The sequence below is a fragment of the Aulonocara stuartgranti genome, assembly GCF_965226115.1.
Source record: "Aulonocara stuartgranti genome assembly, chromosome: 11".
Taxonomy (NCBI): domain Eukaryota; kingdom Metazoa; phylum Chordata; class Actinopteri; order Cichliformes; family Cichlidae; genus Aulonocara; species Aulonocara stuartgranti.
Genome location: NC_138947.1, coordinates 27,474,889 through 27,619,067, shown reverse-complemented (window position 1 = coordinate 27,619,067; position 144,179 = coordinate 27,474,889). Strand labels below are relative to the sequence as shown.

At 40.1% G+C, this 144,179-nt stretch overlaps 1 protein-coding gene and 4 long non-coding RNA genes across 6 annotated transcripts in view; 2 read left to right on the top strand and 3 right to left on the bottom strand.

Annotated features, from left to right (window-relative positions):
- has2 (hyaluronan synthase 2) overlaps positions 1-7,214 on the bottom strand; it is a 16,723-nt gene extending 9,509 nt beyond the window's left edge. The window contains exon 1 of one of the 2 annotated variants that reach the window (XM_082551443.1): positions 6,423-7,214. The gene's annotated coding sequence lies outside the window, so the exon portion shown is untranslated. The remainder of the gene's footprint in view (positions 1-6,422) is intronic. The other variant, XM_082551444.1, reaches the window with a different exon arrangement.
- A 58,899-nt stretch (positions 7,215-66,113) lies between these two features.
- Positions 66,114-84,730, bottom strand: LOC309717719. The gene is made up of 3 exons (XR_014279800.1): positions 84,649-84,730; positions 80,938-81,085; positions 66,114-66,196 (listed from the first exon to the last, which is right to left on the bottom strand). It is a non-coding gene; the product is annotated as an uncharacterized lncRNA (long non-coding RNA).
- Positions 77,868-129,174, top strand: LOC309717716. Its single transcript, XR_014279797.1, has 3 exons — positions 77,868-77,962; positions 125,976-126,059; positions 128,607-129,174. It is a non-coding gene; the product is annotated as an uncharacterized lncRNA (long non-coding RNA).
- Positions 87,743-103,974, bottom strand: LOC309717718. Its single transcript, XR_014279799.1, has 3 exons — positions 103,893-103,974; positions 87,967-88,031; positions 87,743-87,886 (listed from the first exon to the last, which is right to left on the bottom strand). It is a non-coding gene; the product is annotated as an uncharacterized lncRNA (long non-coding RNA).
- LOC309717717 lies at positions 103,981-108,813 on the top strand. The gene is made up of 3 exons (XR_014279798.1): positions 103,981-104,048; positions 105,608-105,694; positions 108,730-108,813. It is a non-coding gene; the product is annotated as an uncharacterized lncRNA (long non-coding RNA).
- Positions 129,175-144,179: the final 15,005 nt, after the last annotated feature.

Genomic DNA, 144,179 nt, shown 5'->3' with positions numbered 1-144,179 from the left:
TTAACACATGAAGATGATATCACTCCAGCTTTCTGTTTGTTGTTACATCTTGGCACTTGAGGGTTAGAACATCGCCATTATGTCCTTTTTGCTGTACATGTGTGTATGCGTGGCCAGCCCTGTGGTGACCTTGGGCTGGAAGCTTGAGCAGTCTCACTCTGACGTTATTAACAGTCTCTTGAGTGAAACTCCCACAGGCTCTCTCTCAGAGATAACATTACAGTAATGTTGAGTCTTGCATGGATGTACATGGTGAGTTAGTAGATAAATGAAGCGATGACTACATAAATTAATGGATAGATTAAGTTGACCCAAAAAAACTGGGTCCTTGGAAAAAGTGCATCTGGCTGTTCTTTTAAACTGAGACACGTGGATTTGTTTGGGATTACAGCAACAGTAAAAAAAATAAAATAACAAAAAAGTAGTGACAGGGAAATCTCATTGTGTTTGTGAGTTTGTTATTTTGAAAATATGATTTAGGAAAATCAATGAGTGTCTTGCCTTCCCGTTACTCTAAGTGTTCTTACAGTACAAATGAGCAAGGCGCTGAACTATTTAGCTGTAACAGGAATGAGAGACTGTGCCTGCATCTTCCTCTGCTTCTGAATGAAACAGCATATTAATATGCTACAGTATGCTAAATCAAAATCCTGACCTCATGACAATATTAGACTAAAATTCAGGGATCACTATACTATGGTTTATTTTGTTCAAAACGTGCTCACTACATGCACACATTCTGATGGAAATCCATCCAATAATTTTTTCAGGTGGAGCCACTGAGTAAATCAAATGTGAACATCAAAGTTTCCCTGCAGGAAAAGTCAAGGAAACACCATGTGCAAACATTGCACAGACTTTGTAAATAAGTGAATTTGTTGATCTGCTGGTGCTCAGAGGGATGATAGGAGTTCACCGAATACAGAAGGTACATTGCTACACATAGAGTCAAGTTACTTGCAATGCCAAGAAAAAAACATTGCATTTAATTGGTTTGACATGTTTACAATATTGCGCAAAAGTCTTGAGCCACCTCTAAATTCTTTCTTTCAATGATCCAGACCTTCTTGTAATTTCTTTAACATCTCATACTTTTTAAAGTGGTCTTGAGCAACAGTTCTTCAGGGCTCTTAAGGTCTTGTAATGCTTCTGTTTGGACATTGGCTGCTTTTTCACTCATTTTTAGCCAAGTATTTAGACCTGTACATTAAAACAATAAACACTGACCTCTGAATCGATCAAAAAGGCACCTAACAAGAGAGAGTGTTTATTGACCAGTGTGAATGCTTTTCTTCTGATTTGTTTAGCGGAATCTATGAAACCTGCAAACACAACACAGGTTGACAGTGATAATAGTATTACATAATAAAATTTTTACAGGAACAAGATGATGATGAGCTATTGACTGCCTGGTGTGCAGTGTGCCCTTAAAACATTTGAGGAAACTGAATGAAGGGCAAAAGAAGAATTGGCAGAGCTAGAAAACTACCTACAACAAATTCCTGACACAGGACCTGAGAGACAAATCTGAAGCCTCAGTGGAAGGGTTGGCTGTCAAGAAGTCATTCTTAAGGAAGGTAAAACGGAAGAAAAGGCTGATGTATGCCAGATTACACTCATGGAGTGATAATTCCAGTCATTTTTGGTTTAAATTATGCATTGATATGTATGGAGGAAGTAGTACAGATGTACAACACCCAAAACACGGGGGAGGCTCTGTTATGGTTTGGGACTGCATTTAAGGCAGTGGTGTTTGGGATCTTGTCAAAATTGATGAAAATGTGAACACAGAAAAGTACAATCAGATTTTGATCTACCATGCAGTACCATCTGGAACGTGTCTGATTGGCTTCATTTTTTAGCCTGACAACAATCTCAAACAAACAATGCAGTAAAAGAATATCTAGATAGAAAACCACACAATGGAATCAGTCATGGATTGACCTCCCCAGAGCCTGGACCGCAACATTATTCAAGCAGTGTGGGATCATCCTGACAGAGAATGGAACAAAAGGAAGCCAACATCCAAAGAAGAACTTTAAATGTCCTATAAGAAGCCTGGAGAAATATTCCTGAAGACTACTTAAAGAAATTACAAGAAAGCTTGTCTAAGAGAGTTCAGGCTGTGTTGAAGGTGGTCGTACCAAATACTGACTTTCGAGTTGTACAAACTTTGTTTTTGCTTTACATACTGTACATACTGTATTTCCATTCACACTTTTGCATGTTTCAATAAATCACTGCTCCAATTTCACATTTCCTTTGCATATCATAGAAACAAGGGAGTGGCTCAAGACTTCTGCACAATACTGCATATTTTCATTCTGTTCATTCTTTTGGCCACAAAGAACCGACAATAAATCTCAATCACCAATTAAAATATGAGTGCTACTTGTGCGCAATAAAATATGGGACACATTTTGGTTTTCAAATATAATGAATATCTTAAAATCACCACATGTTATAATAAATTGCATGCGTGTTACATCAGGGAGAGCTTTTAGATATGAAGAACAGGCTGCTTAATGTGAATGCCATATGTACCTATGTGCAAATCTATCACTAATGTCACAATGTATGGCATATGTGTGCGTGTTTGTGTGTGTATATACACAGCATGAGGCATATGTGTGTGTGTGTAAGAATATGAGTGTGTATGCAGGCTGTCTGCAGAAAGAGATGCCTTGACTTAACTCACATGAGAGCAGTTGAAGCTCTTTCAGCAGGGTTCCAGCTCAAGACCTCTGATAGAAACGCAAGACTCTGATAGACTCTGTGTGTGTATGTGTGTGTGTGTGTGTCTTCATACACTAAAACTACATATCTGTGTGAGTTTGCACAAGTGTGTATGTAATTACTGTGTGTGCTGCCCAGAGTATAACAGTGAAGTGGAGCCAAAGAAAGACAGCCTGCTGGTCTGTGTGGAGCTGAGATAACATAAAGCTCACATCTTTACATCTCAGCAGTCACTGCTGGAAGTGTAACATTCACAAATCAGCAGCTCTGGCTGGATAAGTACTTATAACAAATCAAACATTATATGCTGGGGGCCCAAGCTGACACTTGTGGCTGGTATAATCTAGACCTGAATCACAGTTAAGGATTTGAACAGTTTTCATGGTATTTTTCATGACAATGTTCAATGAAGCCCAGATAAGTATGAGCTAATAAAGACAGATTAATGGTATTTGGGGTTTTTGTGAGGAGTCTCTGGATCCATTGAAAAAATAATAGTACATTTTATATCAGTTTAGTATAAAAAACCAGACCTGCTGAGGTAATACACACCTTTGAAATCTCATGTGCTTTGACAATTTCCAAGAATAAAAAAAACACGCATGTACAAATGGAGAGATATGCATCACAGATAATGATTTTATATATACACTAGGTTGTCAGTGTGTGTTTAAGAACTTTGCAGGGTTAGAAAAGGCCACGGGGGATTGTAAAATTAAACATTAAACGTGGAGCTGGCTCTCATGACAGACATAGCAGCATGCAGCAAAGGGTCACATCTTCCCGAGAAGCTGATGAGGCAAAAGAGTGGAAGCGGCGGGGAGAGACTTGAGAATTGGCTGCAGTCTTTGGCTAGACGTACTTGACACATTCAAGGCTGGGCTGCTGCTCCATGTCTATTTACTATGTTAATTTAGTGACAAGGCTCCTTTTCTCTTCGCTCTTTCTGGGGGCAGAATCAGGTGTGATGGGGCCATAACTGAAAAGCAGCAAAAGGTTAAAGCATCTTCTAGACTGCAACTGTTTCTTCATCACGCAATTAGCATCTCATTACACTGTTACACTAACAGATGTTGTTATATACATGATTTAATACAACACTGAGGTAAATGTGTTCTCTGTTTCAAAGCCAGACTATGCCGTTTGGTATTTAGGCGTGTCTTTTTTCCACCTTGATTCATCCATGTAGTAGGAAGAAAAGGGGAGGAGGTGAAGTTGGGATGAAGCTGCTCAGAGATGAATGGGTGGCACACACTGAAAATGGGGTGGGGCCAGGACATTGAAGGCGTGGTGCTGTACTTGGATGCATTCACTGCCAGCTGAGGCACGGGACTTACATCACTGTGGCAGACTCCAAGAGACCAAAGTGAGATGAGGTTGAGTATGGAATTCCTCCTTCTTAAGCTATTTCTTTGTGTGAAAAAAAATGCAAAAAATCATTGAAAGCTCTTCTTTTACAAACACAACCTGTTTCTCTGTATCATCCAACGATCCAGCAGTTCCCTTATCAGATTGATAATAGACATCCATCCATCAGCAGTACCCTTAAATAAATGTCTTCACCTCCATGGGATGGAAAATTCTATTAATAGCACTCTTTAAAACCACAGCCCAGTGTGGCTAAAAGATAACAGAGGCTCATAATCACACTCAAGTAGAAGATAATTAAAAAGAACTTTATAATTATTAAGGGGAAAAAAGGAAGAAAGAATCACACGAAGATTTCCATGAAACGTTTTGTCAGTTTGTCACTCTCATCTTTCCAGAAGATATACAGAAAATATAAATAACATTAACAAGAGCCACTTTGTGAGCTGCTCCTGCCCGGTTTGCTTTGTAAGGGGCCTTTGTTACTTTATGGTACACTCTAACTGCTGGATATATGAATTAGATTTGGCATCAAACCTACTCTGTGTGACTCAGCGTGAGGTAGTGAGAATCTAACTGACATCCAAATTTTCACTTTTACTGGCTGGCTGCAGTGCTGCTTTACTGTTAGTATACTGAAGGAACCTGGAAAAAAACTGGTATTAACACAGAGTAGATGAGCTAAGTGGTACGGCTCGGGAGGGGCTGCGCCTCTAAGATCAACAGTTGTACCCTGCCAGCCCCATGGCTCTTTACACTAAAAGACCCTTGCTGGGAGAAGTAATGGCACGTGAGACTTGTTGTGTGCCTTAATGGAGGCCAGCCATGGAAAGTCTTCTTCTCTTAAATAGTAAAATGCTCTTTGTGCTGTGTGGGAGTGCATGCTGGAGCACTGATGCAACTCAGACATCAAAAAGGTTTTAAAAACTTCTTTGTCATTATAGTGGACAACTGTGACATTCACAGAGTATTTCATTTAATAGCACTAAAGTCGTATTGTCTTTCTCATTGGGAACTGAGTCCTGCACTCAGCAAAGAAATTCCCTGGAGGACTGAGATTAGGAACACCACATGGGTATTAGGTTGAATACATGCTGACATGGGCACAAGGTCCACATATGCTCCAAATCTACAGCAAATGAGCAGTGAGCATTTATTTGAAGTTTACAGTTTCCCTGCTAATAAAGTACTGCGCAAAAAGTTTAATCCACAAGTCATCCTGGAAGTATTTTTTCACACTGGACACACTTGATCATCTCTTCTTACAAGTAAATATGCAGGATATCACCACAGAGTTAGGGTGCATTGTGAGAGCAGCACAATGCAAAGTAAAATCAATAAAATAAATAGATAATCCAAGTCAGCAAGGAGATTCTGCTTGTGGGTTGAAAAGTTCTACATTTTGGATAAATAGCTGTAATATTTGTCCACTTACTCACACATGGTGTGTGGGCAACACAGTGGGACCCAACAGCGGTCTGTGCACACTCAGTAGGTGGATGGAGAAAGAGACTATGTCAAGGAGAGTGTGACAGATGTTCATTAGCATTTGTGTATATGTGCGCGTGTGATGGGTGTGCAAGGGGACAACAATGCTCAGAACTTAGGTGCATGGACCACGTGATATCTCACATGAGCTTTTCTGGTTTTGTTTAAGTTCAAAGTTAGGAGGTTATGAATAAACTGCAAAACTTTTCAGCAAGGCATGTGCCTGTTACCACTTTTTACAGAACACGGATATCAACAAAGGCTAACTTGTCCAAAAGCTGAAGGCTGGTCAAGAAGCTATTCACACGCATGCAAATGTTAGTCCTCCACACTGGGCGTCAAATTACGCGCCCCTACCACAAGCCACGCTGAAACAGTCCCCATTCAGTCTTCTCATTGGCTTAAAAATCTCAACGAATGACGTGTGACCGGTAACGTCACAGTGTAGTTATATTCAGGCTAGCATCACTCTTACAACAAAGACTAGTCATTAATTTGACTGATCAGAAGATAAAAGCTTAGTATATTAAACCTTTTACACCTGTATTTTGTAGTGTTATAGCATGAAATGAAACACAAACTGAGTTTCAGCACTTCTTGCTGTGGCTCCCAACTTTTAGCATCACTCACTTTGTGGAGCAAACACGCTGAACAAACTCGTGAAAAAAAAAAGCTCTATGCATGCACTTTGCTAGAGAGTTGGCGCATCATCACGTTCACACACACGCGCACACGAAAACTGATTGCGCGTAATTATGTTCTAAACCACTTTATGAATGATTTAGTGGCTTGTGGTAAAATATTTGGTAAAATGATCACCGGCCACCTACCTTGAAGCAGCTGTTGTCCTCTGATTCCTCCTGAGAAAGGATGCGTCTAACTTCTGGGACTCTGGTCCCGATCCACAGAGGAAAAAAGTAGACACAGAGCTTGAGCAGCGACGACTCTCATGAATCCGCTTAAAATGGTCCTCATAAGCCTATTTTTGTTTGTTTGTTTGTTTGTTTTTTAAAGGGGGAAAAAGAATAATAAAAAAAGTCGTGCCAGTCCTTTGTATGTGTGCTCAGTTTGGATGCTTCAAAAAGACAACCGGGATTGCTTGTCTTCTCTAACTTCTAACGGTTTGTCTGCAGCCTTTCCAAGTCACTTGCATCTCTGGTGTCCAAAACCAAACATCATATCAGTCAGCTTTGGCATCATTCATATAAAAAAGTATAAATAAAACATAGACTATAAAAATATGATAAATATTCTTCTCCATCAACGCCTGTTTCATTCATTCTTAATAAAACGAAAAAAAAAAATTAAGATAAAGCATCAACTTTGGCAGCTTCAGTCACATTCAAAAGTTTTTTTAAAAAAAACAAAAAAGTTTCAGCAAACAATAAAATATGAGCCAGAGCTTTTTTTGTATTCTTCCTGTCTTAAGGGGCGTTAAGGTAAGTTTTTCTAGAGTTTCCTCCGAGCATCCAGGTTACACAGAGCGCACAGAAGTCTCTCTGCCGCTGTTTCAGCTGTCTAATTCCTTCCAGACGGGTGTGTGTGCATGTGTGCGAGTATGTCTGTGTGTGTGGACCCTCCTTTATGGCTCCTGCGGCTCCCAAACCCCTTTTACCGGGCAACAGATTGGCGTGTTGATTTAATAGGAGGGAAGGTTTGGGGGTGTGTGTAAGGAGGAGCGACGGAGAAGTGATGGGGGAAGAGAAAAAAAGGGGTGGGGGAGGGGGGGCGGCGAGTCTCTCATCCAAACTCATTCAAACTTCAGAGAATGGGTGGGTGGGGAGTCTCTCATCCAAAGTCATTCAAACTCCAGAGAGAGAGAGAGAGAGAGAGAGAGAGAGAGAGAGAGAGAGAGAGGCTAACATTGGCTGGAACCCCCTCTCCATTCATTTTATATTACAACTTGAGGTTACATAGTATAAAAATTACTAAAAGATCAAAGGTCAAGATCCCTGTCTAGATAAATAAATAAATCTGGGTAAATTCCCAGATGATTAAACATGCAACTATTTTGCTGGTAATACCTGAAATGAGTAAAGAAAATCAACAGCCTATTTATGCAAGTTAATTCATAATTTTATTGGGGGGGGGGGGGGGGGGGGGGGGGGTATTGGTTGGGTCTGATTATTGGGAGGGTCATAACCCCCCTAACCCTCCTGGAAATGACACCCCTGGTACAAGACATGCACATAAGCACGTGTGAGCCACACTTGGTGATGTTACAGAATTTCAGACCGTTCATGTCATCGTCAGATGCAGTTCATACATTTCACCAGCAGGCAGTGCTGTGCGATACAGAACTCAGAGCCAGGGCTGTGAGCTGTACAGTAGCTCCTCTCAATCCTAAAGGGATTATCCAACGAAAATCACGACTCATGTTACTCATATGGCCGTGAGTCAGTCAGCATCCCCCACCGTCACGGTGGCTATTACCTGGAAAAGTTAAAAGTTAGGAAACAAAAGGCCTGTATGTTGCCATTCTCAAGTCATAACCACAAGTTTACACACATTCCAGATAAGATGTTGGAATAAAAGTTCTTTTATGGGTAACAAATATCTCCTTCTTAAAATCCCACTGGAACATAAGGAAGTACGCAAACAGGGTCGCTTTAGTTCATTAATTTCTGTCGAAAGTGTCTTTTTCACGTATGAATTCTTACTGTGACTAAGATCTTTTTTGTTACATACAATATGCATCACCACCACAACAAGACAATTTCATCCCACAAAGAAATATCAAGTGCCGCACCACAGCAATTGTTCCTGTACTGAGGTGAATGTTACGAGAAACAAGTCTTCCCCAGTTCCAGTCAGTTTGAGAAACTCTTAAACCTGATCTGTTCTGTGATTGGACGTCACGGTTGTTCACTTTTAACTACTAAACAACAGCAACAACAACAACAACATGAAAGTGGGGTCTTCACAGGAAACACATCAAACTATAAATAATGACAAAATATAATAAATGTGAAACATTTAGATAATAATTATTTTATATTTTGACACTGAGACTGAAACCTTTTCTGCAGTCTTTTTTTGTAAACCTCCCATTCTGTGAGCATGCACAAGCCAGTGTGATGAACACAAATGAGGCCTGTGGTAAGACCCCCCGCCCCCAACCCTCCCTAGCAGACCTGTATTGTTTATGTATGGTGGAATAAAAACACACAGTTTCCTAGCTCATGTGGATCTATTCCTGATTTTACCAAGTCAGTGAGCAACATCATTGTCACAGGGGACATATATGTTTTAGGGCTAAATTGCTTTTTTAAAAAACAAAGCAAAACAAAAAATCCCACTTTTGTGCAAGCTCATTTACTCGAGTATTTATTTAAACAAGGAGCTACGTAATGACTTACAGACTCCTGGAAGTGGCTGTCGAGTTATCACAGCACAGAACATATAACATAGCCTCAGCAAGGCAGTTGGGTCGCACAGCTTTTCTGAAACAAATCATCAGGTGCTCAGAAAAATAAATCAAAGCACTGACAGTTTTATAGCCACTTATCTGACTTTTTTCTCTATTTTTTCCCTCTTTTTCTTTATGTTACTGAACATTTCATTCAGGACAGCAAGGCGTATCTGAAGCAAATAATAACATGCTGCCTGTGCCAGTACGTAACAATAATCATTTTTATTTCCAATAATATTAAAAGAATATCCATATGCACTTCATACATGCCTAGTATGTGTTTTATGTCTACTACTGTAAGACTTGATGTACAAGAAACAGCAGAAGTCCATGGGGAATACGGTGTACTGAGTAATTATTCTGGGGCGTATATGTGTATATATGATGTAGGCCCATGTTTCACAAAACATGCCAAACTGTCACTTGTATTTTTGGCATGTCCTGGATGGCAACCTGAGACTGAACACAAATCTCCCACATGGATGCAGCATAGATTTTACTGATACAATTCTCGTATTTGTCTGCAATAGACTGCAATAACGCAGGATGGAATGAGTGATGCTGAACTGTATGGATACACACACCTTGCAGAATCCACATCCTTTTGGCCTTTGAAATACAAATTTGTTGATTGATGGGTCATAATGTTTGTTGATACTTCAATTTTTCATGTTGGGCGGCTTTGCCTCAGGAGGTATTGCAAGTCATCTATTGATTGGATGATCGGTGGTTTGATCCATGGATGCTAAAGTCTGCATGCCAAAGTGTCCTTGGGCAAGGTACTGAACCCTGAGTTGCTCCCGATGCCTTCATTGGGGTGTCAGTGTGTGTATAAATGATAGACTTTTACCACTTGGACATGTAAAAAGCTCTTTGAAAAGTACATGTTTAACAAATTGAAGTTCAGAAATCTTTTTTCATTACTAAAGATAAATAAAAATACTTAAGAAAAAAAATCCGGATTGAGGTTGTCATAATTCATGCACGAAAGGGTTAATTATGACTGCAACATGAACAAAAAAATAAATCCCATATGATGTATTTTCACTTAACTGTGAAAAATCATTTCGATTTCAGTGTTGTTACAAGCCAACAGTACATGCACCACTTGTGAACTGACAACTATTACTTGAAAATGTTTTTGACTCTTTACTTAAATCTTTAGTTCAAAGGATGAATTAAGTTGAACACTAACACAAAAGCCTGTCACAAATAATTCTGTAAAAGACTGTGACAAAGTGTGTAAGAAGTGAAAGATGACCAACACTTATGTAGCCTCTGGACAGGTTACCAGTCTGTTGCCGGGCTAACACAGAGAGGACAACAACCATTTCCACTCACATTCACACCTATGGGCAATTCAGAATCACCAAACAAACTGGAATACCCAAATACCTCTTATCCACCAGTACCTGCTCAACTCAGCTTGGCTTGGATTTTAGGGTTTTCCATTAGGTGGTAGTACCTGATACCAGGTACTTTTTATACCGGCTCAGCTGGGATTCAGAGTGAGCTGAGTCTGTCCAAAAATGTGACTACTTGCCTCCAATTGGCCCGTCAAACTGGCCCCCAGTCAAAGGAAATTCCTTCACAAAACATGGCAACAAGGGAAATAGCTGCACAAAACATAACGTGGTCCCTGGGTCTGACAAAACCAAGCAGCAGGTATGCTATTGCTTCAGCATCCTCCGTTGTTGTATTTGTGTTGCATATGAGGTGAAACTGTAATAGAAAATGAGCAAAAACTAGCAGAGTCAGTACTAGTGGAAAAGAGGACTGGGGAGTTAACTGTAAATTCTACACAGAAAGGTCCCAGCCAAATGGTGGAGTCAAACCTTGGAGTGAGGCAAAGGTGCTAACTGCTAACAGTGATAATCACTCTGCCACCATGCTACCCTTGCCGTTAATCAGGGTTCCTTAAATACAGCTGTAGCAACGTAAGTAAACTTTATTTGTCCAGTGCTAGATGCTTTAATAATGTAGTAGGTTATGCATTTGCTACTCATTTGAAAGCTGCTGGGTTTGAAATCAAGTCTGCTCAACAAAAATGTCTGCATTTTTTATAGGTGAACTCACAGGAATACTGTATTAGTCAAACATGAACATTCAAGTTGCCACTTTGATAAAAGTTGAAAAAAAATGTTATGAATTCAGTTCAATTGATATTTGGAGTTTTCCATGGCTTTTCTTTCTCATCATATGGAAAGTCCTTTTCTTCATGACACATGGGTAAAGTTGCTTTCATCTGAAAAAGAAGTGTTCTACTGCTTCTACTGATATAACTTTACCTTCAATTGTCAGATTAAAGGCAGCAGGTGTCTTATGGTGATGAAAACATTGTAGCAAGCTGTCTTCTCCTTCGTTTCCTCAATCTCATGTGAGGATGTGTGTGCTTTTTAAGTTATCTGACAGTCACCTCTTTCAAGTCCAGTTCTTTAATCTAAAGGCAAATAATATCTCTCATCAGTACCGACGCAACCAACCAATCAAGTAATAATATAAAGAAATCTGCTGTTTTTTGCAATGTGTTTAAACCCTTTTTTTTTTTTAGCTAACAACGTCACCTCTGTGATTCCACTGGCTCTTAATCTATAAAGTTCCTCTACACCATTACAACCATTTCAGAGGTTGCCAGTTTTCTGTCACGACCTGCGGGGTCGGCAAGGCACTGATCAGCAATCTCTCTCCCCCTCCCATGTTTTGCCGGGGCGGAACTCATGGCGGGTTCACGCCCTTGGCCCACGCCCTCCCGGATCATGCACACCTGGGCCTCATCAGACCAGCTGGTATATCAGAAGGAGGAGATCAGCTGTTCAACGCTGGATTGTTGTGAAGACTCCTGTCAGTACACGTCGAGCCCTAGTTTCCCACACTTCCGCCTCAGAAAGTAACATTTGTCTCTCTGTTCTAGATTCCCCGGACCCGTCCCCGTGTTTCCCCATGTGGAGCGTGTAAGAGGTGGCTGGTCACTAGAGGAGAGAGGTTGGCGTGAGCGTGTGTGTGATCCCCTTGTTTTCCCTGGAGCCCTGGAACCCGTCCTCGCACATCTTGTATATAGCACTGTCCTCGCACTGCCTGTAAATACACTTGGTGAAGATTTTTGTGAATAAACTGTCTCTGTTACAACACACTCCGGAGTCCTGCGAGTGGATCCTCAGAGCAACCCGTGACATTTTCTCAAATGTTTCCTGTAAAATGCCAAAATAATCTTTTTGCAAAGTAAACAGCCATTTTTTCTACGTCAAATTTATGCAAAACATTTGATTTCTTTGTTGCTTGCACACAGTTTAACATTGGGCTCGTGGCAGGATTGTAACAAATTACATCACAGAATTTATTGCACAAGTCATACATCAGAGTGTGTGCGCAAGAATCAATGGCAACTGGCATTAAAAAAGTTTGAGGGATGGGTTTTAAAGAAGCTGAAAGCTCTTACTGAGAGTAACTGAATGCGTGGATGGCATAAATCAGAGTTTAATGTAGTTTAATCACAGTCTCAAATCGGCAGTGTCAAGGTGTGGTTTTAGGGAAGCACACTTTCTAGACAGCTTAATCAGAAAACCACCAAAAACAGGCGCTGATTGGATGTCAACATAGAGCCTTGTGGCTGGTGGGATTATGTCAGAGACAGAGAGCGCACACACACACACACACACACACACACACACACACACACACACACACACACACATAGAATGGATTGAGCTGGGCGGGATACATTCATATGGATCCACACACACAGTCATAGAATAGGCTACCATGTTAGGCTCCCGTCCTCACTCCTCCCTGACATAAAGAGTGTTACTCAGAGGAGTTTATATCCAATTGGTACCATCTGTCCTTGGTCTTAAATTTGTTGCAACCTTCTGTCTATGATTTCCTTACATCTCTCTGGAGTGCTGTATGTTAGGCTGTGATTTTCTTAAATTTAGGACAATTAAGAAGATCTTCCTTGCCCTCCTTTCCAAATATGCAATCAAGAAATGTTTTGTGAGGGCAGAAGTCAAGCAGTGATTATCTCAATGATTATCTCATTCAAAAAATAAAATTTGATTGTTACCTTCAAATAGATGCATAAAGACAAACATATTTGCAGACAAGACTGGCTGTGTTCAAGTTCACTTTGAAGTAGACTCTGGATCCACTTTGACTTTGGAGAAAAGGTAGATTTCATAACAATGATTTACAACAAGAGTGTCACACTCATTTCACATCATGCGGCACATACAGCACACTTTGATGTGAAATGGGCTGGACCAGTGAAACTCTCTTCCCTATGTGGAGAATTTTAACTACACATTTTATCCTTGAGATAGATTAATGTAAGAAAAAGAACTGGAATTCCAATATTATGTCACAGCTTTTCTGTTTGATAAAGAAATGCTGGTCTATTAAAAAAAATCTGTCAGCACGACTCTTTGGCCTTAAATTATAATAAATAATGTGTAAAATGCCATAAAAAGGTGTCTGTGAAGGTTCTCAGTCATCCAGGTCATCGTAGTCAAAGGAGCTTGCAAAGAAAAGCGTCTGGACTTCTTTAAGTTGCTTGAAGACGTTTCACCTCTTCAGTTCTAAGATCAAATGGTGGAGAGTCCCAGATATAAACCTAGTGGGAGTATCCCCCCACAGAGGGACAAAAGGACCCCCTGATGATCCTCTAATCGCCTGAGCCAAGGTGTGAAACTGGGTGTGGGTCCTAATCAGCCAGAGTTTCGGGTGTGTTCATTGTGAAACCTGGCCCCACCTTATCATGCAAATTCCTGAGATCAGAAGTCCCAGGATGTGAGTGGGCGTTAAGGCGTCTGGGAAGGGATCTCAAAACTGGATTATAGACATAAAAAGGTGTGGTTGCTCATTGCCCACATTGTTTTGTAGTCATGAAGAAGAGATTGTGTGTTAATTCCCAGAAAATAGCCGGACCCATTGTAAAAATAAACCTAAACAAAACAAAAAAAACATAAATTTCTGAAGTAGATTGTGTCACGGTCTGGCTGGCAGACCGTGGGGAAATGGGGAATGAGGACCCAAAACGCAGACTCTGCGATGCCAACAGTGCTCTTTATTTACAGTGAAAGCTGTAAACACAATAAATCCCCATTGCTCCCTTGAATCCCGTGTGTGTGCTTCCCTCCGACGTCTGTGCTCGTGCTCCCCGCTGTTGTGTTTCCGCACACACCGTGCGTGCTGCCTTTCTGGTCCACTCTTCCTCCTGCAGGAAAACCACAGAAACAGCCGTCAACACTAACCCTGGTTTACAGAGTGGCTATTCTTCAGAGTGACATTAGGATTGCAATGGTACAGAAGGGACGAGGAAATTAGCTTCAGTATAAACAAGCATCAAAGTCATTTGTCACTGCCCTGTGAATTTTGGCTATATGAGACTCAAAAACTGCTTGCTCACTACTATCTGTTTGGTTAATGGGGTTAAAGATGTTCACCATAATGGTTAAATTAGTATTATTGTATTTATTTATCTATTTATTTACCCATCACTCCACCTCGACTTCCTCCCTGTGTGGACATTGAATAAGCAAAATAGCAGATTACCAGATGGCAGACTCCAACATTCAGAGCCATTCAGTGACAACAGCCAATATTTTTAGGGCTTTCTGGTGCAAGCCAGGAGCTCCTGTTCCTGTTAAAAAATAAACTAATGAAAAGCGAAATTGTCAGCAAAAGTCATCTCCTGTTTGCTTTCCACACAGACTGTTTACCCCTAACCGAAATCTGCTCTGAAATGACAGGTCAGAACCATTTAGACTATGGTGCAAGTTAACATGAAACAGAAATCAGAAATTCCACATATTAATAGGCAGACAGCAGTTTATAGAGATGATTATAAAACAAAACCCCTGCATTGCGTTCTGAAGGTGAATTTATAGTTGAGTATAACTGCAGAGCCGCTTCAGAACTATTTCACTGATGCTGGCTTCTTAAGAAATCTTGCAACACATCAGATCTAGAGTGGTTGCAGAGATACAGTGTGGACGCTGCTGCATGGGTATTGCTTAGTTTGGGTTTGTTATGTTTTCCCTTAAAGGTTGCCAGTAACCTTGGAGACTACTGAGAGTGAAGCAAGCTGGAAAAGTCACAGCAGTTCCTTGTCGCTGCATATATCATACCAAACACTACGGAAACCTCTCTGTACTATGAGCAGCACGCAGTTACTTTTTCAAACATTACAAAAACCCTTTGAGAGCTAATCAATAATGATACATTTATATCTAGAAGGGAAATCGCTCCTTGGATAAACTTTAAATGAGTTAAAAAGAATCTTATCTTATCTTAATCATGGTCTTTTATCAGTTCCCAGAGTCAGAACCAGACACGGAGAAGCTGCATTCAGCTTTTATGCTCCTTATATCTGGAACAAACTCCCAGAAAGCCTCAGATCAGCTGAAACACTCAGTTTATTTAAATCCAGGTTGAAGACTCACCTATTCTCAGCTGCATTTGAATAAAGCACCAAATCCACACTTTTAAGCTTAAATTTCAAAACTTACACTAACTACTGATCTTATCTATTTCTGATTTTATCTGTTTTGATTTTATATACTGTTTTGTTTGTTTGTTAAGCTTAAATTTCAAAACTGATTTTATCTACTGTTCTGATTTTATCTGTTTGTTTGTTAAGTGGGTTTAGAGCTCTGGGTAGCTCCCCAGCTGGGTCTAGACTGGGTCTAGAGAGTATTTTAAATTCAGGGAATTTAAAATAGAAAGTAGCTCATCCACAGAAGGACTGGTAGCTCCCCTTACGATAAGGGTTCAGATCGCGCGAACAGGTGTGGGATTAGAGCTCTGGGTAGCTCCCCAACTGGGTCTAGACTGGGTCTAGAGAGTATTTTAAATTCAGGGAATTTAAAATAGAAAGTAGCTCGTCCACAGAAGGACTGGTAGCTCCCCTTACGATAAGGGTTCAGATGGCGCGAACAGGTGTGAAATGTGTGTGTTTAGTTAGTTTGTTTGTTTGCTTGTTTTAATCAATTTTAAATCATGCTTTTTATTTGTTTTTGTTTCTAATGTCTCTGTAAAGCACTTTGAATCACCTTGTTGTTGAATTGTGCTATACAAATAAATTTGCCTTGCCTTGCCTTGCCTAAACTCAATGTGATTCCAGTATTTGAGGAAGTGCAAGATTTCACACGTCACAAAGAGGGCGTAGTTTTCTGTGCAGACAGATTCTCTTTTGTGCTGCTCTCAGCGTCTTTCAGTGACCTTGCAGTGACAGATCCTCACACACATATACAGCACACACACACTTTAATCAGCAACTTCACACAGTCAGTTGAGGTGCAGTCGTCCTGGTAATGGATAGAAGCAACCCTTGATCCCCAAGAGGAAATCGCCTTCCTTGTGTCCCTCCTCCAGGCTCAGGGTTTCCACAGACACCATGACGGCCTGCTGAGCTGTCTGTGGATGGAACCCACAGATATGCACCCACCGGTGAGGCCACACGGACTGAGGGAGAGGGAAGAGGTTGATTTAGATGGAAAGGAGAGGAAGAGGAGGAGATTGTAGCAATCAAGACGGTGCTTGTGTTGATTTATTCAGAGTATGTGTTTGTGTGTGTGTGTGTGTGTCTGAGGTGCGTGGGGGGTGCAAAGAGTAATTTCTATTCACTCGTGTCTCTTTCTTTGCACCCTTCTTTCTTTCCAGTGCCCATGCTGTTTCCATAACTTGTTTCCTCCTCTCCTCTCCTCTGGCCTCCTGCTCAGCCTGATGTTTCAAGCAATGTCGGGCGTTATTTGAGGTCATGCAGACCTCAGGACCGCAACCTGTGAGAATTATGGTTGACATGTATTCAATCATCATCCCCCCTCGCAGGACAATGAGCAGCATTTACCAACAGCTCCATGTGTTTGCAACATGTCAAGCCAAAAAGTGCTCACAGTGCCAAGTTTACTGTACTTTGTAACTGGGGGGCAGAGTTGCTGATATGATGCAAATTTAATCATCCGCCAAAGCGCAAAGGAGATAGATGTGTTAAAAAAATTATAATATGAAAGAGAAGGAGACGTATGTCAAAATTAGATTAGATACAAGGACATTCAAAGGTACAGTAACATTGAATCAAGTGTCTGAATAGATTCAAGCACACCACCCTATCTTACCTGAGCACTTTGATTTACAGTGGGGCAAAAAAGTATTTAGTCAGCCACCGATTGTGCAAGTTCCCCCACCTAAAATGATGACAGAGGTCAGTAATTTGCACCAGAGGTACACTTCAACTGTGAGAGACAGAATGTGAAAAAAAAATCCATGAATCCACATGGTAGGATTTGTAAAGAATTTATTCGTAAATCAGGGTGGAAAATAAGTATTTGGTCAATAACAAAAATACAACTCAATACTTTGTAACATAACCTTTGTTGGCAATAACAGAGGTCAAACGTTTACTATAGGTCTTTACCAGGTTTGCACACACAGTAGCTGGTATTTTGGCCCATTCCTCCATGCAGATCTTCTCGAGAGCAGTGATGTTTTGGGGCTGTCGCCGAGCAACACGGACTTGCAACACGGACTTTCAACTCCCACCACAGATTTTCTATGGGGTTGAGGTCTGGAGACTGGCTAGGCCACTCCAGGACTTTCAAATGCTTCTTACAGAGCCACTCCTTTGTTGCCCGGGCGGTGTGTTTTGGATCATTGTCATGTTGGAAGACCCAGCCTCGTTTCATCTTCAAAGTTCTCACTGATGGAAGGAGGTTTTGGCTCAAAATCTCACGATACATGGCCCCATTCATTCTGTCCTTAACACGGATCAGTCGTCCTGTCCCCTTGGCAGAAAAACAGCCCCATAGCATGATGTTTCCACCCCCATGCTTCACAGTAGGTATGGTGTTCTTGGGATGCAACTCAGTATTCTTCGTCCTCCAAACACGACGAGTTGAGTTTATACCAAAAAGTTCTACTTTGGTTTCATCTGACCACATGACATTCTCCCAATCCTCTGCTGTATCATCCATGTGCTCTCTGGCAAACTTCAGACGGGCCTGGACATGCACTGGCTTCAGCAGCGGAACACGTCTGGCACTGCGGGATTTGATTCCCTGCCGTTGTAGTGTGTTACTGATGGTGACCTTTGTTACTTTGGTCCCAGCTCTCTGCAGGTCATTCACCAGGTCCCCCCGTGTGGTTCTGGGATCTTTGCTCACCGTTCTCATGATCATTTTGACCCCACGGGATGAGATCTTGCGTGGAGCCCCAGATCGAGGGAGATTATCAGTGGTCATGTATGTCTTCCATTTTCTGATGATTGCTCCCACAGTTGATTTTTTTCACACCAAGCTGCTTGCCTATTGTAGATTCACTCTTCCCAGTCTGGTGCAGGTCTACAATACTTTTCCTGGTGTCCTTCGAAAGCTCTTTGGTCTTGGCCATGGCGGAGTTTGGAGTCTGACTGTTTGAGGCTGTGGACAGGTGTCTTTTATACAGATGATGAGTTCAAACAGGTGCCATTCATACAGGTAACGAGTGGGGGACAGAAAAGCTTCTTACAGAAGACGTTACAGGTCTGTGAGAGCCAGAGATTTTCCTTGTTTGAGGTGACCAAATACTTATTTTCCACCCTAATTTACGAATAAATTCTTTACAAATCCTACCATGTGGATTCATGGATTTTTTTTTCACATTCTGTCTCTCACAGTTGAAGTGTACCTCTGGTGCAAATTACTGACCTCTGTCATCATTTTAGGTGGGGGAACTTGCACAATCGGTGGCTGACTAAATACTTTTTTGCCCCACTGTATGTGCTGATTTCTGAGAGAATATGATGCTGCAGTATGCTCATGATGTCGGAACCAGCACCATGCTGTTGTTTGGCTCATCTGCTGCTGTGGTGGATTCTGTCTTGTCACCGTCCTTCAATGTCAGGTTATAGCCCATATTATTCGAATATCCCCTGTGTAGAGAATAACTGTCTGGCTTATATTACTGCGGCGATGGCATAATCCTCTGGGTTTTCAAGACGACATGGAATTAAGGATTCAGATTGATGGATTGCTTTATGTATAATTCCAGATGAAATATGTAATTGCAGGCATCCTTTGCTGTTGGCTGAGAGACATCCATCTTAACACGTGCTCATGTCAAAAAACCCTGAACTCTTCTGGAACTAACTTTGCACATAATTTGTTATGGATCGTGTGGGCCTATGTGAAAAATAGTGTGCACAATATCACACGTTACAAACCTTAAACATTATTAAAGGGATGCAAGACGTTCAGCTGTTCAGAGTTTGAGTGCTACTGAGCATATGAAAAAAGTGTTTTAGTGGTATTATCTGCATTTTTGTAGGTGGAAGACTTTTATTTTCTTTGTATTATTTTTTAAAAAAGACAACAAAATAAAATAAAAGAACAAGAAAACAGGGTAGTAGAATCTAGTAGTTTCCTATTTTCACCTTTCTGTTTCTGTGTTTTTGGGCAATAAAGAGCAATAAATTGTTGGACTGCTCTTTTATTACCTTTTCTTCTTTGAGTTTGATAAACAATCTGCCAAGGCAACATTTCTTCAAGTTTGATCGTACTTTCATGCTCTTTGAACATGAAATATGAGCATTTATCTAAAGAAATGCATCAGAACTACAGACTACAGAAAACATAAAGTAGACCCAATGTTTTGCTAAAATTCTTCAATGAACTCTCACAGACGTTCACTTCCACACTGGAAGTGACAAACCGACACACACTCGTATAACTGAATTACCTTTGTGAAACAGGAGGTCTGCGGCATTCTTTACTGCTACTGCTGTTCTTTCCCTGCTTCAAAGAGCTGCTATTATTAGTGTAATGGTTCTACTCAGGGGACTCACCAGCTTTTATCTGAGAGCTAAATGAAGGCTGTAAGTTACTAAAGGCCTAATTTGTTTTGTTTTTTAATTGAAAAATGGTGAATTCCTTTTTTTTTTACTTATTTGAGGACAACGTTCCAATATGGCACATTTGTGAGCTGTGAAATCCTCTATATTGACTTGCAGGAAAATTTGTCCATTTCTCCGGAGAGAAAACATCGAACTTTTGGATTTTCGTCACATGAACTGCTCACATCTTCCAGAATCCGGTCGTTCAGTCTGACGTCACTAGCCGTGTCTGGACCTAAACTCCGCTGCAGGTCCATATATCAAACGATCACTATGGCATTACTGAGAGTTGAAAAACTGTCTTTCATCTTTAATAAATGATCAGCATTCTGCTCTACCAGGTGTAACAATTGAGTTTAACATCCAGGCATCCATGAAAACTGAATTTATGACATTTAACAGAGTTAGAAGTTAGCAGGGAGTTAGCTCGCTAGCTTCTATCTAAATACAATATAGCATGTCATGACTGCGGGGTTTTGGAAACAAATTAAAACATACAGCTCTCCTATCACTTCCAGCATAAATGAACACAGAAAGCTAAACAGCAGTGACGTTTGTAGGGTTACTGAAGTTTGGCTAGCTGGTATATAATGATGTGCTACGTGACCACTAGTGACACAGCTATGTTAGCCTAATATAAACAAGCTAACTTTTTTCCCACTCGATAAAAGTTAACGTGAGTGTTCTCAGTGGTCAGGATGCTGTAAAAGGACCAAACTTCAGCCAGGAGAACAACTGAGATAATCCATCCACAATACGAGGTTAGTCATTCATATACTGCTGCATGGGCTGTGCTGTAGTTACATCCTAAGGTTTTAAAAACTGAGCTTAAATAAAGGATTAGCAGTAATAAAAGCCGAGGGAGGTCAACAGGGATCATTGACTGTTTTAGGAGCTTTTTGAGATTAAATAGAAGAAAATACAAAACATTAAACATGTTAACAACACAAAAGCCATATTAAACGCAGACTACTTAAGGCTTCGTCACGTCATCACTTTACGACCGGACTGAAGTTTAAGACTTCAACTTAGACACTCTCAATTTTAACTTATTCCCATCTGACAGTTTTTTTGGTGGGACTCTCTTCCTCTATGACTCACTTTCATATGATATCATCTTGAGTACACAAACAGCTCTCCAAAAATGTTTCCTTACGAAATTACTTGTGATTCATTCAACATTTCTTCTTTTTAAATATTTTGTAATGACCATTTTCATAGTTATCAGGAAAATCACATTCCAGTTTAGTGGACAAATAGATAAACTAACATTTTTCTCTAGCTAACTTTGCGTAAAGGCTCATTACTCATCAGTAATCTGCTGGAACCGAGTTCAGTGTATCTGAAGCTAAAGATGGCTGGAAAACACTTCCAGACAGTGGAAACGCAGCCACTGTCTGGTAAATGAGCCTGACAGCATTTTTCATTGAAACTGGAAGTTGATATTAAAAGGAAACAGGCCCTCGGGTGTGCTGCTTCCTGAAATGTATGCCAATAAGGATGAAGCTAGTATTCCCTGAAAATTATGACCATATACCTAAAGTATAACTGTGAGTGTTGGAAGATATAATGACCACGCAGTCTTTCATGTGTTATTACTTACATACTATCCACAGCATGGCTGCTGATTATCTCCAGCAGACAAATACGAAACTGGATTAGAGTTAACAAGAGGCCTTTTTGAAAAGTGAAACATATATAATAAGACAGCTGATTGTAAATGATAAAACACAAGATGTTTATGATCTTGGTGAAGGCCATGAATGGAGATTGGTGGATATTTTAAGCATGTACAATGAAAGGTGGATGGATCTGCTGGAGGTTTTTAGATTTGCACAGTTTTTAAGTTTCATTTGTTAATGACTTGGTGGATTAGTAAATAGCTGCTTATCCACCCATGAAAATTATCTACATAAGCATCATAAATTATGTGTTATCTAATCTATATCCTATTTAATCTCAAGCTCTGGATAATACCTAGTGATGACACAGTGGGCACAACAAGGAAGCTTTACGTCATTAAATCAGAATAACATCGTGCCGCTCAACGACACTGGACCTTTCTCCATGCTCACCATTCTTATCTGAACAGACAGACGACATGTGACAGAACTCGACCCCTGCTCGCCCAGGCTTAGAGGAAGTTCGGGTCAAATCCTTCTCTCTATGCATCACCTCCACCCTCGGTGTGAGACAGATGCTCTCCCATGCAGAAATGCACACACACACACACACACACATACACACACACACACACACACACACACACACACACACACACACACACACACACACACACACACACGCGCGCGCGCGTGCGTGCAGGCAGGTCACCTTTACAGAGTTCATCCCTAAGTCGTTAACCATAATTATCTGCATAACGCACTCACACACAAACTAAGCCCTGCTTTTCCTTTGATTCTGATGTGATCAGTGGGCAGACATGATTTCCTGCATAATCTCTTGTCTCAGGGGTCAAAGTGCAGAATGTCAGGCCTGAGGTCAGATTTGACTCTTCAGGTCTGTGGTCAACCAGCTGGATATATGTAGTCATATATAAAAAGGACTACAAAATACATGGTTCTAAAACAGAGTTGTTATCATACTTTTGTGTTTTCTAATTAGTTTTTAGTTTGATTTCATTTTGACTTTTTGTTTTCAGTTCAGTTTTTTTTCAGTTAGTTTCCAGAACAGATTTGCCTGTTTCCGTTTTATTGTTTGACATATTCGTTTTCGTGTTAGTTTTAGTCCTTTATTATGGAATGCATATGCTAGATGCAAGATATGGAAAAATTCATCACAGGTATTGCAATATACACGGACTCACAGACTTTACAGCAGTTGACTCAAAGTCTTATAGACTTACATAGTTTAAATAAATATGTCCACTGTTTTTTTAAATATCCAGTTTTAGTTTAGTTCTGCTTAACTATAGTTACAATTTAGTTAACTCAAACTCAAAAACCATCTGAAGCCTTCAACCAAAAACATCTGTTGATGAAAGATGAAAATCTAAAGACACTGCACTGAAATATTAACAGTTTTAGTTTGCTATCACTGAATCAGAAAACTTTCAGGCCTATTGTTTCCTCTGTATTTTGATGACATTTCTGGTCCTTTTCTTTAAAGCACGTGCACTTTTTGGCAGGCAGATACCTTGCTTGATAATGAATCAGTATTGTACTTCCCAGCTGCATATCATGAAATCATCCACCACTAGTTCTCCTGCTTCCGTTGGTTTGAATTTTTCCCAGAGCTGTGATTTAATCCTCCTGCGCTTTGCTAACACAAACCTGGAGATGGGATAGTGTATAAAGATTTTATCACTAGACTTTTTATAAAGTTCCTGGAAGTTCCTGTAAAAGTGAAAAGGTCAATAATAAAACTCTAATGATTCCTATTGATTTTTATTTCAGATGTAAAATTGACAGATTTTTCAGAAATGTAAAAACAAGCAAACAATGCAACAACGAATGAAACGAGGAACTTGAAGTGAAGAAACTAACAATACATGGTGATGATACTGTAAATAAGATTCAAGAGTAAGGGTTGTCCAAATATGGTGCTTTACACGTTTACACATTACTCGTTTGTTCACTGGTACCATTTGACAAAAAGCAAAACGCACCCGCAGAGAAGACTACACTGAAAAAAAGGCCATGTTGGATTTACTTGATTCAATAGTGGACATTGGTTGCACACAAATTTTTTGCTTTGGCAGAAACTTAAACAATTGAGTTAAATCAACACAACTTTTTCATATGTAATAAACATGTGCATTTTGTGTTCATAAAACACGATTGAAACATGTTTAGATGAAGTATGCTGAGCTCTTGGAATATTTTAATCCTTCACAATTTTGTCATTTTATTTCAACACTATTCAATAACTTTTACCCCAGTACTACTTGGTCACTTAAATACTACATGCTGTCTTCATATTACATAATGTTCAACAAAGTCTAGAGTCTGGTTACCATAAAGATTGAATGGATCTACAATAGCTACCATCCTCCTAACGTTATTCTGGTGCAGGGAAATAACCCTGAAGTGATAGGTTACAAAGCAGGACAACTCACAAGTCTATCACAAACCACCATTTGCACTTAAATTCACAGGCAATTTAGAATCACCAATTAACCTAACTCTAACAACTGCTTGACTTTTAACTGTGGGATGAAACCAGAATACCCAAAGAGAACCTATAGTGCAAACTAGCCAGATTGTGGATTTGAACCCAAGATCTTCTTAACGTGAAGCAACAGCACTAACCACCATGGCACCAATCGAGACTTAACAAAAGGAGGAAAGCTATGATTTCAAGGCTTGATGCAGAATTCTTTTGTACGTTTTTGTCCTTGACAGGTTAAACCACAATAAATAGCAATAGCATACATGTGGTGTGTGTGTAGTTGTCTGCCTCTTATAACAGTTTGACATCTCGTGCGATCTTTTGAATTTCATGAGTTCAGCAACTCATGACCACTCTTACTAGATTGTATCATGTCATCTCAACAAGAATAAATTAAGTTGTTGAATTTCGTACAGATTCTTCATGATTTAATTACATTCATAGAAACATGAAATTATTGTGTTTAAATTACAAGTTAGACTTTTTTAATGCAACAACCACCCAATTTACTTAGAGGCGGCTGCTCGATTTGACTGAGATGGATGCCTTCCTGAAACCACGATCCAAAGCGTGCGAGACTGAAATCCCGTGCGGTGTCGCAGTAAGTTATTGACTTACTTCACTCGAACATGATATGAACAATTTAATCTAGCCTCTCTGCATATCATGTAGTTTCTACACTATATAGTTACACTTAACTTTAAAGCATGAGGCACTTATGTTAAATACACGCAAGATGCTTACGTAAATCCAAGAGTTGGCCAATCCCTTTTTTTCAGTGTATCAGAGCTTTGCTCCCCACGACCCTGACAAAAGTGAACCCCATTTCCTACTTTGTGCCACACAGAGAATTCAGCACATTATAGTGCTGTCATTGCAATCAGTCATTCTTCAGTGGGGTCTGCTAAGTTAGTGATAAGAGGTTAAAGAGCAGCCATGGTGTAATAGCCAACGTCTTACAAAAGGGAATGTGCAGCTAATAATGGAGTGGTATTTAAGTTACGTTTTTTCAGCTTTCATGTTAAAGCCTTTGCAATCCTCTCCTGTCACAACCTCTAAAGGAAAACCCCGTCAATCTTTCGTTTTCATTCCCCTCCCAGCAGGGCTGGTGGAGATAAAGCAGAGAGAATATAGGCCACGCTGTCGACGTGCAGGTATTTCATTCAGAGGTCAGAGTGGACAAACTGCAGCTGTCCACAGTGAGATGAACTACTGCCTGCAGTAATCACTAATCCAGAGGTTCCAGCTGCCCCCTCCCACACCTCCCCTAACCCTCGTGACCAACCCGCTGATCCCACACTCTGTGGCATTCAGGTCTCCTAAGGTCATCTAATCTTTCACATTAATTTTCTCTGACTCAAAAACTTCAGTCATTGACTCTTTACTTTCTTACTTTTTTGTCTCTGCCTGCCATCTGCTGTGTTTCCAGAGACCAGCATTTTAAATCTAATATATGAGTATGAGGGGAAAAGTCAAATTTGAATAAGACAAACAAAAAAAGAAAAAAGATTGTATTCAGACCAAAGAGAAAGCAAGCTATTTGGAATGATTTGTCATTAGGTTAATTATTAAGTCTTATTCGTAAAGGTGCTGGTGATGTGACGTGGGAACCTTCAGCTCAGATTTGTTGGGGTTCTGACAACAGGTTTGCTCCGACATACAAAACTTGCTAAAAACAACAAGCTCATAGGTTGTTTTGGGGGTAATTATAGCATAAATCCCAGCCATGACATTTCACATGGCTGTAAAACTCTGATTTGTCAGGTCAGAGGTTAAAGGAACTAGACCACAGTTCCACTGAAAAAGAGGATCTGCTCACATAAGCTTAAAACTTGGCATGAAGTCAGCCTCTTCTAGTACTTTTGAATACTGACCTAGGACACAATTGCGTTTGGGTTGTGATAACTAAATTAAATTACACCTAAATCACCTCGCTATGTCTTATTACTTATTTAAAGTTATTTAAAGGAGATATTTAACTTTGAAGGGGAATTTTATAAGGGAGGAACACCCTACAATAGCACCACTGGCTTTAATCAAATCACTGTTTTATTTGTGCAAATTTCAGATTTGAAAAACAAAACCAAAAAACTGAATTTTTGTGAAATGCTAGATTAAACTGAACTCCTGTTTCTCCACTAAATAATGCACCCTTTTGTTTATGCAGCTGAGCATGGACAGAAACGGAAAGAATAAAATTATACTAAAGGTTCTAAGTTTAGTTTTGTCTTGTCAGACAGGAAAATGACAATTTAATATGTATTTAGTTTCATTAAAACAGAACATAATAATAATGTCATATATTGGACAAAAAGCAGCACACAACCTCACACATTGTTCAGTCAAGTGAAAACTCACGTTGCAGACTAATGAATGTCTTCCTAAATGTGGACACTTATCATCATCAATCTGGAAATAGGCCTCTCTGGGGGCGGAGATTTTACAGATCATGGCTCTCAGGATAGATTTGGTTTCAGCAGTCGTGGTTCATTGGAGGTTTAACATACACGTTCTGGTCAGCAAATTGATTTCTTTCACTGATTGATAAAAGACAGATTCAATAATGATCCAGAACATGCAAGAAATGGGGCCAAGGCAAATATTTAAAAGGTGTTGCTAAGATTTGAGATGCTCCAATGATACTGTACTTGTCTGCAGCCCTGTTTTACTTCAAGAAGTGAACATTTTTAAACCACTGTACATTTTTCAAGTCATGTGCAGAATCTACCCTGGAAATAGGAGAGGATTGGATTATGTCAAAATTTTAGAAATTGTCAAAAGAAATGTTAGAAACCTTTTCTTGTGTGAGCATGGGAAACTGCTACATTTTATATTAAAAAAAGCCCTCACCAATATCTATCATGGCTTGATTTTAAACACTTAGTAATTTCATTCCCGGACCCACCATCCCGGTGGGTCCGGGATGGGCGTGAGGTTCTGGGGGCGCTCCGTCTCTGGGCTGGGACCCGGACCGGGCCTCGGGGGCTTGGGTCCTGGTTGGTGTGTTGCCGGGGTTGTGGGCGGGTGGGTGCATGGGGGCCCAGCCCTGGAGCAGGGTGCCGCCGGTGCATCGAGCCACCTGGGGGGCTCTTCAACTGGTGGGGGAGATTGTCACATCTTGCAGGAGCTTTCCTCTCCTCAGGAGCTCCCTCTGCAGGAGGGGGAGATACAGGAGAGGTGGAGGAAGATCTCAGCCTGGGTGTTTATTGTCTTATGTAGTCTGGAAGATGAGTGGATGGTGGGGTGGGTGCAGTTTTCTCTGTGGTGGGGTTGGGTGGACTGTCCTGGGCTCTGTGGGGCCGGGAGGCGCTGCTGCACTGGGCCCCGGTCTGGATGGGCCTGGGCCCCCTTTCCCTGGCGGGTCGCGGAGTATGGGGGTGCCTTCTGGGGTCAGCGGGGGAGCTGGCCCCAGGGAGGGGTCACTTGCCCCTCCCTTCCTTCCCTCCCCATCTCCAGCTGCCTCCCTCTTCCCGCTCCACCACAACCACCCACACATGCAGGACCTTGGAGTAGGGGTATGTCACCAGGGTGCAGAGGAGGCTACCCCCCCCCCCCCCCCCCCCCCCCCCCCTCTGTCCCCTTCTGGCTGCCTCTGCCTCAATTTTATCCCACAACTTAGACATTCACATTACTCACACTCTCATTACACGTACATATAGGATCTTGGGGGTGGGCACGATACACGTCGTTGCCCACCTCTCAATTTTAAATACACGTAGACATTGAGGGCTAGCAGGAGGGACCATGCGCTTACCTGCTGCTCTCTGGCAGGCAGCTCCATGCCCTCCTGGGTTTTAAATGCACCTTAGAACACACATGCATCAACACTACAATGAGCGGGTGGAGGGAGGTTTGGAGTCTTCTCTCACTCCCATTCTCTGCGACCTGCTGGGGCGGAGTCGGGGCGGTCTGCCTACCCCCACCGCAGGGAAAAGGGAAACACCACCTGGGTCTGGGTGCAGTTCCCCCCTCCAGGGGCAAGGGTACCTAGACCCGGTTTGTAGAGTACGCTTGGGGAGTGTGATCGTGTGTACAGCGTCTCTTTATGTCTGTCTCCATGTTGGTTGAGTGTGGAGTAAGTGCATATGAGAGCATGAGGGTGGGAATGGATGTTTGTATATGTGTGTGCCTGTACGTCTGTGTCTATATGTCAGGTTGGGTGTCAGGCGCCACCTCTCTGGGGACATCTCAGGCCCTCCAAGGTTTGGAGGCCTATCTCCCCCTACCACCACTTCCCCTGCCAGTGGCGGACTCCCTCAGACATCGGTGCGTTGGTGGTTCTTTGTGTCCGGGGATGGGCGTCCAGGTACACACCGGCTCACTCCTTGGCGGCCGCTTATCGGGGCCTGGAGCCTGGGGCTCGCTCGGGCCACTTCGGAGGTGGGGTGCCCCCGGCCTCTCGGCCTGGGGCTCGGTCATTCAGGCACGGCTGGCTGCCGGCGGAGCTCACGGGCGCGTCACTGCAACTCCCCCTGGCTTCTGCTCCGCGGCTGCTGAGTGAGCCCTCATCTGGGACTCTCCTCAGCTCTTTCTGGGACAGTGGCGCAGCTGCCCCTCTGTTGGTCTTCCTTGGTCTCTTGTGTTCTGGGGGCCTCTGGATGTCTGGAGTTTTGATCTCCTCCATACCTGCTTCATGCCCTGGAGGACGGGGCTGTGGCCCCCCCACACCCTCTAGCAGATTATTACATGAAGGAACCTTTTAAAAAACAAAAAACAAGCGCGTCCATGCTCACAGGTGTACACACGGGTGATCACACCCACAAACTACACCCTTTTTGGCTCCTACCTCAAAGCACACTGTGTTCTGTTGATCTTATGTGCTGCACAATAATGTTTAATATTTAGTATTTACTGTCATATTCCCATATATCATTGTGATGTTGTTTATTCTATTACTCTTGTTCTCTTCTGCTTGTTTTCTTTTTTCTTTCTCAGCAGGTGATCCAGGTGATCGATATATGCTTTTTTTTTTTCTCTGCCCGTTCTGTTGGTTTTTGGTTTTTGTCCCTCCCCCGTCCCTCTTCTCAGCTGTTTCTCTTTCCCTCTTTCTTTCTCCCCTTCTTTCCCCCAGTCAAGTCTGTCCCGTATTCAGTAAGTGAAAATAAAATAAACAATAAAAGGTGAATCAAATGGACCATTACGGCAAGGCTGGGATGGTCAATTTGGTAAAGTAAATCTGTTGGGCATCTTTGTTTGCCTTTAGACAACAATTCTGATGGCAAAAGAGCCAAACGGGACAGGCAAAAAAAAAAAAAAAAAAAAAAAAGTAATTTCATTAAGACCTGGATAGGGACTGTTTCAGTTTCTGTGAGGAAGACGTCAAACTGCTTTGTATAGATATAAATTGTGAAGTATGCTGGCAAGTATCCCAAATATGATCGCTCCCTGCTTCAAACAAGTTACAGTAGGCCCAGTCTGTGTAATCTGGGTCATAAAATAAGAAGTTGTTAGCCTGGGCAAATCATACCCTAGGGCAAAAAAAAAAAAAAAAAAATCAGTCTGTTACATTTCTGCTAGCCCTACTTCACCCTGTTTTCTTTAATAAACCCCTTAGGATTTCCCTTTATTGAGAGGAATCCCACTACATAGTACAGGGTGGGCCATTTATATGGATACACCGTAATAACATGGGAATGGTTGGTGATATTAAAGTCCTGTTTGTGGCACATTAGTATATGTGAGGGGACAAACTCCTCAAGATGGGTGGTGACCATGGTGGCCATTTAGAAGTCGGCCATCTTGGATACAACTTTTGTTTTTTCAATAGGAAGAGGGCCATGTGACACATCAAACTTATTGGTAATGTCACAAGAAAAACAATGGTGTGCTTGGTTTCAACGTAACTTTATTCTTTCATGAGTTATTTACAAGTTTGTCTTTGTTCACAGCCATTGACATGTCGAAGAGGTTAACACATGAGGAGCGGATCGAAATTGTGTTGATATCTGGTGAACGCAGTAACCGGGTCATTGCAGCAGATTTCAATGCAAGACACCCTACGAGACCACCCATCTCCCATGCTACAGTCAGCAAACTGCTTGCTAAGTTTCGTGAAACTGGTTCAGTGTTGGATTTGTCAAAATGTGGATGCAAGAAAACTGTCACTAATGAAGAAACATCAGTGGCTGTCCTAGCTTCATTCAGCAAGAGCCCACAGTGTAGCACTCGCCGCATGTCACTGGAGAGTGGCATTAGTCGAACATCCCTTCGGCGGATATTAGCTACTCACAAATGGCACCCTTACAAACTCCATCTACTGCAGCATCTCAACGAGGATGACCCAGATCGGTGCACAGAATGGGCAAAACAAAAACTGGAACAGGACCCTCAGTTCACGCAGAAGATTTTGTTCAGTGATGAGGCAAACTTTTATGAGAATGGTGAAGTTAACAAACAAAACCACCGCTATTGGTCTGACACTAACCCACATTGGATGGATCCCTCCAAGACTGTTGGAACAACAAAAGTGAGGGTTTGGTGTGGTATATGGGGTACAACGATAGTGGGTCCATTCTTCATCAATGGAAACCTCAAGGCCACTTGATATTTGAAATTGCTACATGATGAAGTGTTTCCCTCTTTATGCACTGAAGCTGGCACGTTCCCTGAGTTTTTTCCAGCAAGATGGTGCACCACCACATTATGGGTGCCAGGTTCGAGCATTCCTAGATGAACAGTTTCCTGGAAAGTGGATTGGTTGTCCTGGGCCAGTTGAATGGCCCCCAAGGTCTCCCGATCTGACCCCCTTAGACTTTTATCTTTGGGGTCATCTGAAGGCAATTGTCGATGGTGTGAAGATACGAGATGTGCAGCACCTGAAACTACGGATACTGGATGCCTGTGCTGTCATTTCTCCTGCGGTGTTGCTATCAGTGTGTGAAGAGTGGGAGAAGAAGTTGCATTGACAATCCAACACAATGGGCAGCACATTGAACACATTTTATAAGTGGTCAGAAACTTGTAAATAACTCATGAAAGAATAAAGTTATGTTGAAACCAAGCGCACCATCGTTTTTCTTATGACATTACCAATAAGTTTGATGTGTCACATGGCCCTCTTCCTATTGAAAAAAATAAAAGTTGTATCCAAGATGGCTGACTTCTAAATGGCCACCACGCATCTTGAGGAGTTTGCCCCCTCACATATACTAATGTGCCACAAACAGGACTTTAATATCACCAACCATTCCCATTTTATTACGGTGTATCCATATAAATGGCCCACCCTGTACTATGTAATGTTCCCTCTTTGGGTAGAAATGATTTGCCCAGATTCCTTTGTTGTTCCAGGTATCCAGCAGCGCAGCAGTGGTTAAAGGTCACAGCCATGTCTGGGCACCAACTGTCAAAATCTGACCTTCCTGGTTTTAACCTGGTGATCAGCACAGTATTTGGAGCTTTACAAGCAGCCCAGATGTAATTAAGTTACACAACTGTACTCTTAATATGACTTTCTATAATTAGAACCATGACTTGGTGAAACTATCTTTGAGAGAGTACATTAAGCAGCAATAAAGTTTTCATTTAGAGCAAGATCTAGGTTTTAAAAAGTTGCAACATTTCATTCAAAGACATTTAGTTCAAGGAAGTCATTATTCACAGATAATTGCTAAACAGATTTGATAAAAACAGTATACGAGGTAAGTTCTCTATCCCAAAAAATCTTGTGAACATTAAACCATTTAATTCAAATCAAAGGTTTGTGGTTTGGAAAGATGGACCAGTAAAATGTACTATAATGAGTGTATTATCATATTAATACTTGGAAGTATCAATTTCAGGCTATACTGGTTACACTGCACTGTATGGGAGTAATTAGATCTGATTTGAAGCACCTCAAGGTGATCAAAAATAACTATCTGATCAGTGCCAATGAGGTTTATTCTTAACTGAGGTCAAACACTCAAAGTCATACACATATTGATGGTAAAGAAAAAAAGGAAGCAGATATTCTTACTTACATGTTGTGAGTAAAGCTGGTCAACACATGGTCAAAAGCAGTAATAGCAAATGATTAATGGCCCATGCTTATTTGGTGCTTTTTAATCTTTGGTAGGTAGCACAAAGCATTTTACAATGTGTTTTTGATTCACACGCAAACAAAATGAAGCCAAGCAGCCAAAGTACTTCCCAACTACAGGGAGGTTGTTTGAAGCCGGCTGATTCCTGCTGTGCTCTACATGTGAGAAAGAACAACTGTGGAAATTGTCTATCTATGAAGTTCATGTCTGAAACAGTTTAGTTTTTACAGACTACAGTTGGCCTCGTTAAGGGTAAAAACAGCATCTGCAAGGGCAGCAGTATTAGAGGTGCACTTTGAGAGAAGAAATAAAAAGAGCCGTTGAGAAATATAAGTAACCTTAGTTTTATTATATCAAAACTTTAGATGCAGATTGATATTTTTGTGTTTATTTTATCTTACCTGGGCGTTGCTTGTAGTATATATATATATATATATATATATATATATATATATATATATATATATATAACATATATAAATATTTATATATTTATTTATATTATTTATTTATATATTTATTTATTTTTATATATAAATATTTAAAAAAAACACCCAGCACGCCCCTGCGGGCGGCTGGGTGTTTATCCTTCAAGCTCGGGTCCTCTACCAGAGGCCTGGGAGCTTGAGGGTCCTGCACAGTATCTTAGCTGTTCCCAGGACTGCGCTCTTCTGGACAGAGATCTCCGATGTTATTCCCGGGATCTGCTGGAGCCACTCGCCTAGCTTGGGAGTCACCACACCTAGTGCTCCGATTACCACGGGGACCACCATTACCTTCACCCTCCACATCCTCTCGAGCTCTTCTCTGAGCCCTTGGTATTTCTCCAGCTTCTCGTGTTCCTTCTTCCTGATATTGCTGTCATTCGGAACCGCTACATCGATCACTACGGCCGTCTTCTTCTGTTTGTCTACCACCACTATGTCCGGTTGGTTAGCCACCACCATTTTGTCCGTCTGTATCTGGAAGTCCCACAGGATCTTAGCTCGGTCATTCTCCACCACCCTTGGGGGCATCTCCCATTTTGACCTCGGGACTTCCAGGTTATACTCGGCACAGATGTTCCTGTACACTATGCCGGCCACTTGGTTATGGCGTTCCATGTATGCCTTGCCTGCTAGCATCTTGCACCCTGCTGTTATGTGCTGGATTGTCTCTGGGGCATCTTTACACAGCCTGCACCTGGGGTCTTGCCTGGTGTGATAGACCCCAGCCTCTATGGATCTTGTACTCAGAGCTTGTTCTTGTGCTGCCATGATTAGTGCCTCTGTGCTGTCTTTCAGTCCAGCTTTGTCCAGCCACTGGTAGGATTTCTGGATATCAGCCACCTCCTCTATCTGCCGGTGGTACATACCGTGCAGGGGCCTGTCCTTCCATGATGGTTCCTCGTCTCCCTCCTCTTTCTTGGGTTTCTGCTGCCTGAGATATTCACTGAGCACTCGGTCAGTTGGGGCCATCTTCCCAATGTATTCTTGGATGTTCCTTGTCTCATCCTGGACTGTGGTGCTGACACTCACCAGTCCCCGGCCCCCTTCCTTCCGCTTAGCGTACAGCCTCAGGGTGCTGGACTTGGGGTGAAACCCTCCATGCATGGTAAGGAGCTTTCTTGTCTTTATGTCAGTGGCTTCTATCTCCTCCTTTGGCCAGCCTATTACCCCAGCAGGGTACCTGATCACGGGCAGGGCGTACGTGTTGATGGCCCGGATCTTGTTCTTACCATTCAGCTGACTCCTCAGGACTTGCCTGACCCTCTGCAGGTACTTGGTGGTTGCAGCCTTTCTAGCGGCCTCTTCATGGTTCCCATTTGCCTGCGGGATCCCCAGGTACTTGTAACTGTCCTCTATGTCTGCAATGTTGCCTTCTGGTAGTTCAATCCCCTCAGTTCTGACTACCTTCCCTCTCTTTGTTACCATCCGACTACACTTCTCCAGTCCGAACGACATTCCAATGTCATTGCTGTATAGCCTGGTAGTGTGGATCAGTGAATCGATATCTCGTTCACTCTTGGCATACAGCTTGATGTCATCCATGTACAGGAGGTGGCTGACAACTGCTCCGTTCCGTAGTCGGTATCCGTAGCCAGTCTTGTTAATGATCTCACTGAGGGGGTTCAGGCCTATGCAGAACAGCAGTGGGGACAGAGCATCTCCTTGGTAGATCCCGCACTTGATGGTGACTTGTGCTATGGGCTTGGAGTTGGCCTCTAGCGTTGTACGCCACATTCCCATTGAGTTCCTGATGAAGGCTCTTAGGGTCCCATTGATCTTGTACAATTCTAGGCATTCCAGGATCCAGCTGTGGGGCATTGAGTCATAGGCCTTCTTGTAATCAATCCAGGCAGTGCACAGGTTGGTCAGTCTGGTCTTGCAGTCTCGGCTGACTGTTCTGTCTACCAGTAGCTGGTGTTTTGCGCCTCTGGTATTCTTGCCAATTCCTTTCTGTGTCCCACTCATGTATTGACCCATGTGCCTGTTCATCTTAGCCGATATGATGCCTGACAGGAGCTTCCATGTAGTACTGAGGCAGGTTATTGGTCGGTAGTTGGAGGGGACCGGTCCCTTCTTGGGGTCCTTGGGGATCAGGACCGTCCGACCTTCGGTTAGCCATTCCGGGTGTCTCTCGTTAACTAGCAGCTGGTTCATTTGTGCTGCCAGACGCTCGTGGAGTGCAGTCAGCTTCTTTAGCCAGTAGGCGTGAACCATTTCTTGGATATCTGCCACTGTGATGGTTACTGGACCCTGTTCAGGGAAGTCGCTGTGGTCTGCCCTCAGATCCACTAGCCACTGAGCATTGCCGTTATGGGTTGCGTCCTTCTCCCATATGCTCTTCCAGTATTGCTCCGTCTCCAGCCTTGGTGGTGCTGTTCTCTTATTATTGTTCCCTTGCCACTGAGAGTACACCTTTGCTGGTTCTGTGGAGAACAGCTGGTTTATTCTCCTGCCTTCTATCTCTCTGGTGTACCTCCTCAAGCGGCTGGCCAAGGCTGTGAGTCTTTGCTTGGCAGTTTCCAAGGCCTCAGGTATGGACAGCTTGCTGTATTTCTTATGCACCTTCTTTGTCGCACCTTTCTGCAACTCCGTTAGTTGGCTAACCTCCCTCCGTGCTACTTTGATCTTGCCCTCTAGCCTCCTTCTCCATGGAGGGTACTGCCCCTTGTGGCTGTTCAACTTGTAGCCAAGCATCTCACTGATCACTGCTGCCGTATTGTAGATCAGCTTGTTAGTGTCGGTAATCGTGGTTGTAGGTATTGTCCGTAGTGCTGCATTAACATCATCTAGCAGACCTTCTGAGGGTACTTCACATAATCTTGGTAACCGGCTACGGGGTATCCAGGTTTCAAGCTTGGCCATTATCCTATTTTTCAGGTCAGTTCCTCTCGCACTCAACGATCCTTTTCCTATCGCACTTGGGGCTATGTACCCAATTTCGGGTGGGGGTGATGATATCTCCCCCCTGACCTGGCGTCCTGACTCCTCCTTTGTGTTGTACCTCGTCAATCTCTAGCTGTGAGAGCAGTCCCTTCTTTCGAATGTTGGAACACTGAGCTACTAGTTGTTTCGCCGTCATTGTGGATGTTGGGTATCGAAGAATCCATAGGTCCGTCATCCTATTCATGTAGCCACTTCCGCCGGGGTTACTTGCGTAGTAGCATTCCAACAACGCCCTGTTTTCGTCTCTTGCCCAGATAAATAAATAAATAAATAAATAAATATATATATATATATATATATATATATATATATATATATATATATATATATATATATATATATATATATATATATATATATATATATATATATATATCTCACAGTGGCAGATATCCAAGAAAGGGTCTCCAGTATGAAGAATTGGACAGCACCAGGCCCTGACATGGTTCACGCCTACTGGCTGAAGAAGCTGACTGCACTCCACAAGTGCCTGGCAGCACAAATGAACCAGCTGCTAGTTGACGAGAGACACCCGGAATGGCTAACTGAAGGCCGGACAGTCCTGATCCTCAAGCACCCCCAGAAGGGACCGGTCCCCTCCAACTACCGACCAATAACCTGCCTCAGCACCACGTGGAAGCTCCTGTCAGGCATCATAGCGGCTAAGATGAACAGGCACATGGGTCAATACATGAGCGGGGCACAGAAAAGCATGGGCAAGAATACCAGAGGCGCAAAACACCAGCTACTGGCAGACCAAGCAGTCAGCCGAGACTGCAAGACCAGACTGACCAACCTGTGCACTGCCTGGATTGATTACAAGAAGGCCTACTCAATGCCCCACACCTGGATCCTGGAATGCCTAGAACTATATAAGATCAACAGGACCCTGAGAACCTTCATCAGGAACTCAATGGGGATGTGGTGTACAACACTAGAGGCCAACTCCAAGCCCATAGCACAAGTCACCATCAAGTGCGGGATCTACCAAGGAGATGCTCTGTCCCCACTGCTGTTCGGCATAGGAGGAGATAGAAGCCACTGACATAAAGACAAGAAAGCTCCTTACCATGCATAGAGGGTTTCACCCCAAGTCCAGCACCCTGAGGCTGTACGCTAAGTGGAAGGAAGGGGGCCGGGGACTGGTGAGTGTCAGCACCACAGTCCAGGATGAGACAGCGAACATCCAAGAATACATTGGGAAGATGGAAGATGGCCCCAACTGACCGAGTGCTCAGTGAATACCTCAGGCAGCAGAAACCCAAGAAAGAGGAGGGAGACGAGGAACCATCATCGGAGATCTCTGTCCAGAAGAGTGCAGTCCTGGGAACAGCTAAGATACTGCGCAGGACCCTCAAGCTCCCAGGTCTCTGGTAGAGGATGCGAGCTTGGAGGATTAACTGCCCGCACGGGCGTGCTGGGTGTTTGTGGGGTTTTTTTTGTTTCATGTATATATATCACAGGGATTTTCATGCAGAAAATACATGTGTCTTGTCTCACTGATATCTGTCTGGTGTTCTCATATTAGTCATTCTGATCTAGAGCTATCCTTTTGCAAACAGCTTTACTGAGGCTTTTAACTTTGCAAACGTTCACATTATAGACCGGAAGGAGGTGGGGGAAGGATACAACTTCTTTTTTCAGTCCACATACCTGTATTAGTGTCCACCAGTGGCTTTCCACCGGGGCAAGCAAAGCAGACACTGCTTGCCCAGTGAAATTTAAAAATAGGTATCAGTTGAAACCAATGTGGGAGGGACCTCTAAACATGCATCTAAAATGTATTTTATTTTATTCCATACGCACCATTGTTATCTTTTTGCAACATACTTTAACTTACTGCTATGTTATTGCTCCAGTTGGCTATTTTTTTCTGAAAGCAGGCCTAACTCTGAAGATCATAGAAAGTATAAAACATGGACATAGCTTCTGGGTTGGAAAAAGCCAGCTCCTAAACCTGCATTCTATGTCAAATTCACCAGATGGTGATAGCTGGGGTTACAAAAAGACTCACTGTCCTTCAGAAGTCTATGGGAAAATAACTTTCTGTAAGTGCTTTATTGATAAGTCAGTGGTCATCCTTTTTGAGTCACATTGAATAAAAAAAATAAAATCTTGTCCTTACAATGTCTTTTCCATGGTATGCTCATTGTCTAATGCATTGTAATTGTAAGTTGTTACACAATGAGCGAACATTTTCACAGTCAGGCCAGTTGGTCCTTCTCACATCAGATTTTCTAAAACATTTGTTGTGCTTTATTTTTGCTGCATCAAATTCAGTAAGCTGCAGTTTAGAACTTTCAGAAGAGACGTAACATGCTGACAAATGGTGACATTCAGTCCTTTACAGTTTAAATATTTACACTGGGCCAAAGGCAATGTCATTATCGTTAAAGGTTTTGTCATCTATAGTCTTATTCTCTTCTGATGAGAAACTGAATCTGCATCATCACAAAAATTACAAAAACTGTATAACAGTTATGTAATATCTGTCACAACAGCTCAGTAATCAGAGCCATTATTTGCAGAACATTGGTGAAACCACATGTTTCCCAGCACAAAGCAAGAAAATCTTTTTTTTTCTGCACACAATGCAGGGATCAATTAAAGCAGTGACGCTGTTATGCTGTGAATGCGTCAACAGCAACAGAGTATTGTCAGACACTTTTAAAGGGATTCGGTCTCAGAGTAGGCTGTAGCAATCCTCTGATTTCCCAACTCGAAACATGAACATATGAGCCAATACTCTCTTTTTTTCTCTTCCCCTCTCTTTCTTCCTCTTGCCTTTAGCACTTCCCTCCTTGTGTTACACCTTCCTGTCGCTCCGGCCACCTTCTCTTTCTATCTCTGTCATTTTTTTTGTTGCTTTTATTCTGGCTGACACAGGAGATAACTTCAATTCCAAACACTGCAGACTAAAAACAAACCCATTTTGTCACAATGAAAACAAACCACCATCTCTTCTTTTTTCCTCTCCTTTACTCTTTTCTCCCCCTCTCTCCTGTTTAGCCACAGTAAAAATAAACTACTCTGTCTTTATTTATTTTACAAAGCAAGACTCGACCACCACAGAGTTTCCTCCGGGTCATTTAAACCTTAGTCTGCCTAATTTCCCTGTTAGAACAACTTAATCTGATACCTCACACTGCTAATTGATGGCATGCAAATGTGTCAGTGAACCAATTACATGTCAATATCCAGATTTACCATGCCATTTTGGAGATTAGGCTTTAGTGAAACTCTATACGGTGTACCAGAGTGATCTCTTGTCTTACGTAATGATGTTAAACCATCATATGTTCATTATGCTCAGTGGCATGCCAAAAAGCATTGAAATCGGTGCTGAAATTTAGCAGGAATCAGTTCTGGAAAGGGTGACACATTATTGATGCCTCTTATGTCCATGTATGTGGTCACAAGGAAAGCCAAGATTGCTGATAGGTTTACATGTGGGTGTGTTATGGCTAAACATGCGAGGTTGTTTCAGTAAGTGTTAATGATCCAAGAGTCTCAGGACACACTCGGCTCACTCATTTTGGCTTCAGAGGATTAAAGAACTCAACAGTTGCTGTGGTTACACAAGCCAAATGTTTCCTGTCCAGATATAATTGATGAGTACCACCACCAAAGTATTTACACGAGTGCTGGATAAAATAATGGGATAAGGTGTCCTGTTTACATATTCTGCATGAGATTCTAAGTCCAGTGTACATAGAAATCAGCCTTCGCTGCAGTACTGCTGAGCACCTGTGTGTATGTGTTTCCTTACACAAGAATGAGAGAAAGAAAGATGCAAACACAAAAACACCCAATAATATTTCAGTTATTTAAAAACCTATAGAGGTCACATGTTCAAGCACGGTCACCAAAATTATGGATACTGACAAATGAGATAATAGATGGAAGAGTACATGCTCACTTTCATTTGTCCAGGATTTAAACGCACCACAGTCATACCCATGATCACTTTGTTTACATGATGCAAGCTTTTCTGATTGGGTTCATTCTTACTTAAATATATATTCCAATAACTACTGTAATAAAAGTGCTTACCTAAAGTAAACTGCTTGGTATAAAAAGTAGCCATAAATATGAAGAAATTAATAGAATATTGTGCAACAAATGAACGAACGAACGAACACAAACAAAACTGCTAAATATTTGTAACTCTAGACACAATTTTCAATATTTTGTGGCACTTTTAGGGCTTTTGATGTTCACTTTTGTCCTCTAAACCACAGGTTAGGAACGCTATTTGAATTCTAATTCAACTAACTCTTTAATGCTTTATAACAGTCTTTGTTTTTTAAATTTTAATGGGACAGTTTTACGGGCCACTTCCTGTTATTTTCTTCTCTTAAGTTTGTGTTTGATTAAATCTATGTTTTGAAGCTGCACAGCATAGTTACTCCATATCCCAAATTTCCAAATAGTTTAGTAAATAAAGTAGTTCTAATATTGATACCTACTAATTACATTTTCTGTTGGTTGGAGAATCAAATCGCCAATCCAAACTGTGAAGGTGGGATTAACAGTATTCGCATTGTATTCATGCACCGATCCGTATCCATGAACAATGAGCATAACAATTGGAATAAGTGGAAATGGTATCAACAGACCAAAGTCTGGGAATGCAAACCAAACAAACACAAGTTTTTAATCAGTACAAAAAAGAACAACCCCCCCCCCCCCCCCCCCCCCCCCCCCCCCTGTAAGTGAGAGGCATTTTATTTTTCTCGCTATACTGGCTTATCATTGGAAAAATACAACAAAACAGCCTTGATTCAAAGAAGAAATCACAGTGTGAGTTGTCAGCAAAGAAGCAACAGAGACTCAGTGTGTTATCTGCCTGGAGTTGGAGCTGGATCTCTCAGCTGATGGAAGAGTTAAAGGACAGTATAACGTGCTGATGTACTGGATTACATTCTAACGACATGGTTCTGTGGTTTCTCTGTTTATTCACTGTAAATGCAGCTAATGTCTTTCTTTAGATGTAACGCTTCTGCTCACTCCATCTTTGCGGCATCCTCTGTCAACAAATAAGCTGACTCTGTATCCATACATCATTTATGTAGTCTGATTGAAAGATGTCTCTCTGCCATCTGCTTCGGAAAACAGGTCGCCCAGTGCACACCACAAATGTCACTACATGTGCCAACAGCTTTATCCACAGCATCAAACTCTCTACCTTTTATTTATGAAATCTCTCATGCTGTTCATCTTGCATACTGTTCCTTTGTTCTTCCATGTCTTTCATTCTGTCTCATCAGCAGCTCTTTGAATTTCTTTTACTTTTGTATTCATTTTCCTTCCTTAATCTTCTTTGGTTTTTATCATCACATGCAGGAGCTCTCACATTTGTTCTTCTAAGCCTCCCCATCTCCTCGTTCTCAAACACATTGCCAGCTCAACTCCCTTCTCTGTCTCCATTATATCATCATCATCATGTACATACAACATGACACATTGTTCAAAAGTAGAGCTTGAATTGTGTTAAGAAAAGACAGACTACCTTTTGTCTTGTAAAATCACTACCAGGTTGTTTCCAATAGGTTAGCCAGGTCTTTACTTGGGTGATAAACAGCCCAGTCACCTCTTCTTCTCCCTTCCCAGAACCCCATTTACTTTGACTCAATATTTTGTTTTCACTAAGTGAATCATTAATCACCTTTTGACTGTTTCCTCTTTGGAAGTATCATTTCCACTTGTTTCTTTAAGGGGCTTTATTGTGCATCTTTGTCATTTGCTTTGTTAGCCTTTTGTTAGTGAAATGATCTGTTATTCATATTCCCCACTGCGTACACAGTGCTAAATATTGCCATTGTCTCATTTATGTTCTTTCCCACAACAGAGAGCTAAATATGCCAAGTATATTGTTCATCAAGCCAATATGTTTTACAGTTTGTGCTCTGAAAGGCTTCTTTTCTATTCAGGACACTGGCCATGCACTGAAAAGGAAAAGGATGGTTGGATCACCAGGCCTGTGACGACAGCATGGTAAATAGGCAATGCATGTAAAATAAAGATGGGATGTGTCTCACTGTGTGTGAGTATGTGTGTGTGTGTTTAGTACACATTTCCAGGAATATCTGGACAGAGAGCCTTTTCATTTGTGTGTCATGTGTGAGCATTCAAGTAGAGATAGTGGGTCTGTGGTGTGTCATTTTGCCTAAAAAAATTAAGAACACATTGGCTAAAATGTGTGTATGTGTGCATGTGCATGTGTGTATTTGTGAGAAAAACTAGTAGACAGCCTCCCTAGCAACATCTGGCCATGCATCCTTTATTGCTCCTTTCGCACAAAGAAAGACAGTATTGTATGAAGGCAATTAGGCTAACACACACAAACATCCTGCAGCATAGCATGTGTGTGTGATTGACCCGCACTGATGTACACATACATGGTTGTGTTTAAGCAGGCAGATTAGTGTGCAGCGCAGCAAGAGCATGCATTATTTCATTAATTATATTACCATATCATTTGTTTGATCACTACAGCAAGACTTTGAAGAAATTGTGGAAAGTCTTATGAAAACACACTTCTCTGATTACTGCCAGTATTACATTATACATCATTAGATGTGCCACAGATCCTTGTGATCCAAAATCAAACACCAACAGAGAGGGTTTAAAGAGAAAGTTATCTTAAATAGTCTAGATGAAAGGGTGTTATTAATCACCACGCAGCAGCAATTTACCAACACTGTCTTGAAATCGCCGAACGAAACTGTTTTTTAACAGCTCTGGGTTTATGCAGTACCTGTCGTCCTGACAACAGTGACCCATGGTTAGTGTATGACATCATTGCTGGCTCTAATGAGGCTGTTGGGGAAAATCCCTTGCTCTCAGCCCAAAACGACCACCACGCTCCATCAGCTATCTAGCCTTCTAGGAAACACTTAGTGTTTGAGTGAAAACTTCTGCACTCATTAGCACACATGGCTAACAGACTAATGCAAATGAATGCAAATATGCAAAGCCAAAAAGACGTCTATAGATACTGCTAGAAGCTTACAAAGCTAAACCACAATATCTGTATGTCTGGATGCTGTCATGCTTTAATATTTACATGCATTTTTATTTAGATTTCTGACCATGCACACATGCTTGCACACATCACATTCACTAGCACACATACACAGAACAGCAGCTGTGAACAGACTGAGACAAATTACAAAAGTGTCCCACATATCAGAAAAAGTATATGCTCTCACTTCTTCAACTCTTCCAAACAGTTTGCACAGAACTAAAACGTGCCTGCTTCAAGCAGATATGCACACCGCATCGGTTCTATAGACCTTTACTGTTCTTAAGCACAGAAATTGCTCCTTAACAAGTAACATTTAAAAGAAAGCACGATACCTTGGTAACTGAGGTCAATTTGTCCACATATTTGCATATGGTTAAAATACATTTGTAGAATAGCTCCAGATGTCACAAATTAGTCGACAGGCAGAAGTTTTTTATTACACTTTACTTCCCAAAAATGGTGCAAATGAAGATTTATTTTGCAAGAAAAATATTCAGGAATGAAGTGGCAACACTTAGCCAGCTACAAGCCACATAAACAGGAACAAAAAGAAGAACACGAGTTAATAAGTCTCTGAGCAACTTGGCATGTTTGATGATTCAGATGTCAGTAGATGTGCAGTGTGTGAGTTTTAGTGTCCATACATGCAAATGAGCGGATGCTGCTCAAAATGCCAAATCGCCCTCATTGATATCGCCCAGTGGGAAAATGAGCTGTTGCCCACTTGGAATTTGAACCAGAGCAAACAGGGGTGTAACCTTGTAATGCATCAAGGAGTGACTCCACCAGGGTGTGGTGCCTCCATCACAATCAATTTAACTGCACGTGTCAAGAGAGCAAGTGTGTGTGTGTCTCAATCTGGGAGTTGCACTGTGGTTGAAAAGAAAAAAAGAAAAGGTGGAAAAAAAGAGAAACAGCTGAGATAAAAACAAGATAAACACAATATATAAGCCCTTAGAATGAAATTGGACAAAAAAAGGATGATATTTATTTGTGATGTTTACACATGCTGGTTATAGGAATTTGTTAACCATCAAAGTAAAATGCATCTTATGTAAGCTTGAAGGCTGGCAAATGTCAGGCCTTTCCTTTAAGTAGAAAAGCACAAATGTTTTAGGCCAAGCTCTGATCAAGATCAGTACAGCAGGAACAAAATACATCTCCAACATTTTATTAACTGCCACACTCACATAGGCCTCTTGTCTCTTCCCATTTGTTTTTATAACACAGGTTAATTGTTGGACGTTTTGTGGTTTGATGATAGGTTTGGCTAGATTTGGGCAGCTTTGAACTTAAGTTGAAGGAGAACTTGAGGTTATGTTAAAATTTAAATAAGAGGAACTTTGTTGAAAAGAGCAAATTTGACACGGTAACTTTTCCCTATGTAAATTTTATGGCTTTATACATGTGGTTTGGGAGCACTGTTAATGATCATCCAGTTAAAAGCAAACCTGCTGGTCATAAAGAATTACTTGAAAAGAAGCGCAGTCATTTGATTTAAAGTGGCAAAATTTGAAAGTAAGTGCAAAAGAAAGAATTTAGTGAGACAGTGTTGGTGTAGTCATTTTCATTAAAAATGCAGGCTGTAGATGTGGTTTAACGTGAATCAGTTTATCATTTAATCACAGCCTCAAAACAATTTAGAATGACAAAAAATTGAAAGAAAAGTGTCTTCTGTGCAACAAAACTGGCTCCAGTCATGAAATGTTTCTGTCACTCAGAAACGTGCACATTAAATGCTGTCACCTCCTTTTTATTCCATGAGGCCATTCTTCTTCAGGCAGGGCCGTTGCTTTGGCTAATGACTCCCGTGAGATCACTTCAAAGCCAGCTGAAACCTACTGAAAGCTGTCTGCTGATGAAGACTGGGTCAAAGTGACACACATACACAACATTTACACAACCAGGCAACCGTGCCCCGACACACACAGTCAAATGCTCGGAGCACAGAGTGCCGTCTGTCCCTGTTGCCAGCTGACATCACCTTTTAATGAAGTGCACCCTGTTTTACACTGGCTAGGTCCTTGTGTGGATTAGACTGAGCTGTGAACTGGGCCAGGCTGAAAGTAATACTGCTGAAGGGAAGAATATGGGAAGGAAATCTGGAGTTGTGACTCGGAGTATGTAATCAGACCTGAAGTTGGGGCATTTTAGGTCTGGGGTAGTTTGGGTTAGAGCAGAGGTTATTAGCCTAGGTAGAGCATCTTAAGCTAGAGATGGGATTTATTTATGGTGGAAAGGGGGAGGCTCAGGTTCTGGCTTTGAGCTATTAGAGCAAATATGGGTAGTTTTAGAGTTCAAGGACAGGACCTCAAAGGGGAGAGTTGTTTCTGAGGTCTGGATGATTAGATTTGGTTTGACCCTGACCTTGTTGGATATAATTATAAAGTAAAAGTGAAAAAAAAAAGAAATACAAAGGTAAAGAACCAGCAAGTTCACTAATTGTATTTGATTTATAGTGGGCTCTGACTTCATTACAGACAGCTCTTCCTGGAGAAGGAAGCAGTTTTATTGGCATCCTTTCCAGCTTTTTCCCCCAGCTGGATTTAAGCCAGTAAACTGTCCTACCTACCTTGCAGGACAGTCTGGTAGGGAATGCTGGACCTGAGCAGGAGAAAGGATCCAAGACTCCCACTCCTGCAGCTGAAGTCAGAAATTATCACATCATTAATCTCACTCATTTTACACAGCTAATCATGGCTCTGACAAGGGCATGGCACTGCAGTTGGAAGCCCATTGTATTGAGATAGACATTTTCCAGCAGTGCTGAAGCAGGCGTTTCAAAGGATTAGACAAATCTTGTGGTGGGGTAGTATGTCTCTCATACTCCTACTACTCCCACCACACTAACTCAACAGATTTCATTTTTTCAGAATGCATCTGAGTGGGTAGCTGTGGGCATGTCTAACAGTGAATTTGATTGATAACCTCATTCTCTGTGAGAAATTATAAGTTCTTCTTCTTCCAGTTTTTATAAAAACTTTTCTGATGTCCCAAGTTTTTCCAACGCTAACTACTTCAATAGAAGGTTAACCACAACATTGTTTGCAACCACTTAGCACAAAGGAAGTGAAACAGCATCAGCTTTTTCGCAGCAGCCTGGATAAACATGTCCTGCTAATTTATAGACAATGAAGTTAACAGTCTGTCTCACATGGCTCATATTTCTACTCTGTTCTGGAAGGAGATACAGGTGAAACCTCATTATATTCTACGGTGTTCCTGGTTCCATTCAGCTAATTATACAGCAGGACAGAGAAACTCTTCCATCCATCTATGCTCATGGTGGCTGAAGCCTAGCCTATGGGCAAAAGACAGAGTACACAGAGTTTGGGCAGGTCACCAGTCCGTTTGAGGGCTCAGATTCACACCTATGGCCAATTTAGAATGAACAATAACACCAATCAAACCAACAGGTCCCAGCCAGCATATTAGAACAGAGGAGCTTCTTCCTGCAGGGCAACATCATTAAAGCACCACCATCCTGTCTGACACAAGACTTTTATATTCAGAGCAGTATCCTTACTGAGCGGCTGAACTGTGGGAGATGTTTTTCATTGACACTTACTTGCAAACAGCACACCATAAAAGCTCTTGAATGCAGCATGGCTCCTCATGAAATAGTAAAAACACTGATACAGTAAATTGGAAGGAATTACTCAAGCGACTCTCTACACAGGAGTAAAAGGAATATAAATCTATATAGAACTGATTAATTCCCACTTCGCTTTTAAAAACACTCCCTGCAGTAAAATGTTCTGTTTTGCTGTCCTATCTAATGATCTCCACCAAATATCAGAAACAAACGTGGATGTAAGTCTAATTTTAGGGAATGATTTTGATTCTAATGGTGTTCAGTGAGTAAGCAGTTGACTGACATAATTTTGTGCTTGAAAGTGTTTTTCTTCCGCGTTTAAGAAAATGCAAATTTCCACCAGATGAGGACACATTTGGAAACTGATAAAAGATTACCTTATGATAGGGTCTGCTGTAGAGGGAGGAAAAGTTTAGCATATCTGATAAAGATCTCCTTCATCACCAAGGACTCAAGGTGCTTTTTAAGGTCAACAAAATTATACAAGAACAAGAAATATATTTATAGTGTAGTGCAAACACAGACAAGAAAATATATATATATATATTTATTTGTAATTCTTTTTTATATCCTTATTAAAAATCCATCCATCTTCATCCGCTTTATCCGGGGCCGGGTCGCGGGGGCAGCAGCCTAAGCAGAGAAGCCCAGACCTCCCTCTCCCCAGCCACCTCCTCCAGCTTATCCGGGGGAACACCAAGGCGTTCCCAGGCCAGCCGAGAGATATAATCTCTCCAGCGTGTCCTGGGTCTGCCCCGGGGCCTCCTCCCAGATTCAGAAGACCCTTATGAAGAAAACATCGAGGGAACGGTTTACCCTGCCTGGGATAGGGTTACTGGGCCCCGCCCTGGAGCCAGGCCCGGGGAGGGTGCCCGAGGGCGAGCGTCTGGTGGCCGGGCAGTCCATGGGGCCCGGCCGGGCACAGCCCGAAAAGGGGACATGGGCCCATCTTCCCGCAGGCCCACCACCCGCAGGAGGTGCCATAGGGGTCGGGTGCATTGTGTGCCGGGCGGCGGCCAGGAGCGGAGGCCCCAGCTGACTTATTAAAAATATAAATAAGAAATGTTGAAGAGAAATGACAGATCAAGTTCCATGTGTACAAAACTGTGTGCCACAGAGGGCAAAATTTATCTGTGGCTGGAAGCAGGAGAGGGTACAAAGCACCAACAGTTTTAAAAGTGTTCGTCAGGTAGTCTACCATAAAAAAATAAATAAACACAGATTAATGAGAACTACTGTGAAGAGGTAGCATTTAAAAACTTAAAAAACAAAAAAACAAAAACTAGGAGTGGTAATTTTGTGGATTTTCTGGAAATGGATAGATTGTAAGAATGCTTAGAAGTTTCTGGGAATGTTCTCAGGGGGCTGTGGCTTCACAGATGCTGTTTGCCAACAGGAGCTGCTCACAGAGATCACGGTCGTTTTACTTGGTCAGCACTGGAATGTGTTTATGACAGATTTACACATTTTTCAGCACAGATTTTCTGTCAGAGGATTTGTGCCATCTGCTTAAGAGACTTTGGTCAAAACAAAGTTTCCAGAAAATGTTTATCTGTACCCCCAGATTGAAGAAATGAAATGTAATAAGGGGTGTTGGCAGAAGAAAATTGGTAATTATACTTTTCTCAAAGGCAGAATTAGCCACAAAACTTAAGGACATAGTCTCTGACTACAGAACTGTGCAAAACTCTTGAGCCACCCCTCATTTCTTTGTTGTTTGCTTCCAAAGCGCTCTTTTAAAGTGATTCCATTTTCACTTCAGTCCTTGTTTATGACCATTTTCAGGATTTTATCTACCCTGTCGATCATTTGAGCATAAAAAACACCTAACTCAAGGGATGAGCCAGTGTTTTATCTCTACTTAACAGACAACTTAGCACTGAAACCCTTTTAAATTGTTACTTTGTTACTAGCAGCACGTCACAAAAAACACATCATGTGACATTATTCTTTTATTTAACCTTTAAAAAAATACCAAAGACAGAGTTTGACAGGCATAAATGAACAGGCTTCAACAGGGCGGCTGTCAAGAAGCCATTCTGAAAGAATAGAAACAGGGAGAAAATTCTGAGATATGCCAAATTACGCAAGAACCGGGCCCAAAAAAATTGTTCGGAACAGGTCTTATGGAGTGAATCCACATTTGAAACAGATTTGAGATGGCACGTATCATAGGTAGTAAATTGAGTACATGGAGGGAACAAACAGCTTGAATTTCAGTTTTGTGAGTGCTCAGCACTTTAAAAGCATCTGTATAGTTGTAAAGCAAATAGAGCCACTGTTGGAGCTTTTTATGTTTACTCACCACATACTGAGAGTAGCTGGCTTGTGACTGTGACACAGCACATTTGGCGATCTTTGCTGCTAATTATCACAGAGGTTACATAACTTATCGTGGCCTGTGGAATTCTCCATCTCCAGCTGGTAAATTACTGCAACAATAACTTTTATCAAAACATCGTCCCCCACATCCTATTAGCAATAATGTAGTACATCTTGGTATCCCAGTGTAATCACAGATATACTACAGGTTACTTTGGAAATAAGATTTTCACACGTTAAGGCAAGAATGAACGCAGGATTTTAGCACTAGAAATAAAGGTCTGCATTCTCACCTCTATTTGTGTTTAAGTTAACATACAAACTCAAAATTTACATTTTATATGTGATTTTAAATAAGCAAGGGTGTGTGTGTCTATAACTTAAACACAAAATAAACAAATGGTTGCCAAGTAAGTAGCTTCTTTTGGGAATTTCTTTTTTTATGTTGTCGGTCACAAAATAATGGGTAAATTACAAATGTAATGTTTATTTTTTAAATGCAGCCAAATTAAATTTGACATGGCTTTTAGGGAAACCTCTTAGTTCAGTATTAGAAGCTTTTGCCTTCGGGAACCTTTTAAACGTCACTGTGACTTCTGCCCCACATTCAAGGCTTTGTCTTCTGCTAGTCTTCTTTCCTTCCCCTCTCCTCACACTCTCCTTTCACCTCCTCCCTTCCATTCAGTCTCTTGCCTCTCCTAAACTTTTGCTCTTTCTTCTGTTTTCTCTTCTACTTTCATTGCCTCTCCTCCACCCCCACCATCTCCTCTAGGTCTGTTAGTAAGTAATGTTCCTGGGGGGGCTGCACAATTTGGAGAAAGCCTTACCCCCTGCACTGACATCTGTTGCCTCCTACCAGTGAATTGCGCACACACACTCTTCTCTGGGCCTATGTGACCCCCCACAATCAAACTGTGTTACCCCTCTCATATTTTCACTTCTCCCACAATCCTCCACCTCCCTGTTTGCCCCTCTCTTTCTCTCTATTTTTCCCCAACACTCACTCATTCTGTCCTTTCTTACTCAGCACGCTCTCCCCCTATTTCTTTCTGTCTTGTATTTATCCCCCACTTCTCTCTTAATCTCTCCCATCAGGTCTAGCAAGGAACAGGGTAACCTCCAAGACTTTCCAAATGCAGATATTACTCAAGACACTTCACCTTTGCCCATGCAGAGTCTTTCTCGTAAGTCTTATTCATGAGTATTTGTGGGATCCAGTGTACAAGGAAACATTTGCCTGTTTGTACTCTGAAAGTGTATGAATGCTTTGTTTTTCAAAAAAATGATTCATGTATTCAAGTATTAACCCTTGCCCATAGCTTACTCATCCTTGGTAAAGGAACATTACTCATAAGGCCCGTGACACACTGGGAACCTGGATGACAACTCCACCTCTTTTGATAACAGCTAGATATGCACCAGACTCTATAATTGAGAAAACAGATAGGGTGGTGGACAGATTTACTCATAATATGCCTTTCCCCCAAGTGACATGTCATAGTAAGAGAACTTTAGTCTATATACAATTAATATCCAATTGTTATGGATTGATCAGAGATCTTAATCTCCACAGCATATTTCAAGAAAAACAATGTCTTATGTGGAAAGTAGACATGCTTTTGTCCAAAAAAGAAAGAAAAAGAAAAGAAAAATAGATAAATCTGTTAAAACAATTAGAACTGTTTGATTTAAGAATGTGCAATAAATAAATGAAAATGAGAATGATAACAACAAGCATCAAATCGGGCTATAGACTATAACAATGGCTTTAAAACATTGCTTTTTACATTTTTGTTAACTGCCATCTTATAAAAAGAGCGCACAATTAGATCAGCAGATTAACTCATTCACTGCCATTGACGTCTATAGCCGTCAATTGCAGTGCATGAGTCAATGGGTTTAACTCATTCACTGCCAATGGCTGGCAGTGAATGAGTTAAGAAGCTTCATCCCCCTAAAAATTCTTTGAACTGTATCTGTTGGCCTCATTCAAATTTAATTAAATTCAGTTTCATATAGTGCTAAATCACAACAACAGTCACTGCAAGGCACTTCATATTGTAAGGTAGAGACACTGCAATAATAGAGAAGTAACCCCAACTATCAATCCACCATTTCTGAGAGGGCACTTGGCAACAGTGAGAAGGAAAAACTCCCTTTTAACAGGACGAAAGCTCCAGTAGAACCAGGCTCAGGAAGAGACAACCATCTGCCCTGACTCGTTGTGGGTGATCAAATGGTCATTCTCTGTCATTCTGTAATCAAAAACAGAGTTATGGAAAATTATGAAGTACAAGAGCCTCACACATCTGTCCCTGATGTCTTCACAGACATTTTGAACACTTTGGACATCAGTGCCCCTCATGAGTACATTTATTGCCTGAACCTCTGAGAGCCCAGTCATATTTATATGCATGCATCCAGATGAAGGAAATTGTCTGTAACTGTCTTTGTAAGATATTTCAAAAATCTGCCGATATCCAAGATATTGTTGCCTTTCAGCCGCCATCTTCAATGTAGACTCAAATGCGGCTCCAAAGCACAGAGCCTCCAGAAATCACTGTGGTACCTCTCAACGGACCTCCTCCGTACAAATACTAAAGATGGTTTGAACCAAAAATCTCCATCACGCCATCAGACACTTGCTGCTGATTTTTTTATTTATTTTTTTTGGCATACTTCAGTCTTTTCTCACTGTTGGCCTTCCTTAACAATGGCTTCTTGACAACCACTGTTGAGGCCATTTCTGATGAGGCTTCAGTGAACAGTAGATGGATCAGGTGAGGGACAAGATGCATATCTCAGGTCCTGTGTTAAGTCTTAGAATTTATTTTCCTATTTTTTAAGGCCATGAGTTACAAATCCTGTTATCTTCAAGGACATACTGCACACCATGCTGAGATATGCCAAGGTATTGGCTAAGCTTTTGTTGCTACGAAAATACAGTTTTATGCCTAACAAACTGTTATGTTTGGCATTTTTTGCAGATTCAGTTGATAAAATTGGATGAAATTATGTTTTTCCAATATTCTGCTAGTAACAAAGTGCTTAATGATACAATTTTAAATGGGTTCTTTGCTTATTTGTGTAAACCTAAACCACAGTGCTTGTTCATACCATGAGTTATTTGCCTCTTCTCATTTGAATCCCCCCCCCCCACCCCCCCCCCCCACACACACACACACAAAAGGGCCACAAGATTTCTCCAAAAATGAAACTACTGGACTTAAAAAAAGTAAAAAAGCAGCCAATGTCCAAAGAGAAACACTGAAAGACATTCTAAAAGCCTCATATTATTATTATTATTATTATTATTATTATTATTATTATTATTATTATTTAACTTATAAGAAAATCTGGCTCTTTGAAAACAAAACTTGATTAAATTAGGGGTGGCTGAATACTTTTGCACTATAGTACTATATGGTAGATATTTTAACCTCCTAAGACCCGAACTCTTCCACGACATGCATTTTTAATTTCTCTTTGATACTTGGGCATATTGGGGCCAGATGAATGTAAAAACAAAGAATTACCCGATTTTTTTTTTACCTTATTTTTGTTTTTAAGAAAAATAAGAGCCACATATGAGGATATTCGTTTAAAATTTTGATAGAACAGTAGCAGTGTAATGTCCTCGTAAGTGAATATCAGGCCCATGTAGAGCAAAATTGAGTATTTTGGTCTAAATAACCCAAAATGTGATGTCCACATATGTGGACGGCAGGTCCTGGGAGGTTAAATAGACCTTCTTCCATCCCTTCCTCAGTATTTATGTAAAGAGGAATGAAACTTCCCATTTCTAACTGTCTAAACAGGGTAAACTGCAGAAAAGACTCCACCTTGGTACCACATCTAAAACATCTGAAACACTTTTCCCACTTCCAGTCCAAACCTGCTGTGAAAATGTGGGTTTGGACATTTCTGTGGCGTAGGATAGTCTATGTGTATTAGTAGTGACAGACAGACTGACCAGAGCTCTTCCTCTATTGTTGTGTTTAAATTTTAATCCTATTTCTTCTAGAGTTGTGCAATATGGCTCCAGGCCTTCTTTTAGCAATAAAAAAAAAATACATTTACAAATAAATTTATATGTGTTTCCCTCCTGAAGCAATTTCTCCACAGCAGTGAGCACAGGTGAGGTCATTCTGGACTTGATTACTATTTCTTATCTCTAACAGGATTAGCATGTCTACTCTACTCAGGTATTCTTGTTTCAGTGCCATGTTACGAGCTTCCTGGTCATCATTCCCATGCTTGGTTTTATCTCCAGAGGACAAAATATGCTTTTTAGCTGGATTTGGATGTTTATTTCTGGATCTTTGGTCCATACCACAGCTTATTAAGATGAAAATGTTAGAGAGCAGTTACTATCTCCCTAATTTTATTACATCACTTGACCCCTTCATTTTCCTTTTACAGTCAACCCTACGGTAATAACTCCATAAACATAACCACATGTTTATATTAAGATCAGTGCTGGGCAAGTTATTTTGAAAAAGTATAGTTACTAGTTACTTCTTCGTAAAAGTAACTGAATTAGTAACTGACTTACAAGATTCTAAACGTAATTCATTACTTGAAAAGTAACTATTGCGTTACTTTAAAAGAAAAAGTTTAGGGTCCAGGGTATAATTGGCCATTTTTAACTACTTTTAATGTTTCCTCTACATTTCACCTTTAAAAACTATTTACTTTGCCTTGTTTGGTATCATTGTTTTCAGCACAACTTTACGTGTCTGAATTTGCAGTTATGTTTTCATTTTGATGTACTGTATTAACACAATCAGACAAAATCAGACAAAAAACATAAAATCCAACTAGAAAAAGTGATATTTTTTACTGTAACACCCACAAACATGTTTATTGAATCATATTTCATAACTTTAAAGGCAAATATAAATTGTCAATTTTAAAATCCTATGCACAAGTTTTGAAAACAACAAAGTTATTTGCAGCCATTTACCTCCCGCCCCCCCCCCCCCCCCTTTATATCCATTTCAAACTATTTACATAACAATCAGGTGTTCTGCATTCAATAAGATGCCACACAAATTATTTGTGCCACTCCAAAAAAAATGATTTCTGTCCACTATAAAGGAGAACATCACAGCCTGATACCTGCAGGTCTGACAACAGGTGTATCACTGCTCCTGGTTTTTACCTGGAGACAGCAATCACCTCATTCTTCTGACACACAACACAAAACTATCCACAACACTACACAAGACAACACATTAACTACACACTCCAAACATGCTAAATGTCACAAATCTCTCACATCTCCAAACTCGCTCTCTCTCTTTTTCTTCTGTCTTTCTCTCTCGCTGTCACTCCTAAAACTTCCCCCTCTTCCTAAACAACCAAATGTCATGTTGCCAAATCATTTTTGATTGGTCGACATGGTGCATTTTTCCACCAACACGAAAGGGCAGTTTTTTGTATTGTTGTTTTAATTTTTTGGTCATAAGCGGAGAGTGCTTGCTAGCGCTGTCCTTAGACAGTAAACGTGCCGAAACTATTCAGGAAAAAACACACGTATATATTGTTTATCATGACTCTGGTTTTACGTAGCCTATCAACACAATTTAAAAACTGGTATATATCGCCAAAAAGTGATCGTCGGGCAGAAAGTGATTGCCATCCGCGCAGCTGCTTAAAGCCATAGCGCCCAGATTACAGCTACTTCCGTGCAGCTGATATAAGATGCGTTAGCTGCGACAGCTTCAACCGGCTGTTTGTTGAAAAATAGTAACGCGACCGCATTTTCTTGTTAGTAACGGTAACGGCGTTGTAACGATAGCAAATAGTAATTAGTTAGATTACTCATTACTGAAAAAAGTAACGCCGTTAGTAACACCGTTACTTGTAACGGCGTTATTTCCATCACTGATTAAGATGGCGACTCTATATATTTCAAATTAAACCCTTTGTAACTGCTTTGTGGTGATGATATAGAGATGATAAGGGGGAATCACTAAATTCACTGAACATTGCTTATGAACTGTGTTTATGATGTCTTTAGGATTTCGCATTTTGCCCATTACCGGGAACTTACAGGAAACCGCGCTGGTACATTTTTGTGTATAAAGAGATATTGGGTAGACTTCCAGCTGAGCTCTTTTGCTTTCTCTGTCTGAGCTGTGATAGTTACCAGCTACAATTTGTTTGTTTTTTCTTGAATTCCCAGGTTTTGACTGATCTGGCAAACACAGTATTTTCTAATTACTCAAGCTGGACATGCAAAACTTTATGGAAAGATCCAAACTTAAACATGCACGAGTGGCAAAGAAAGCATGTGGCTGTTTTTCTTGAAATGCCACTGTAGTTTCTGTTGAGGTTTGTGTTTATGCTGCAATTTGCATCGGATTTGTTGCAGATCGATGTATTGTGAATTTTCCTGGTCGCTACCTTGGTTAGGTGTCTGCTGTAAAAGAAATGTTAAACTCAGTGGATAAAACAAAGCTTAAAAAACAGCAGTCAAACCATTTCACTCAAAACTACAAATGTTAAACTTGTAGCACTAGAGGAAAAGTCATATATGAGGGCACTGCAGCACCTGTCACTCAAAGAGAAGGTTGTAAGATGCCACCTTTGCACAATCAGTGACACCCCTGGTCATGTTTTCTGCTGTCTCTTGTTTCAGCTGTTGGCAAATGTACTTTCCTGATCAAGAGTAAACTCATGCTCTTGTGGTATTTCACCCTTAGTTTCAGCCTTCAACACTTTTTAACACTTTTGAATGATGGCTGACTAAGTCTCATGGGAGAAAGACAGAAATAAAGAGAGAGGCATATACCTCCTATCCATCACCATCACTGATCAAATCCATGCCTGAGCCTCAGCCAAGAACAAATCAAAACATGCCTCCCTTATGAATCTGCGCATGGTTTGGATGAAAACTAGAAATCGTACATCTAGTGCCAGAGTCATGGCTAGAGGAACTTGTGAAACCATAAGATACAAGTAAAGTTTCTCCATCTGCCTTATTGTAACACTGATCAGAAAACAGACAAAGTGTGAGGTTTAAAATATCCAAGAAAAAACAAGAAGACATTTCTCATTTCAGCTACACACGTACAGCTTGTTCAACACAGAGTTTAGACTTTTGTGATGTATTTAGGGGCTTTTTTTCTGTATCTGATCAGCAGCAGTAATGTGACGTCTTGTGTTCAGGGCTGCTACAGGTACTGTCTCGAAAACATCTATTCACATATAATTTAATTGCTAAGTATAATAAGTAGTCAAAGATATCCCTAATTTTGATGGTAATGAAGTTTAAACACAAGAGTGATATGTATCTTACAGCATAAGCTTGATAGCAAGAATAAATTAAAGCCTGTCTGAGAACAAATTAGTGCAGTGCTGCATGAATTCTGTTCATGAACATTCCCACAACTACTTGTGCAAATATGGGCAGTCTGCAGTGTTTTGAGACATAGCTTTCACCAAATGTACAAATACTGCATATACCTGATCCAATCCAATTTTATTTATAAAGCACTTTAAAATACCCAGCACAGGACCAAAGTGCTGTACAAAAAATAAGTTAAAAACAATAGAATAACAGAAAACAGCAAAAATAAATAGATAAAACACATAATACATAAAACAGCCCTATATTAAAAAAGAAAACAAGATAAAACAGCAAAGAATCAACTAAAAACAGATGTCTCACATGGGTAAAGAGGCGGGTTTTCAAGAGTGATTTAAAAACAGGTAGGTAACTGGCCTGTCTAATCTCTAAAGGAAGCTGATGATAGCTTGGGTCTTACTGTAGACCTCAAAGCTTTGCTTCACTCACTAAAATGTGCTGCAGAGTCTTGGTCAAGCACAGTGAATTCAAGGTACACATTTCCATGACTAACCTCTCTGCAACAGCTCCTCTATCAAAAAATAATAATAATAAAATAATAAAAAAATTGCTCAATATGTATGCCAGAATAATTACACACTGCATCTGCTTCATTGGAACAGTGCATACATCATACCATTCCTCTTTCAAGAAGCTCCAAAGAAGTGGAAATGACCAGAAAAAGCTGCACTGTTAGCCAAAAAATACTGAAAACAAACCCCAAACCCACACGTAAACACTGAATTGTGTAAATAGTAAATTTTAAGAGAGGCATTCACACATGTTGATGCTGCTTTGTTAATGCACAAAACCATGCTTCAGTGAAATTCAGCAGAGTGCCTCTTATGTCGAAATATCGCCGAATACTAATCTAATCATTGTGTCAAGGTCCAAGTACACGTGGGACTCAAACACAGGGCTGAGAGTCAGAGAAAAGTGCATTTATTTACAATGATGCCATTTCTCATCCAGACGTTCACTTCAGAGTAAAAGACAACTCAGTCCTCAGTGACAGTGAGTCCTCCAAGCGAAACCTGAGCACAGGGAAAAACAGCTTAATACCCCCTTCACAAGTTAGTGGCAGCATAAAGGCAACGAGCTCGGCAGCAGTGACCATGCAACAATCTAGCAAAGGAAGCAGAACCGCTTCCTTATGAAGCGGCTCTAATGAGGTCATCAGCGGTAGGTGTGGGATCATCAACAGGTGTGTGGAAACAAGAAGGGGGGGACCAGGGCCACGTCCCGTCAATGCAACAAAACCGGCACACCTGTAAACACAAACTGAGACACACAAACATACTTGTGAATGTGGGAGGAGAGCCCAACAGAATGTGGCAGGTACACAGCAAAGACTGAGCGACCATGACACACTGTGACTTTTAAGAAACAGTGCCTTTACTTTCTGTAGCTTTCCTTATTTTTTAACCTCTTCTCTTCCATATGTTGCATATGTTTCTGGAGCAAGTGCCAACTTTGAGCGAGGGAATTACATTGAGATTTCTTGATGCCAAGACAAACAGCGGCGTGTACAGACACATGTCAAGTCCTGTAGAGGGAAAATGTAAGTATTCGGTTATGATGTAATGGTATTCCCTCTCTACAGACCAAGTTTAAATAAATTCATTTCTTTGAAGCTACACAATGGAAACAGGCTGTATACCATTCTGTTTATATTAAATGCACATGAAGTGTGTTTCCAGTGAAATTAATTAACACCAGCATTAATAAGACTTTAATAGCTGAAGCTGTTACACTGAACAGAACTCGAGTGAATTTATTCTGAATCACTCCCGCTAATTCCTTGTCAGTAAGTCTGTAAGAAATGAGTCACTGACGAATGATCATTGTTCGGAATAAAAAAAGAAAATCAGTCATCATTAAATATTTCATCCATTTCTCAGCACTCATCACAATAACGATGCCTTTATGTTCAAACATCCAGTTGTCATTACCCCTGGGAAAGTGCAGAAAGCAAATTTAAAGAAACACTTGCAGCTGTGGGGATGAAACAGCTGTATAACATACAGCTTTCTCTTCTTCTACTTCTTCTTCTTGAAGTGGCAACAAAAATAGGCTACAGCATAAAGCGTATTAAAAGTCAAAATGAAACCGACATTAAAGGGATATCTCAAGATTTATTTTGAGGTTAAACCCAGACGTATGGTTGAATAGAACTAGCTTGCAAGCTGTAATGTCTTTCCTCACCAGGAGGCAAAACTCATTTGGAAAACTGGTGATAAATGCAATTCCTGTCAATGCAGATCATGTAAACATGTTAGGAAGGAGGATTTCAGACCATCCAACAAGTGCTTTGCTTTGAGCATAAATGTGTCTTTGTTACCACACTAATTACTGAGCAGGTCAGTAGTTTCTCAGTCTTTGATAAATGTGCGGCAAAGACATGAAAAGATTAGCACTATTAGAGATATGAATATTATTATCTGTCTGCCTAGGATTTATCTTAACAAGGATATTCCACAATTTCAGTAGATAATTGTCAGCACTTAGCCACCCACTTGGCTTTCCCACAATCCTGGAGAATCAGGATTGCCTCTCCTGATTCGGTTTCTTGGCAAAATCAGAGTATAATTCACCACAATCTGTAGCTCATTGGAGTTTTATGACTAGTTGAGTGCAACCGCAATCATAGATCTATGTTTTCAGACCAATCTTGCCTTTATATTCCTTGGACGTGCTGACAGTCTCTCTCCTGACCAAGTTATAAAAGGACTCAAGAACAGCTAGAACTCCGCTGATGATAATAATGCACAAAGCATTTGCTGGTAGTCTGCATCCAAACCAAAGCTACATAAAATGGTTAAGCTAATGGATCATTATGCCTCAAAGCAAATATACCAGCGCTTCAGTTTGGTGAGAGCTGACATGTGCTGTGACACTCAAATCTTATAATGCGCTTCAGCAGTATTTTATATCCAGCAGGAAAGAAACGCTTATTTTTCATCTGCTCATATGTGTCCTTGGGTTTTGCATATATGTCACACTTTTACACACTTTTTGTACACTGTCAAACAAATTCTAATGATAGACAAAGATAACCCGTGTAAACACATAATGCAGTTTTTTAATGGCAGTCTGATTAATTAAGAGAAAAAAGCTATCCCTGTGTGAAAGAGTAATTGCCCCCTAAATATAATAATTTGTTGTTCCACCACTGGCAGCAAGAACTTCAATCAAGCGCTTGTGATAACTGGGAATGAGTCATTTATATTGTTGTGGTCGCACATTAATTATAGCAAGTTCTTCAGTTCCTGAAGTAGCAATGCAGGGACCACGCCTCCAAACACGCTCCTTCTGGTTCTCATCTATATAGGTTCCCCCAGTTCTGCAAGCTGTTCATTCTCGTTTAGTTCACCACCCTCCCTCTCTCCCCTATTAAATTCTTTAACTTCTTCACTTCTATTTAGTGCACGGGGATCTGCCAAGCCCGGGAGCCGTCGCCAGTCCCCTTCGAAGCCTTCCCCAAACCGCAGCTCAATTCATGTCCTAGCATTCACCTTTACCTACTAAAACCCTGTCAAACCTAAAACGAGGACGTGGGCCCGGCTATGTTAATAATTCTGTTTCTGAGTTGTTTCTTTGGATCTTGGTATGATGTGTTGCTTTTTGAGATCTTGTAGCATACTTCAATTTGTTTAAATGATTTCTTAATCCCAGGCCTGGGTGCAACTAATAACACTGAACTATGTTTTTCTAAAAGTGTGGTTGATTAATTCATGATTTAACAAGAGGGGTGGGCTGGGCTATTACTTTTTCCACACAGGGCCAGATAGGTTTGGATATTTTTTTCCCCTTAATTAATGAAATCATCATGAAAAATATGCAAAAATTTATATTTTATTTGTTCATTAGAATGCACAGGAAAAGTAAACATTTGTAGCTGCTGTTTATGTTCAGATATTTAAAGAAACATTGCCCTGTCTGATGAGGCAGTAACATTTCAGTCATTAATCAGTTGTTGGGTTTGGACATCCATAGTGTGAATATCATGTGGGAAACAATCCCATGATGCACTGTGCGTTCCATCAAGGTGGAGACTTGTTGCTGAATACTTCAGCATGTTGGACTGCTCTCCACATAGGACAGAATGATAGATTAATGTGTTAAACAGGACCTGTATAGGTCCAGATGTGATGTGAGGCACCTGAAATTGTAGCTTCACTTAGATGCATACCTGCATCAGGACGTAATGCATATACTGTGTATCTCACGGCAAAGTGCTGACCTTTCTTTTTGTATAGTGTACGGGTTTGGTAGTGCACTATAACAACAACTGACAGATACATCACAGAAGAATCCAGTGTCGATGACCCATTCCTTCTGCTGAGAAAAAACTTTTGAGAAAAGGTTCAATGTCACAGGAAAATTCAATTTACATAAGCAGTTACACAGCGTGGGGCTTTTGCAGGTGTGGAAGTAGATGGCTGTGAGGCAAGCATCCATGCTAGCTACTGTAGCAGACTGGAAGAAATCCAAGTGACCCAAACTGAACACCCCTTACAGCCACAACATTTGTGAGATACTGTGTGTTTGTGATCAACTGCATTTGGAAAATTCCCAAACTAAGCGAAACGTCTAGCTTACCATAACTTGGAGCTTGTATTGATGACTTCACCAAACATCTGTTGCTTTCAGTAACCTCCTTTCTCTTGACATCTTGTGTTGACTTCAGTATAGACAGTGTGGGGTGTAACATCTTTTCTTTCTTTTTTTCTCTTGTGACAAAAATAGAAATAAAAGAAGAAAATCCCCAATACATCTGCAAAATCTCCACTCCTTGGCATGTAGGTGTGTGCTTGAGGACTGTATCTGTCACAGTCCTCCAGTCCTCGTCGACCAGCCATTTCTGTTTTGTTTTGGTCCTGTTGTTCGCAGCCTGTCTTCTGTCTCTCCTTTTCCTCTCTGTGCATTTGTTTGTGTGTATGTGTGTGTTGGTGTTCTTGTGTATATGCAACACTAGGCCTGGAGCATTTAACCCCTGTGAAGCCAGCCACACCTGCTGTCATACTCACCGGCTGCTGATGAGTCTCATCACAGGCACACTATTAAGAAAGCGGCTTAGCTTCAGTCATTGCTGGATTGTTGAGTGACACAGTCAGTAAATTCCTTGCTTGCTGAGGTGAAAGAGTGCTTGTCCTTTGTTGTGGAGAACTGAACTAATTATCTTGTCTTGTTTTGCCAGGAAACCAACCAACATTTTTGCAAGTTGTTGCTTGTTTTTTTCTCTATAAAAAAAATCACTGTCACTTCTAAGGAAGTCCTGCTTTTGGGTCTTGTTTTTCCCACAAGCCTAACAGTATCCAACGTTTCAGCTGTGCAAAAGACCATGGTAAAGTCAGCCAGCATGATGGTAAAGATACCCTTCCTCTCACCTTATGATAGCTGGGATAGACTTCAGCCTCCCACGACCCTGACAAGGATAAGTGGAAGAGAATGGATGGATATAAATAAATCTGGACTTGGATTTGGAAGTATTCCTATCATTGTACAACAAGGTAATTATAAGTTTCCATCAGCTGCTCAGACGCTGCACTTTACATTTTGAACATGCACCTGCAAGCTAGGAGAAGCACCATCACATTAGTGGTGAGAACTGTTAATGAGTAGTTGGGTACTAGTGCTACAGCTCTGACACAGCAATGGCTAACTTTTAGCTAAATTGTCCTTCTGAAAAATTAACAAGCTTGTTGCTGGTATGTGGTGGAGGAGAGAGGTCGATACACACAGAAGTAACTGTCTGGAGACACAGAACAATATAACCAACATGCGTAACAGTATTCTTATGAGGTACTCTTTGCAGTTATTAATGCTGTAAAATTACTGTAAAGGTTTGCATTAGCCAACCCCTGAACACAATGTAAATGCACAACTGGGTAATTCAACCTACAGGGTGACTGATTCAATTAAATATACAAATTTTAACACTGAACCAAAATAGCTCCAGTCAAGGAAGCGATTTTAATCAAGTGGCTTTTGTTTGTGTCCCTTATGTTCTGTTACACGATATTTACTTTCATTCATTTCAATGACACATAAACACAAACCATTTATCCCACAAAATGCATCCAGTAGCCCAAAGAAACATCTGAGTCATTCTTAAACTGGCCTCCACCCAAAAGACCAGTGCTATTTTCAGTTATTTCTCATGATGTACATGGACACACACACAGCTAGCATCAATACACAAAGTCCCAGACACACCACCGTGGATGTGTGGTGGTGCACAATCTTATCTGTAGACGTTGGACCAATTTGTCCAATTAAAATGCGTAGTCAGATAACTGTTCAAGATCCCATGGCACATCACAAAGGAGAACAAGCTGATGTTCTGTGGTCGAGGGACAATTATACCTTTGGCCATTAATGTATATCCATAACATGTGTAACATTCATGAAAGGGTGCTTGTGGAGATTACTCTATAAGTATTTGTCTGAATTATTTATTTTAGTTGTCAGCAAGTTTGATAAGAACATAAAGTAGACAAAAAACATCCCGCCACTCAATTTGAGTTTCTCAAGTTTCGCCACTGACTGATTAGAGAAACAAAGTTTGTCATCTGTATTTTAAGATTCAAAGTTAAGCAGGCTTGCTTAGCCACCCAACACAAAGTCTACTCTGCCAGCAGTCGTATTTATTCAAAGGTTTGGTCGCTTTTTTTCTTCCACCATGCACTGTGTTATAACTGGCAGCTCCTCTGAAAAGCACAGATGCAGACAAATTGAAGCAATTTTCCTTTTGTCAGCTCACTATGACTTTGTCCAGAATGCGAAATAAGATCTGTTATGATTCGGACAACAGAGCGGTGGGAAACTTAAAAACTGTTCAATTTCTGTTTCTCACTGCAGACAAGACAGAAACCAATCCAGCAGGACAAACCCTTCCGCTCAGGAGGAAAGAGGTTTTGCCAAATGAACATAAAATGGAGCAACTTGTTGTGATTTGTCATGGTAGCACAAAAGGTTTACAGTATTTTTATTTAAAGATGTTTTAATTTGTGGTCAATATTTTGCTGAGCATTATTATTATGGTCACTTTTGGATTTACAATCCTACCCAGAGAGGTGAACAGGGAATAGATGCACATTAAATTAAAAGCAATGAAGGGATATCAAACATACAATATCACAGGATGCTTGTATTAGATCAAATGTTGGATTTGCTTTACACTTAAGAGTATGATAATTCTGTTTTTGATAGCTTGCTTAGGCCTGAAAATTTTAACCGTTTAGTGACTCGCAACCTTTAAAGATTAAAAACTCCCTCTAAAGGTCATGTTCTCATGCACTTCTTCCATTTTCAGCGTGTATGCCAGTAGATCACTCCTTGGAAGTGCTATTCTAAAGACTTGCATTTGTGAGCCTCACTGTGGACCTCTCCCCTGCACTGAGGGCATGTTAGAGGTACGTGGTGACCCTTCTTTTCATCTAGAGCATTGCTTTCCCCCCCTCTCCCCATAAAGTTTGTAAATTCATCCCCCAGGTTAGACTGTCCACATCTTGATGCATGTGCGGCAAAACATCAGCCCTGAACTGCGGTGGCTCCTTGCAGCTTCATCCACATCCTCAAAATGAAATTCAAGTTGAAGCATCACACTATTTGAGATGCAGCAATGCTGCACACATTGCAGTGGCTCAGGTGCAAGGGCAAACAACAGGACTTTTATAGACTGAACTAAGAATTGAGGCCATGCTGAAAGCAGTCTAGAGATGCATGATAATATGACCTTTATAGGGTAAATGCCTTGCAACATTGAGAGGTTAGCTGCCAACTGCCAAGTCTTAATTTTTCAGTAAGCAGGATTACTGATGTGACATGGTTCACCATAGGCTTTTCCTTTGCCTGACCAGGTAGTTTTGAATGTACCTTCTATAAGTAAGTGAAAGTAAAATGACAATAAAAAATTAAATGAATCCGCAAATGAAAAACAAAACAAAAGAAAAGCAAAACAGAAAGGTTCAAATAGGATGCAAACCAGGGTCTTTTCTCAGACAACCAGTCAATCACATCCAGTCCTCCAGCCTCTCTTTATAGGTATCAGAAACTGGACGGTTATCTCTCAGCAGCCAGTATTGCCATAACCAATTTGTTGAGGCACCAATGAAAATACTGGTGCTTTTAGAGCTGAGTGTTGCAGTAAATATGGTGGATCACGGTGTGCTAAACTGGAGAGCTGTGTGGGCATCAGAGGAAATGCTTTTGAATGGTTTAGATGTGGGATGTCAAACTCATTTTATATTGTGGGCCACATTTGGCCCAGTTTGATATTAAGTGGGATGGACCAGTCCAGCTCCTGTTTCTGTCAGTATTAAGTAATTTTACTTCACATGTAATGTCTGAGATATCTCAGTATAAGAAAACAGTGCAAAAATGCTGCTTTAGCTGTAGAAAGAAATCTGTCAGCACAACTCTTTGGGCTTGAATTGTAGGAAATTAATGTGTAAAATTATGGATAAACTTCTGGTAGCCTATTGCCCAAACTGTCCTGCCCAAAGTCCAAAATGTATGCGCTCCTTCACATTTTCCAAAGATGTCCTGCGGACCGGATTACAGTCTTGGCAGGGCCTTATGTTTGACACCACAGGTTTAGATCCTATTTAAAATGCAGAAGTTTTTTTTCTATTAGATTGGGTGGCTTTTCATCACCGGTTGGTCCCCTTACATGCAGGAGTTTCTAAAGAATCTAGCCTTGGCCCAGTGCTCTTTTCTCTCTACATGCTCCCATTAGGTTCAGTTCTAAAAATATGGAATCTTATTTCACTGTAATGGTGATAATTAAGTAAAATACTAAAACCTCTTTAAAAATCTTGTTTTACTGTGTTACTGACACAAAGTCATAGTTGGTGCTCAACTTTTTTTTAATTAAATGAACATAAAAGCTTGTACTAGTTGGGCCCCCTGACCCTTACTCCTCTTTTGGGGGTGACCCTGGCCCTTTTACAGAACTTCTTTTGCAAACAATCTGGGGGTGAGCTTTGATGGCAACTTCACATCTGAGAAATCAATACATTCTGTTGTTAATGTCAGCTTCTTCCAGCTGAGGCGCTTTGCAATCATTAAAAACGTTCTCTCATCTGCTGATTTTGAGAACATAATTGGTGCTTTCATTTCATCCAGGCGTGATTATTGAAATAGCCTTTATTTTGGAATCAGCCAAGCTCTGCTTCTTTCATCTCCAACTTGTTCAAAATGCAGCTTCTTTATTTTGCCTTTGAGTATTTTAGAATTGATTTTAAGATTTTATTGGATATTTTTCAATCACTAAATCGATTAGCACCCTCTTACCTTACTGAACTATGCATAGCCCTAATGGACCATCAGGGTCAGCTGTTCAGATGCATGTGGTTGTTCCAATAAGCAGACTGAAGCATAGCACAGACCAGGCCTTTGCCTTTGGCTCTTAAAAATTAGGATCTCACCATCACTTGATATTTTTTAAAACCACTAGAAGACACATCTTTACTCCCCAGTGTTTACATGTAAATAAGTGAGTGTTAAATGAGTTTTGACACTTTCCTTTTCTTTTCATTTCTTGTTTGTATTCTACTTTTATCTTTTATGTATTTTTCTGTTTTATTCAATTTAGTTTTACATTTTATCAAAGTTGGCCAACCCATGTTGTTTTTAATTGTGGTTACAAATAAATTGACTTGACCTTTTTTCTCTTTCTATTCAGTTTTTTTTTTTTCTTAATCTTCACACACCCATACTCAGAAAAATGCACTGAGGGAAGCTCTGGGTTTAAAATCTTGCCAACGAATATTTAATCATGGAGGTTGGAGGAACCAGGGAAGAAATGTTTGAAAGGCAGATAGAGGGGTAAATGACCCACTCTACGTCCTAAGCCACAGCATTCCCAAATCAAACACAAGAACTAGTTTAAGTTCTTCTGTACTCTTTCTTACATTTTTGCAGTTGCATTCCTCATGCAGCTCATCACTTCATCATGATGGGAAAGCATGTCAGAAATGCCACAAAGAGGAACAGATATCAAAGTTTGCTTACTTTTCCTAAGAATCCATTTGTTTTCTCCCCCTTCTTTCTTGCAGTAGAAAAACAAGCTCCACAGATGTGGAAATGACTCAAACGCAATAATCCATCACAACAATGACAAGGCCTTTATTTGGTTTTGTCAAAGTTAGTTTTATTGCTGTTTCATTTTGTCCCAGTTGAGTGTTTTTGTATCACTTAGTTCGTTTTGTTAAGCTCTCTTTACAGTCAATCACCTAAAAGACTATATTTACATTATTATATAATGAAATCAAAGTAAATCCATTGAAAATAAGTACCTAAATAGGACATGCATTTTGAAATAGAACATTTAGAAAAGGTTAACTTATTTGTACCAAAGCAGATCCAGTTTTGTCCCGCTACAAGGCCACAGCATGACTCCATCTTATCCGGGATTGGCTCCTCGGGGTGCAGGACACAGCTGTAAATAGATGCAAAGAGGAAACTAAGTGGGTGATCGTGTTGTTTCAGGCTTGTTAACAACACACTAGCAGAGACACCCCCCCACCCCCACCAATACCTCACACCAACCTCCCCCTTAAGTGACTGACAGTCTGAAAACATCATCAGTCAACTAGCCAGTGACTGTCCAAGCTATCCAGTGAGCTGGTTGCAGTCACCTGTAATGCACTTTGTTAGGGAACCAGCAGGCATGTTGTTCTGTCAGTGAGCCACCCAAAGAGCAAATCCCAAATCGGTGTGTTTCAACTTGGCGGTCGGTCAGTCATTCAACACCTTTTGGTTCATGCTATCAGAAAGAATTTCCTGCCACAGTTTTCTCCTCCCTTAACACCTGGACACGCAGACACACACATGCATACAGACACTTGCAGGAGGCAGACAGACACAAGCCAGCCAAATGGCTTCTGCAGTCACACTTTGTTACTCTTTGTTCTCAAACAAGCAGCAGTGCTCCCACTGAATTCTCACATCTATTCAGCAGATGTTTCTCTTTCAAGTAATCAGAGAGTCTACCTGCAAAACTCTGCCGGTTCACTGTCTCTTGTGTATTCCATTATGAAAAACCACAGGACTTGGATGGGTTACTGCCCTGAAGGTTGTTTTAGCTCATGATCAAATCCAGCATGATTTACTGTGAGTGAGCTGGACAGATTTCAAAGGTGCCTCACATGGGCTATGATTTGATAAGCATATTATGGATCAAACCATTGACCTCACTGTCTCGCCACAGTGGATTGGATATTACTCAGTATTTGACATAGGTTACATATTGCATGTTTCTCTTTATTTGCACTTCATAAACACTGCAAACATGCAAAAATAAAGAATATACAGAAATTTTATGTGATTTTTTTTAAACCGAATTTATAAGCATGTCCCCTTTTTAAATAACCCAATTAAACAGAAAAAAGAGCACAAAAACAGTTTGCTTTCTGCCATTTAAACAGAATTAGTTTTTATGCTCGACTGTTGTTTGTGTACCATTACTGTCCTTGTAAAGGAACAGCACACAAAAAGGAATGTCGTTGTGTTTTGGTGTCATTTTGGCTTTTCACACATCTACTAATCTCTAATCTTCTAACCTGGAGATGCAAGTGCTTCATTTCCTGTTTCAGTCGATCTGTAGTTCAGCTATAAAGTGGTGATTTTTTTGCAGATACCACACCTATAATATGGGAGAAGACTACAGTAAGTCAAGGGCACCTCAAGCATGAGTACAAATACTTACATGGCTGTGTTGACACAACCACAGCTTAAGTTTGCAAAATGTCCTTTAGACAATGATACTTTACTAACGTCAGCTGCACACACACACACACACACACACACACACACACACACACACACACACACACACACACACACACACACAGGCTCATTTACATCATAACAGATGGCCTCTACAAAAGTGCACACACAAGGGTTTAAGCAGAACATCATTTGCACAAACATCTGCTGGATATGAGGTCCAGCATTGGTGTTTATTCACATACAGAGAGTGATTGTCGAAATTCAGCCAATGTGGAAGTAACATTGGCTGAATGTCAGGATCTAGTTGTGTACAGTCTTCCAAAAAGCTAGCACTATGTAGTCTGATGGCAGTGACGGTCTGCAAAGGGTTGCGGTCAACAAGCCACTCTGCTAACAAGCATCAATTATTCGCTGAAGGTCACAGGAGTCCAGAGTTTGGCACCATGCGTACTCTTTCGGAGAAGGACGTTTTGGACATCAGCTAAGTGAAAGGAGTGTGGACACATTTGGTCACCCCAGGTCTTGCATGAATAAACAACACTTTTCACACAGTGCTGACTCACAGATGGTGAGCTCCAACTCTCTAAGTCTCTCCTGGTGCTTGGTCAACTCCTGCTGGCTTTTGTCATGGCTGATAGTCTGCAGTGTGCATTTGATGAGATAAAACAAAAAGATACTATAGTAAATAATACTTGAGAAAGGGAAAGTATTCCTCATGTTCATCTGCTTGTTCCAAAGTCCCTTCTAGCCAGTAGTGTGCTCTTCTTTTCTAGCTCTCTCCACTGTCCTTGTTGTGGGCTATTTATGTCAACCTGTAGCCATAGTCTCACCCCTGAGGTAGTAAACAGGAAATGAAATGAAAGTAGAGTTCATTATGAAGCAAAAGAAAGCTCAAAAAATTGTTTTTAGCAGTTGGTTTCACTTTACTACAGAGAAGTTCTTCATATATCATAAATTCAGTGTATCTACATGTGATCCTGCCAGGACCTTCAGTCTTAGCAGGTGTAACGACACCAAAACAAAACTCAGACTAAAGCCAAGTAAGAAGCAAATGGCTCTAGTCAATAAAATAAAGCCGCTTCTCCAGTTGCTTTTCCCCTGCGTCGTCTAGACAGAAATGCTTATGCTCTAAGAGGTTTTCCAGATACTGAAATCTTCTGTGAAAAGCATTGTGAGTTGGCCACAGGTAAATCCTCCTTATAATTTCTCAACTCTTTTTGCATCCATTAAACAAGACTTTCAAGATTACTTTAGCCAAAGTAATAAATCTATAACTGTGGCAAAAGAAAATGGATACATGTCCATATTTCAGCTCCCTCTGGATATTGTGCAAATATACGGGCTCTAGAGGGGACTCAGTTCTGGTTTTGAGGATAACTGCTCTGTATAATCACTTTCTCTTCATGGCTTGAGCAAGTTTTATGACCACAGCACCGATTGAAACAAAAAATAAAAGCAAAATTGTCAATAAGTGACTGTTTTTCTAATCACACTGCAAAGCTATTCTTTGTAAATCTTTTCATACAGTATATACAAAGTGACCACAAATATATGTTTGGAAAAGAGAATAAATTGTGAGGTAGGTGCATTATGTGCTGTGTGTGCAATTTGTTAAATGGACGGAATGAACCTCATATCTGCTCTATATGAAAGGAGATATTCAGCTGCTCTTTGTTTAGGATTATAATAGCTATATATTCAGTGTTTGCAATATAGGCAACATAATGTTATCCTTACAGCTCTGCTTTCCCAGCCAGTTTGCTGTTTATTGGCTTTCACTAGCCTGGACGACGTACATCACGGTAAACTGTTGCAGAAGGAGCCAAACATATGGCGCCAATAAGATTAATAGTTGGGAAACACATGAAAGATCAGACAGAAGACAAGGAAGCCATTCAGATCTTCTCTTACAATCAGTCTGGAATAATTTCCATGTTGTATAAAAACCATATATATGGGAAACAGACCAAGTGGCTTTGATAGTATGGTACAAAATAGCTCTTTCCCCTACAAATGTAATCCTGATATTTAATTATTCCTCATGTTTAAGCTGTTGAGGATGTGAATGTGACAATTTTACAAAATTGCCTCACACCATCGTTAAAATCGGAAATAAATCCCATTAACATCACCTTTAAAGAGTTTTGATTGTGTGTGTGTGTGTGTCTTTGTGCGTGTGTGTGTGTGTGTGTGTGTGTGTTTCACGTGAGTGTGCAAAAATAAAAAAAAACAGCTTGCAATAATTTATACTCAAAAAGACCCAAAGGGCTCTATGCCAAATTTTAGCAGTTTGTTAGGTGTGCCAGCACACTTCACACTGCAGGGAGGGCTAAACGTAAATTAGAAAACTATTTAAACATTGGCGATGGGCTCCCACCTGTTTACTTTTACCTTTCAACCAATTAATAGCTTACAGACTGGGTTACTTGTAGCAGGAGCAATCATGTACATGTGAGTTCAGTGATGCACATGCACACATATGCAGAATATAATGCGTAACAGTGATGTGCTTATGTTAATGTGTGGATAGAGAGTGGATGCAGTGCACCTCACCCAATGTGCCGATGTCAGAGTCCAATCAAAAAGCCACAAATCTGATCACGCGATACATTGTCATTCACTCCCCGAACAGAACTGATTTAAAGATTTTATTCATAGAATCAAGCAAATGATGCACTCGTTCGACTCACCAGAGCATCTATAAGGTCTTCTACCTGCTGTATTAAAACAGCATTAATCCATTTTTGTTTTGAGGTTTCTTTTTTCTCTTTCATCTGCTAGAGTACACATAATGTTTGCTACACTGGGCAAATCCTAAAGTGACAGGGCAGAAAGATGAGGTTAGGATAATAACAACTGGAAAGAAGACAGACATCATTACAAGCAATACATTTATATCCATTTTTAATTAGGTGGCTGGCTTTTCTCAGTCCACTGGGACCAGCTGACAGCCAAACTGGAAACTCTTCCCTTCTCTGAGTAACTGCAATCGTGCAGTGAGAGGTCAACCAGCTCAAGTCCTCAGCTCAGTTTAATCAGTGTTGACACGGGAGCACATTTACATTACATGACATGTTTCAACATGACAAGTGTTTGGGTGCCTCCTACTTATATTAGAAATATGTGCTACTGTACTCATTATCATATGTATATTACAAAAAATACAGTATATAGTAAAATGCACAATTTTATGCATTTTATGATTGGGTGGGGCTTCCTTCTGACGGCAGCTTGGTCATAAATCATTATCTACATGTGAGGACATGCTCTGAGTCCAGTTTGCCAAAGTGCATCATAATGGAGCATTTTAGTTCAGTGCCGTCTTCTGTTTCAGAAAACAGGTTTAGTGAAAGACGAAGGAAACTCTGGGTTTTCTGTTCCAGGAAGAGCTAACTTTACCTCGGAGGCAGTCACCAGGGTAACAGCAGACTCACTCCCCCTCTCCTGCTACACTTAAAGCAGCTGTCTGACACTGTGTTTGATTTCCGTATTTATCCAGTTGATGCCAAAGCACATTTCAGAGCACATTAATCAGTTTGCACCTTTACAAATGAACTCCTGGTTTAATTTGTTTCTTTTTATGTTCAACATCAGAACTTTTACAATCAATGTAAGGACACATATCATGGTATGTGGTGGATTTATTATCATTATTAAGTGAAACAAATCAAAGAGTTAAAACAAAGTGAAACTAAGTTCTAAACACTTTTTTCTTTCGGCTGCTCTCTTTAGGTGTCACTGCAGTGGATCATCTGGCTCCATATTACCCTATCACTAGTATCCTCTTCTCTCAACCCTCTGCACATCCTTCATTAGGTCCATTAACCTCCTCTGTGGTCTTCCTATTTCTCCCTTGCCTGGCAACACTATATATTTAAAATCCTTTGAACAATATATCCACTATCCCTCCTCTCCACAGGTCCAAACAATCTCATCCATGCCTCTCTAACTTTGTTTCCAAACCCATCTATCTGAGCTGTCCCTCTGATACACTCATTTCTAATTCTCTCCATTCTGGTCAATCTTAATGAAAAGTCAGTGCCACTGTGTCCAAACCATATATTATACAACTATCACTACCATCTTGTAAACACAAAGCCTCAAAAGAGAAAAACTGAAATTGGTGGTTCAATATCTGGTTGCTCCGGCATTGGGCAAGATACTGAACCCTGAGTTGTCCAGATTTGTTAAATTGAGTGGGAATGTGTGGGAATGTCAGATAGACAGCATTAGCAAAAAGTATACATTGCTTTTATGAATGTGGGAAATTAGAGTAGAAAAGTGCTATATAGGAACCACTCCATTTACCTCCTAATGTGGATACTTTATCACTTTAAAATGACCATTTTCTCTAGCTATACCACATTGCCACAGCCTGTTCATCAATGCCAACCAGACCACATATTTTGCAGAAGCTGGAAACACCACTGATAGCAGCAATTTTGGTATTCATCACTGAATACCAAGCAGTACGTGAAGCAGTATGAAAAACTTGGCACCATCCACTCTAGCACATCCCCAGCTTCTACCAGAGAAGGCTTTAATGCAGAGCTATTAAAATACCTATGCATGTGGTAAAAAAGACTCACGAATTAATAGCAGAGCTGTGGTATTCCTGCACCGCTGACAATGGTGTGGTTTCATACAGATTGCACGTGAATGGTTCAACTATCTACACATTCTGCATTTAGTCACAAAGAAAGTTCAGCTTACTGTCATATAATGTCAAGAGGTGACTTGGCCAAAAGTCATAGCTTCCCCTTAAGATGAAAAATCCAACAGCTCTGAGTAAAACAGACACAACCACTTGACTCATGTAAAAGATCACAGTGAAAGCACATGTACTGCAGTTTTTCCTAACATGACTTAATCACAGCCAATTACTGAGTTTAATGGCGGCTACATTGAGTTTTCCATTACCGTGTGCACTTACCTAGTATAGTGAGAGTCAAAAAAACACCAGTTAAAGCTCCTGCAACACCACACAAGCGTTTTGAATTACGTACTTCTGCTAAATTGACCTTTATCAGGTTAATGATGGGTGGGGCTATGGTAATAAATCTAGAGGTTATAGCTTATACCTTAGGATAAGTCTAAAGGCTGAATTGGATAATGTGTTGAGAAGAAATATTTGGATCAGTTTTCAGCTCCTGACATCTTGTTAACAGCTACATCATCTAAACCTCTTTTCACTCATGAACTAAAAAACTGTAGAGTCACTTAACGTGCCATTTTACAACCATCTCTTCATGCCGTGTTGCCTCTATTCACCCTTAGTTGGTTCATTACTGTGCATGAAATTGCCCTTCTCACTCCGGTGTGAAAACTGCTTCCCCACTCAGTGCTCATAAATTATCTGAAGAGAGAAAAGGAGGGGCCGCAGTGGTTTTCTGTTACTCTAACAAATTGGTGTGCTTTGTTGAAGAGAGAGAGAGAGAAGATAGTTAAAGGGTGGGAGAGAAATAGAGGGATGATGGGAGGGGAAGATGAGTAAGTGTTAGGTCTTTTGCATGAACAGCCTTTGAAACAGCGCATCTCAGTTTACATCAGGACTTTGAACCAGATGTTAAACAAATCTCTCTTTCTCTTTCTTCTTGTTCAAGTCACATTCATTTCTGTCTCTACATTCGGTATGCGGTTCTGTTGTTGGGCTTATGTACAAGCTTCTGATTATTATTAAAACTAAACTAAAGGCTAAAACTACACGTGAAAAAGCATTTTAGTTAACTAAAATAGAAATAAAAACTAGACTTTTAAAAAAATTATTACTTGGCTGATGAGTCATTAAAAGATATGTGTATTGGATGTTTACAATACTATAAGACACTATGAGCCAGCTGCTATGAAAAAAAAAGTTTTTATTGTAATATCTCTACTCATTTTCCAAAATGTTGTCTCTGCCACATGCCCCCCATACAGACATAATTGATAAGACTAAAACTAATACTGAAACTAACTAAAACTAAAGTTTTTCTGCATAAATGATAGGGATTTGCCTTCTCAAGGGTTGTTTGAGTTGGTAAAGGATAGCTAGATGCATATTTATTTAGCCTTCTGTATAGATGTTTTTTCGGTATCGGTAATTCCCTTTGATAGAAAAGTTATTATTCACTGTTACAAGAATCAGAACAGGAAAGCCAAGTACTGGGTGTGACAGGAATTTGGGAGAAACAACTTCATACCACCATGGCCGAGTCTTTTTTTCATTTTAGCAAAGTTCATAGTTCATGTATACTTTAAGTTCTGTATACTTTAATAAATTCAGAAAGGGGAGGTCAGTGCCTTTATTATGACTTCCAAGAACTTATTATGTCTTATTAAACTTTTTATAAGACAAAGTAAAGATGGGAAAGTACTTACATCTGGTGGGAAAAAAATGTTGCAGTGATGAGTTTTGTGTTTTTTAGTTTCAAGAAACATGTTGAAATTTGTTTTATGGTTATTTGCAAAAGAAGTATGATTGTAAGCCAAGCATGTGCTGGAGCAATCGTGGCTCAAGAGTTGGCAGTTCATCTTGTAATCGGAAGGGTGCCGGTTCGGACAGTCTCGGTCATTGTGTCCTTGGGCAAGACACTTCACCTACCACCTACTGGTGATGGCCAGAGGGGCAGATGGCGCGATATGGCAGCCTCGCTTCTGTCAGTCTGCCCCAGGGCAGCTGTGGCTACAACTGTAGCTTGCCTCCACCAGTGTGTGAATGTGAGAGTGAATGAATAGTGGAATTGTAAAGCACTTTGAGGTCAAAGGAGCTTGCAAAGAAAAACATCTGGACTTCTTTAAGTTGCTTGAAGACGTTTCACCTCTAATCCGAGAAGCTTCTTCAGTTCTAAGGTCAAATGGCGGAGAGTCCCAGATTTAAACCCAGTGGGAGTTTTCCCCCAAAGAGGGACAAAAGGACCCCCTGATGATCCTCTAATCACCTGAGCCGTGTGAAAATGGGTGTGGGTCCCAATCAGCCAGGGTTTCGGGTGAGCTCATTATGAAACCTGGCCCCACCTTATCATGTGATTTCCTGAGGTCAGATGGCCCAGGATGTGAGTGGGCGTTAAGGCGTCTGGGGAGGGATCTCAAAACTGGATTATAGATGGCAGACAGTTGGTGTCGTAAACCCCCGCCTCAAATATGGTCGCTCATATATGTGTGTGTGTAGATAGATAGATAGATAGATAGATAGATAGATAGATAGATAGATAGATAGATAGATAGATAGATAGATAGATAGATACTGTGTAAAATGCATTCTTTGGTGCTTTTAAAGAAACAATAAAAACTCTTCTAGCATAACTACAGGCTTAAGTTTGGACATAAATTTTTACCCATCACACCATGTGAACACAGGCAGATGTGGTGTCTGTTTTTGTTTCTGAAAACCAATCACAATATGATAGAAAACAGCTGCTTTGTGTGTGTGTGTGTTTACCTCAGTAGAAATAAACCAAAGACAATGTCAAACTGTCTTGAAACACATGGACAGCATACAGATTGAGTGTTAAGTGATTCCTTTGGATCATTTTTTGCTGTATAGAGCTTAGCTTGGTCATATCTGCAGTTGTATATGAAAGCATAAGATAGTATTATGTCTTTGCATAAATACATCAGAGGAAGTATGGATATGTGTTTGCATGCAATACTTACTTCTTTGCAGGGGGCTTTACACATCTAACAGTTACCAAAAAAGACTGTGTAAAACATGACTGCATGTAGTAACTCATGCACACACACACATTTCTATGCGCACTCAGACAGTGTGGGTGGGATGGCTGCAGGAGCAGATTCACTCTTACAGTTTGATCACATCATTCAGTTGCCTGGCAGGGTAAACGCTATTAAATGCTGAGAATCCAAACTGTTCTCTGTGTGTCTGTGCATCCGTGTTTGTCAGAGAATAATGTAGCCTTTCAATCCACTTGCAAACATTTCAAACATTTAAAGGTGGGGTTTTGCTATATTTTTTGTAAAGATAATCAAAAATCAATTATTTCAATATACAGTATCTGTGACTACAAAGCTGCACAGACTCTACAATCACTCACAGAGTTGCTTAGTTGCCCTCTCAAAGTACCACCAGTGTGTGTTTAGTGAGGTTTATATAAGCCGCTTCCAATGTTTATTCTTAAATACAGTGATATATACAGAATTGTTATGAATGTCTATTAGCCACAGACATTAAGGTTCATAAGAGCTACTATTAAACCAGGCAGTACTCAGTGGTGCCTAATGCAAGTCTGATAATACTGTTGCACAATAAGTAAGAGCTAGATCCCAGGGTTGGAGGAGAAATTATGATCATCATTGTTTCGTTGCTTATTAATATGTAAAAGCTCATTAGATGTACAATTTGGTGATGACTATCACTGTGAAACGAGTACACCACTAGTTTAGCATTGCATCCTGACCAATGTATACCAAACTCATAGTTTTAAAACAAGAAGGATAAAAAAAATGCAGCAACATGTATTTGTTTTCCCTGCCGTTTCCTTCCTTTGCTTTGTTAATTTAGTATCTCATCATCAGACATGAGGACGTTCAAGTCCCGTATTAAATAAACAGGTTTCACTGGTGTTATAAAAGACTGTTCATTGTGCCAATTTTAAAACAATAGTTTAGATTCATCCTTATTTTTTCAATTACCCGTTATATTTGCAGCGAGAAACACATTGAGAGAGACTGACAGGTATTACGTAACTATGTATTTGTGTTTTTGAGACTCTTCCAGTAACTTCCAGTAATTCATGGACGCTGCTGTATTCCTGCCATGAAGTCCAAAGAAATCCACCCTCACTCACAAGCTTGGGTGCATCCATCATATGCATACAGTACACTTACAAGCAAATTGCCTCACAGAGGAAAGCGTGCATGTGCGCATGCACATGTGCATGCATGCACACATGCACATGTGCATGCCATGCACCCACAGCTGTGAAAGTTTAGTTTGGATTTCCATGAACATACAGCAGAGGCAAGCCTCCAATCTCCTCTCCCAGCACAGGAGACGGCATCTGCCAAAACCAACACAGGGTGATTGTGTGTGCATCTGTGCATCTGTATGTTGTGCAAAATAGTATTTTGTATCTACATGTGAAATAATGCACATGCATTTGTGTATGTGCATGCTTTTTTATGAACAGGACAGCTTCCCAAAAATGTGAAAAGTGACTAATACGATCCTTTGTTTTATCCTTATTCTCCCAGTCTCTCCCTTGCTCTCTGCTAGCTCAGTATTGTAATGCAGTAATTATCCTCAGTGTAAGATTTATGGAATGGGTTACACTAGCAATGATGCTCATGCAGACTGTTGGAGAGGGAGCGAGACTCATGTTACACAGCATGGTTCCACTTAACACCACCATCAACACATGACTGAAAAAATAATGCTGACTAAACAGTATATAAGTCATTAGCTGTAAGCTATCAAACAATTTACTGCTCACATGTGTATGCAGGACTCTGTATCTGTGTGTTTGCTGTGCAAATATTGAATCTGTATGTATTACGGATTCTGATTCATAAAGATTAGAAGGGCTTTTATTTTTTTGCCGTAAACGTCACTGAAACATTCTTAGCTTTTCCTGCGTTGTCAGATTAAAACAGGTGACCTAAGCAATGTTTTCTCTGGTATAAAATTGTAACATAGCCATTTTGATAAGCTGTTACTCACTTCTCAATAGAAATAATGTGAATACTACTAAAAATCATCATCATTAACATCACAAAGCCTCAGTATTAGTTGTTATCAACAAAACAAATGTTCACTATGCCAGCACTGCACGTTGTATTACATTTGTTAGGAAAATGCATTTGTAGATTGAGCAGCAGAGTTGCAAATGTTGATTTCGCCCTTGAATGACTTGTCTGTTTTTCATATTTATATTTATTCTGTTATTGACTGTTTTTCTGGTACCCCAGTGCTGACAATCTGGTGCCTGATCAGCACCTGATTAGCTGCACCTGTGAGCAGCGGTCACCTTTGACTGATCTGGCTATAGGGCAAGTTCAAGCTGATATTTTGCAACATCAAACAAAAGCCAACAGCAGAATAAGCATTAGAAAAGAAGACAAGTTTCTGATGGGTGCAACTCACATGATCAACCCTGCTGCTCAACCCACAAATGCATTTTCCTTACAAACAATTCACATGAGCACCATTTAAGGGAAAATAAACAGGCTTTCTAACAGTATAAGACTTATTGCCAACAAACGTTGTAACCAGTGTTGGGACTAACGCGTTATTAAGTAACGCGTTACAGTAACTACGTTATTATTGTGGTAACGAGCACGGTAACTAGTTATTATGCCAAAATCAGGAACGCGTTAGTCGTTACTGGGATTTCGATAGGGTCGTTACTCGTTACTGAATCCACAGATTCAGTAACATTAGCAAGTGGCGGAAGCCAGCAGGTGGATGAAGGAAAAGGGACGCAGAAGGAAAAGAGACCCGAGGCGGCCGCCGGTCCAAGTGTGAACTGAACTTCAGGTAAGAAGTTATGACCTGCAGTCTCTCTGGGTCAGATATGAACCAAGTTTAGGTGGAGTTTATTTTCGTTATTCTGACTTTTTCTGTACTGCGTGCTAGCTAGCATGACGGAGTTTCTATACAGCTGGGTGGGTGCTATGAAGTTAATGATGTTGAACCTTATTTTGTTCATAAGTTTGTCCCGTCTGGTATTCAGAGAAAATATTACGCGTTTCTTATTGAGGTGAAAAGGAACAGTTTGTCCCGTAATTCAGCTACAATGAAAAAGACACAAAGCTGGAGTTATTCTGTGTCTTTGCTGCACAGCTGCCTCTTCTCCTCTCATTCTCCCCCCTCCCTCCCTCTCCTGTTTCTACTTCAATCATGAAACTGATCAATGATCAGCTGATCGGCTCTCTTGTTTGTTTATCGCCCACTTTGCGCCGAAAGAGGAAACCACCGGATGTCGCGCTAAACAACAGCAACACGTTTAATCTTGATCAGCTGTTGTTAGAATTTATTAAATATTAATTTCTAGTATCAGCTGATGTTTGCTGGAGCCACAGCTGCAAAAAAGCTGCTGGTCATGATATGGTTTGGTTATCTGGTGAGAGGGAAACATGAAGATGAAACCAGGAGATGTCCTTACTGGATCTTAACACACTGTTTGCTGCTACAACTACACATGTTTCTTTTCCAAATATTTATTTATAAGTGACTTATGTATGTATGTATGTATATATATGTATATATTGTACTATTCTTAGTTAGCGTATTGTCTGTCTTGTCTTAATGTTGGTTTAAAATGGAGCACTGTAACAAAAAATAATTTCCCCCAGGGATCAATAAAGTATTCTGATTCTGATTCTGATTCTGATCATCAGAGCTGAACAGGTGATGGAGAAACAGGTTTACCTTTTAGGTGACATGAATGAGTTGAAGGGAAGTTATGAACTGTTTCTGAGAGACAAATAACCCCAGGATCCTTTTTTAGGTAGCTGACAGCTGGTAACTGTGCAGGTGCGGATCTAGCAAAGTGTGGCCAAGGGGGCATGTAGGGCATTAACAGGGAGAGGGGGGCACAAAGAAATACTTTTCTTTCTTATTCTCATTTAAAATGTCTCGCTTTTAAAAAATAATTATCGGAATCTTACAACAAACGATTGATAGATTGATGCATATATACCATCAAAACAGTGTTCATCACTGTCACAACAGCGTTTGTTTTCATTCAAAGGCTTTATGATTTTTCCTATAATGGTGGGCCAGTCTCTAGTCAAAATGCCCGGGACGATTTTCTGTCCCAGTCCAGCCCTGTATGCAGCTCATCTGCAGTCTGGTGTTACCTACATCTTCGTATTCAGAAGGCAGAATTTCCGAGTTCTGAGTACAATCGAAAGCACCACGACTGCAGTTTTTGTGTTGGATGTAAAAGGCGCACATGACTCTGTGACGTAGGCTAGAATCATGGCAGCAGTCAATGACGGTCCAGGCGTGGGATTTCTCTCATGGAAATATGCACGTTATCTTTTCCTTTCTATTGGTAGGTGGCACAGTGCACTTGTGGCAAGTAAGCAAGCTAGAAGACTGGCAAAGTTATGGAAGCAACACATTAACAAGAGAATTCTGAGTAAAACCAAAGTTACTTTCCCTAGTAACTAGTTACTTTGAAAGTAACAAGTAACTTGAAGTAACTGAGTTACTTTTGAGAGAAGTAACTAGTAATGTAACTAAGTTACTATTTTAAAGTAACTTACCCAACACTGGTTGTAACAAACACAAATCTTCATACTTTTTGTACTAAATTTAATTTAAAATACATCATGTACTTTGAAACGAAAGGTTAAAACAGTCTTTATTAAAGGTCTAATATAATAAAACTATCTCTCTGTCTAAAGAGAAACAAAGACTGTAGGAAATCTTACATGAAGACTTAATGATGTAACAAAATTTCTTACCATGATGAATGTTGTCAGATGTTTGTTATATGGGCTGATATAATTTGGATTTGTCTGTTTTTGTTTTTTTCTAGACAGCTTTATTTTGTGTTTGATGAGACTAATGAAGTTGATTAAAGACATTTGCTTCAATGAGAAACAACAGCACACATCTTGTCCACCAGGTTTTTCCAGAACTCTTTTTTTGTTTGTTTGTTTATTGTAATGTTGAATTTTGTGAACATGGGTCTGACTCATCTACAGGACTCAGACAGTGGGCAAGGGAGGTGGCCAGTGGATTATTGTTTATAAGATTGAGATTTGATCCTCACAGAGTTCTGCACTGTCTGCTTTTCTAGAAACCCTCCTCAGCTTAGACCAAGCAACTTCCCCGACATGTTTACGACTGCAACCTACATCTTTTCATTGCAAAAATGAGACCAGAGGAAAACTGTAAGCCACTTTGTCACACTGTATGGTGAACAAAGGTTTTTCTAGGACTCTAGGACTTTAATTTTGTTAACATTACACAAAATTCACACTATACAGTGTATATTGCGTAACAAAGCTAATCTGTGTTTTGTCATGCCCAGTGTTGGTCAAGTTACTTGAAAAAAGTAATCAGTAACTAATTAGCGATTACTTCCCTAAAAAAGTAATCCCGTTACTTTACTGATTACTTATTTTCAAAAGTAATTAATTACTTAGTTACTTAGTTACTTTTTAAAAACACGATTTGCAACCTGAGTAGGTGATAAAGCGATAGATCTTTCAGCCCAATTCTACTTTTTCTGCATAATCCATCATACAAAATGTATTCAAATGGAAAAGTCTCTTTTTTTAAAACTTGTTTTATGCATCAAGCAAAAATTTAATTATATGCAACATTCTCTGACTGGAAGAAATTTGTTTAACATTTAAACTTATTTTCTGCACATTCCAGCACATAAAATATTTTTTTTCTGTGTGTTTACACTCACTCTTTCAAATAGATGCAAGTAAAACACAGTAGAAAATAAATAACATCAAAGACTAGCGGTCCTGTTGCTCTATTTTCACCTGTAAAGCAGGAGTGGCGTAGGCGGAGGTTTACCCTGGTGCAGGTGTGCCGCAGCGGTCAGTGGAAGAATCCGCGAGTTTCTCTGTGAATTTCCCATTATGTCGTTGCGCACTCTGTGCTTGCTTGGAAGTTTAGGGTTTTTTTTCGCTGTAAAAAGAAGTTATGAAAGGAAAGTTTTTGTCACTTTTTATGGAATCAAACTCAAAGTAAGGTCAGTACTTCCACGCTTTAAACGCTGCACGCTCATACTCTCTCCCACAATCGATATGTGATCCATTGTTGATCTGCACACAGCTGTTGTCACTAATGGCGCACTCGCTTACGTCACTGTCACGAGACATTCTCGCAAAAATTCACGGTTTTAGTAACGCAGTAACGCAGCGTTCCTACGGGAAAGTAACGGTAATCTAATTACCGTTTTTGCAATAGTAATCCCTTACTTTACTCGTTACTTGAAAAAGGTAATCAGATTACAGTAACGCGTTACTGCCCATCTCTGCTAGTATGTGGTAACATGGCCATAGCTGGCTGTGAACCAGACATGAGGGGAGCAGGGGATTTGAAAGCTACCATCGAGCTCCTGTGCTTGGCAAACTAACTGAAGATTATATGTGTTCTCTGCGCTAATCCTGGCCCTATCTCTGAGGGCTTTCCGGTTGAAGGACAGTTTTTTAACACATAATGGTAAAGAATGACACTTTAATTGTGGTGCATTAAGCACAGAGAGATGTGCTTTAACCTTCTGACCTGTGAAGGTCAGTACTTCCACGCTTTAAACGCTGCACGCTCATACTCTCTCCGGCACTCATATGATCCACTGTTGATCTGCACACAGCTGTTGTCACGAACGTCGCACTCGCTTATCGCTTACGTCACTGTCATGAAACATTCTCGCAAAAAAAATCACGGTTTTAGTAACGCAGTAACGCAGCGTTCCTACGGGAAAGTAACGGTAATCTAATTACCGTTTTTGCAATAGTAATCCCTTACTTTACTCGTTACCTGAAAAAAGTAATCAGATTACAGTAACGCGTTTTACTGCCCATCTCTGGTCATGCCTTCCTATGCTCTCTTTTTTTGATCTTTTCTCTCTTCTTCCCCATGCCACAAACCTGCCATGGTCCAGGGTGAGTGTCTGGTGTTTCAGTGTACTTTTCCACCACGACTCCTGCATATAAGCATCACTGTCCCTCCCATGTCTATCTCGTCTCACCTGCGAGCCATCAGCAGCAGAGATGGGCAGTAACGCGTTACTGTAATCTGATTACCTTTTTCAAGTAACGAGTAAAGTAAGGGATTACTATTGCAAAAACGGTAATTAGATTACCGTTACTTCCCGTAGGAACGCTGCGTTACTGCGTTACTAAAACCGTGATTTTTTTTGCGAGAATGTCTCATGACAGTGACGTAAGCGAGTGCGCCGTTAGTGACAACAACTGTGTGCAGATCAACAATGGATCACATATCGATTGTGGGAGAGAGTATGAGCATGCAGCGTTTAAAGCGTGGAAGTACTGACCTTACTTTGAGTTTGATTCCATAAAAAGTGACAAAAACATTAGCGTCCGTTGTGCATGGGAAGAAAACTTTTTACAGCGAAAACCACCCCTAAACTTCCAAGCAAGCACCGAGTGCGCAACGACATAATGGGAAACTCACAGAGAAACTCGCGGATTCTTCAACTGACCGCAGCACACCTGCACCAGGGTAAACCTCCGCCTACCCCAGTCCTGCTTTACAGGTGAAAATAGAGCAACAGGACCGCTGAGTCTTTGACTTAATTTATTTTCTGCTGCGTTTTACTTGCATCTATTTGAAAGAGTGAGTGTAAACACAAAAAATATTTTATTTTATGTGCTGGAATGTGTAGAAAATAGGTTTAAATGTTAAACTAATTTATTCAAGTCAGAGAATGTTGCATATAATTAAATTTTTGCTTGATGCATAAAGTTAAAAGATTAAAACTGATAAAACAAGTTAAAAAAAAGAGACTTTTCCATTTGATTACATTTTGTATGATGGATTATGTAGAAAAAGTAGAATTGGGCTGAAAGATCTATCACTTTATCACCTCTTCAGGTTGTAAATCGTGTTTTTAAAAGGTAACTAAGTAATTAATTACTTTTGAAAATAAGTAATCAGTAAAGTAACAGGATTACTTTTTTGGGGAAGTAATCGCTAATTAGTTACTGATTACTTTTTTCAAGTAACTTGACCAACACTGATCAGCAGTAATCAGCAGTCCTGCATTTAAGGCCACCCCCCACCCCCCCATGGAGCGCACCGCTCCAGCTATCCAAGTAAACATATCACTAGTAACGCCTCACCCTGCGTCCCTTATCATCTGCCAGTCAATAACCTGCTTCTTCCTCTGCTGCAGTGGACTCTGCGACTCTCGCTCCCTACCCAGTTCACGTGCCTAAGATTCCATAAGTAACAAAGACTTTGCATTCTTGTGCATCCACCCCATGTACCAGCCTACAGAACTTGTGACACAACCAGTCCCAACAGATGGCTGCCCCTCCCTGAGCCTGTTACTACATGAATTTTCTTCCTGTTAAAAGGGAGTTTTTCCTTCCTACTGTTGTAAAGTGTTTGATCACAGGGATCATTTGTCGGGGTGTTCTCCCGAATACTATAGGGTCTTTACCTTAGAGTACAGAGCATCTTCAGACAACTTATTTGGCACTCTGTAAATAAACCTGAATTGAATTTTTCTGTCTTTATTTTGCTCCTTACCTTTTATTATAGATGTTTTCCACTCGGTCCATGTCTTTTTAAGATAAGAGTTAGGAATCTCTTGTAGATCTTTAAATACAAAGAGTACTGATTTATACTGGATCATGTAATGGACAGGAAGCCAGTACAAGGTTGACAAAACTGTAGTAATACAATGTCTCCTTTTTGTCCCAGTTAGTAATCTGGCCACAGCATTTTGGACTAATTGTAGACAAGCCATAGATGACTAACTCTGAATTACAGTAGTCCAGTCTAGATATAAGACAATCCTGTATAATTCTTTCCAGAATGATTTTTTTAAAAAGCTTTTAGTCTGGAGGTTTTCCTAAACTGGAGGAAACTGGTCTAGCATTAATTTGTCAAATTTCACATTTGTGTCAAAGATTATTTCAAAGTTTTTACCATAAGAGGAGTTACAGATTGCAGGTTTTTATTCAGTCTCATCATAGGTTGTCCAAGCATTTTGGTAAGTTTACCACAGTTTCTTCAGTCTCTGTAATCCCAGGCTCACACCGTCATATTGATCATAATTCTACTGCACAACTTTTTGTTCATTTGGTATTTGAAGATGGTATCTGATAGTTCCTTAAGTTACTCTCTGTTGCTGCTCAGTTTAGATTGCTTTTTGATAGTCATTAACTGGTGAATTAAAATAATGCAGAGCTTAGATTTTGGCAACAAAAAAGGCATCTCAGTATCTTGGTTGTCTAACAACATGCAGCTGTAAAACATTACCAGTGTTTAAGCTCAAATTAACAAATTATTCATCTGTTATTTAGATATGCAGATAATGACTTGAAATGGCTTTTAAACGACTTACAGACATCAGTGATATATACCAATAGACTTATTATTTATTAAATACTATGTACTTAAATGAGTCAGCAAATTATTGATGTATCATTAATTATTTAAGAGATTCTATTTAACAACAACAAAAAAAGGGTTAAAAACTGTATTTCATACTATACCTTTGGCATAATCAAAGTGCTTTATCCCATAGTGGCTACTGCCTCCTTTCTCCTTCACATCTTCACTCCTGACCTACTTTTTGCTTCACTCCCTTCAGTCTAATCAATCAGAGCCAACACACAGCTCTGTGGTGGTATCAGCTTTCACAGATCTACTCAAAAACACTCCCAACAATAGAAATTAGTCATGAAGAGTTATAAAAAAGAAAACAAATGGGAGTACATGGCTTAAAAGCCAGACAGAGTGATTGTGCAATTCTTGTGTTGATGCAACATTCTGGATGTGCATGTATGCTTGCACACGCACACACACACACAAGACACACACACACACACAAGACACACACACACACTAATTAATTTCTTAAACATTTAACATACCTCTTTCTAACATTTACCCTAACCATAAGCCCCAAACCAAATCTGCACTCTGAAACTAAAAGGAGTAGTTTAACATTTTGAGTATTTGCGTTGATGAACACCACTTTCATTGCTCTCCATTAAACCTCTCTATTCAAACTACATCATCTCCTGTTCACCACTGTCTAAACGTGTTAATAATAGGATAGAAAAGTATCTGAGGATTCATCTTGAGCATCTACTATATAAACTTAATTTCATAGCATCAAAAATTTTGTCTTTTTTTTTAAGAAACAGCTTAAAACAAAAGGAATAGAACTCACTCCGACTGTGTGAATCGGTTAAAAAAGAAACCTATTGCAAGGTTCAGGGCTGCTTATTCAGTGGGCCTAAGTGTACGCCCAGCTGAAGTGCCCTTGAGCACAATTCCTGTGTAAATCAAACACAGGTTAACAGATGAGACCGTCCTACAGTTCTAGAAAGACTGACTCTCTCCAGCTTTTCAAACTTTTCTCACAGTTATCGAGGAGGAACACCCTGGTGTGTATCTCTCTGCCAGACCTCTACACATGCAGGGCAGACAGCAATGCTCTTGCACTCACGTGCACACACACACACACACCATGTAGTGGATGCAGTAAGTCACGCCCTGCGAGTCAGCCAGATTTTTAATAAATGAACAATTTCTCATTATTTTGCACATTTTTGAATGCACATTCAGTTTGATTATTAAACAGAAACAGCAACACTCGGCCTAACTTATTTTTGTTATTTTAGCTAGCCTCTGGTAGCTTGGCAGATGTTGGTTAAGGAGACAGCAGCAGACAATTGAAAGTGGTTTAAGAGGTCATTCCAGGGTTAAAGTCAAGCAGGGTGGGTCTGTTTTTCTCTGCCAGGAAAACGTCAGAACTCACATCTGGAAACTCTCCGTCAAAAAAATCAAAATCACCTTTATTTTGATTCCTTACGGTACGGTATATAAGCCTCGTCAACTTCAATTGTAAAAGACAATTTGGTAGATTCAGATTGCTGACAGTCTGCTTATCCTGATTCACGTGAAGCATTCATCTGGCATTTAGTTTTAAAAAAGGGCGGAATCAACCCCAGTTCCACATCACTACTGAGGAACGATACAAATGTCAAAAAAACGTCAGCTATGATAAAACAGCAAAGACAATTAAAGGCAACGGGTGGCCTCAGTGGAAAACAGGTTTTATCACCAGAGCCAGCTGTGAGGCAAGCGGTCTGAGCAAGCAGTCAACCATGATGATAAGGAGGGTAGCAGAAGATACGGTAGTTTGTTTGATTTGGATGACCTGGCTCTGGCATCTGCTCATGGCTGGCCTGCTAAAATAAGGTTAAGAGAGCCAACAAGACACATGTTTGTAAGAAACAGACCAAGACAAACAGAATGACGACGATAGCGGTCAACCACACGCAGGAAAGTATACACAGAGAGCCTCAAGACAGTAGGTTTGCTGACCTGCTGAACGTATTCAGTATATCAGGCTTCACTTCCAAAAATTACTCCATGGTTTGTATCTGATCAGCAATCTCGCAAATAAAAAAGCACTCACTCAATGGAAGTATCTCTTATTACTTTTATTTATTTATTATTGATTGCTACCACACATTACAAGGGATCACATTTGCAAGAGGTTTAGAATTATTGAAAACAGTAACTGCAGACAATCCCACCCACGTCCTGTGGGAATCCAGCCGGTGACGGTTCACTCTGCCTGGCAGCCAGCCCAAAATAACTGTCTGGATTGAGGATTACAAAGTTGTGTGAAATTTGAAAGAAACGAACAAATCAGCAGTGCAGCTGGACCAGCACTTAAATTATGGTTAGTGCAATTTGGCCCTCATGTTGATTGTGGTTCCAGGGCAGGTCCTGTGAACGGGATTACTGTACGAACCCAGAGTAACATTTGGATAGAACTGTGCTTTGCAATAATGCGAGGATCAGCAAAAGGGTGGAGGCCGATGTGTAGCACTTTGTGCGTCTACTGATTTGACAGTTTGCTGTATGTGCTGGTCCCTTTGTATAAAAAAGGTTTTAGGTCCTTAAATAAACTGTTTCACGGTGACCCAGGAGAGATACAGGACTGTGCAAAACTCTTGAGTCACCCCTCATTAATCTTTTGCTTTGAAAGAGCCAGAGTTTCTTGTAATTTTTTTAAAGTGGTCTTGAGCAATAGTTCTCCAGGCTTTCTGCTGTTGGCTGCTTTTTCACTCATTTTTGGCCCAGTCCTGTTCATGACGATTTTAAGACAATGTTTTTTTTGTTTGTGAAGTCACTTGACACTAACCTGTGAATAATTCAAGCATGGTATCTTTAGGCACTTTGTTTCTGGCATCCATCCATCCATCCATCCATCCATTCGCTTCCGCTTCTCCTTTTCAGGGTCGCGGGGGGCGCTGGAGCCAATCCCAGCTGTCATAGGGCGAGAGGCGGGGTACACCCTGGACAGGTCGCCAGTCTGTCACAGGGCCAACACACAGAGACAGACAACCATTCACACTCACATTCACTCGCACATTCACACCTAATGGCAATTTGGATGATCCAATTAACCTATCCCCACAAGCTGCATGTCTTTGTTTCTGGCAGCCTATTGGAAAAACATAAGATTCATTTCTGATAAGGTTTCCGAAAGAGACTCAGGCGCAGGCCAGGGTTTTCCTTTAAGCGAAGGACAGTGCGTTTATTTACAGTGAACACATACACCAAGTGGCTATATACAATGTGCAGGGGAAACGGGTCCGGGTCGCCAGGGTCCGTGGGAAACAGGGTTGGGAGAAGGGTGTTCCACACTTTCTGTACAAAAACGTTCCCCCTCAATCACTCCTCTCCACATCGGGTTCCAAAAACGATCTACACAAAACGTCGGGTTAGCAGGATAATTATAAGAAATTCTCAAAGTACAGGTTAGCAGAAACACAAGTCTAACTGACACTGATAGCTCAACGATCCAGCGAAGACTAGTGCAGACTCGCCATCTAAGTAGTGCAGTCATCAGCTGGGATCAGCGGCCGGTGCGGTGATGAGCAGGTGTGGGCCAGCAGCGGGAGCCCGCAATGAGCGTCGCCGCGGCGAGAGAGGGAGAGAGAGAGAGAGAACAAACCACAAACATATTGCCCAATAGAGGATCGACCAGCGGGGCACAGGGACCATGACAATTTCCATTTCTTTAGTTGAATCTATGAAATCTATAAAATACTATCTTTGCACCAACATTGTGATTCCCATAGCTAATTAGACCTAATCTTGTCATATCTCTGCATGGTGTGCGGTGCGTCCTTGCATAAGCTTTACAACTAAAAGACAAAAGCAGCTGGCCTAGTGGCAGATGAACAGTATCTGAAAGTCACATCATTAAGAAACAGGAAAAAATCAAACAAAGACCTCACACAAGACCTGAGAGATGCAGCTGGTCCTATAGTTCATCCAGTTACTGTTCACTGAAGCCTCATCAAAACTGCCTTTTGCTGACCCCACGCCCATCTTCTGACTTTGACTTATGTAGCTTCTCATACAGGACACAATATGTTTCATGTTTATTTAATGTTTAAGCAGATATTGTTCAGTATTTACAGATTCTTAAAGATCTGTTCAGGTTCTAAACTGATTTTACCCCTAATGAGAACACACTTTGGCCAGCCACATGGGTAAGACCTAGAAACCAGCCTGCAACCTGCTGACAATCTCAACAGGAGTGTAGTTTGCAAACAGTCAGCATCTTCCACAGAAACTATGCGTGACTGTGGGAACCTGGTAGAGGCACCAATTGCAAGGAGGCTTTGGCTATGTACCTCTTGTGTTTTACCGAGCAGTGGTATTCAACCTCCTTCAACCATTTGCAAACCAGTCAGGGAATACACACTTCTCCCTACCAACTGCTGGATACCATGGGTCACTGATTAGTCTTAAACCAGCATGACTGGGACTTAGAAATTGACATAACAGCAACTACTTGTAACAAGCTGGTTGCAATACTCATTCTTCCGATCAGCAAGAAAGATCTACAATGTAAAGTAAAAAATTAAAAGTGACAGTAAAAAGTCCAAAATTGATACTTTTTGTCTATGATTTTTTTCCACATATTTCTAATGCAATCCAGTGGGCTGGACTGGACCCTGTGGCTGGCTATGCTGGCAAGTTTCTTTGCTCTCCCCTGCTGTTCTTCATCTCACAGCTTAGTGTGGGTGCTCCATCTTGTTACGGTTACTCCCTTCAATAATTCAAACTGATTTGAAAATTACAAAAATGACAATTACTTTTGTTGTAACTTTTTTCAACAAACAATAAGTACTAAACTCAACAAAAAACACATTGCATTTCCTTTAAAAAAAAAAGTCAGTCATGTTTTAACAGTTAATCTTTATTTATGTCATGCTTTCATTACCATTAACTATATTTAATTTCTTTAAAAAACAAAGGCAGACATGCAGTTCATATAAATGCAAAAATGTAAATATTGTAATAAACTTGGGAAAGGTTCAGAAATCAATGTGTAGCTTAATTCATCAATTTAACGTTTATTTAAATGGAAATCTTTCAGATTAGTACTTGAAGCATTACAACACAAAAAGACCACAGGCTCATCCAAGATTTTTGTTTTGCTCCATCTTTTTTTTTTAACCAACACTTAATCATTATATTATTATAGACAGCGGAAACATAAGACTTCACGCTCCAAATATTTTGGGCTAAATGGCAAGACAAGAGAGACCCTGAGATCAATGGCCTCAGTCTGAAACATGATGTAAAGGTTCACCTGAAGGACTCAAAGACAGGTGATTGTGGAAAAAGAAATGCAGTTACAGAATACACAGTGCATCACAGTTTGTTGCATTTGGGGCTGTACAGCTGTAGACCAGTCAGGGTGCTCATGCTGACCCCTGCCCACCCTTGAAAACACTACTAAGCATGTGAGCAACAGAACTGGACCGCTGATGGCAGAAGGTGGTCTGGTCTGACCAATCATATTTTCCTTTACATGGTCGGTAGCGTGTGTGTCACTTACTTGGGGAACACCTGGGACCAGCATGCACTCTGGGAAGAAAGCGAGCTAGCAGAGGCAGTGTGATGCTTTGGGCAGTGTTCTGCTGGGAAACCTTTTGTCCTGTCTTCCATAGTTTCATGTACCATGGCTGCAGACCATGTACACTCTTTCATGGAAATAGTATTTCCTGATGATGTGGGTTTCAGGTATTGACACGGCCACCATATTTCACAGATCTGAATCCAACTGAGCATTTGTGGGATATACTGGACAAACAAGTTCAATCCATATCGAGGATATGCGAGGCCCCACCTCGCAACTTACAGGATTTAAGTGAACTGTTGCTAACATTTTGGTGCCAGATACCACAGCACACCTTCAGGGCTCTAGTGGAGTCAAAGCATCAGGGCTGTGTTGGAAGGAAAAAAGGGACCAACACAATACACACAATGTTATAAACGATAAGTGTATATTAGGATGAATTAATTTCTCTTTATTGCCAGTCATTATCAATAAGCACCCACTGTTGCAAGAGGGGCTGTATGACGAATACTGCACTTGAAAGACCTGCAATAACTCTACCTGTCTGGCAGTTTTTGACCAGTGGGAGGAGGGGTGTGAACAAAAAGCCTTGAGAAACAAACTTTTGACGGCAAAGCTTCGAGTTTCATGGAGCTTCATTTCACCATGAGCTATACCACCGCTGAAGTAGGTTAACAATCTGGGAGCAAGTAGTGGTGGAAGCCAGGTTCAAATGCTGTGTTGACTATGGATGAGAAACAGGTGTTCCTACCCAGGTGTCCTGATACCATGCCCACACTCAGACAGGATGGGGAGAGAAAGAGAGAAAGGCAGGTGTTGCACCAATGAGAGTGGAGAACATGACGAATGATATCAATCACAATAATATCATATCAAGCCATGTGTTGAAAAGGAAAGCATTCTTTAAGTCCTGTCAAAGTGAGTGCTGTGTGTGGGAGCTCTTTGGAGGTATGAGGCACAAGATTTATCGCACTTCTTTTGAAGTCAAAATATCTGTCAAGGTTGTTTCTGATTTATTCAGAAAACATTGTGTTTGCACACAAAAACAGATGTGTGAAGAAAATGAAGCATGAGATGAAAAAAAGAAAGTAAGCAGAGCTAAATAAAGAGAGTAATCGAGCAGTGGTTATCTGATGAATAGGCTGCATTTCAGACAGACAGGAAACCCCCCAAAAACTCAAGTGCTACTCTTTGTAATCCGACTCAGCATCTTGGTAGCTTGGACCATGTTTTACAAAATCTGGTTCTAGCTCCATCGTAGACCATAGAGCAGGTATGGAAAGCTGTAAAATCCAATTTAATTTGAGATGGAATGGCAAGTGAAAAACAGGGAGCAGGCCAACTGATGTGACAGAAAGAGGAAGTTACTTGTTAAGTGTGAATGTGGAGTGCTAAAAACAGACAAAACATTGCAACTGTGTTTTGAGAAAGCGATCTCGTAATGATTCCCATGGTCACACCAGTGAAACCAACTCCTGGCAGGCAGAGGGAGAGACTAAATACTAGTGGGAACAGAAAGGTTGGGTTATTATTTAACCTTGGTTGTTTTCCAGACCATTAACCATTAATTTCAACTAAAATGCAAGCTCTCTCTCATTAACAACACTGTAGTCCTGTCAACTGAGAAAAATAGGGATTAATTAGTGTTATGTTGTTTCGAGCTTAATTTTTGCGACATTCTAGTTTAGTCAGTTATTTCATTTATTCAGTAACCACCTACCATGTAGAATACATAGGAACACTTAGGACCAACATTAATTTTGCTTGTACCATCTGCGATATTAACAAAACACTTTTAACTTCTTGACTCTGCAACTTACTTCCTTTACTTCCAACTACCAGATGTACGTGACAAGATTGAGCTAAAAAGCATCCCCTAGCAACGTTTGCTTTGTATTCTCAATGCAGGAAGATACTATACAGGGAGTGCAGAATTATTAGGCAAATGAGTATTTTGTCCACATCAACCTCTTCATGCATGTTGTCTTACTCCAAGCTGTATAGGCTCGAAAGCCTACTACCAATTAAGCATATTAGGTGATGTGCATCTCTGTAATGAGAAGGGGTGTGGTCTAATGACATCAACACCCTATATCAGGTGTGCATAATTATTAGGCAACATCCTTTCCTTCGGCAAAATGGGTCAAAAGAAGGACTTGACAGGCTCAGAAAAGTCAAAAATAGTGAGATATCTTGCAGAGGGATGCAGCAGTCTCAAAATTGCAAAGCTTCTGAAGCATGATTATCGAACAATCAAGCGTTTCATTCAAAATAATCAACAGGGTCGCAAGAAGCGTGTGGAAAAACCAAGGCGCAAAATAACTGCCCATGAACTGAGAAAAGTCAAGCGTGCAGCTGCCAAGATGCCACTTGCCACCAGTTTGGCCATATTTCAGAGCTGCAACATCACTGGAGTGCCCAAAAGCACAAGGTGTGCAATACTCAGAGATATGGCCAAGGTAAGAAAGGCTGAAAGATGACCACCACTGAACAAGACACACAAGCTGAAACGTCAAGACTGGGCCAAGAAATATCTCAAGACTGGTTTTTCTAAGGTTTTATGGACTGATGAAATGAGAGTGAGTCTTGATGGGCCAGATGGATGGGCCCGTGGCTGGATTGGTAAAGGGCAGAGAGCTCCAGTCCGACTCAGACGCCAGCAAGGTGGAGGTGGAGTACTGGTTTGGGCTGGTATCATCAAAGATGAGCTTGTGGGGCCTTTTCGGGTTGAGGATGGAGTCAAGCTCAACTCCCAGTCCTACTGCCAGTTTCTGGAAGACACCTTCTTCAAGCAGTGGTACAGGAAGAAGTCTGCATCCTTCAAGAAAAACATGATTTTCATGCAGGACAATGCTCCATCACACGCGTCCAAGTACTCCACAGCGTGGCTGGCAAGAAAGGGTATAAAAGAAGAAAAACTAATGACATGGCCTCCTTGTTCACCTGATCTGAACCCCATTGAGAACCTGTGGTCCATCATCACATGTGAGATTTACAAGGAGGGAAAACAGTACACCTCTCTGAACAGTGTCTGGGAGGCTGTGGTTGCTGCTGCACACAATGTTGATGGTGAACAGATCAAAACACTGACAGAATCCATGGATGGCAGGCTTTTGAGTGTCCTTGCAAAGAAAGGTGGCTATATTGGTCGCTGATTTGTTTTTGTTTTGTTTTTGAATGTCAGAAATGTATATTTGTGAACGTGGAGATGTTATATTGGTTTCACTGGTAAAAATGAATAATTGAAATGGGTATATATTTGTTTTTTGTTAAGTTGCCTAATAATTATGCACAGTAATAGTCACCTGCACACACAGATATCCCCCTAAAATAGCTAAAACTAAAACCAAACTAAAAACTGCTTCCAAAAACATTCAGCTTTGATATTAATGAGTTTTTTGGGTTCATTGAGAACATGGTTGTTGTTCAATAATAAAATTATTCCTCAAAAATACAACTTGCCTAATAATGCTGCACTCCCTGTAGATGTGGACAGGTCAGTGCAAACTAGCAACTAGCTGTGTAATGAACGTAAATTCTCTTTTTTCTCACACAGCACCTTCTTCCTGTTTTTACTTTTGTTGCTCCTGGAAGGAACCATCTGGCGATCAGCCTTAACATTACTAAAGCTAAACTAACTAGCTCACCTCCCAAAAGCTAGTTCTACAGCATTCTTGAAAGAGAACACAAACTCAATTGCATGGGTCCATTAATATAAAATATGCCTTGAATAAATAATGCTACATCTCCAGTTCCAGTGGTTCTGCTAAATTCTCAAGCAATACAGAACTATCACATGCTAGCAAGTGTCAGTCACTTATTACCATAAACCTACCCAGGAGCCTAAACTTTAAATAGTTTCCACAAATATGTGGAAAAGACTGGTTTTAATCTCCTATTTTTAACACAAGCCCATGTAACATCTTTAAATAATATGCAAAAAAAGGCACTAGTAGCATTAGCTTCCTAGTTTAGTCACTGTTATCTCCAAAATTATTCTTATACTATGCTTCACTAAGTCATAGGCTAAACGTGAATGTCTCGCACTAAGATAAATGTCTTCAATAAAGCCAAGGCCATCAACTGCCCATCCACCAGAGCAAGCGCGTACCAAGACGTCCCCCTCCCCAAGACGTCAGACAATAAGCAATCAAACATATACATTACATCGAAAGAAAGACTGCTTTAATGTCCTAGTAAGTTCTGTACTCTGTTCAGAGGTGGCCACAGTACAAGCATTCTTCACAAATAAAAGTTAAAACAAGTAGTACAGATACTTGTTTTAACTTTTATTTGTGTTACTCTGGTAAAAGTTGAAGTACTGGTTAAACTAAGTAAAAGTGGAAAAGATTGAAACAAAGGAAACTGCCTACATTCTAGATGGGTGACTTAGCCTATACCTAAACAGAAAAAGTGATTATAAGTCAGAGTTAAAGTGGGATTCAGCAGATGGGGGGGAAACTACAAGATGTCGTTGTAGCGGTGCAGTGTGGGGAAAAGGATCGCTTAGAAATAAGTCACACACACAATAATTTTTGTTGTGACCTTCAATAGATTTTGTGTGCAGCTTGTGCCAAGATCTACCGACACAACATTATTAGGCTCCCAATGTGAAGAGTTAATGTAATGTCAACAGGGGAATCTGGATAACATGTCTTCTGGGTCCCCTTTTATATATATGGTGGTGAATTCTGTCCCCAACTCTTACTTGCCACTAAAAACAGCCTTATTTTGAAATATTTTGTCAGAATACTAAATGCAGTGAAGAATGTTCTGAGCCTACCAGAGACCTCTGTAAAAACACCAATTTGTTTCAACCACTCCTTCGACTCTGACGGTTTGACAAAATCTATCGTGCCTGGAGGGAGAAAGGTCTAATTTCAGTCAAAGACCTATACATAGATGGATGTTTTACATTGTTCAGTCCGCTGAGAGAGAAATCTGAGCTTCCGCACATTCGTTTTTTTCTTCTTTTTTTTTAAACAAACAAATTGCACACTGTGTCTGAGCCAAAATGCTCTAAAGCCCTCCCAGAGAGCCATATATTTTCTCTGATATTCTAAAGATCTCGATTCCAGGCATCTTATGTTTGATTATACAGTTGTATTATAGAGTAGCTCCTACTGTGAGCTCCAAGTTGAAGAATTCCTGAAGAGAGCAGCTGGTAAGTTGAACCCCAAAATGCATGGGACAATACAAACCTCCTCTCTCATCACAAACACCAGATGATTGAATTCAAAGTTGCCCACTGTCTTTACTATTCTAAACACATGTAAGGGCACGACTGGTACTTTGCTAGCACCACCTGGGACAGACGTCGACTTACAGAGGGTGCATTATCTACACCGTCTGATTCTGCCATATATTGTTTGCATTCTGACCCCAAATATTTAACAGCTAATCAAAAGTGTATGATAAATATTTCCCTTCGGAACTTTGGCAAGTCTCCTCTGGCTGAAAATTCACAGTCCACAACTACATCACAACCATACATTTTCTTTATAAAAAGGTCTTAATAAATGAAAATATTCCCATGCGGTTGAGTGTTTCAGGAATATTTTCTCCACATAAACAAATACTTCAGTCTTCACTTGTGCACTGGGCATTTGAAGCTATAATCTATTAGGCAAATGGGTGGTTGCTCAAAGTAAATACTATAGTGGAAAAATAGCAATGGTAGATTAGAGAGGTCTTTGCTTTCTCTTTGCTTGAACAGATGAGGAGGTGGAACTGTTAAGGCCATCATGGTGAGAGATTGGGAGACACTGAAAAGAAAATATTAGAGTGGTACTAGGAGTATTATCCTGGGAATGGGAAAAGGAATGCCCACACAAGTTGGATAAACTCACAAATGGTATCTGAGCCTGGTTATATTCTTGTGACTTCACTTTTATGCTATGTTCTGAGACTAAAACACAATCTCCAAACAAAAATGTTCAGAGGGTTCTTAAATGTCGTGTACGTTACAATGATGGGAATAACACCATTAAAGTAAATGGCATTACTTTTTTCAGTGACTAGTAATCTAAGTAATTACTTTTTCTATTGTTAAAACGCCGTTAACATTCTTTCTTTACCAAGAAAATGTGGTGCGGGTCTGTTACCGGGGGGGGGGGGGGGGGGAGTGCTGCTGATTGGCTAAGGAAGAGTAAAGTAGTCGAGGTAAACCAACCAGAGGCAATCTTGGGTGGGTGTTCGCATACAAATAGATACACATAGTGATGAGGCAGAGTCATAGAGCTCAGATAATTTAAAGGTAGCATTATTTTCTGAGCAGTAAGGCAAGTTTTAAAAGATCTATTGTGTTTTACTGTGTTATTTATTGCAAATAGAAAAAATAGTTCTATCTACAATTATACAATTTTATCTGAGTGGTTTTTATGTCTTTGTATCACAGAGTAACATTTAAATAGTTTAGATTAGTATACAGTGTTTCCTGTTAGTTCCTTCTGTTAAGTGCCCATTTATTTCAATTATATACTGAGTTTTATAACAAACAGTTGAGTATACAGCGGGGAAAATAAGTATTTGACACATCAGCATTTTTATCAGTAAGGGGATTTCCAAGTGGACCATTGACACAACATTTCCACCAGATGTTGCCATCAAGCCAAATATTGACGTCATACAAACAAATCAGAACATATAAGTATACAAGTTAAACCACAATAAATAAAGTGAAATGACACAGGGAATAAGTATTGAATACATGGAGATAACAAGGGGCAAAATGACATAGAAAGCCAGGAGATCACCTGAAATCTGTCAGTATTGATAGAGAAATCCTGTCCCCTATCAGTACTAATTGATATCAGCTGCTTTAGTCCTAATTGATGGCCTATAAAGGCTCCTCATTACCCAGAAGGCACACAGGAAAGACGTCATGATGGGTAAAAGCAAAGAACTCTCTCAAGATCTTCGTAATATTATCGTTGAAAAGCATTTTGATGGGAATGGTTATAGGTGCATTTCCAGAATGCTGAATGTTCCTGTGAGCACTGTGGGGGCCATTATCCGGAAATGGAAAGTGCATCAGTTCACCATAAACCTGCCACGATCAGGTGCTCCACGCAAGATCCCTGTCCGAGGAGTCCAAAGAATAATCAGGAGGGTTCTCCAAGAGCCAAGAACCACTCGGACAGAACTTCAGGAAGACCTTGCATCAGCAGGTACTGTTGTTTCAAAGAAAACTATAAGCAGTGCACTGAACCGCCATGGCATCCATGCACGCTCACCACGCAAGACTCCATTGCTGAACAAAAAGCATGTCAAGGTTCGGTTAAAATTTGCGCAACAGCATTTGGAGAAGCCTGTGGATTATTGGACGACTATAGTATGGTCAGATGAAAGCAAAATTGAACTTTTTGGCAGTCATTCTACACACCATGTTTGGAGAAGAAATGGCACTGCTCACCACCCCAAGAACACCATACCAACAGTCAAGTTTGGGGGTGGAAGCATCATGGTTTGGGGCTGCTTTTCAGCAAGGGGTACTGGCAGACTTCATATTATTGAAGGCAGGATGAATGGAGAGATGTACCGGGACATTCTGGATAAAAATCTGCTGCCATCTACCAGGAAGCTAAAAATGAAAAGAGGGTGGACATTTCAGCAAGACAATGATCCCAAACACAAGGCCAAGGAAACAATGAAGTGGTTTCAAAGAAAGAAAATCAAGTTGCTTGAATGGCCCAGTCAATCACCTGACCTAAATCCCATAGAAAATCTATGGAGAGAACTGAAGATTAAAGTTCATAAAAGAGGCCCAAGGAACCTTCAAGATTTAAAGACCGTTTGTGTGGAAGAATGGGCCAGAATCACTCCTGAGCAATGCAGACGACTGGTCTATCCATACAAGAGGCGTCTAGAAGCTGTAATCACCAACAAAGGCTTTTCTACAAAGTATTGAATAAAGTGTGTTCAATACTTATTCCCTGTGTCATTTCACTTTATTATGGTTTAACTTGTATACTTATATGTTCTGATTTGATTGTATGACGTCAATATTTGGCTTGATGGCAACATCTGGTGGAAATGTTGTGTCAATAGTCCACTTGGAAATCCCCTTACTGATAAAAATGCTGATGTGTCAAATACTTATTTTCCCCGCTGTATATTTTAGGATGTTAACTATGTTTAGTAAGTTATATTTTAGTATTTTAGTAAGTTCCATTAAAAGGGGATCCAAGTTCTTTTACATATTTAAATTTTTTTTAAAGTAACTCAATAGTTACTTTTCCTGGTAATTAGTTAATTTTATAATATTGTAACATAGTTACTTTTTTGAAGTGGTAACTAGTAAATATAACTAACTACTTTTTCAAAATAACTTGCCCAACAAAGGTAGGTTAGGCTTTAACATGGTCAAAGTTACACATTGAAATAATAAATGTATTAGTGTGTACAAACCTTTCAATCCTGGGGATGAGTGCCACCAAGCAACTCATTCTGAGGGAACGTAAAACACCCAAAACCAAAGTGGTTTTTAACTAGGGTCACGTGGGGTTGTCTCTCTAACACACCTTAAATTAGCCAGGAGTTTGATTGTTTCAGTGTTCTTATTTATCTTGTTGTCAATGAAAAACTAATAATTTTCTTATTTAAAACTGCTCGAACCCAGTTCTAGTTTAACATTACATGTAGTTAAAAGTAGGCCAACAGACCACATGCTACATAACTAAAATGGACAAGCTCAGATTTGTATTATGGGGCAAAAAAATATCTGTTTCACTCGACTCTTTTCATCTTCTGCTTCTTCATATCAAACTGCCACATCACACTTTCTGCATGTAGATCTGCCTCAGTCTCCATGAAGGAAAACAATATCAATGTATATTGGTTCCATAATAACGCTGCTTTGCTGCCAAAAATGACCTAGTTTTTCTTGTCATATCACTCTGTCGATCTAAAGGCCTGCCTGCATCGAGTTAGCAAGATTGACAGGCCGGTGTGTTTGGGGGGGCCTAAGCTGCCTTCTGTGTTACTGCACACTGTCAGGGCTGACTTACATATCCTATTAGCATAGCAAGCGAGATAAGCAAAGTGGGATAAAGGAAAGAATCGGGCCAGGAGGAGTCACAACATGGTATTGAGAAAGGTGGTATAAAAAAGGACGTGGATGCAAGAAAATATAAAGGAAGGTAATATTGTCAAAGAGGAATAAAAGAAGGCATGATGAGCTTTTGTTCAGAGGTTGTGACTCTGGTACAGAAAAAGCTGGGATTCAAGTAGATGTATTTTAACATCACTCAGATTTTGAAATCAAGGACATTTATTACTAATTGGATGTCTCTCCCTCTGTACCCTGACTTTAACTACATTGGGATGTTAAAAAAAATTTAAAAATACGCCTGACATGGATAAGTTTGTAGGTTTCTATCAGTTTGACAAAGACCTGTTATGGCCCTATATAATACTGAAGGTAAAGGTTGAAGTGATGTAACCGATGATACAGCCCAACCTCATGAAATCTACCAACTGATTATTACTTCAAAAGTATCAAAACCAATTGAGCAGAATTAGCTATACTATCAGAAGCCATGTAATTTATTTTAAACCTCTTTTGTGATCACGATTATTATCCTCCTTAGTTATTCTTTTTATGTATTTCTTGTATCCCTTTCACATTTGTAATAAAGCATTACATAAACTTTTGATACTTTTTAAAATAAATCTAGCCAGATTTTTATCATCAAATCAGAAAACGGTACAATTTGTAGTCTATAGAAGATAATAAAGCCACGCTAGCCTAACAATACAGACTAAGCCAGTGATCATTATGCACATTTATGGATAGCCAGAGTTTCTTACATCATTAGTTTCTGAGACTTGTTGTAAAAAAGACAATGGCAGGAGAGAGTAGGTGACCATAGGTAGAAGGAAAAAGTGGAGCAGAGTAGCAGGAAAAAAAGGAGGAAGAGGGTGACACAAGGGAGACAAATGGGAAATGGGGCAAAGTCGACATGGAGACGCCAATGGGAGGTGGGGGGCTGCAGAGAGAAGGGGAAATGAAAACCATGTGCAGTTACATAAAATGTGTGTCAACCTCTCACTGTGAGATAGAAAAGGATGGTAGAAAGGAGAGAAGGGCTGTTGAGTGAAAGAGAGATAACACTAGGTGCAGTAGTGTGGTTCCTCTTATTCTCTCTCAGCGAGATGCCGCCATGTGAAAGTAGGCCAAGGGGGAAAAAACACACACGGAGTTTATGCTTTTAATGATAAATAGTGCTTGTAGGCTTCTCTGGATTGTGTTTCTGAAAGTAAAAACACACCCTAATAAAGACCACAGAGCCAGAATTCTATTTCTACATCTTCAGCCAATCGCATTCATAAATCTTAAAATCAATTCTGAGACGCCCTAGATTTAAGATATACTATATACTGCACAACATGCTGATACACTGAGGATTAGCTTAACTCGCTCATGAAAGGTATGATGGGAATTTAAGTGCTGCAGAAAACAATGATGCAAAATTGCCTTCGGCGGTTGTAAATGATTAATTTTTGTCCAAATCAGCATTAGTTTCATATTACTTAACTCATGCTCAGTGGCTGACTTCAAGCCTACTCTTATTTATTGTAAGAAAAACAGAAAATGGGGGAAATTTATATGCATCTTAGATTATGTTTCTCTTCTGCCTAACTGATGGATGTTCACATTACCGCATACATGTACACAAGGATTATTATCCAATAGGGTAAACCATCAATAATTGTGGCAACTAAGGCTCCAGCTGAGACATAACATAATACAGTAGAAGACTGTTTCAGTAGAAGACTTTTGGATCTTGAAAATCAAAGAAATGTATGCAACAATGACCACAAACTCAAAAAGTGCACCTAGTATGTGGTAACATGGCCATAGCTGGCTGTGAACCAGACATGAGGGGAGCAGGGGATTTGAAAGCTACCATCGAGCTCCTGTGCTTGGCAAACTAACTGAAGATTATATGTGTTCTCTGCGCTAATCCTGGCCCTATCTCTGAGGGCTTTCCGGTTGAAGGACAATCTTTTAACACATAATGGTAAAGAACGACACTTTAATTGTGGTGCATTAAGCACAGAGAGATCTGCTTTAACCTTCTGACCTGTGAATGACCTGCTGAAGGATCTGACTTAACCACGAGGCATCTGTCATCTTTACTGAGTCACTTCCACATGCTTGACATTGAAACCATTCCTACGAAAGAGCCACGTGTGCCAGGTGTGCACTCTGAAGAAAAAACTTTTACACCAAAAGGATCTTTTTCATTTTCTTCTCATTTGAGTTTTACTAAAACTTACTACATTTTGCTGTTTTTTATATATAGCTGCTGTTACTTTGTCATCTAAATTGTGTCTGAAAGTTTTCAGGAGTTGATCCCTAACCCTATGGCCTTTAACCTCCTAAGATCATGCATTTTTAATTTCTCTTTGATATTTGGGCTGATTGGGACCTGATGAATGTAAAAACAAAGAATTACCAGATTTTTTTTAACCTAATTATTGTTTACAAGAAAAATCACAGCCACATATGAGGATATTTGTTTAAAATTTCGATAGAACGGTAGCAGTATAATGTCCTCGTAAGTGGATATCAGGCCCTTGTAGAGCAAAATTGAGTATTTTGGTCTAAAAAACCCAAAATGTGATGTCCACATATGTGGACGCCAGGTTCTAGGAGGTTAAGTAATTTATCTTATTCCTTATCCTCCACTATCCCACATGCTATACAATTAATCAGGGATGAAGTGTATGCCAATGAGACATACCATCAAAGAAATAAGAGAAACAGCCCAATGTAAAGATTGATAAGATTGAACATGTTGCTCCATACTTAAATCCAGAGCGTTCTCACTCCCGAGGCGTAACATGTCGACGTTTTGTCACGTCCCGCGGCGTTCCTGAGGAACGCGAAAGGAGACCTTCGGCGTTCTTATGGTACGCGGCGGGTTATGGCTGGAATCCAGTGCAATGACGCTCCCGCGGTAGTAGACATTCCAGCCCTAAACCTAACCTTATCCCTAGCCCTAACCATAACCAGGACTTTAATGATGTTAAATAGCGTGTTTCTAAGCGATTTGAAGAAAAAGAGCAAACATGTGTAGATTCAGTCCAGACGGTTCTCATATTTCCTCGTTTTTCCGAGGTCGTCATTTAGGAACGTGGTGGGTAGCCGAAAACGTAATATGGTGACGATTTGTCACCTAGCGTAAAATGTTACGCTTTGGGAGTGAGAACGGGTTGCTTAAATCTCAAGCTCTGTAGGTAGAACAAAGATGCTGTTTTCACCAAAGAGTGAACACAAGTTTAAAAGAAATTACACACATTGTCAGTGTTTACACACTATATTGCTTTGTTTCATGGGCTATAATCTGAATTTCAGAATATAACGCAGGAGAATTTTGAAGTAATATGGTTTTTGATTAATGTACTAGCATTTATTGAAGTTATTTCAATGCATGACCCTTTCTCTGATTGTCCTCAAGGAAAGAAAAAACAATTACAGAAGGAAAATGATGGCAATAAAGCCCATATTAAAAAACAGCAAAACACATTTACATGGTACAATTATGACCAATTCACTGGCCAAATAATTTATCAAAGTGTGAGCTCTCCTGGGAGATGAAATGTAGAGACTGATCACTCAGACTGCTGCAGGGCTAATCTGTCTACATAACCTTGTGGCCTTAGTAGCCATAAAACAGTTTAGCTAAAGTTCAGTTTGGCTGCATTTTCAAGTTGTAACGTGGGTCAGTTGTAACTAGAGATGGCACGATACCACTTTTTTATGTCCGATACCGATACCGATATCATAAATTTGGATATCTGCCGATACCGATATGAATCCGATATAATGTTTTTTAATCAACAAAACTGTTTTTTTTTTAAATATCTTGCTGCATTTTGTATAAGTTCATACTCAAGTTTAAAACAACAACTACACTAAAGCTATTCTGTTATACCTATATGCAAAAAAAAAAAATTTCATAGTTCAGCAATACTGATCAATCTAATAAACTTAAACCTACACCATCCTCCCTATTCTGGTATTTTAAAGAGTACTTAGCGTAAATATTAAGCAACCTAACTAATAGGGTTCCAACTCCCAGCAACAACAAAAATAAATAAATAAAAAATAGGGAACCACCCCTCACGCGCCACCTCATGATGCTTAATCGACGTAATCAACCTTAATTTGATGCAGTGTGAAAAAAAATGCACAGAAATCAATTATTTTTCAAGAAATATTAAATAGATTCAACATCTTTCTTCAACAAAATTGCAGACTGCACAGATGGTACCTTCCCAAAGGAAAAAGTACTATAGCTTACTAGGGTATATATATTAGACTTAATAGTCACTATATACAGTAATTGACTTCTATTCATTTTACATCAAATTAAAACTTTGGGTGTAAGATTCGGATAATTATTTATTAAAAGCTAGACATTTTAAATGAGAATAAGAAAGAAAAGTATGTCTTTGTGCCCCCTTTTCCCTGTTAATGCCCTATCGGCCCCCCTGGCTAAACTTTGCTAGATCCGCCCCTGCACAGTTACCAGCCGTCAGCTACGTAGAAAAAGATCCTGGTGTAGAAAGTAATATTAAATACATTCTAACAACAGCTTATCAAGCTTAAACGTGCTGCTGTTGTTCAGCCGCTGGTTTACTCTTTCTGGTGCAAAGTGGGCCAAAAACAAACAAGAGAGACGGACTCGCGACAGAAAAGCCGATCAGCTGATCGTTAAGCAGTTTCATGATTGAAGTAGCAGCAGGAGAGGCAGTCGCTCCATATATCGTTTGTTAAGCTTAACGCAGGAATGCTTTACAAACATTCAGAGATGGACTTACACACTTGCTTTACTTCTCTTGGGGATAACTTTGTCGGAGATGAAATGCCGGGTTGCTAGCGAAGCTCCACATGCTATCCAGACCACCGACAGGTCCCGCATGCCACAGCCGCTCTATCACGTGATGCATACTGCTCCGACGTGCTAACGTTCTGAGGTGAGTTACGGCGTGTTGCAAGTTTTGTGAGGTGCTTTCGTGATATTTAATGGATCGGATTACATTTTTTATTTTTTTCCGATATCCGATCCAGTAATTTAGGTCAGTATCGGACCGATACCGATACGTAATATCGGATCGGTCCATCTCTAGTTGTAACACTTCCAATTTCTCCAATCAGGGCTAATTTTCAAATGATGTGACTCATCCTGTACATGCACAATTCAGTTCTGCTATCACATGTGAAAAATCAGCACATTTTGTCAAACACAGACAATTTAACACGAAAAAAAGTAATTTGTATGCCAAAAAGTAAGTTTTTCTACTTTATTTCAATTTCTAATAGCATTGTCTGCTTTGCAGTTAAACTCATCAAACTTAAATTATGTTATTTGTATGTCTATGGGGATATATTCTGTGTAAGTTTTTAGTGCTAATGTTTTAGCCGTTGGCTGTGATGTTAGCTAGTTCATGGCTATAGGAGTCTGGGTCAGTTGTAACAGCAACAGTCTGGGTTAGTTGTAACAATAATGCAGATGTTACAACTTACCACACTATTACTTTAACTTATATTAAACAAGTTGGGGCAACGACATCAGCAGAGAGACGTTCACTGGTCGCTTTTGTATATGCGGCAACACAATTCCTCCACTGTTTGTGTTCCCACACATACATTATGCAGAGCACTGTGTCAGAGATGGACCAGTAGGAAGTACTGGTAGTGGAAATAAATCAGGATGGGTGCAAGAAACAGATTTCCTCATCTTTCTGAAGCACTTTGCAAACCACACCAAGGTATGATAAAAAGTAATGGAATTGCGATGCTGGTGAACAACTACATTTTTTCAGCTTCATTGTTATGTTCATAATTGGTGCAAGAGTTGTAGGTTATAATGCCCACTGAGCCAATGAGGCCAAACTCAAGAAAGACCAATCAAAATTAATGAAATATTCAGTTGCAGAAAATTCCATAATTTGTCTTTTTTGGGGGGTTGGAATATGTTCAAAAGTTAGATTTCTGCATTCTGTCACACACACACACAGCTACATAAATGGATGTAAGTGCATTCATGTGTTGAATAAACAAAGATTACATGTTAATATTTTGTTAGTACCCTTATTTCATTGTGTTACATTTTACCCCAGGATATGTTACAACAAACCCAGACTATGGGGTTAATTGTAACATTTCACTCTTTGTGTTTGAGACCATACCATGCAATGGGTAATTGTGCTGCAGAGAAAATAGCTGCACTATTTAATAGCAGAGACATGTAAATACTTTGCATTACATTTTGAATCCACTACCTTAAAAGAGCTCCAATTTACAGACAGAAATGTCAAAAATGTTACAACTATCCCCGGTCTCCCCTACTTTTGCCATTTTTCAGCAAGCGCAGCATTACATTTTTGATTTTCTTTATTTGATTATGTGGCGGGGTGTGGTTGTTGGCTCGGCTGAAGGCGAGGAGTGGAGCAGCGGGTTCAGGGTGTGGTGTCAAGGGGGGCTGATCTTCGCAGCCAGCCAGCATCATCTAATCATGCTTTACCTATTTCAGTAGCAGCTGGAGAGGAGAGCATCGTCTGATCGGAGCAGCTGGCATGAGAGGAGCTGGTAGCGGAGATTGAGCTAAGCACTTGAAAGTGTGAGAGTGCAACACACATAAATAAAAGCTGCACAAACATCTGGGCTGTCCACAATTTGCCTACTTCTGTCTTTCACAAATTGTATTGTACATTGCTCTTGTTGTTAGTGGTGGTGGTATTCCTGGAAATGCTTAGTATTACTCAACATCACTGGGAAATCACTCAAGGCTTCCTTGAAATTATTATTCTTTCATGCACAGAAAAGAAAAGAAAAAAAATCAACCTCTTCTGAAGTCAGCTCAAATGCAAGATTAATGTGAAGATAAAGTTGAGAAGATAAGAAGTATATAACATTATTAAAATAACGAATAATGTAAAGATGTACTATACAACTATGTAAGTTGAAGGACTTAGTTGAAGTATATTATTATGGTTGGTGCAGTGACGTGAGGAATCAGGGAAAGCTAGTGAAAGGAGTGGAGCATCCACTATTGTAGATGTCTCTAGTTTTGTGCATGCAAATTCAATAGAAAGGTGAAAATCTATGCAATCGAGTTAACTGTTAAAATAAATGAAAGTGTGTTTTCAATCAGCATGAATTTTAGGGATTTTTCCTGTTTTCTTGCTGTCGTGAGTAGGGATGGGTACCGGTGTCCGGTGCCATGATGGCACCGGTTCTGACATAAACGGTAGTAACCAGACCGAAAAGCAGCGCACATTTCGGTGCTTTATTTCGGTGCTTTTTTTTCCTGAGCTGTGATACACTTCTAGCCAATCATTTTACGTTTCCGAGGATAGTAGGCGGGGCCAGGTACGTACGTTCTTTTATGCAGAGCTACAGATTAAAAATGTCCAAGGCGAAGTGGTCAAAAGTCTGGCTGTACTTCACATCAAAATATGCAAACTCAGCAGCCTGCAACAAGTGCTTTAAGCTGATACTGTGATACTGTCAAAGGAGGTAACACCTCAAATCCGATGAAACACCTGGCGACGCATAGCGTTTCTTTTTTTTAAAAGCCGAGAAATGTATTTGATGGCAGCAGCAGCAGCCGTTCTTCTCTGCATGAGTAGCTTAATGTTGTTCGTGTGTAATTTACGTTGAGTAGGCTAACCACGTTATTACATTAATGCATGTAAGGTGAACTAGCAAACATCATCATAGCTACATGCGGCTGTCTTCTTGTTTGATGGGAGATACTCCCTTCACCCTGGCTAAAAAGGCTAAAATGACCAAAGAAAAAGTGGAAAACAGTTAAACATGAGAGGTTTTGGACAAAGTTTGTGTTTTTTCCATTGTTTAAGCACTGCTTCCAGCCAAGAGTGATACCATATATGCCCCATAGCTGCAGAAAAGGCTAACATTGTTATATTTTTACAAAAAACAGCTGAACATGAGAGGTTTTTGGACCAATTTTGTGTTCTCCAGTCTTTAAGCACCGGTTTGAGCACCGTTTGAGCACCGGCACCGTTTCAAAAGTACCGATTTGGCACCGGTATCAGATAAAACCTAAACGATACCCATCCCTAGTCATGAGTATGCTTACTATTATATCTTATAGCTAGGTTTGGCTCCAACTAATGAACTGTAGTCATAAAGCAGGCATTCAATGAAACACATCTGTTTGTTCTTTGCTTTAAAGAGACATTGCATCTATGTCATGCTGCTTCAAGCTGATAATAAAGATGATATATAATGTTAACTTTCTCCAGCACTACTAGAATAAGGACTGGGTGGACTGGGAAATACATAACGGTCATAATATTAGTTTAAATCGAAGGGACCAATACCTTTTCTTGAAGATTGATCCGAGATTAGGTGGTAATCATAAAAAAAGCAAACATTACAAAAACCTTTTATCGCTGCTTTTTAAACTAGACTCTCCCAATTGAAATATTGTCAGGGCAGTGGGGCAATATTTGACTTCTGACTAAAGCAATTTACTTAAATGATCCCAGACGAGCCCTTCCACATGGTCAAAATTAATCTTATGCAAATGGAAGAGATTCAGCCTTGATTTTCTTAGCACGCACCCTTTGTTACCACACCAGCAGCAGTAAACAGACTTAGTCACAGCTAAGCTCATTAGTCCGCTGTGCTTTTGATGTTTTGATTTATTCTGACCTCCCTCCAAAACAGAGGTAGCCACAAGAACTTGAGAGGCAATGCAATTTAAGAAATGCCTTTTGAATGTCCATTTAGTCGTGTGTACAGCTGCAAGGAGATGTAAACACCCCATCCTCACTGGAAAGATGACTATCCTCACACTCGGTAAAGTATAACAATGTGTTAAAAAATTAAGCAGATCAATAGGTTTTTTTCATGGCTTTGCAATCGGCAGATGTTTCACATTGTGCTTTGTCTACAAGTCACATGCGGATGTGGATGGATTTAACATACCTGTGAGTCATCACAATGACTGTACAGTAAGTCACTGGAATGTACACAGCTGAGAAAATAATAATTTGCTGGGAAAATAAGAATCTCTTGCAGCAATTTATTGAAAAATGTGCAAACATACATGAAAATACAGGCGAAATTAATTTGTACAATTCTAACCAGCTTGACGGTTAATATTTGCTCTGACCATCTTTATTCTTTATCACAGCCTGATCTTTCATAGGCAGCTTAGTTATAATTTCTTTAAGTAGTCTTCAGGAATAGTTTTCCAGGATTCTTAAAGGATGTTAACGATCATCTTTGGATGGTGGCTTACTTTTCTTCTGTTCTCCGTCAAGATGATCCTTACATTCAGTAAGGTTGAGTTCGGTGCTCTGGGGAGGCCGATCCATGACTGTCAGTGTTTCAATGTGTATTTTTCTATCCAGGTATGTTTTTACAGCACTGGCAGTGTGTTTGGCGTCATCGTCATGCTAGAAAAAATGAAACAGTTATGCAGAATCCTGCATAAAAATTTGATGATATTTCTCTTTGTTCATAATTCTATCAGTTTTCTCAAGATCTCTAATATCACTGCCTAAACTGCAGCCCCAAACCATGACAGAGCCTCCACGCCACCGTGTTTTACAAATGGCTCTTGCTGTTCTTGTGTAATTTGGCACAGCTCAGTCTTTTCTCTTTGTTTCCTTTCTTAAGAATGGCTTCTTGACAGCCACCCTTCCATTGAGACCATTTCGAATGAGGCGTCAGTGAACAGTAGATGGATCAAGCTCAGGGCCAGGTGCATCTCTCAGTTCTTTTTGGCTATTTCTTAATGATGTGACTTTTAGATACGAGACCTGCCACTTCTTCCTTTGTCTTCCACTTGTACAATTTCCTGAAGTTTTTTTTACAGACACACTGCATACCATGCTGATATGTGCCAAATTACCACAGTAACACTAGCTATATTGGTGGTTTATTGCTGTGGCATCATCCTATTAATGAATAGTGAAATCCAGAACCAGCTATAAACCATGTTCACACATTAGATTGATTTTAAATTAAAGAGCTCTTTTACATGTGCTTTAACTGCCGCTGAGTGTTGTAGATTAGTCACCTTATAAACACTTCGTTAATGTAATTTGTTATTGACTGTTGTACTGGAAAAAACAGGGAATAGGGTCACAAGAGTTTTTGTTTTTGGACTGTATGTGTCTATACAGAGGTCACTGATTACCATTCAGGGAATCTAAACCTCCAAGTTAGAAAATGTTGCAAGTCACGTTTTGCTCCCGTGAAAATCTCTCTTTGAGTCAGTTTTGCTCCCAGATTGAAAGTTAGTACTAAAAATGGAACTGCACACTAAATCCCAGGAAAAAAAACTATTTCCCAACATCAGTATACAAAATACACCAGTGGCTGGTTTGAACTGGATATGCTGAAAGCAAATAGTCATTTACTGACTTCATGGGAGTGACTGAGGCTTACATAAAAGTAAATGGATGGTAAAACCTCAATAGTCTACAAACAAATAAAGTTAACATCACCTTTTAGCCTGAGACAGCTCCCATTATTGCCCACCGTCCTTTACAGAGGCACTGAGAGATTTCAAGCAGCGTATGTTTCTCTGTTAAATATGTAAATATGTTATTAACTACATCCTGTTTGTTACTCATTGCCATAATTGCACACATAAAAGCAGCATTACAAAATACCACATTAGGCAGACATTCAGGAACTTTCACCGTTTTTTTTTCTTTGTTTTTTTCTTTTACAGAAACTCCAGACATTTCTGTTGGACTTTGTGTTCTCTCCAGGTATCCTGGCTTCCTCTCACAGTACGAAGACATGCGTGTTACTTTTAAGAGCTTGGCCAAAGAAGGCAAATAGACGTTGTGAAGACGTTTATTTTCACCTCTCGTCCAAGAAGTTTCTTCACTGCCTTCGTTTTTCAAGCTCTTAAAGTCAAAGTCAGATTTATTTATATACCACAAACACACCAAAACGTTTTACATTTCCAGTAATCAAAAGAGATAAAAACATCGGAAGACGTGGTACAATTTAAGAGGAAGCATAAAATGAGAAAATTTGAGGAAGAAATAACCCAAATAAAAGTAGTCAGAGCTTATTCTCATTTAAAAGCCAAGGATTAAAAGTAGGTTTTCAAACAGGGTTTAAAAGTGTCTAATGTGGGGCAAGTCCTGGTGTGAAGAGACAATTTGTTCCACAGTTTAGGAGAAGTTACAGCAAAGGCATTATCTCCTCTGTGCTTTAATCTGGATCTCGGGACAGCTAGGAGCATTTGATCAGTGATCTTGAGGGAATGTACCAGTTCAAAAGATCAGAAAGGTATGAGGGTGCTAACCTGGGCAATTCCTTAAAAAATAATAAAATCTTACAGTCGATTCAAAACCTGACGGGAAGCCATCGAAGGATGCTAGTATGGAAGATATGTGGCCTACATGTGCCAGTTAGTAACCTGAATAAAGACTATTACAAAAGTCGAGCCTAGAAAAAATGAAGTGATGGATAGCTCTCTTGTGTCTCTGAAACAGAGAAATGGCTCCACTTTTACAAAAAGCCAGAGATGAAAGAAACTAGATTTGATTACAGCATTGATCTGTTTATCAAAAGTTAGATTACTGTCAAAAATCACTCCCAAGTTCCTCAAGAAAGGGTTCTTTATAAATCTCTAAAGGGTTGACATCATAGAGGTCACAGAGACCAAACACAATGACCTCTGTTCATTTAAATTAAGGAAGTTTCAAGCCATCCATGTCTGTGAAGGTTCTCAGTCATCCAGGTCATCGTAGTCAAAGGAGCTTGCAAAGAAAAGCGTCTGGACTTCTTTAAGTTACTTGAAGACGTTTCACCTCTCATCCGAGAAGCTTCTTCAGTTCTAAGGTCAAATGGTGGAGAGTCCATCCATGAAAGAAATGAAAGAAAGAAAGCCATCCATGCTCTAACTTAACATCCTCCAAATAATGTAGTAAAACCTTCAGAGGACTCATAGATTTACATTCCCGTGGCAGGTAAATTTGTTAGTCATCTGCATAACAATGAAATGAGATGCCATGTTTTTAAAAAACTGAGACTAGCATGACCTGGATGACTGAGAACTTACACAGACACATGTTAGGTTAATTGTTTACTTTGAATTAGCTGTAGATGCGATTGGCTGTGTCTGTCTGCGTTGGCTCTGTGATAGATTATCTTGGATATACCCCACCTCTCGCACTGTCACAGAGCTGGGATAGGCTTCAGCCTAACTGCAACCCTGAACTGGGTAAGAGGAAGAAAGGGGCACTCACACAAAGCCATGACATTTATTTATTTAAGTATTTAAGTGTTGCAAGTGGAACCCCAGATTAATATGATAAGTGTTACGTCCCCTGGCTAGTCTAGGGGGTTGAAGGGACGAACATAAAGGTGGATAGAGAAGGAGGAGGCAAGATAGTAATTTTAGAAGGTTTATTTAATACTGGTGATGGGATCAGACTGAGGTATAACGTCAGGGAGAGCCAAGGCCAACATAACAAACAAAACATCCCTGATGTTGAAATAAAAGAAACTTACCTAACTCCAAAGAAACAAAATATACAACCTATAACCATAACCTACCTAACAACACATAAACAGGAAAAAACAGGGTGTCAAAACAAAAGGAAGCTCTCCCCTACAAGCAGTCTGAACATGAAACAACAATGCTCACACAAAATACAAAGGCATGCAAGCCTGCACAAGTATGGCAACCAAAATGGCCAGAGGGCACAGAAGCACAGCTCCACAGGCCTTAAATAGTGCTCTGCTGATTACCAATTAGCCGGACTCTGCGCAACATCCAATCAGGACAGAGGAGGTGGAGCCTGGACAAAACAAAGGGTTAATAGGGAGAAGAGACATCCTCCTGGGGGATGTAACAATAAGTCTTTCTAAATATGGAGAAAAAATAGATATTTTTAATTAAAGGCAATCAATAGTCAGTCAGTAGCAAGTTGACAGTATATTTTCTGGTGTTTGCAGTTTGGTTGGTTTTTGACTGCAGGAAAATCCATAAATTTCACTTTCATTTCCACCAAATTTCAAAGTTGTTTTTCTTTACAGTGCATACAAAAAGCTAAAGAATGTGTAAAAGAAAAACTTTACATAGAGACCCTGAGACAGAATAGAATAGAATTCAACTTTATTGTCATTGCACAGGCAGTTTGCATCCATCCAGAAGTGCTTTAGCCATGATATAGATATATTACAATATATATTAGCAATAATATAGATATGTAAGTATATTACAGAAATGGGTCTATTATGGTTTGTTATAATGTACACGGTATGAAGTATGTTATGAATATTCTATAACTATAAGAGACAGGGTTGTGTTGAGGCCCATTGGAGGACACATAAATGGCCAAACTTTTGAAAGTTTCCAGACACAGTAGGTTTCAGTGTTTGGAACAAGGGTGAGTCTTCCTAAAGCTAATTACTGTGTGCCAACAGAAATAACCCTGTCACTCTAGTGCCAGCCCACACATACATACATCTTGTACACTCACTCACAAAACGCATTGTCCAATTTTGTCTCCTTTGCAGTCAAGTGGTATATCTGCTGAGGGTCACCGCAGCAGTTTCTTCCACCTACATCCCCTGATAACCACCCTGGGAGCGAAACTCAAGCACATACACAGCATTGCCATATCTTGCTGTGCGAGACATGAGATAGTGAGTAGCCGCTACTCCACTGAGCTAATTGTTAAGTGTGTTCAGCTCTTTCAGTGACACAGACACAACTGTTCACTGTACAAGTGAGCCAGACGACTGGTGTCCGTGATAAACTCAGGACCAAGTAAAACACTGGAAGAGAACAGCAAGAAATTTTTTTAATTCCACTCAAATCTTTCATAAAGTGAGAGGGAAGAAATGATGATACATACATTTGCAAGATAAGTTTTCAAAGAAAATCACAAAAATGCATTCATATCTCAGTACATTAAGCTACTGTGAACTAAGGATCCACTCAACTTTACTCACTCTAACTCTGGACTGTACTGATCAGCAACAAAGGGGATATTGCCATTACTATTATAGAGTGAAATTACACTGACTGAAGAGCAGTGTTGTGGACCTTCTCCTCAAACTGAATAGCAATCTGAAAACAAGCTTTACCCTAAAGGCGCCTACCCAAAATTATATCATTAGGTCCAGTATTTCGGGAACTAAGCTGACATCAGTCAGGTGAAAAAAAGTGAAAACGTATGGCTCTGTCTGACTACAGCCTTATCCTGTAGATCCCTCCTTTAATTTCATGACTGCAATTTTCCAGTGATTACTTCCTTTTTCTCTAAAGATGAAAATGGTTTTCATACACACCAAAGTGTCATCGTGTTCATGGATAATAGAGCTTCCAGGTTGGAGAACCCTTTCACATGTTCACGTGTGCGTGCTTTAGCCTGCAGAGCATTATCTGTTTTTTTTTCTAGGTTTCTGGTTGTGATGTTCAAGGAAACAGCTCCTCCTCAGGTCCATCTGCTACTTTTATCATTTTAACTTTTGTTACTTTCTGTAACTTCAGCCTGTTAAAAGTCAAATGACTTTTATGAACATTTGATTTTTCGGTGTTTAACCTGTGCAGTCACAACTAGAGGAGTTTTTTGTTTTTTTTTTAACTTTCCTTGGCTGAGGACTTAAAATGTATTGCTCAGTGAACACATATCATTGCCTATGATGTCAAGCAGTCTCATCACTTAGCTGTGCAGCATAATCCAACAAATAATTCAATATGCATTGAGCAAGCATAAAAATGTAAAATAAATAAATAAATAAAAATATAAAAAGACGAAGAAGAAAAAGGAGAACAAACTATGTGGTTTGACTTTTCTTGGAATTTATTATCTTATTTTTTATTTTATTTTCTATCAGTTTCACCCCATTTTTTTTTTTGTCACAGTTAGTGGGGCAAATATTAGGTCCAAATCAAATTATAATTTGTTTGCAATGCATGTTGTATGACCTTGAGAAACTGCTATGAAATGATTGTACTAGCAAACCGTAACTGATACAGAGGTTAAGAAATTACACAGTATTGATTTGGAGTAACAGAGTCTTTTGTTCAAACTGTTTTGTGTTTTCGGATTGGACAGCCAATTTGGAAACCATGCCCCATATTCCCAGTCAAATTCAACCTGTATGATGCACATAAATCTCTGTAAAGCTGTACTACTTTTCTTTTAGAATATCACTGATCTCCTGGTACTTAGGGATAACTCAGTAGGTATAGTGGTGGTCCCATGATTGGAAGGTCAGGGGTTCAAGTTCCCTGAAGAGGTACTCCTGGGCAATATACCGTCCCTACACACTGCTTCCTGGGCGCCCAATGGCTTCCCACTGCTTCACTGAGTGAATGGGTTAAATGCAGGGAGGAATTTCCCCACGGAGATCAATAAAGTATATATCATTATTATTATAGCATGGATGCTTTTCTATATATATGTAAAGGCAAAATTTGCACATAACCCATCCTGTTAGCCAGAGGGATTTGATAGTAAGATAAAATATAGTATTTTGTGTCCTTTGGCACATTTGTAAAAGCACTGTAAATTACTAGGCATCTGTCAGCGTTTTTAAAACCCAGTTTTAGCATGAGAACAGCAGTTAAAGTGCATAACAGTGGCCAAAAATGCCACTTAATAAAGTTAAAGGTGACAGCAGATAGAGAGCAAAGAACAAAAACAAGTAGAAGGGGACAGCAAAGGAAAGGGAGTGACTAAAAGTGTGATTAGTTTTGGAGAAGTTCCTGCAGTCATTTTGAGGGGATTTTCCCTCTGAGACACACAGCTGATTGCACAAGGCTTTTAAACATTAAAGGCCCATTAAGGAGAAAGCGAAATGGATAAGACGGAAACTGATGTTGACAGGATAACAGAAGACGATGTCTGAATAATGGCCATGGTGGTAGTGGTAAACTTGAAAGGGATGAACAAAAATAAAACCTTGAGAAAAAGGAAGAGTGGGGAGGGATTTGAATAATGATTTTTTTTAATATATTTATATATATGTCTTTCTCTTTGCAAATATAAAATTAGACAGTCCTAGCTGTTCATAGTAAATGTGTATTTGCGTGTGTATGTGTGTTCCTCTGTTACTTTGTGCTGGTTGGAGATTGTGAGTTGAAAATTTGGCATTAGAAACCCACTTCCACACCTTCTAGCTCTAGCACATGCACTTGAACACACATACATGCTCACATCATACAAAGCTGCCTCCATCCCCTGTCTCCCGCCCACCTCCCCACATTATATCCGTGTGCCAGCTCCTGTCCCTGGCATTGTTGGCAGTAGTCTCCATACATGAACAAGCAGGAAAATATCAACAGTGAAATCTCTGTCCGGTGGGACAACTGCTGTCCAACGCTTACACTGTACGTACACACAGTGCTGGCCAGCATTGGCTGTGCTGTTCCCAATGTTTTTGATGTGTGAAATTGAGCCCAGATGCTCAATAAAGCAGTGGGAACAAGGAGTCTGTGTGTGTGTGTGTGTGTGTGTGTGTGTGTGTGTGTGTGTGTGTGTGTGTGTGTGTGTGTGCGCGCGCGCGCATTTGAGATTTGCTGCCCAGACAACTGCATCATTCAGCCATGTTTTTATTGTATTAATTCTCATTCAAAAGCAGCGATAATGAACACAAGTCAGAAGAAATTTGCATGAAAATTTACATGATCGTTATCGGGTCTGACAAGAAGTGATGGATGCATCAAAAGCATGAAGCTGTTTGTCTGTGGACAAGTAAAAGGTTAGACCTGGCACTCACATGTGTACATTGTTTCCAATCTGGTGGCTCACCATTAGTTTTCCTTCTGATCCTGACCAGAAAGGAGTCAAAGACAAAAGTCTACACTGGAAAATGAGCTCACGAGACAGAAGTGTGTATGCAAAGACACTCCGACGTCATGTGAGTTTCCGCATCTGCTAATCACCAACTGGAAGAAAATCACAATGGTTGTCTGCCACTATCTGCGTGTGACTGTTATCCACTTCCGTCTGTGATGTAATTTTAGAAGGGTTCAGGATGGTTATCCTACAACCACACACTCGCTTTGACACACATGCATGCAAGTGGAGCCCCATGTCTTTTTTCATGGATGTGATAAAGAGAAGCGCTTGTTAGACACAAATGATCCATATCAGATTCTACTCCGAGGTAAAAGTGTGACAAAAGAACACATACCCTTATTATAGAGGTTTGAATTTTGGATGCCTGCATCTAATATATTACTGTGGTCATAAATGGAACACTTGATCTACCTTCGCCCAGTGAATGCTGGTGGGTGTCAGCCGTTACTGGTTTGTATAGATTTCTTATCCCAGGCTTCTTCTCAGCCCAGAGTGGCTCCCTTTTATCACATGTGTTCCATTGCAGAAGACAGAAAGACCTTTAAACCTTATCTGACTGCCTGCTGCTTACTGAGATACAGGTGTTCTGCTTTGTGGAAGAGGGTTTATTTACAGCCTATCAACACTAATATGTGGCATGCTTTTCAAGCACACAGGATTTGATCTTGTGATGGAAACAGGCACTTTAAGTCCCTTGGGATGTTGAATAAAATTAGATAACAGTGAAAAACAAAACAGGGGTTATAAGGTGACTACTTTAAAACCTCCCCTGCAACAGGTGGTTGACTCTCTGTACATGCATTATGAAACTATAGGAAAAGTCAATCCTATATGTTGACACTAAGAAACCATGAAAGTGTGAATGGCATTTATGAAAGTGGTGCAATGCTTTTCAAATTGTGAGTGAGGCCACAGTGTGAATGACAGATTTCTTTATTAATATTATTCTACCTCCATGTTTTAGGTATGGTTCTGCACATCCAGCTGAGTTGTCTGTCTCATACAAACAGAACAAATGGATGACATGTGATGTACAAACAGCAACCACAGGAAGGAGTGGAAGAGCACCATTGATTGTTCACTCTGTAACTGACATAGACATCACTGCTCCCTGGTGGAGCATCCATTTATTTGTCGATAGCCTTGACAGCAGAGAGTTCAGAGTCAGAAAACAGTTAAAGTGCAGTCGGACATGTTAGACTCATTTTAAAGCAGCTGGTTTTTGTTGATGTTGTTTTTTTGGTGATCTTTATGATGTGGATTCGTTTTAATCAGCTCTGCATTTACAAAGCACGTGTTCATTTGGTCCACCTAACCCAGCCATGGGGGTCACAAGCCAGTGTAAATGGGGAGAGTTCAGGAAGGACATCTCCTGATGCCAAATTGAATATACTGGTCAGTGTAGCAACCCTCTAAAGGGTGAGCCGAAAGAAGAAGAAGAAGATTAAGAAGGTGTATTCAATCTTTATCCACTTGTGTTCTTTCAGACTTCTTTCCATGAATCTGACATGGTAGTTATGATAAGCTTCAGCGCTGTCATGCACATTTGATTTCTTTTAACTCTGTTTCTACTTTGCAGTCAGTTTAGAACATTTGGATATGATCCTTTTTTTATTATTACCAAACTAGAGGGCTTTCTTACCATATTCTTTGTAAAAAGAATATGGTAAATTTCCAGAAAATTCATGTAAGTTAATATAATATAATGTCCCCCAAAGAGATGGAAACAAGACTGTGTCAGAGAGAATGGAGAGAGATAAATTAGCAAACTTTGCAACCAGCATGACTTCACTGCTGTTGTCAGCTTGCCTTCAACAGTTCTGCCGCCAGGATGGGGCTCAGGTCCTATCCAGAGCACGGGCCAGTCAGGAATGAGTAATCATTGTCGTGGTAACGTGCTGACAAATAGGCTAATGGAGTGGGAGCAACTGTGATTATAATGAGGTCAAAATCATTAGCTGACCTAAATGACACTTCATTTTACTCTGCAACAGAACATTGCATGTGCACCGGAAATTTAAAAGAAAAAACAAAAACCATGTGATAGCTGCCATGGTTCAGCTTTGGGTAATGCCACTTAGAATCAGATGTCAACCTCATCAGTGAAGCAAGCACAAATGTTTTAGTTGTACCACAAAAACATTCGGACCACAGCCAAGTAAATTGGAACTTTATGTTTGGTAATTTCATCCTTGGAGAGTTGGATCTAACACTGTGTTTGTAATGCAGTTGATTTGGTTCTATATACAGAGTTTTATATTCTGCATTCTGCCTTCTAGTCCTGTAAAGAAAAGGCTTTGTGTCTCCCGTGGTGCAAAACTCTTATACGGGCATTTGATGCCAAAGACATCAGCATTGAGCAACAGAGAGACTGGGATTACATTTGGCAGAGCGAAATACTAAATGCCCTAAAACTGGTTTGAGAGGCAGAGCTAGATGGCAGTGACTCTGCATGTTGACAGAAATGTTTTTAAAAACGAGTGAACTGGATGACTCAAAACACACAATTCTGTGCCAGTAATATTTCAATAGAAAAATCATTAAATAAATAACTTTAATGATGTAGTCGCACTGATAAACTGCATTTAGTGAACACTCCCTTGAAACCCCACAGTGATGTCATAAGGACCTGGAAACCAGTCAGTCTGTAATGTAGGATTAAAAATATAAAATGTGATTAACTATTATTCAACATCTACTTGATGAATTATGCTTATGTCAGGAAAAATTATGTTATTTTTTGTGTTTTTGGCATTTTGCACCAACCATGGCATGGTATTGTATTGGTTAGCACTGTCACCTCACAGCAAGAAGTCCTGAGTTCAGATTTTAGATTCTATTGGAATCTTTCATAAAATCCTGTCCAACTTTGTGCCAAAACTTGAGAGTTTATCCTCTGGATGTCATGTCTTACCACAAACCCAAAGGGCGGTCCAACAGCAAGTTTACAGTTTTTATTATAAAGAGAGGGTGGGGACATTGCAAACAAGTGGCACACGTGGAAGATTTCTCTACAGGAACAGAGCTGGAGTCTCTATTGAACAGGAGAGGAGAAATCAGAAATGACTCTGAATCTTCCTTGTTTGTATCTTGAGGGCTGGAAGTGACTGGTTTGATGTGAGACATATGGAATGTGGGATAAATTATCATGGAAGCAGGCAACTTGACACCAGTGGGAAATTTATTGATTATTTTTGTCAATTTCAAAAAGGGCTGATAAATTTCGGTGACAGTTTCTTGGAAGAACATTTTAAATGTCTCTGGAGAAGAGCCAAACGTTCAGACATGGACAGGGACCACAGTCCTCTGTCTGTCTGCCAAATGACATTTCTGGTCAGCTTTTCTGAGGAGTGTCGCTTTGGCTGCCCCCATATATTTTTCCATATATGGGGGCAGCGGCATAGGTGATGCTGAATGGAGGGAGCGTCCAATTCTCCATCTTGAGGTAGAAACAGTGAAGGCTGGTAACCAGAGAGAGCTGCAAAATGAGATCTACTAGGTTCTAGGTCAGTGTACTATGTCAATACCCAGTTAAAGGCAGTTGTGAGTTTCAAGTAGCTGAGCTGGAAGAAACAACACAACACAAGGCAGCCTCAAGCTCTTAATTTGCTCTCTTTCTCTGACCACTGGATTGTAGATGAAAACCAGAAGTTAGACTAATTTGGCTTCTAGTGCCTCACAGAAAAGCTCCCCAAACCTCAGTGTTCCTCTTTCTGATGGGATTCCATGCAAACGTAAAACACACTGGACTATAAGTTGGACTGTTGGAAGCTGTGGGAAGTTTAGGCAGGGCCATGAAATTCACTACTTCTGATACACTGCCAATGAGTTTGACTGTATTATCTTCAGAGGGTGGTAAACTAGAAACAAAATCCAAAGGCATGTGTGACCAAGGGTAACTAGGAATAGATGTAATAGACCTGCGGGTGGCTGGAACAGGCTAGAACATATTTCCTGGCCAGAGAAAACCATAAGAACAAAAATTTCAGGAGTGAGATTTATCGACCTACCCCGGGGTGGCAGGTGAACTTAGTATGAACCTAGTGGCCTCTTAGTGTGATTGCACCACACAGGGTACATACAAGCTGTTAGGGGGACCTGAGCCAGGATCCAGCTCAGATAACAAACCCTGGCAAATGAGATTCTTCACCTGGATCCACCTCCACAGGAGGTTAATAATATGGTTTCTGGAGACTAGAAGCTGATCCTGCAATTAGCTCTGGGTGTAGAAGTAAGTTCAGTTAGGGATGCTGCTACCTGGCTGTAGATCTTGTTGAAGCTCAGGAAGCACTGTAACTATTTCTGAGTGGTTGTAATAGGCCATTTGATCATGTCTTCCATTTTCTCTGAGTCCATCCTGATCTGCCAACTCTCAAAGATGCAGCACAGGAAGGATACCGAAGAAGCGTAAAATTCATATTTCTCTGCATTCACACACAATCTGTACTCCAGGACCAGCTGCAAAGCCTTCCAGGCATACTTTTCATGCTGTTGCAAGTCCTTGGAGAAAATAAGACGGACATCAAAAAGTACAGGCACAAAGATGTTCAGAAAATCCTTTGAAACATAATTTATTAAAGCTTAGAAGTAGAGATGATAGTTAGGCCAAAAGACATGGGAAGATTCTCACAGTGTCCTAAAGTGTATGAAATGCAGTCTTCCTGCCAGGTACAACAACAACAACAACAACCTTTATTTATAGAGAACATTAAAATCCTAGGCATACCAAAGTGCTTTACAAAAAAAAAAATAAAATAATACAGTTAAGAGCATTAATATCAAATATAATAAGAACAGCAGACAATGTTCACAGTAGAAAGCCACTAATAAAATGGACTGCAGCACATAGATTATAGCAGACCCAGTGCCGCATGATAGAGAACACCAAGAATGAAGGAATAGTAAAAAGTTAATGCAATAGGTCGCAGTTAACAGTCAGCATTTAACGGGTAGAAAAGGCAAGTTCAAAAAGATAAGTTTTAAGGCGTGCTTTAAAAGAAAAAATAGAATCAGACTCCCGAATGCCAATCGGGAGGCTGTTCCATAACTCAGGTGCAGCAAAGGCAAACGATCGATCGCCTCTAGATTTCAACCGAGATCTGGGCTGAACTAACAATAACTGCGAGGATGACCTTAAAGCCCTGGCAGGGACATAAGGGTTTAAAAGTTCCTTAAGATAGGTTGGTGCAGTATTATTGATAATTTTAAAAGTAAGCAGCAAAATTTTAAATTGAATACGGTATTTGATAGGCAGCCAATGCAGCTCAGCAAGAACCGGAGTAATATGGTCAAACTTCTTGGTTTTAGTTAGAATACGTGCCGCAGCATTCTGAACTGTCTGTAATCTATGTAGAAGGGTAACATGGAGACCAGAATAGAGTGAGTTACAGTAATCTAGTCTTGACGTTACAAAAGCATGAATGAGCTTTTCTAAGTCATTATACGGGATATAGTGTCTGGCCCTGGAGATGAGACGAAGCTGATAAAAACTAGATCTGACAACAGCAGACACCTGTTTATCAAGTTTAAAGGAGCTGTCAAACAAGACACCCAGATTCCTGACAGTATCAGAGAAAGAACTAGTAAGAAAGCCAAAGGCATCTTGAAGTTTGGCGCGAAGGGCATTACTGCCAAAAATCATGATTTCAGTCTTTTTTTCATTGAGAATAAGAGTATTTGCCAACAGCCATTTCTTGACCTCACTCATGCACTCACGAAAGTTATTTAAAGATAAAGCGAGATCATCATGTAACTCAAAATAAATCTGGATGTCATCCGCATAATAGTGAAAAGCAATGTGGTATTTCTCAAAGATAGCGCTTAAAGGAAGCATATACAGTGAGAAAAGGGTCGGGCCTAACACAGAACCCTGGGGGACACCACAGCAAACAGGTACAGGGGAAGAGGAAGATGAGGCCAGATGTACCGAAGAAAGCCGATTGGAGAGGTAAGATTTGAACCAGTCCAAGGCAGTGCCCTTAATGCCAACAGAGTGCTCTAATCTTGCGACTAGGATGTTATGGTCAACCATATCAAATGCAGATGAAAGATCCAATAGAACTAAAACAGAAGGACGACCATTATCAGCCATAAGTAAAAGATCATTAAAAACACGAAGCAGCGCTGATTCAGTGCTATGATGTTGTTTAAAGGCTGATTGGAATTTATCATTTATATTATTCTCGTCCAGGTAGGTCTGCAGTTGAAGTAGAACCACCTTCTCAAGGATTTTAGCCAAGAAAGGAAGCTTGGAAATCGGTCTATAGTTGGCAAAATCACTATGATCCAGGTTATTTTTCTTTAAAACGGGTTGAATAAAAGCATGTTTAAGAACTGAAGGTACATAACCAGAAAGCAAGGAGAGGTTCAATATAGACAATAGACAGGGTCCAATTACATTAAAACAATCCTTGACTATACGAGATGGAAGAACATGTGGTCAGTGGTCAGGTGACCATGGGGCACTTTCCTCCCCGCTTTCAGGGCATCTAGAACAGGTCCCTCCAACTTCTTTGACGTGCCTTCTGGCGGCCTTCTATGGGTCGGGACGTCCATGAGTTTGTTTCTGCTTGTGACATCTGTGTCTGGGCCAAATCCTCCACCCAACCTTCTTCTGGCGACCTTCAGGCCCTCCCTGTTCCCAGATGTCCTTAGTCCCATGTTGGTCTTGATTTTGCTGGTCTTCTGCCAGTGGATGGTCTCGACACTTTCGTGGATCGCTTCTCCAAGGCAGTACACCTGGTCTCTTTATCCGGCTTCCCCGCTGCTAAACTGATGGCAAAACTGGGACACGTCATCTGACTACATGGATTTCCCCAAGGACATTGTTTTCGATAGGGGGCCCCAATTCACCGCCAGGTTCTTGAAGGCTTTCTGCCACCTGGTTGGGGCCTCTTCCAGTCTCACACTGGACTCTCGTCATCAGGGCTGAGGGGTTCAGTATTGTGATTGGGCTGCGTATGGCCCTGGGGAGCGTTCATGGGTGCCGTCCTGCTTTATCTTGGACTCCTCTCTCATCTTAGATTTCCATCGCCATCATCCTGGATGGTCAGGTGCCGGTCAGGTGACCACGGAGTTTGGGCTTAAAAGGGAGATCCAGCCACCTGTTCTTTACTCAGACATTGTTTCCCTCATGTAAGGAGCTCCGAAGCCCTTGCCTCTGTCAGCAACCGCTCACCTCAGGTGCCACAAGTGTTATCCAGCATTGTTCATTTCTCCATCCTGGTTCCGCCTGCAGATCACTCGTAATACCGGTTCCAAAACTGCTTTTAGCATGCCGGGTTTTACTAAAGTAACTGCAAGCCTCTTCCAACCCATCGCTAGTCTTTGCTGCATTTGGGTTTGGGTTTGAGCCAGCACGCTACATGGGCCCGCCTGTTTATTGAGAATAATCCGTGCCCTTCTCCCCCGTCCCTCTTCTCAGCTGTTTCTCTTTCCCTCTTTCTTTCTCCCCTTCTTTCCCCCAGTCAAGTCTGTCCCGTATTCAGTAAGTGAAAATAAAATAAACAATAAAAGGTGAATCAAATGGACCATTACGGCATAGCTGGGATGGTCAATTTGGTAAAGTAAATCCGTTGGGCATCTTTCTTTGCCTTTAGACAACAATTCTGATGGCAAAAGAGCCAAACGGGACAGGCAAAAAAAAAGAAGAAGAAAAAAAAAAAGAGAATAATCCGTGCGTGTTTCCCCGATCATGACACTTCCACTTCTCTCCTTCTGTTATTTGGACCAAATGATAGGCACTTTGAAGGTCTAACTTAGTAAAGATTGTAGCAATATGCTAAAAGACAGAGGTGATTAGATGTACTGGGTATTTGTTTTTCGTATTTGATTTAGCCTACAATGGTCTATGCAAGGTCAAGGTGACAAGAGATAGATCAGATGAGTTAGGTTCAACAGTTTCTGGGTCACCACAAGCAGGAGGAACTGCTGACTGTAAACAAGGGCAAAACAGAATCCAGCTCTTACTGCATCTTGCATTTCAACTGATGTGAGGATTACTTTGTTTTGCCAAGGGAAACCAAAGATTATAGGTGAGTACAGAGCAACAAGACAAAAATTTCAGATGCTCATGGTGGTTCCTAGACATGATGAAGCAAACTGATAGGGGTATAGTGAGTAGTTTAACAGGAATACCCAATTGCTGCACTATTTGGTAATCAATGTGATTTTGCTATGTACCATAGTTAAGTTTTCTTGACTGAATCCTAGGGTGACAGGAAGGAACATGCAGGGAGGTGAATTTAGCAGTGATCTGCCCACCGAAACCCCCTACTTTGACCAGACAAAAGTATCCAAGCTGCATCCACTCCTCCAGATGTTCTGTGAGAACCTCGAAGCACTGGTGCTGAAACCTTAAAGTGGGGAGGAACAATTTTTGGAAATTTGAAGTAAACTTTATTTGACAGGAGGCTAGGGTTTGAAATTTCTTTATCTTGCTCATTCACAGAGCTGATTAACCCTGTCCCATAGTCACATAGTTAGTTCAACTTTAAGCTTATCATTTAACCCTTTACAGCCGATCGGAGCGGGCACGCTCTGTTTTGCGTAACTATTTTTAAATCCCGGTAGCTCTGCAACCAAGTAAGCTAGCGCAATAATTTTTTTTGCATATGAAACTGGAGGAGTTGTACTTACATCTTATGCCATCAGCTTGTCCTAGGTCACAGTTTCCTTCCACATATAGCTTTGCAAAAACTGCATAAAAATCACTTGCAGCAACAAAAACATGATATTCCAGAAACACGCTTCGCCGATCCATCAGCTGTTTGTAACACTTCCTACGTCCATCAGCGCGAACTATCACATGACCGCATGACCTGCCCGAAACCGGAAGTGATGTCATTTTGCGGAAATGTAGTTTTTTACGATCGGGGCCTTATGAGCTTGTGTTTTACTTGTTATGTGTTTTAAAAAGTTATGTTTGACTTTATGACTTTCTGTGTCATTTCTGGGATGCTTAAGACTCATATTGCACTGCTTGAAATAGTTTATTTTGATGCATATGCTGTTATTTTGCAAATTTGCACTATAATATTTATTTTCGTTTTTCCTGCAGTATATAAAAATTGGTGTATTTCAAAAATAAAACTATGAAGACACTCAAAATAAATTTCCTGTGGTGGGAAACTAGTTTGTGTAACTTTTTTGTATTTACAGTTTTGAGGGATAAGCCTCTTAAATTTCTCTAACTAGAAATATATGTTAAAAAAACAAAAACGATTTTCAATTTTTTTGTAGTTTATTGCACTTTTTTGCAATTTATGTAATTACTATGCACCTAATGCAGACATATTATTAAAGTTTGGGCTATAATGGTTGTATTGATGTATAGCAACTTGAAATGCTCCCAAAAATGGCTCCACAGCATGTAAAAATATAATATAAGCTCTGGCGAACTTGGTTCTATGGTAGGTCTTAAAGGGTTAAGGAATAATGGAGGTGGATGTCCCCCACCGGTCCTGCCATGAGAACACAGAGTTCATTTGGGAACTCAACCACACTCTTATTTCTCTGCCATAAATTAAAGCGCCATCTAGCCTCTTCCCTTATCATATGTGGATGACTCAGTTGTATGGGTAATTAAATAAGACTTAGCCCACTTGAGAGCCTGATCCTTAAGCAAACCCATATTGTGGGAAGTTATTATGAAGGCACAAGATGAATAAATAAACAATAAAGAGCATTGCAACAAAAAACACCCACCGTGACTCTGCTCACCTCTAAAATAATTACATATGGGGGTGCTGGGTCACAGACAGAGGGAGGTGATGAGGTAATAGAACCAGATTCCTTTATTTGTGGATGAACTGGGGTTTTGAAGACAGGGCACTGAGGCACTGAGGCAGTTTAGAAATAACTGATTGATTGAAACTGCTATTTGTATGTTGACGTGACAAAACATTTTGGTGGTAGACAGCTGCTCAAGGAAGGTGGAAAGGTTGGCCACATCATTCTGCCATATTTGGCTACAAACTAGATCCAAAGAACAGGAGGAGAATGGGAAGGTGAGTTTGATAAGATCCAGCAGTATTCATGATTTGACTCTGAGACCTTACTTGTTTGTATCTTGAGCAGGTGATCGGGACAGGCAGCTGGCAGGCATATGAGGTGCTCTATGCCTCTCTGGAGACAGAGAGAGCTTCAGTAGAGAGTGGGCAGGTGAGTAACAGGTATATATTTTCCTTGGCAGGGGCAGCGACTGGATGAATGGCCCAGGGAAGTGTAACTGGGAGTGTTTATTAAACTCCTCAAAGCAATCAAAGCAGCAGGAACCCGAAACATCTGTGCAATCCCTATGACTAAAAGCAGGCAATTGAAGAATAGATAAAAAAGCAGAGTTGCAGAGCAAACACATAAATTATTTAGAGACACAGAAAGTCTAATTACCACCATAACAACAGAATAGCAGCACAATAGTTTAATAGTTTAATTATTTATATAGCACATTTAATTACAACAGGAGCGTTGACCAAAGTGCTGTACAAGAATACAATATACACAAGCCAGTCCTTAAATGTAAAGGAGTTAATGCAGAATAGTGTGAGAGAGAGAGAAAGAGGGACACACTGCTCTGCTGTTCCTCTGCTGGAGGAAAAAAGTTCCCATGGACTTTTATTTTCTGAGGATAAACCATTTGCAAAAGACATCTCATGAAAATGAAGCCATCAGATTTCATAAGGACCTACATAGCTGATGACATGACAAGGCAATGTTAGAGTAATAAGCAGTCCATGTTTTTTATGACCACTTATGCTGACTGTGGCAGACTAAATGCAGACAAGTGGTTTTATCTAGCAAAGTGAAGAATGGAGGCAGGTTTGCTGTGTAAGCTTGTGCCACCACATGCTTGGGCCACATGCATGCAATTGCTTCACCTGAGATTGTGTGACCTATACAGTGTCCACACACAGGTCTGAATAGATGCAAATTTGCAAAACACACTTTCGAGGAAAGCATGAATGACCATACTAAATGTTGAAATCTGGCTGACTGGTGTTCAGGAAAGTTGTTCTTGACCAAAGTCGAATGCTTGCACCATTTAAACTGAACCACCAAAACCAAACTGGGCACTAAAGCAAGAGTCTACAGCCATGTTATAGTGGCTTTGTAAGGCTGTGCATGGTAACATAATAGGATGTTTCGCAAAAGTAATGTTTGGCACCAGGTTCTCCGTCTTACTGCTCTCACATACAACCCCATATTTAATTTACAGTAACAGCCTCCTGGACTATTGGGTGAGAAATGTTGTTCTATTCATGTCTGATACAAGATTCATGCTGCTCAACAGTCCTGGGTCTTCTTTGCTGTATTTTTCATTTCAAAATGTTCCAATTTTTCATTTGGTGAAAGGAATGGACTGCAAGCGGTTCAGGATATCACCCGAACTTTTCTATGTCAAAGTATGCTGTTATAATAGATGCAGTATGGAGTTGAGAATTATGTGTTCAAGGGCTTTTCTGAAAAATGCTCCATGTCTCTATGAAAGCATATGTTGCTCTAAAAGCTATATATACATTTCAGCACTGATGGTCCCTTTCCAGATGTGCAAGCTCTCAAACACTAATGTACCCCCATACATTCAGAGATGCAGACTTTTGAACTGAGCACTGACAACAAGCTGGCTGGACCCTTTCCTCTTTAGTCTAGAGGACACAGCATCCATGTTTTCCAAAAGAGAACTTTAAATTTTAATTCATCTGACCACATAATAGTTTTCCACTTTGCCTCAATCCATTTTAAATGAACTTTAGCCCAGAAAACACAGCAGTGTTTCTGGATTATGTTCACATTTGGCTTCTTCTTTGCATGACAGAACTATAACCTGGATTTGTGGATGGCATGGTGAACTGTGGCACAGGCAATCATTTCTGGAAATGTGCCCATGCAGTGATTCCCATGTTTTTAATGCCACCAGAGCATGTGAAGTTTATAGATATCAAATCTTGATTTTTGACCTTGTCCTGTCCGCTGCCTTGAGATTTCTATAGATTCTCAGAATCTTTTGATGACATTATGTTTTGCAGATCATGTAATATTCAAGGGCTTACAAATTTTATGTTCAGGAACATTATTTGGAATTTTTTCCACACTTTGTTGCAGAGTGGTAAAACCTCAGCTTCTGAGAAACTCTTCCCCTCTAACAAGCTCTATTTAATTACCCACACATGTTGCCAAGCAACCACATTAGTTGCAAAAACCATTTCTTTTTAGTACTATTTACTTTTCCAGCCTTTTATTGCCGCCATTCCAACTTTTTTTAGATGTGTTGATATGTTTTCTATGTTCTATTGTGAATGAAATATATATTTTCATTTGCATTATACACAGCTGATTAAAATTCTTGGAATTGGGGTCTTAATATCAGTATTGTGTCACAGAAGCCGCAAAATCTGGGATTAATTTCTGGAAGACTCCTTCTTGATTAATGATTAGAAGAAATTTGGTCTCTGTGTTAATGAATTAACATTTTTGGAGGTTGTATTTTGTTGCTGTTGTTTGCAGAGCATGGGAACAAATTCTGCTTCTGTCATAATGAAAGATACAATATAAGATATCAAAACAATAAATAATTAAAATGCTAACATGACAACACTGCAAAGGGGCATTTCTCTCCTATTTTAAAAGCTATCTCAACAATAAGGAAACAGACTCACTGAATTCGCCCTTGTTTGGCATCACATGATAATCTTTGGTATCCTCCCACAGAAACACTCTCGCACAAGAGAACACGTCAGCCGTCGTCATCAGCCCCGGGTGGCTGTGATACCTAATGAGTCAGGGTGACCAGAACACCCACAAAGCAGATACAAAGGAACCCTGGGAGACTATATCAGTGTGAGTGTGGGTTTCTGTGTGTGTGAGTCTGTGTGAGGTACTTTTGTGTGACTCTTTGGGGGGATTAAAGGCTTGCCCAAACGGTTGAGCAATCTGATCTTCGGGGGACTGATTGGAAAGAAAACTTCTTCTTTTTTTCTCTGCTGATGTCCATCTGTAACTTATGTTATTATTCAAAGCAGACCCTGGGATCCATGTACATATACCTTACTTTGTGGTTCTTTTTTAATGTGTACAGGACACTAGGAATGTAGGCAGAGAATGTTTGATCAGTTTTGTCTTATGACTTCTTTATATCATATATTTTATATTAGAATTTGCAATAAAAATGGTTTGGTTCTCCCTTCAAGTTTTCGCCCTTATTCCCTTCAGGGCAACTGAAATTTAACCACAGTTTCAAACTTTGCAGGAAGCAAACATCAGCGTCTGTGTCAAACCCACCCAGCCCTTACATTTGGATTCAGAGAAGGAGACTCAGTGCATATTTCACATCTGTATATGTTGATCAAAATGAAACTGCAGTGCCTGAAGGAGCTTCGATGTGCATTACAACACATCAAAGATATATTGTAAGAGTGGATTCACAGAACTTTATGATCACATTGTGTGTAGCCTTTTTGCAAATTAGTGTCATTATTGCTGAAGCTACAGTAACAATGGGGAGACAGCACATCAGCATCATTGCTCTTTCTGTAACATTATTTTTTGATTATCCCAAGTTTCCCTTAAAAGATAGGCTTGATGTTTGACATGCTGCCTATTGTTGTGTAATATTGAAGATGGTAGATTGGTGTATAATTGAATACATATTGAATATACAATAATGTAAATGGAAGCCACTTGTAAGAGATTTTCCTGTCTTGGGTGGTTAGATTTAGATACTACAAACATTTTTTTGGCACTAATCTTTGTTTTAGACACAGAGCATTGCGCAACACTCTGAGCTTGAGTATCTAGCAATAATAGTAATTCACAAGCCAAATTTTTTTGTTTAAGACCATGTTTCTGTTACAATAAGCTTAGTTGATGGACTTTATATTCAAATTAGTTAGTAAAATGGTTTTCCTCTAATTTATTTCTTTCCTTTATTGCCAGACCTTTAGTATCTGGTGTCACAATGCATCTTTTGTATCCATCTGCATGCTTTAACTGCAGTGCCTGTTAAACACAAAAAGACTGATCATATAAGTGTATCCATGCCGCTTACAGGGATTTATGGATTGAAACTGAGGGAACGTAAATCCTCGGCATGAATCAAGAGTTTACTAAAATAGCGTTAGCCTGTGGTTTCCGGAAACAACGTTTCAGCAAACCACAGACTGACGCTGTTTGGTAAACCTCCCACAGCAAAACACAGATGTGAAAATCCATTCGATCACACTACAGGCCATAGCTGGATATAGATAAATATGTAATAGGAACAACACAAATAGGAGAGGGTGAAATTAGCAGTCAATTTGATATCTTCCCCTATTTTAACACAGTCAAGCTCCCAAGGGGCTCTCTTTTGCAGCAGTACAGGAAGTGACCATTATTGAGCAGTGAGAAAAAAATGTCTTGTGTTTTTTTGGCTTTTATGTTGCCATATTATCACAATACCATACCCAGAAGCAAATCTTAATGGCAACTACTTTCTCATTACAAACATATCAGAGTCCATCTGAGACTTTGATAAATGATCACATTTCAGAAGAAAAAAAAACATCTGCATTTTTCACAGACTACAGCTGGGAGCTTCCTTTTTCTGGATAGCGCCACTGATTTGGTTATATATACACAGCAACCTGGTGAAAGCCCTTTGGAAAGATGATAAAGCCAAAGCCATTAAAGCTCCAATAGTTTTAGATTTTACACATCTGAAGGTTGAGTTTTAATGTTCTTTTTCGACTGAGTAGCGAGTATCAACATTTATATATATATAGTCATTCATTCATTCAAATCTAATCAAAGTTACCTGACTTGTTAATGTTTGAGGGGGGGGGGTCTTTGTTTGTTTGTTTTTTAACAACTGCAACTTCAGCATGCTTAGCATATTTTATTTCATATGTTAAATCATTAAAATTCTGGATTTTTTGGAATTCCAGAAAAAGACTAACGTCACCCTCATCACTAAAATCCGGCTGTATCGCACACTGGTATTGCCCATTCTTCTCTATGGATCCGAGGCCTGGGTCATCCTCAAGAATTACCTCAACAAGCTTGAGGTCTTCCAAATGCGCTGTTTGCGTCACATTCTCCGAGTGTCCCTCTGTGACCAGCAACAGCGCGATACAGAATCAATGTCACCAGCAGCCCTCAATGGAACAGCTGATCCAGAAGCACTGACTGCAATGGTTTGGCCACATCTGCCACATGCGCAACCATCACCTGACTTATCGCCTTCTGCTGCAGCAGCGCCCCGCCCACTGGAGAATCAAGCGTGACACGCCCAAGAAGACTTGGATCAAGCAAATTGAAGACCATCTTAAACAACATATTCTAACCCTCAAGCAAGCAAAGGTCATGGCCAGAGATCGCAAGGCATAGAAGTGCAACTTTGACCAAGATGGTAACCCTACAGCACCCACAGTGCACTATTGGCTTTGTGGATGACCTCCCCTGCCGACCGCCAGCTAGGTACAAAAGAAGAAAAGAATTCATGAAAAGAGATATAATAGACTTTGAGGTTAGATTTATTTCAGCAGAAATAGTTGTAGAGTATTCCACACAAAAGGACATTATACAGTGGGGCAAAAAAGTATTTAGTCAGCCACCGATTGTGCAAGTTCCCCCACCTAAAATGATGACAGAGGTCAGTAATTTGCACCAGAGGTACACTTCAACTGTGAGAGACAGAATGTGAAAAAAAAATCCATGAATTCACATGGTAGGATTTGTAAAGAATTTATTCTTAAATCTGGGTGGAAAATAAGTATTTGGTCACCTCAAACAAGGAAAATCTCTGGCTCTCACAGACCTGTAACGTCTTCTGTAAGAAGCTTTTCTGTCCCCCACTCGTTACCTGTATGAATGGCACCTGTTTGAACTCATCATCTGTATAAAAGACACCTGTCCACAGCCTCAAACAGTCAGACTCCAAACTCTGCCATGGCCAAGACCAAAGAGCTTTCGAAGGACACCAGGAAAAGTATTGTAGACCTGCACCAGACTGGGAAGAGTGAATCTACAATAGGCAAGCAGCTTGGTGTGAAAAAATCAACTGTGGGAGCAATCATCAGAAAATGGAAGACATACAAGACCACTGATAATCTCCCTCGATCTGGGGCTCCACGCAAGATCTCATCCCGTGGGGTCAAAATGATCATGAGAACGGTGAGCAAAGATCCCAGAACCACACGGGGGGACCTGGTGAATGACCTGCAGAGAGCTGGGACCAAAGTAACAAAGGTCACCATCAGTAACACACTACAACGGCAGGGAATCACATCCCGCAGTGCCAGACGTGTTCCGCTGCTGAAGCCAGTGCATGTCCAGGCCCGTCTGAAGTTTGCCAGAGAGCACATGGATGATACAGCAGAGGATTGGGAGAATGTCATGTGGTCAGATGAAACCAAAGTAGAACTTTTTGGTATAAACTCAACTCGTCGTGTTTGGAGGAAGAAGAATACTGAGTTGCATCCCAAGAACACCATACCTACTGTGAAGCATGGGGGTGGAAACATCATGCTATGGGGCTGTTTTTCTGCCAAGGGGACAGGACGACTGATCCGTGTTAAGGACAGAATGAATGGGGCCATGTATCGTGAGATTTTGAGCCAAAACCTCCTTCCATCAGTGAGAACTTTGAAGATGAAACGAGGCTGGGTCTTCCAACATGACAATGATCCAAAACACACCGCCCGGGCAACAAAGGAGTGGCTCCGTAAGAAGCATTTGAAAGTCCTGGAGTGGCCTAGCCAGTCTCCAGACCTCAACCCCATAGAAAATCTGTGGCGGGAGTTGAAAGTCCGTGTTGCTCGGCGACAGCCCCAAAACATCACTGCTCTCGAGAAGATCTGCATGGAGGAATGGGCCAAAATACCAGCTACTGTGTGTGCAAACCTGGTAAAGACCTATAGTAAACGTTTGACCTCTGTTATTGCCAGCAAAGGTTATGTTACAAAGTATTGAGTTGTATTTTTGTTATTGACCAAATACTTATTTTCCACCCTGATTTACGAATAAATTCTTTACAAATCCTACCATGTGGATTCATGGATTTTTTTTTTCACATTCTGTCTCTCACAGTTGAAGTGTACCTCTGGTGCAAATTACTGACCTCTGTCATCATTTTAAGTGGGGGAACTTGCACAATCGGTGGCTGACTAAATACTTTTTTGCCCCACTGTAGCCTTCACATCCCTACTAGCGAGACGTCTAATATTGTTGCATTGGAAGTCTGTTAAGTATCCTACTATTTCCCGGTGGCTTAAAGATGTCATGTTTTTTTTTAAAACTTGAAAAAATAAAAAATACGTTGAGAGGTTGCACAGCCAAATTTTTTCACAAGTGGCAACCCTTTATCTCTTATTTTGCTAGTCTAGAGGTATTGCCTGTTTAAATCTACTTTTGTTACTGTTATATTCCTCTAATATGTTTGATGGTTGTGTTGATCTGTGTGGGACTGGGGGGGGGGGGGGGCGCTGTGGGTTTTTTTTTTCATATATATGTGTGTTTATTTACTTAGGAAAATGAAGAAAGGTTGATTGTATTTCGGTAACTGCAAGTACTGTTGTTTTCTTTTTTCAATAAAAAATATTTTCAAAAAAAAAAAAAAAGAAATAGTTGTAGAGTGAGGACACTGACTTTGTGTTAGATACGCAGTACTTAAACAGGGATTTTGGTAGCATTCACCCCAAAAAAAGAAAGCTAAGTCAACAAATAAAATTACACTTCTTTCTTAAGTGAACGCATGACCTAATGTTTTCATCCAAGGTTTTTATCCATTCCAACCAGTTTTTAGTACCATTTGAATTACTCCTTCCATGGCACTTTGATTTCATGTGATCACAACAATGTCAGCCATTAGATTGAATTACTACGATTCTTTGTAAACTGAAGGTGATTATGTGGATAACTGTCCAAGTGGGGAGTTATCAGTAAATGTTGGTGTTAGCTAGTTCGGTTTAAGCCTTAAAAATAAAAAAAGAGAGATGTTTTTATAAAAGGAAGTGGTCCCTATGCAATGGATTATGCATTTGCCAAAAGGTGCCTGGTTTGATCCCAGAAGGAGACACAAATCGCTTGTGGGTTGCATGAAGAAGGGCTTCTGTTGTAAAAATCTACCAAATCAAGAATGAAAGGCACCTGCTGTGGCAACTTCTTGTGAATACAGCACAGACTGCGGTCCAGCAGAGGTAGCGCACTTGCAGCCTCTGGCAGTCTGGGCACGGTTTGTCTGCCTGAGAAGAGCTCTGCTGGTGATGGAGGCAGTGTACAAAGTATGTGCAAAACAGCCTTGTGGTCCACTCTTGTTTGCTCATTTGTTGGTCCATCCGGCAGCTGCAGAAAGAGTGAAGTTATAACATACAAAGAGCTGAAGTGTTAAAAACAATGAAAAGTCTCCACTGCAGTCACTGATTTATTTTTTGATCATCAAAGTTTTTTTCAATCCAAATGAGTTGTTGCTGTTGCTCCTTTCTCTGTTCCCACTTGTCAACCTATCAGCATTCAGCAGACTCATACGTCATCTGTGTCCAGCAATGTACAGTTAGGATTTTGGAAATATGCAAGGGAGCATGTCTGCACTGGGCAACACCTCTCTCTGCATGCTGTCTGAGAGGAAACATTTGCACAGACGGACACATTTGCAAGTTCATAAATGATGCTTACAGGTTACAGTGGAAAATGAGTTTAGTTGTAGTTGTTTCATCTTAGGGTTTTTAAATGTATTTGGAGGAGAGGATTGCTTTCTAAAAAGAAAAGAATATATCCATAAACTTACCATATTGCATAATGAAGTTTCTTCATTAAAAAAGTAAATAGGATTTTTTTTTTTTTTAAACCTTATTAAATGCTATTATTGACCAATGATAAGAAGGAAAGAAAAGGAAAAAAAATTACCCACCATATAGATTCTCTGACTGGGAAAATTGTGCATGGAGACCAAATGCTTTTTAATCTTGATAAGTGGGGTGGGCAATTTTAGCAAGAGAGTCTGCAGAGACTCACTTGCTATTAGAGTAACCTTCCAGTGGCCATTGTGAGAAACACACTTTGTGGTATTTCTATTTTAGCGCCAGAGGTTAAAGACTGTTTAGGATTCATCCTTGAACTATGTTCTGCAATTACTACTGTATGTCCTCGTCTCACAAGTTAGAGCTAGTTTGTTCCCAGAGTGTTTGTTATGTGGGGCGTGATGTGAAAAGGAGCCAAATGTGAACTCTGAATAATCCCTGTGTCTGCTTCATGCCCCAGGACACCAAGCTGGCAGGACACCCAGAGCCTCTTCCATCTGATAATGCAGAGAGCCCCAGAAAATATATTTGGTTTAGATTCTAAACAATCCTCTAAGTTAAACCTAGTGCGTGAAAATCAATGCATGAGAAACATGTGGAGTACTGCAGCAGTCAGTGAACAACAGTGCACCTAAGAAAGACCTTTTGAGAGGAAATCAGATTTCATTAGTTAGTAAAACATCTCAACATCCTGACGGTTAGATAAGCATGACCAAATTCAGTGGTGTTTGATAATTCTTAACAGAAATGTAGGTTAGGGTCCACAGCAATGACCTATTTGCTGTAGAAAAACACTCTCCTTACGGATTGAGTGCCAAAAAGCTCACAAATTTGCTTTTAATAACTATTTTTGCAGTATTAAATTTTTCTCTGAACTTTTTTCTCTGAACTGTTCAGATATTTCTTTAAATTTGATTTCTGAACTTGCAGAACTAAATAATTACTGAAAAAATATGACTCTGTAATTTCGGACCACCATCTTGATAGAAACCATTCACCTCAATGATCCATACTGTGCAAAGGGGGATTGTAAAGAGCATAATGTAAGCCCAATGTATAAATTTAGGGGCAAAGAAAGACAGTATGAACCCCCCTCAGTCTGAAAGGAAAGAAATGTGGTATAATGTAACTGAAACTCACTGAAGCGTCACATCAACGAAACAGCCTGAACCATGTGTCTTTTTTTTTCATGACGCATGTGAAGTTCAGACATGTAATACAAAAGGAAAAAACAAAATGTGTTCCATGTGTTTTTCACATGTGTATTTCATGGATCATTCCTTTATACTACAGATAATCTCAATCAATGCCCCCAGTAGAAAAGAGCAACAAGAATTGTAATGACAAAATCTAATTATACCGAAAATGAGGGGAAAATATCTTTCAATTAATGTCCTGTTTCAACAAATAGCATGCCAACTGTACTGCAAATTCCAACTGAATGTTAAAACAGTATAACGTTCATTATACTCATTGTTGTGTTTTTGAACCTTAAATTACCTTCATGTTTTCAATTAAAAATACAAGGACTCGGTTCATTAAAATACATAATCTGAAGTCATTTAATGTAGTTAAATCTGTAACAAAATGTTGTTTTTGTTGTTTCCAGGGTGAAGGCATTTTTTTGTTTAGTTTTTTTATCCAAACATCCCCAAACAAACGCTCTCTAGTATTCTTATTTTGGGCGAACCAATGTTTAGTTTCCTCCATGGTAACTAATTCATCAGCCGAGTGAAGGATTCATTGTTTAGTTAGTGCTGTGACCTCAGGTAATTACAATGTATCAAATTCTATTATCGTCTACACTCACTGGAATCTTTTAACGTACACCTGTTCAGCTGCTTGTTTGGGGGAAAATCTAATCAGCCAATCACATGGCAGCAAATCAATACATTTAGGTATGCAAACATGGTCCAGATGCCCTGCTGAAGTTCATGGCTGTTGGTGCCAGATGGGCTGGTCTCAGTAAACCGCTGATCTGCTGGTATTTTCCCACACAAGCATCTCAGGGGTTGATAGACTATGGTCAGAAAAGAGAACATATACAGTGAGCAACAGTTCTGAGATAAAACGTCTTATTGATACCAGAGATCAGAGGAGAATGACCACACTATTTTGATTTGATATGAAAGATGACAAAGGGACTGCAAAATGCCTGTTAAAAAAAAAAAAAAAAAAAAAAAACCAAAACACCCTATATAGAGAATTCATTAAAAAGAGAACTACAGAATCTGAAAAGAAATATAAAAAGTATAAAAATAAATTAACTAACATAATGAGAACTTGTAAAAAAAAAAAAAAAAAAAAAGAATACTTCATCAAAAAGTTAGAAGATAATAAAGATAGCATGAAAGGGATATGGAAGGTATTAAATAGTATAATAAAAAATGGACCAAGGACTAATGACTACCCTGGGTATTTTATGGAAGGGACAAATACTATTAGTAAAATGAACGAAGTAGTAAATGGATTCAATGAATTTTTTGTAAATATAGGGCCAAAACTGGCTGCAGAAATAAAGGTTGATATGATAGAAAGGGAGACTGGAGGAAACATTGAAAGGAATGCAAGTTCAATGTTTTTAAGAGCAGTGGAAGAGAAGGAGATACATGATATTGTCAGTGGACTTAAGAACAAAACGAGTACTGACTGTCATGATATTGATATGGTAACGGTAAAGAGAGTAATTGATGGTATTGTAAAACCACTACAATATATTTTTAATTTGTCTTTCCAGGAAGGGGTTTTTCCACAAAAAATGAAAGTTGCAAAAATTATTCCTATTTATAAACCAGGTGAAAAGCAGTGTTTTACAAATTATAGACCAGTGTCGGTACTCTCCCAGTTTTCTAAGATACTGGAAAAACTATTTCTAAAAAGATTTGACAGCTTTGTGGATAAACATGATTTGTTGGCAAATTGCCAGTATGGGTTTAGAAATAATAGATCAACAGTTTTGGCATTGATGGATTTAATTGAAGAAATAACAGAATTTATGGATAACAAGAAGTATGCACTTGGAGTCTTTCTAGATCTAAAAAAAAAAAAAAAAAAAAGCATTTGATACTGTTGACCACGAAATTCTAAAAATTAAACTGGAAAAATATGGGTTCAGGGGTGTGGTACTGGATTGGATAAACAGCTATGTGATGAATCGACAGCAACATGTACAAATAAAATACAGTAATGCTGCACTAATGAATTAGACTAACTATTCACTTTAGCTAAAGTTATTAAGTTAGCTAAAGAGTTGGGATGCTGTGTAAGACATAAATAAAGCTAAAATACAAAGGTTTGGACACCGTTTTGCACGTTTCCCTACTGTAGGGGTCTCTGCAAGCATACAGAGGGGGTACAAGATGACAACTTTGGAATTCTACTAGAAACAGTCGATCATATTTGTCAAAGCTGAATTCAGGGCAAACTATGCTAAATTAGCGTTTTTAGCTAACAGCTACAATAAGCATCAAAGTTACCTTACGGCTATCATTTGTTAACTTGACGCTTGTTCTTATACATGTAATACATTTATTACCAACCTGAGAGTTTATCCGCTGGTCATTCGACATGACAAATGACTTCTGAAGTCTTAATTCAGCTCAAGACGCTGTAGATTCCCGTCAGTAACACTTTCGGTCCGCTAGTAAAACGTAGTTCTATTAATCTGCGCTTGTCACAGTAGGGATGGGTACCGGTGGTTCTGACATAAACGGTAGTAACCAGACCGAAAAGCAGCGCACATTTCGGTGCTTTATTTCGGTGCTTTTTTTTCCTGAGCTGTGATACACTTCTAGCCAATCATTTTACGTTTCCGAGGATAGTAGGCGGGGCCAGGTACGTAGTTCTTTTAGAGCAGAGCTACAGATTAAAAATGCCCAAAGCAAAGTGGTCAAAAGTCTGGCTATACTTCACAGCAAAATATGCAAAACTCAGCACCCTGCAACAAGTGCTTTAAGCTGATACTGTGATACTGTCAAAAGAGGTAACACCTCAAATCCGATGAAACACCTGGTGACGTATAGCGTTTTTGTTTTTTTTAAAAGCCCAGAAATGCGCCGTATTTGATAGCTTGCTGCGAGACCTCACACCGAGCGCATCTACTGCGGGTGGGTTGCCTGTTATGAGACCCGGAGTTAGCAACATCCCCCAAAAACACGAAGAGGAGAGTCCTGGTCCCTAGCCCTGCCAGTGTAGCAGAAATGATGAGGATGATGATGCAGCAGCAGCCGTTCTTCTCTGCGTGAGTAGCTTAATGTTGTGCGTGTGTAATTTACATTGAGTAGGCTAACCACGTTATTACATTAATGCATGTAAGGTGAACTAGCAAACATCATCATAGCTACATGCGGCTGTCTTCTTGTTTGATGGCAGATACTCCCTTCACCCTGGCCAAAAAGGCTAAAATGACCAAAGAAAAAGGGGAAAACAGTTAAACATGAGAGGTTTAGGACAAAGTTTGTGTTTTTTCCATTGTTTAAGCACTGCTTCCAGCCAAGAGTGATACCATATATGCCCCACAGCTGCAGAAAAGGCTAACATTGTTATCTTTTTACAAAAAACAGCTGAACATGAGAGGTTTTTGGACCAATTTTGTGTTCTCCAGTCTTTAAGCACCGGTTTGAGCACCGTTTGAGCACTGGCACCGTTTCAAAAGTACCGATTTGGCACCGGTATCGGATAAAACCTAAACGATACCCATCCCTAGAAACAAGGGTACCAAACAATAGGGCATAGGTGAACACGAAACACTAACCTAAACTGGGTGAACTAAAACTAAACATGAAAAAACCTTAAGCATAGTGAACTGACAGAGATACCTGGAGATGAGACATGAATGAGCAGACGACCTGACAAATGACATGCAAAAACAGAGGACTTAAATACACACATGAGGTGATCAGGGGAAGTGGAGACACATGAGGAAACAGCTGACTAACATGAACCTAATGACAGGAGCAGTGAAGCTAAATACAAAGAACCAAGAACACACGACTCCTTCCAAAATAAAACAGGAAACATAATGAAACGCAGATATGACAACCAGAACTTGACAACGTAAGACACAGACATGAAACACATGAAGAGCAGGGGAGACTTAACATGGGTTGGAAACACGAGGGGGAATTAATAAGAACTAAAATCACCTAGGCATGGTAACAAATGAACTTAGAAAACCTGAAGGGCTTAAACAAAAACTATAAACATCGAAATGAACTAAAACTCAAAACACTGGGTCATAAGACCCAGGACCGTGACAGCGCTTGAACCGGAACCGGATGTAAGTTCCAAAAAACCTTAATTTTGGAACTGTAATTGAATTGTAGAACTGAAACTGAATGGTGAGAAATGAAACTGAAATTATTCGAGAGCTGAATTTTTAAAGGATAAAATGCAGTTTCAAAGCAAATCAATTCATTTTCAAAATATAAAATTCAATTTCAATTTAGTGATGATAATTTTCAAACCATAAATTCAATTTCAAATTAGACTAATTCAAATTCAGTTTTCAAAAGCATTTATTCAAGTTACAATTCAGATTCAATCTGAGCAATTCAAATTTAACTTATTCAAATTCAGTTTCTGATGGCACAGATTTCTGCCCATAGCCTGGGTCCATCCTGACTTGTACTAACAATTTATACTGCTGGTGGTGTAATTTTCCTGACGTACTTTGGACCCTTTAGTACTACTTGAGCATCACTTAAATGCCACAGCCTACCAGAGCATTGTTTCTGACCATGTCCATCCCTTTATATCCATTGTTTACCCATCTTCTAATGGTTGCTTCAAGCAGGATGCCATGTCACAAACTTTAAATCATTTGAAAGTGGTTTTATGAACTGGTGACTGTGGAGGAAGAACTGTGTCATGCCTCTGGAAACCAAGACTCGCATCATGGATTTGCAGTCGACAAATCTGCACTGTCAACAAAACAATATTTCAGAGGAATGTTTCCACACCTTCCTGAATCTATGCAACAACAAATCAAGACAATTCTGAAGGCAGAAGTCCAACCACGTAGGTGGTAGCAATGTGTGCCTAATAAAATTTCAGGTGATTCATTTAAGCTTAAGTGGTGAAGGGTACAGTCTATCAACAGCTCCTGTATAAACACAATGCCATCATCTCAATATGCACCAGCATTTTTACCGACCAAAACGACAGGTATCTTGGATGTCAACATCAGCCTGCCATTTCAGTCCACTCTACATAACAAAAAAGAGGCACTGTTGAATGTATATTAGCTGACGAGTGAAGGAAAGCTTGGTGACAATCAATACTAGAAATGAAAACAATATACCAAAGAACAATGGCCAGATGTTGCATATGGATTGTATATGACTATATTCCCTTTATAAATAATAATGATGAGAGAGAGATTGTGCTGGCATGCAGCAACATATATTTTTCTTTCTTTGATCTTTTTTTTAACTTTCTTTAAATGACTGTCTCTTAAGTTAACCACGACAGAAAAACATGACAAACATAAATATTCATCACGTGAATGGAGGAAATCATACATATTCATTCATATGTTCTCATGTCATAGATGTCAGCATGTAAACATTCCTGCACTTCCAAATTCAAATAAAACCACACCATTTCCCAAAGCCCTTATGGCATTACAGACAGCGATAATGTTACAGATGGAGAGACCAGGCGGCTGATCCACAGTGGCAGATGTGTCAAGTTTGTTTTATCATGTGGCGTCTAGTACAGGAAAGAAAAGGGGAAGGACAAGGAGGAGGTATTAAAAAGCAACTAAAAACACAAGCAAGAAAATTATTAAATAAATAAATGTGATGTATTAATGTAATAACAAAATACAGAGGTGCAGAGTACAGCAGGGACTGGATATATGAGGAATCTGATCAACTACAATGGAATGGAAGGGCACACAAGAAAGCCACATGGTGTTGTTTCTGCAGTGAGAATCACATTCTCAATATATAAACTTAAACAAATTCTATAGTGATCATCCAGGTGGGACCAGGAATGATTTTGCCTGGATGCATTTTAGAAAGTAAAACAACAAGCCTGGCAACATCAAGAAAACTTAAATTCATGCTTCAGGTCACTCGGCTGAAATTACAATTTCTTGTGCTTACAATGATTTCTTTTAAGAACCAACGTTTTACTATTGCCAAAAAGGTCACATATTTTTCACTTAAGTACAGATACCAGTAAAAGTTGACATACTGATTCAACTTCTTTACTCAAGTAAAAATGAAAAACTACAGACTCTGAAATGTACTCAAATTACAAAATTACAAATACAAATGAGCTCTACCAGGTGTTGCTGTGCAGAGGAAACTGAACTACATGTGATGGAATACACAGCGTGTATGGAAAAACACGTGCTGTATTTCAAATTAAATTCAAATTCTAATGAATATACTTACTCTGAACATTGGACATATGCAGAGAAAAACAAAGGGAATTTTAAAAACTATCTCTATTTGTTGCTGCCTACATTGTAGATGGGTGATTTTGCCTCCTCACCTAAACAGGATAATGACTATAATCAGTGGAAAAGTATTAACCCTAAGATCGGTTGTTATGGTGCAGCGTGGGAAAAGAATCACTTAGAATCAAAATACTTTTAGTGTAAGAGCAGATAGGGTTCTTTATCTGCAGGCTGCGATCAGCTGATTTGTGCTTTGTGGATTTAGCTAACTGAATTCAACAAGATATAACCAGATACTCCATAAGGATGCAGTCACTTTAGGGAAAACAGTGATTGGAGTCGGGGGCACAACCAAAATAATTCCAAGTGCCTTTGAAGTGGTCACTTCAAAGAAGGGAACCAAGTCTGAGATGACTTCCACACAGTTTTCCATATTTGAAGCGACATAGGTGCTTCAAAACATTCATAAAATGGGGATATAATACTGTAGCAATAAGACGAAGACAGTCTGCTATCAAGAGTCAAGTTGGCACATTCAATCTGTTTGAAATACTGCTAAAATTAACTGTGGTGAATCTCAAATCTGTTGTCATCTGCATCAGACCTGTAGTGCGTTACACTGCCACTGGCAGACCACAGAGAATCCACATGTCAAGCCTCACAGTCTGGACTTTTTACTAATAAAGTAAGACAATGCAAGCCCAAGTTTTATGCTTATGTTTCTCTCCGTAAACAATGTACAACAGAGTACAATATGTGGTCATATTAGGAAAAAAAATAGTGTTCATTTTGGGAATAAAGTCGAAATGCTATTTTGAGAATACAGTCGAATTGTGGAGACTAAAGATTAAAGTACTTACTGTGTTACATGTAAGCACTGGGACTGCACAGAGCGATGCACTGGGACAGCTGTCTCATATTGCTATTAGGGAGTCTCTGATGAAATGCTACGCACACTGTTTGCTAGCTTTGCAGCTGCTATGATGGCCCGATAGAAAGAACCAGTCACACTCCTATCATTAATTGCATCATTCAGAGCTAGAACTTGTGCTCCATAATACTGTAAAACATGTTGCAGAGCGGAGTCATTTTCACATATTTATTAGCTGTCAAACTTCAAAGGTCTGCTGTTGATTTCAATAAATGGAACAAAATGCCCCCTTTCCACCAAGATGCATTGGTGAGATGCCCTCACCAAATAGCACCCTTTGTCCTGTTGTGTTTATTTGTGGCTGTTTATTAGAAGCTCAGGTTTTTGTGATCCTTTACATTACGCACTTGGAGACCTAAATGATAGTTCAGATGAGTTGTTCATTGATCGACACTGATTACAAGTGATTGCCGTCTGTTTGCCCTTTATAAGTTAGATGGCAAATATTTGCAAACCTTTTAGACTAATTGCAGTCAGAGTCACACTGAGATAAGTTGCCTGTCACCTGTCATTTGCAACCAAAATTGGTCATCCTGAAGTTAAGTCTAATCTCCGCTCAGTCTCTTGGTGACCAGTTGGTTAGCATCTACTTGGAATCAGTCCCAGACAGCACAAAAAATGCAAATAGCCACATATTGTACAAAAGATTGTACAGCAGTCGGCTTGTCTAATGTGACTGGGGCCAAACCTCTAAGCAGTGTAAAGCTAGTATAAAAATGCAATTAAAAGAGTAAATCCAATCAGCATCACCTTAAATTTAAAATGAATTCTCCTATCCTTGATGTCACCTAACATTTACCATTAACACCACAACCAACTCTGTGCCAGTCCAAAACAATGCATAACTGTGAGCGTTACGACCGTGCTACAAATTAAACAGTGTAGTCTCAGATACAGTAGTACTTTAAAAGCAGATTTCTCCTCCACTTACAGTATGTTCTTAATTTCTTTCTTCCTTGTTGTTCAGTCAGTCCACACAAGTCTGCTTTTCTCTCTGCTTGGTTTGACTCTTTCATTTTTCCGCTATTTGTTCATTAGTTTTTATTGTTATTATTATTTATGGTGGGACTTACCAACAAGTAAAATCCTCACATCTGGACCTCTGTAGGATCTCTGTGTGTGCGCAAATAAACTTGAAACATCTTAAAGCCTAAAAGTCAACTCAAAGC